At 45.1% G+C, this 143,220-nt stretch overlaps 5 protein-coding genes across 17 annotated transcripts in view; 2 read left to right on the top strand and 3 right to left on the bottom strand.

The window, feature by feature from the left end:
- Positions 1 to 6,645: 6,645 nt before the first annotated feature.
- Faa (fumarylacetoacetate hydrolase) lies at positions 6,646 to 23,896 on the top strand. The gene is made up of 12 exons (XM_077627830.1): positions 6,646 to 6,833; positions 10,435 to 10,545; positions 10,619 to 10,740; positions 11,247 to 11,296; positions 11,367 to 11,457; positions 12,074 to 12,171; positions 13,029 to 13,181; positions 16,414 to 16,620; positions 17,311 to 17,357; positions 17,973 to 18,074; positions 18,483 to 18,600; positions 23,674 to 23,896. The coding sequence occupies exons 1-12, from the start codon at positions 6,753 to 6,755 to the stop codon at positions 23,748 to 23,750; spliced, it is 1,257 nt and encodes a 418-aa protein (XP_077483956.1). The 5' UTR covers positions 6,646 to 6,752; the 3' UTR covers positions 23,751 to 23,896.
- On the bottom strand, positions 23,870 to 52,705 carry LOC144094000 (pyruvate kinase PKM-like). Of its 4 annotated transcripts, none has more exons than XM_077627826.1 (12): positions 52,537 to 52,705; positions 39,905 to 40,060; positions 39,405 to 39,496; positions 38,453 to 38,587; positions 36,594 to 36,780; positions 35,184 to 35,326; positions 34,414 to 34,541; positions 34,175 to 34,325; positions 31,689 to 32,008; positions 27,573 to 27,691; positions 26,572 to 26,728; positions 23,870 to 23,993 (listed from the first exon to the last, which is right to left on the bottom strand). In XM_077627826.1, exons 2-12 carry the CDS (start codon positions 40,038 to 40,040, stop codon positions 23,951 to 23,953), a joined length of 1,611 nt encoding a protein of 536 aa, XP_077483952.1. In that variant the 5' UTR covers positions 40,041 to 40,060; positions 52,537 to 52,705; the 3' UTR covers positions 23,870 to 23,950. The 4 variants fall into 4 exon arrangements, with proteins under 4 accessions (XP_077483952.1, XP_077483951.1, XP_077483954.1 ...); XM_077627825.1 differs by lacking the exon at positions 52,537 to 52,705 and adding an exon at positions 43,543 to 43,794; XM_077627828.1 differs by lacking the exon at positions 52,537 to 52,705 and adding an exon at positions 40,454 to 40,587.
- A 225-nt stretch (positions 52,706 to 52,930) lies between these two features.
- Positions 52,931 to 65,152, top strand: LOC144094001 (phosphoserine aminotransferase). The gene is made up of 10 exons (XM_077627829.1): positions 52,931 to 53,672; positions 53,785 to 53,845; positions 54,211 to 54,280; positions 55,174 to 55,379; positions 55,857 to 55,934; positions 56,392 to 56,486; positions 58,539 to 58,708; positions 60,144 to 60,272; positions 61,772 to 61,909; positions 64,735 to 65,152. Exons 1-10 carry the CDS (start codon positions 53,328 to 53,330, stop codon positions 64,838 to 64,840), a joined length of 1,398 nt encoding a protein of 465 aa, XP_077483955.1. The 5' UTR covers positions 52,931 to 53,327; the 3' UTR covers positions 64,841 to 65,152.
- On the bottom strand, positions 62,465 to 72,427 carry Mesh1 (Metazoan SpoT homolog-1). Of its 2 annotated transcripts, XM_077627831.1 has the most exons (5): positions 72,100 to 72,427; positions 71,963 to 72,018; positions 70,878 to 71,228; positions 69,677 to 69,818; positions 62,465 to 62,597 (listed from the first exon to the last, which is right to left on the bottom strand). In XM_077627831.1, the coding sequence occupies exons 1-4, from the start codon at positions 72,212 to 72,214 to the stop codon at positions 69,705 to 69,707; spliced, it is 636 nt and encodes a 211-aa protein (XP_077483957.1). In that variant the 5' UTR covers positions 72,215 to 72,427; the 3' UTR covers positions 62,465 to 62,597; positions 69,677 to 69,704. The 2 variants fall into 2 exon arrangements, with proteins under 2 accessions (XP_077483957.1, XP_077483958.1); XM_077627832.1 differs by lacking the exon at positions 69,677 to 69,818.
- A 4,069-nt stretch (positions 72,428 to 76,496) lies between these two features.
- The window catches only part of fra (neogenin protein frazzled), a 503,762-nt gene continuing 437,038 nt past the window's right edge, over positions 76,497 to 143,220 (bottom strand). Inside the window, exons 2-26 of one of the 9 annotated variants that reach the window (XM_077627838.1) lie at positions 125,717 to 125,885; positions 124,656 to 124,801; positions 123,850 to 124,134; positions 122,296 to 122,449; positions 118,120 to 118,262; positions 117,035 to 117,310; positions 115,653 to 115,812; positions 113,312 to 113,466; positions 111,591 to 111,884; positions 111,380 to 111,429; positions 110,746 to 110,890; positions 109,428 to 109,538; positions 107,811 to 108,005; positions 106,446 to 106,541; positions 105,210 to 105,521; positions 103,939 to 104,046; positions 100,997 to 101,185; positions 97,661 to 97,693; positions 96,804 to 96,939; positions 96,104 to 96,336; positions 93,441 to 93,563; positions 92,365 to 92,505; positions 86,117 to 86,464; positions 83,056 to 83,267; positions 76,497 to 80,395 (exon numbers count right to left, since the gene is read on the bottom strand). In XM_077627838.1, the coding sequence (XP_077483964.1) occupies positions 80,297 to 80,395; positions 83,056 to 83,267; positions 86,117 to 86,464; positions 92,365 to 92,505; positions 93,441 to 93,563; positions 96,104 to 96,336; positions 96,804 to 96,939; positions 97,661 to 97,693; positions 100,997 to 101,185; positions 103,939 to 104,046; positions 105,210 to 105,521; positions 106,446 to 106,541; positions 107,811 to 108,005; positions 109,428 to 109,538; positions 110,746 to 110,890; positions 111,380 to 111,429; positions 111,591 to 111,884; positions 113,312 to 113,466; positions 115,653 to 115,812; positions 117,035 to 117,310; positions 118,120 to 118,262; positions 122,296 to 122,449; positions 123,850 to 124,134; positions 124,656 to 124,801; positions 125,717 to 125,885 (4,313 nt within the window). In that variant the 3' untranslated portion in view covers positions 76,497 to 80,296. Of the gene's footprint in view, positions 80,396 to 83,055; positions 83,268 to 86,116; positions 86,465 to 92,364; positions 92,506 to 93,440; positions 93,564 to 96,103; positions 96,337 to 96,803; positions 96,940 to 97,660; positions 97,694 to 100,990; positions 101,186 to 103,938; positions 104,047 to 105,209; positions 105,522 to 106,445; positions 106,542 to 107,810; positions 108,006 to 109,427; positions 109,539 to 110,745; positions 110,891 to 111,379; positions 111,430 to 111,590; positions 111,885 to 113,311; positions 113,467 to 115,652; positions 115,870 to 117,034; positions 117,311 to 118,119; positions 118,263 to 122,295; positions 122,450 to 123,849; positions 124,135 to 124,655; positions 124,802 to 125,716; positions 125,886 to 143,220 lie in introns of all 9 variants that reach the window. The other 8 variants (XM_077627835.1, XM_077627837.1, XM_077627833.1 and 5 more) reach the window with 8 other exon arrangements.

Consider the following 143,220-nt stretch of genomic DNA (forward strand, 5'->3'; position numbering starts at 1 on the left):
TTTCTTTTTTTTTAACGCCGTCAGCGCATCCCCGCGGCACCAAAAGTAACCCACCAGCAAATTTAACAGCAAAACTTCGCGCGGTTTTTGTTTTGCTTAATATTTTCCAACCTTTAACACAACGCTTTGGCCAATTAAAATATTAGTTATTTTTATCGCTGCTGATTTCTTATTTCTTTTTACAAAAATTTTGCAGACGATTCCCTGCCGTCCAAATAAATGCTCTCGGGGCGCCGCCCTGTTGTAATTGGCAGATTCCTCGTTGCGTCAAGCGGTGCACATGACGTCGCATCGTTTCGTCATTTTGACGTCACTATCAATAACTTTTGACAGAATTTGTGAAAGTTCCGTGATACGGTCCCTGGTCGTCTTAGCCAGATGTATACGAGCGTAGGCCTGCACCACCTTCAGCTTGTACCTCTCATTAAGCGTAATTGCGATAGCTGCCACCCTCGCGTCAACACTATAAAACCCCTCTATGTTGCCAGCTATATCCCGATTGATGAGGAATCGCACACCTAGTTCTCGTTTGTCCGCTAATCCACGATAGCACAGTACATGCCCGCCATTTAGTATTGCATACACCTAATCTGTCCTAATCTAAGCCGTATGACATCTTATTTAATGCCCGCTAATTTCTCGAACAGCACTGCTAAGATAGCCTCACTGGATAATGTTCTAGCGTTAAACGTTGCCAGGTTCAGTTTCCAATGGCGGCCTGTCCGGAACCAGAGATTCTTATCACCGTCCGCTGCGCCACAGGTCTGACCGCCGCCTTGGTCATTTGCTCCGCAGCCGCTGGTGACTGAGGCACTGAGGGTCGAGGGTTAAATGTTTTGTTCATGGAAGGTTGTGGCCAAGTACTATTTATGAACACTGTATAAGCGCGCAACTGTACAGGCAGCTTTGGGATGACCTCACCAGTCTTCCGGCGCAGCATCCCATTCCTTCCTATCATCGAATCCCACATTCTATACGGAAAGTGCAAACAAATGTCCTCACCACTCTGGCGCATCTTTACCTCTACAACTTCCGTCTAGATCCGTCTTGTCCCATCTGCCCCCCCCCCCCCCCCCCTTCATGCTAACGCTTCCTTTGCGCTTAATTTTGCAGCCAAATACGTAAAGTTTATTACTACTAGGCCGTGATCACAGCCCTGCAAGGGGAGGCCACGCGCTGCTTAGCAGCAAAGTTTTGCATGCAGGGCGCTACTGTGCGGAAAACAATTTACTTCAGCGTGGTCACATAACATGACATAAGCCAATGGCCTAAAATACATGCAAGCATGAGGGCAAGTGCATGCTCCATCCTATTGTACCGATACCAGCCGCGAATACATTTGTGACGACCCCACATACTGCGGGGGGTCCACACGGGTCGGAGAACAGACACCACTAGACTCAGTAGGAAAAAAAATATATATTCAAGAATACATGTTAACCAGTGGAGAGGATGGGGTGCTCAATCTCACATGCCGCTGCGTCGGCGCCGGAGTCTTCGTCAGAAGGAACCGAGGGACTGCGAAGTGGACCATGTTCGCTCGCTTCTCTTCACTCCTTTGGGCGTGGGCGCTTCGGGGGCCGGTGCACAGGCTCGCCAGCTGTGTCATCTGGTGCCTTGCTCGTCACCAAAACTGACTGGCTTTTTATACTTTCTTTTCCCGTCCATTCGGGCGATTCTTCTTTCCAGGCTGGAGTTAGAGTCACTAAATTAGTGACTCACTAATTAGTGACTCTAGCTGGAGTAAGGTGCCTCGATGCGCGCACCCTAGGCTGGAGCGTCTCCCGCGCGCTCTCCTCTCAGCGCCGGCGGCATTCCCCCACTTCCTCCGAATTTTCCCACCGGCTCGGGCCTTGCCTCCTCCGGCCGCGGCGCCACTGTCATTCTTGCAGTAGTGTGCTTGGCCAGATGAATGCTTGATGGCGTGGGGAATAAAGATGACGGCCAGACTCTCACCTTTCAGACCCATAATGAGCCTCGGCAGCCGACACCAGACGATTCCTGGCTCCATACAGTCTGTTGTTGTTCAAGCGCGTCCCGGGTCCCACAAAGGGAAGATGTCCCTGGGAGAGTGCGGCCCTCCAGAGACGCGCAGCGCACTGTCACAACGCCTGTTATTTTGCTTTCCATAGCTCGCTGTGTTGTCGAGTCTCCACGTTTCTGCCCCATATGTGAGTACCGACAAGATACAGGTGTTATATAATTTTCTCTCGAGGGATATATTGGTAAGCTGCCATTTCATGATCCGAGAACTTACCATATGCGCTCCACCCAATTCGCCGCCGAGCAAACAGAAGCAAAACTTTGTGGCCTTGTAAACCACATTTTTTAAAGAACATATGCGATAGCATATGGGTTGCTGGCTATGGTGCCTACAGTCAGTGTCTAATATAGTATATATTATTGCGATTTTCCCACCAAAACTCCCGTTGGAACCGGTCCCATTACTCGGTACGCATGATGGAGTCATTACTTTTTATGTTGTTCGAGTATCTTCTACTGGATTATAAAAAATGGTATTAATCCGACACTCTAATCCACCTTAATCCGCCCACTGATCCACCTTATTTCACTTTGTGGGGTGGGCCCAGTTCCAAAATTTCTGAGATCCTTTGGAGCTTTTGGGGATGGGCCAACTCCAAAATTTTGGGGGCCTTCAGATTTTAAAATTTGGCATTGCCCTGTGATTGGTCATCGCGTGGCGTTAATGACTTCACGATGCCCTCGACCAATTTGAGAATTTCGCGGCAGAGAAGGCGGAACCTTTTTTGCGTGAGACGACAACCTAACCGCTACCGCATTAAAACCGCAGTCTTCATGCTTACGCGATATTCTCACGGATTGCGGCACAAATTTAAAAGATAGTAAGCGGGAGATAAATCCAGAAGCAGAACAACTTAATTGGTGAAATGGAGTGCTGGCCAGTTTCTGTTCCGTTGTTTCCGAACGAAGGGAGAATGTATAGAAAGTAGGGGCGGGAGGTAGTGGTAGCGTTACATGTCAACAGTACGTGTGTTCTCAGTCTGCCTGATCCCAGCTAGGACACTGACTTGTATGGGCGGCAATGTCTGGAGAGGAGAACGTTCATGGTCTCGTGTCGGCCACCGAGAAGGCTGCGGCAGACGCGTCGCAGAATGTTTGCCGAGCCAAGAAAACCACGCAGTTACCGCAAAAGCGTTGTTCCGTGTACGCAGAGCATCATCCGAAGATTCCACTCTCTTGAAGGACGAACAGATGCCTTAATTAGAGGCTCAAGAGAGGCAACGACAGTCTGTGATTGGATATAGTGGAACATGTAGCATTTTCAGTGATGGAGTCAAGGGGAGGCGATGGGTGACAGCTGACACCCAAAAGGTTTTCCGGACGGGACCACATAAAAAATTGCTGCTTCCTTCAAGACGACGCTATATGCGGCATACTGCATGCAGCCCCATTTGAAGGCAGCCCCATATTTGAACCACGTATTTTTTACTGTTTGCGTCAAGAAGTGGGGTACAGCGCAGTTTTTTCTGTGTAAAATTTCTCGCTCCCTCGATCCCTCTCGAATTTTCTAAATCCGCCTTGTTTCTATACATCGGCCACGGAAAAGATCGGCGCATGTATACGGCTCCCGATGCCTATCCAATCACAAGTTGTCACGCGCTGCATCTGAATTTATTTTCTTTTCGACAATGCGCATGCGAAGGTGTCCATCGCTATGCTGGCCGTACTGGACATTTGACTGTACGCAAGAAAAAAGACGTAGAACTAAGAGCAATCGAGACAGGTGCAGGAAGTGGCGCACTAATTAAGCATTATGTTCAACAAGCCGTGGTCACCTCGCCCGAATTCATAAGGCTCCGCGATTACCGTACAATGCTCCCGCTCGTAAGCGCTATCATGCAATGACCCTTGAAGTCATGTTTATTGCACTAGGACCGATAAGCTTTCTCTCTGTTGATTTAGCTCTAATCGGCCAGACTTCCCGGCTCGGCCAACGCTCCCTCCTCCTCCCTCCAAAACACAAACACCCAAAAGTAAAGCAAACGGCTGCCATGCTTATCACCAAGTCGAAAGAAAGACAGCTCCGATTAACTAGGATAACAGTGTAGATAACAGTGAGAGGTAGATGAATAGAAATATGCCCAAGAGAAAGGAATTTTAATCAGACGTTTTAGGTCCGGATGTGTGCACAGCAAGTCGGCTCTAAGGCATGCATATATGCAGTTCCGGAAGGTGCGGTGTTTGCTAAAAGGCTCTTGATTACGCTGGTTGGTTACTGGATCCAGACAATATAGGCTATAGCTATAGCGCAAAAAGACAGACTAGCTTAAGTCCTGTCGTTTCTCTCCTGTCTGTGCCCGAGCAAAGGCACGTGGGCATGACTGAACGTGATTTTAGCTCCAACAAAAACAGCATTCATTATAAGCTAAAATTCGCCATTAGTAAAGGCTTCGGCGGCACTTTTGCCTGAAACTGCAGAGTGACTCGTGCGTGCGCGCGCGCGCGCGCGCGCGCGCGCGTGTGTGTGTGTGTGTGTGTGTGTGTGTGTGTGTGTGTGTGTGTGTGTGTGTGTGTGTGTGTGTGTGTGTGTGTGTGTGTGTGTGTGTGTGTGTGTGTGTGTGTGTGTGTGTGTGTGTGTGTGTGTGTGTGTGTGTGTGTGTGTGTGTGTGTGTGTGTGTGTGTGTGTGTGTGTGTGTGTGTGTGTGTGTGTGTGTGTGTGTGTGTGTGTGTGTGTGTGTGTGTGTGTGTGTGTGTGTGTGTGTGTGTGTGTGTGTGTGTGTGTGTGTGTGTGTGTGTGTGTGTGTGTGTGTGTGTGTGTGTGTGTGTGTGTGTGTGTGTGTGTGTGTGTGTGTGTGTGTGTGTGTGTGTGTGTGTGTGTGTGTGTGTGTGTGTGTGTGTGTGTGTGTGTGTGTGTGTGTGTGTGTGTGTGTGTGTGTGTGTGTGTGTGTGTGTGTGTGTGTGTGTGTGTGTGTGTGTGTGTGTGTGTGTGTGTGTGTGTGTGTGTGTGTGTGTGTGTGTGTGTGTGTGTGTGTGTGTGTGTGTGTGTGTGTGTGTGTGTGTGTGTGTGTGTGTGTGTGTGTGTGTGTGTGTGTGTGTGTGTGTGTGTGTGTGTGTGTGTGTGTGTGTGTGTGTGTGTGTGTGTGTGTGTGTGTGTGTGTGTGTGTGTGTGTGTGTGTGTGTGTGTGTGTGTGTGTGTGTGTGTGTGTGTGTGTGTGTGTGTGTGTGTGTGTGTGTGTGTGTGTGTGTGTGTGTGTGTGTGTGTGTGTGTGTGTGTGTGTGTGTGTGTGTGTGTGTGTGTGTGTGTGTGTGTGTGTGTGTGTGTGTGTGTGTGTGTGTGTGTGTGTGTGTGTGTGTGTGTGTGTGTGTGTGTGTGTGTGTGTGTGTGTGTGTGTGTGTGTGTGTGTGTGTGTGTGTGTGTGTGTGTGTGTGTGTGTGTGTGTGTGTGTGTGTGTGTGTGTGTGTGTGTGTGTGTGTGTGTGTGTGTGTGTGTGTGTGTGTGTGTGTGTGTGTGTGTGTGTGTGTGTGTGTGTGTGTGTGTGTGTGTGTGTGTGTGTGTGTGTGTGTGTGTGTGTGTGTGTGTGTGTGTGTGTGTGTGTGTGTGTGTGTGTGTGTGTGTGTGTGTGTGTGTGTGTGTGTGTGTGTGTGTGTGTGTGTGTGTGTGTGTGTGTGTGTGTGTGTGTGTGTGTGTGTGTGTGTGTGTGTGTGTGTGTGTGTGTGTGTGTGTGTGTGTGTGTGTGTGTGTGTGTGTGTGTGTGTGTGTGTGTGTGTGTGTGTGTGTGTGTGTGTGTGTGTGTGTGTGTGTGTGTGTGTGTGTGTGTGTGTGTGTGTGTGTGTGTGTGTGTGTGTGTGTGTGTGTGTGTGTGTGTGTGTGTGTGTGTGTGTGTGTGTGTGTGTGTGTGTGTGTGTGTGGCTATAGAGAGGGCCAAACGCTCCATGTGTGACTACTAGACTCCGCTGCTGAGCTAGGCAGACGAATATGAGAGATATCCCACCGAAAAAAAAATAAATCAGAAAAGCAAACTAGTTTCACGAGTGTCCGTGGAGACGAAAAATTAATTTAGTATGGAATGCAGGGCAGTGAACAGCAGTCTACGTCCCCTTGTGTACAGCGCTCGAACGACGCACTCCCTTGCAAAAAAAAGTGACACCTCGTCGCATATCTGCTTTCTGGAGGTCACCGTTGCTCTGTGGAGCTACACAGACGTGCAAGCCACATGGGCACCATCAAATTTGCCCGGAAATAATGGGCTGCAGTCTAATTTTAGTTCTTATTGCCTGGTGCATATGCACTGCTCGAGCGCTCTGCACAAGCGTGACGCAGACTGTACATGTACAAGGGCCAGCTGTATAGAAGCTATCGCAGCTTGGAAGCGGTATGTGCGTGGCTCGCCCACCTCGAGGGTCATTTTTCATCTGCACTGTTTTGGGTCGTTGCTTGAAAAAAAAATACAATAAAGCAGCGTTCGTGTGCCGGTTAGGCGGCTGCAATATTGTAGGGAGTGAAAATATGTGCGACAGACAACTGAGGAAAGCCACGTCGCATGCTAATCTCAGCACGGCCAAAGATGCCCGGCAGCAAGCGGGCGCGACGACGCGGCCTTGGCTTTAGTTACTTGATGCCTCAGACCAGTTCCCATCCCCTCGGGTCAAACGAGCGCGATAAGGAAAGGAAGAGCACAACTGGAAAGGGCCCCCTCTCACGCACTCGCTTCAGGCGCCACTCGCAAATAAGCGTCTGTCTGCCTGAGCGGAACCCGCCTCGCTGAGACATGTCGTTCGTGCCCGTGCCCGAGGACTGCGATTTTTCGTACGCCAACCTGCCCTATGGAATCTTTTCGACGCCGTCGAACGTATGTATATGCGCCGGCCTGCGCCTGCAGTGTTTGTCAGTGAACCCGCACCGTGCGTGAAGAAGCCCGTTCCGGCCGCCGGCATATATAGCTGCAGCTGCGGCAAAACGGGAGGCTTTTCTCTAATGAAAGCAGTCGTTTTTTGATCGACGCTGTATTGAGGGTGATACGCGCATTTCGACAACCGCCCGGTGTCGAGTTGTTTCTATACAGAGGCGTCAAATTTCAAAACTTGCGGCTCAACCGGCCCAACCGGAGCTCGCCGTACTTGCTGGTGGTGGTGTGGGTCACGAAGGATTTTCGGAAAAGCGTCGCCATCGCGGTGTCGCTGTCTGTGAGCGAGAAATAATCAAAGTTTCCACGAGCTTTGCGAATGGAAGTCAGAACATCACAATCGCGCGCTTTATACGGCGTAGAAACTGTAAAGAAGTACACGCTGCATTTAATTAATCCCGTGGAAGCGCCTGGAATGCGCACGTGCTGCGCATGCGCTTTCGCCTCTGTTGATCACGTGATTGCGAAGCGCGTTATTCAAATATGCTATGTGCTTTCCGGAACTAGTCTTCATTCATTGCGATTCGTTTTCCTGAAAAATTAGCCGGTCTATTGACAACTGTTTTTTTTTTGTTACGCAGATATGCCCTTCGGCATAAGAGAGAGTTATATGTACGTACAAGTGCTGGCCGGTGTCGGCTAAAATTGCCAACAAGGCCCCGGTTTTGGGGCCCATGGGTCCAGATTCGAGTGTCTGGTGGTCGGCTGGGGTGGGAACCCTGAATGCCGAGATGTCGCTTGCGTGCCTCCTGAAGTCCGGGCCAAGTTAGCACAAAGTGAGGTAACGTTGCCTCTGTAGCAGACGCAGGGCAGAAGGGGTAGTTCAGAAAGGGGGTCTTGAGGTCCAGGAGGACCTGACAGCAGGCGCCAGCGCAGCATCCACCCATATTCTCCACAACGCCAGCTCCTCATGGCGAGTTAAATCGCCGGGAAGATTGGATCCACGCGGCGGAATTAAAGCACGCGTGGAGCGGCAGAGAAATTTCATTTTAGGCAGTACGGCGTCTCCTTTTTTCAGTAGAGGAAGCGGGTATGACACTTGCAGTGGATGGGATGGGACTACTAATTCACTTACTTATTTAGTACTCAGAGGCATTGCACAATGAGGTATTGTTGCCATGAGAATGAAGAACTCAACAAAATGTGACTACAAAATTCATAAAGAATATGTTGTGCAGTTTAACTTATTTTCCAGGAGTCTGTTAATTGATGTCGTAACAAATAGGAGTTAGTGAGAAGACAGCTTGACCAAATTATGACACGCTGTTTATCTAGCAGTCTTGCGATTGAAAAATCAGTAAATATTCGGCAACGGTGCATAACAGTCGGAACGAAACAGCATGATGCCCCTCAAGAGATCCATCCGGTCAATGGCGTCGCCCGATTTTCGTGACATCATAGTCCCGTAGTCTCTTGAACCTGCTAGTGTGACATCGCAAGGGGTGGAACAAAGCGTCATGGAAACCGGTCAGCACCATTGGCTGGGGGGCCTGCTTTGGGGAGCACCTGCTGCTTCGTTTTTTAGGTGCATCAGATTGTATAATAACAAGCATAGCCGTAGTCAGCGAACCAAATTTGTCGTCTGGCCATGCATTGTCTATCAATCTACACGAACCAGTGGGCTGTACAGTGAGGTTTAGAGAATAATACAAGCAGTCTTATTTCCTGTACATGCTGCGCTGAGACGTACAGCGTGTCTGGAGTGGCACAGGAAAGAGTGAAGAAAAAAAAAGTCAATTCCTAATATGAAAATATAGCTGTCCGTATCACTCTATAGCCAGCTCATAAATAAGATGCACATGACGCCTGGTGTTAGCTCTAAACAGAACAAGACATATGAAAGTTACATGTAAGCTTGACAAGACTGTGTTATTTGCTTCCATGTTTCTTGTGTGCCTTTTTGAGCTATGCCTTGCACAACATTTGTAGCAACTCCATGGCTGCTTTTGCCCATTGTAAGCTACATGCACCAGTTCACCTTATTGACGATTCTGCACTAAGTATTCAAGAGTGGCCGCCGAATGTCTTGCAAGAAATGTTTGTCACTGCCTGAGTCGCTGAGAATAAAAATAAATGGCGGCTTTCTAATAAGGAGTTTGCATATATGAGCTTACATCACACTGTGTTCACAGCAAACCATAAAACATATTACATGGGTGTCCATGAGATATTGACACTGAGTATTTGGCACCTCCAGCAGACATCTATTTTAGTCTTGATTTTCAAGAATCTCTGTACCTATAACAAGAAAGTTATTGTCCATTCCGAGGCATAGTATGTACTGTTGATATTCCAGCTAGAAGTGTGCGAGATGTGTATAAATTTTATTCTATATGGCCTAGACATTTATGATGTGAAATAAATGTGATTGAATCTACGTGGTAAAAGATGAAATAACAATTTTATACAGATGGGTATTTATGACATCGGGGATGCAAAAGGCACATTGACCTTCAGAGAATATATGCAAGAATATTTCAGTTATGTTTTCTGTTAATTTGAACTGCTGTTCGAACATGCAATTGCACGCAACACATCGTGTATGCCATTTTAGAGCATAACATCTTTCAAAAGCATTGCAATACTATATAACACAAGCACTTCACACATCTCTTCACTCACCCAGTTCAAACAAATTGCCTTCACTTATGCTTATACGCCCCCCCAGGAAGGGCGTCCTTATGGGGTTTAGTAGTAGACTGTTGCTTAGCTACGTTATATAAATGAAATTTTTATTCGTTCTGAGTGCTATAGCACTGAGTAGGTTCATCTACAGTGCTCAGTTAGTTGAAAACTGCAGTTAGTGCCGAAGCATTAAAATAAGCTCGGGTGGCAGCTGCCAATTTGTGTGCATAGACCTCCCATTCAAACATCCACCTTTAATCTATACATCCAGGTGATATACATTAGATTGCTAGTGGTGAAAAATATGCCTAGTCTGGATCGACCAAGCTGAAAAATATCAGCTTTGTCCAACAATTAACTGGAATTATAAATTGCTACTCCCAACAGCTGTTTTTGTCTGGAACATTTAGCAAGCACATGAAAAAAATGTAGGCATAGGTCATTGCGGTCGAATTGATTTAGTTTAAAAGTCATTCCCCAGTGTTAGCATATGTGTCCTGAAAATATGGCTGACAAAAAGTGAATAGGTTTAGAGATTTCACTTTCAATGATATCACTGTATATTTATGCCACGAATTAAGACGAATCTTTATAGGTTTTTTTTTTTCAATGAAGATTGGTAAGCTAAGATTGGTAAGGTATGAATGTAATATTGTGAGCGGCACAGATGGAGAGTTATGTACACTCAATGTTGTGCAGTAGGACAATAAAAAAGTAAAACCTATGTACTCCTATGCTCTTTATTTTATTCTATTCAGTTCAGTATGCTCTTTATTTTATTCTATTCAGTTCAGTTTGAAGCAGGATGTGGTCATAGTGGTAACTGGTGCCTGGTACCAACTGACACATGTAGCATCATTTTACTTCTGCTATTATACAGAAATTCGCAACTTTATGATGAATGCTTCTACACCTCTTGCAGAAAACGCCCCGCCCTGGTGTGGCTATTGGAAACTACATCCTTGACTTATTTGTAGTGAAACACTTCTTCAGTGGGCCACACCTGAACCAATCACAGCATGTTTTTGAGCAGGTAGGAAACAGTGCCAATAAGGTAACTTAAATACTGAGTACAGATAACTTATAGTCATGGTTCTTTCCCACAGAAAACCCTAAATGACTTCATGGCTTTAGGCCGGCCAGCATGGCTGGAAGCGCGACAAGTTATCCAGAAGCTGCTGTCAAAGGATGAGGCAGTTTTGAGGGATGACATTGCTCTTAAAGCCAAGTGAGTGACGCACTGCCTACAAAAATATTTCAAGTATGTTAACTTTAATGACACTTCCTGGAAAAGCTTTTGGACAAATGAACCTGCTTCCCACACATTGAAAAATATTTCTGCCAACTCTCATCAGTGACAGGTGCAGTTACCTCACAGCTTTCATTTGCTGTTTTTTTTTCCCTGGCCCCTCCCACTCTTCTCATTTACTAAACATTGTATTTAAAAGACTGCAATCACTCTGGTAGTACTCTCTGTCCTGTGAAAGGAGCTCCCATTAATCATATTTTTTTAAATTGTGAGCCCTAACATAGATGAAAGAGCTGCACCTTTTAATTCCTATAATGAAAACAAAGGCATGTGAGTTGACAATAATAAGGAGGAATGATTGTTTATAAATGTCCTGATTCAAAATAATTTTAATTTTTGTGTGGTTCATGGCAAGTGCCACAGTACACAACATGAAAGAAGCATGGCAATATGAGTTGTGTAGTAACAATTTTCTCTCTTTTAAGGGCACTTGTTCCAATGTCACAAGCTACAATGCATTTACCAGCACAAATTGGTAAGGCACCTGGCGCATTGGATATATAATAGGTAAGCTGTAATGCATTTGGTGTTCTTTGGTTTACCAGGTGACTACACAGACTTCTATTCATCCTTGGAGCATGCCACAAATGTTGGCACAATGTTCCGTGGAAAAGACAATGCCCTCATGCCAAACTGGTAAGATAGAACTCTCCTTAAGTTTTAAGCTTTAAAGGCGCTAAAGCAGGCTTCAGCTATGACTATGTTTTATAAAACAAGCCAGGCTATATCAGAATATATTAAACCGCATGTTTAGTTTCACTCCAGCAGTTTATTTATAAAATGAAGGAGCAGAAAAAACACTATTGGCAACGCTAACAGTGCTTCTGTGACCTACTTACATGACACAGAGATGGTTAACATGTTATTTTTGTTGAATTTCTTGGGTTATATTGGCTTAATCGGGAGCCCATGTTGTTAGCTGAGTCAACGTGATGAAGTCAGACCAAATAAATGACTTTCTTTGCTAATAAACATTGCTCAAAGCTCACACATGCAGATGACATGGTGGGTGGTGTCACCAGCTGTGTTGAAAGCATGGGAGGTACAAACTGTTGATATAAGGCGCATTTCTTTTGAGCAAATGCCATATGGATGTGTATGAAGTGAGTGAGGCCTTGAACTCTGCTTTTTTGGAAGGAAATGGGCAATGTGTGAAGTTAATGACTTCAGTGTCCCATTAACATTTGTCATGATAGAAACAATGCTGCATTGCGTACGTTGTGAGTGGTACTAAACATGCATTGTAATGCAGGAAATATCTGCCCGTTGGGTATCATGGGCGTGCTTCCTCGGTTGTCATCTCGGGAACTCCAATCCGTCGCCCAAATGGCCAGACAAGGCCTGACGATTGTAAGTGCTGTGCATTGTGAAGTGAGGCAGATTATATTTTTCTTTTGTTTTGCAACTTCTTGCATTATCCAAAACTTGAGTTCTCTGAAGTGTGACAGTTAAGGTTCAAAGTTCAAAGCAGTTTCATGAACTGCTGTGTAGTAGCAGAGTTAGTTAGCTGCCTTATAAGCATCACTTTTTCTTGTATAAAAATAGGCCGCATTTCACCATATCACATGCCTCTTCCATGGTGAAGGCTGCACCTATTCCATTTATTGTCGTATAAGCGCAGTGGAGCTAACAAAAAGGATTAAGTTCTGTCAGGGTCTTTTGGTACTTTTTCTTCTGGTTCTGAAGATGTGTGCCACGTAAAGTGAGCTTACATTGGCGTGCACCATGTCAATTAGGGGCACAGTGTTTTAATACATGACGAATCGGCATCATTCGTACACACGGCAATTTGATAGCGCTATTTTTTTTTCCTTATGATGCGAACAAGCACACAAACTGTGTCTTGACTATTGTGTTTTTCTTTTCTGCACAAAGGGAGTGAATTAGCTGTATTACTCGGTTTTATCTCACTATTCACTTAACTTCATTAAACTAAATATTATTTTGGCACTCCTAGCATATGAGTCTCTTCATTTGAAAAGTTTGCCATGAGGTCAGGTGGCAGATCCAATGCTGGCTCCACTAATAGTGACTAGATCTGACCCTGAATGAAACTTCAAGGGAAAGTCTATGGAAAAGGTATTTAAGGACTGTGGTTCTATTGTGTCTCGAGTGCATTAGAGGTTTCAAAGTTAGGAGCGCATTTTCCCATTTTCTCATGGTATAATGGCTTCTCCAAATGTTATACGTTACTGTCTGTGCTACAGCCAAGCCACCTGTGTTTGGACCCTGCCGACTGATGGACTTCGAGCTGGAGATGGCTTTCTTTGTTGGGCCAGGCAATAAGCTGGGAGACCCTGTCCCTGTGCAGCAGGCCCACGAACACATCTTTGGAATGGTGCTTATGAATGACTGGAGCGGTGAGATCTCGTGATTTCCTGGCTAACATCTTGACATAAAACTCTTATGAGCTGTGCAGATGTCGGAATACTATCTTTTGAAGGGATGCCGAGGACGACTCCTTTCCTTTTCGTCCTTAGTAAAAAATTGATTTTTTTGGCTCTTTGTTGTTATGGTGGCATCTGGTGGGCAGTGAACGTGCCATTTATTGCCAATGTTTTCCCGTCCAATTGTGATGTCAATAACAAAACGAGCTCCATGGTCACCATTTGGAAGTGAATAATGGTGTGGCCTAGCTTGAGAGATCTGCAACCAAAAAAATGTATTGATGCCATCACAGTTTGCTTATGAAAACAGCTAGGGGTGGCAGTGCCTGTATTTAATATACAGGGTGTTCCGTATTTATCTGTCTGGGTTGTAAAACATTCTCCTGCACAAACCACTGGTCTATTTTGGCTCAAGCACTGACCACAGGGTAGCTTATGATAGTCTACGTTTTTTGGTAAATAATTTAATATCGGAACTTGCCTGGACTGCCCAGAATCGATGAAAAACTGGAGTCGTCTGCGCACAGAATTTTCATCAAGACAAGTGGGATAGCCGATTTGAGAGGCTGCACCATCTGGCAAACTGCGAGGCAACGAATATTCCTGCTCAGAGCTCGGGTATGTCTCGCAGTAGCCCAGATGACGCAGCCTCTCAAATCTGCTGCTCCGCTCGTCTATACGACAGTCACCGCACAGATGACTGCAGTTTTTTTGTTGATTCCAGACAATTCAGGCAAGTTCTAAGGTTTAAATTAATTATTGAAAAACGTCGACTATCTTAAGCTACCCTATGGTCTGTGCTTGAGCCCAAACAGGCAAGTAGTATGTGAGGAAAATATTTTGCAACCCAGACAGATATATATGTATATACGAAACACCCTGTATATATTTTTTCCAGCTTATAAAACCTTCATTTTCAGTAAAAATAGCATCAATAGAATGCGGTAATTTATTGAAAGAGGCCAGATTCAATTTTTCCTCCGTGTCTTTTTTGTTAAATAAGCAGTCTTGCTGATAGCAGCAGAATGAGTACAAGAAGTGAAATTTTCTGTTTATGATATCAGTTGTAGCATACCACATGACCTGTTGCTACCTCTGTCATCCATTTTTGTAACTTGCCTCCACAAGTGCCCAGAGGCACAGTATTTCAGGCACAGCCAGGTTACGAATGTTACAGAAGCACATGCTGCTCAGTGTGATATGAACATGTTTTGAAACATGGCCAGTGCTTCACCATGAGCTGACTTACTGGAAAAAAATAAAGCAAATATTGACATCAAGTGACATATAATGTGAAATCAGGCCATGCGAGATGAAAAGAAAGAAATTATGCACCTATTGGAACTTCACCTATTCGAATAATTTTGTTGGGCCTTCAGGACAAAGCTCTTAAAACTGCATATAATTATTTTAAAGGTGTTTTGAAACACTTTCAGAAGTTTTAGATGTATTAAAAATAAAACATCAAATTTGGGTTGCATTTCTCTTATGCAACAACTGCCAAGCATGTAGCCTAGTGAAAGCAGCCTCATTTGCTGCCTTGGTTATATCATAGCATGTTGATTGAGAGCAGCGGACAAGTGGGGCTGAGGTTTTTACTAGCTACTGATGGTACTAAAATTTAATTATACAACCGGCAGTATAATACAAAGCTGGTGCCCCCAGTTACTAGTAACTAGCTCGACCTGCCTGAGAAGCTAAAGCAATGTTGACCTTGCTGCTGTGATCCTTGCACTATGCTGCAGTGCAATGTGCAGCTGCACTGTGAAGAAGTTATGAAAACATAGTTCAGATAGATGAAATCAGTTGGGTCCATGTGCTATGGAAATGTCCTGTGGACAACTGGCAGGTCAAGCAGCACATTGAACAGCTTAAGTGACTCATATCATGTCTAAATGTCATAGTCAGCAACAAATGTCAACATAGAGAAAAAGGTTTAACTAGGAAATGGGAGCACAGAACATTCGCAACAGTATGTGCTGCAGCAACTGTCATGTGCACATTGCTCTTACATTGTATCTATGGCAGGCAAACATCACAAAGCCATGATATGTCGTGCCGCCACGGTGGCTCAGTGGTTATAGCGCTCTGCTGCTGACCCGAAAGACGTGGGTTCAATCCCAGCTGCGGCGGTCAAATTTTGATGAAGGTGAAATTCTAGAGGCTTATGTACTGTGCGATGTTGGTGCTCGGTAAAGAACCCCAGGTGGTTGAAATTTCTGGCGCCCTTCACTACGGTGTCCCTCATAGTCGGAGTCACTTTGGGACGTTAAACTCCATAAACCAAACCACGATATGTCAACTGTACCACAAACAGTTTCACGTTGTCTTCAAAGGATGATGACTGTGACTTCATTAACACCTTGCTGAAAATGAAGAGGTGGTGAAAACTCTTTTTAAAGCATTGTTTTGTTATAAATGGAGCTGGTCTCATCTACAAACATGATGTACCACAGTTCAGTACATGCAAGAAGTAAACAAAAGCTAGTGTTACAGTCCTTGTGAAAGCTGAACCACTGCGCACAAGATCAAATTCTGATGGCGTTCACTTACATTACATGTGGCTGGAAGGAAGGCGAAAGACTCATCTCGCCACAGGAAAATGGAAGAAGCCCGACTCTTACCTGAATGCGTGGTCTTGTTGCATGTGCCGCTGACATTGTCATTTTGGTTATTTGCCAGATGGCATATAAGACACAGCAATTTCGTGCAACTGCATTGAATCAGCACTGTAGAACTTTTGTACGCATTGTTATAAACTGAATGAACCGTGTGAAAAGGTCAGCAACTTTTGATTTGCTAAGAAACAAATCATTATGTTAAAAAATACGAAAAATTCACTCTATTGCAACTGTTAAAACAAACTAGAGTGAAAGTAGAATCACGTTTTGTTCTTTATATCCATACTTTCTTTGCAGACCATTTTTTTCTTGAGGGAGGTTGAACTGAACAGATGGAAAGCTGCCTGTCCTGACACTTCAGACTTGCTTCATTTAATGGTGTGTGCATGGACATGTGCATCATCCAGGACATTCCATGTAACTCATTGTAGTATGTGCCCCTTCCATCTGCACTCTACCTCTCCCTTTCCTTCCCTTGCACTTTAACTTAGTGTGGAATAGCAGGCTACGATCGCGTTTCCTCCTGCAAACTTGTCTGCCTTTCCCGTTAATAAAGTTTTCTTTCTGTGTTGGCTGTTCTGCAGCTCGCGATGTGCAGAAGTGGGAGTACGTGCCACTGGGCCCATTCACGGCCAAGAACTTGGGCACCACCATCAGCCCCTGGGTGGTAACCATGGAGGCCCTGGAGCCCTTCCGCTGTGCCAATGTGGCCCAGGACCCAGCGCCAATGCCTTACCTGGCCCACTCTGACAACTACAACTTCGACATAAACCTTCAAGTGGATGTCAAACGTGCGCATATGCCTGTTTCCTGGAGTGCTTCTACCTTCTGACTGAATTTTGATTTCCAGAGAGAATAAGGCCTGTAACGTACTACCATGCTGAATAATATGTGGGTCATTTGGTAAGACAAGCAAATTTCTAAGAAGGCTCAGAAAATTTCTCAGGTGACAACATAGTTTTGCTCTTGAAACTAGTCTTTTCTTTACTTCAGCTATAAGTGATGCTTCGTACACGAGTGACACTGTTTGAAGTCAATGTTTCTGAGACCACAGAAATCGAAAAATAAAAATTCTGTGCAGTGACCAGCTGTCAATGCAGCAGCAAAATTATAGAAAATAAATTTTAAGTTGCTCTGCAACACATTCACATGTGCCATGCTCTACTGATGTTCTCCACATTTATCCCCTTTACAGGTTTGCAAATCTAGTTTGATGACAAGCTTTAGACAGTTGAGGATATTGCCAAAGTCACTCTATTCTGGTGGAACTAAAGGAAATGTCGCCCTCAATGGAGTGTACATTGGCGAAAAGCCAAATTTCTAAATACGTATAACTTCATCTTTTACCATACCAACTGTATGGCTCTCGCTCAAAGCATGCGCATCTTGACGAAAACTGCACAGTCTGTGTAAACTCTGATGGGATGAAACTGTTCTGAAATTAAAAAAAGAAAAAAATGTCTCATTTTCCTCTCCAACAGCAAAAGATGCTGCGACACCCACCACAGTGACAAAATCCAACTTCAAGGTGAGCCGACCAGGCACAATTAGCACATAGGAGTGGTTTTTCTGGAACAAGAATCATGGCATCTTGCAGTTGTTCAGACTTCTGTGTGGAACTAGTGCACATGTAGAATGGGTGCTTGTCGGTGTGCAATCAGCACATACAGCACTGTTCAGGGCACCGCTACAGCTAAAGTCCCAGTAGCAGGGTGCCAATATTTAGAAACTAGTACTGTGCAGACCTGAGCACAAGGTGCTTAGAAACAGTGAATGTGAAGTAACTAATGCCTTACTGTCTTCCAACTTCCCGTCTGTGTAAATGACTGTTCCCACTGTGTGGCCACTTCTAATTACATAGGTTGAACGCACGAATAGGACAGTGGCAGCACATTCAGAATCACTTTGACAGCGATAGATTTTGCGTTGGCCAAAGAAGACCGATCAATCTTTCCTGATGTGACAATTACTCGTTCTCCAATAAAAGTTACGATAGACGAACCTTTAGTACTAGCTATGCTCATGCACTTAGCCCAGCCTTCTTCCTGGAGCATTTTATCTGAATGGGATAAGCCTAAGGTTATAAAGTTTGTACTATTCAGACTGCGCATCAGGAAGCTAATGAGGTGCTTTCTAATTGCAGTACATGTACTGGACTATGAAACAGCAACTGGCTCACCACACTGTTACTGGCTGCAACCTGAACCCAGGGGATTTGCTAGGCTCTGGAACAATCAGCGGACCAGTAAGTATGCAAATTAAGCACCTTCACTAAAGTTCTGTAGCTTATGGTTAGCTGGGCGAGTTCTGCATGACTGAATTCTTAGCATGAAATGTGCTGTCACTTGTGAACAACAGAGAAAGGTAAGGATATACAAAGAGTGAAATGCCTTTTAAATAGATCGTAACAAATCTACAGGTGAAACTGTGCTCTAAAACTAATTCTGGTTTGACTGTGTGAAGACTTATCATGGTCGTTGCTGCACAACCAGTAGGTATGCAGATTAACCAGTTCAGTACCATTGGCATGTCTTATAGTTGCGGCTGAACAACAGTGCAGATAGAATCTTAAAAGCTGTCATCTCTCTGCGACAAGAAATGACTTGACAAAAGCAAAAATTGAGACCTACATTGCAGAAAATGCTGTTTTCAGACTGAGGACTCTTATGGCTCAATGCTTGAACTTTGCTGGAAGGGGACCAAGCCCATTCCTCTGAACAATGGAGAAACAAGAACATTTCTGAAAGACGGAGATGAAGTCACCTTGCGAGGTAAGTGCAGCGAGCCCCTGCAGCAGGACAAATTGTTTCTCTACAGCGAGGTCGTGAAAAGGGTGATACTTTCTAATCCCTCAACAGCATGTAGGAAAATGCCAATTGATGCCTTGCAAGGGACAATAGGGGTGGAGGCTTTACTCGAATAATTGGCCAGCATGAGCGAAGTTTCCGCCTTCCACCCATGGCTAATTTTGGTACCTATACTCAGTTTCATACACAGCAGGCAACATTGCGGAGGCTGCGGAAGTAATGCGTCCACGGAACCATTTACTGTGCCACGTATCACTCGTTCCTTTCGAAGCCTCGGTCAGTGTTTAAACAAAACCAAAGAGCGCTATGAAACCAAGTGGTAACATTGAAAATCACGATTGAAGCCGTGAGGCGCTCAATGATCAGGCCCTGTGGCTGTAATTTTCGCAGAGTGTGAACTATTTTTTAGACACAGATGGAGTAAGAGCGATTCACCCTACCAGCCGCATATAGTACCGCCTCATGTAATTCTTACTTCTCAAACTCTCGATGAGTTGCAGGATGATAATCTGGCAAGAGGTAAAATGAAGTCCAGGAGGCGCCAGTCACGACACTTAACACTTGCTGTAACGAAAAATGCCTGTGTCCAAATTGATTGTATGGCGAACTAATTTTTGGGCACGGACTCTACATGCGTGAACAGGCGTGCCAGCTTTGGCAGTGTCGACTGCTATGTATGAAACGAAGCATAGTTAGCAAGACCAGGACTGCAGTGTTGCAGTTGAACTGGATATGCAAAAATCTGTTTTTTAACCTCCTTACTTTACCTTAGTAATCTGTAATTCGCTGATGACATTGCCTTGCTCAGTCACTCGGGGGATGAATTGCAAAGCATGATCAATGACTTAAGACAGGCAAGGCAGAACGGTGGGCCTAAATTTTAACATGCAAGAAACCAAAGTAATGTTCAAACAGTCTTGGAGGGGAACAGCAGTTTACGATTGGCAGTAAGATGCTGGAAGTGGTAAGGGAATATGTCTGCTAAGGCCAGGTAGTGACCGCATATCTGGACCACGAGAGTGAAATAACTAGAACAAGAACGGGGTGAAGCGCATTTGGCAGATACTCTCAGATCATGAATGGCAATTTACTGATATCCCTCAGGAGATAAGTATACAACAGCCATACCTAACCAGTACTCACCTATGGTGAGTAGAGGCTAGAGAAAAAGGGTTCAGTTTGAACTGAGGAGAATGTAGTGAGCTATGGAAAGGAAAACGATAGGTGTAACATTACAGACGGGAAGAGGGCAGATTGGTTCAAGGAACAAATGACATCCTAGTTGAAATCAAGAATAAATCGGCTTGGGCAAGGCATGTAATGCGAAGGCAAGATTGCCGATGGTTAAGGATAATGACTGGATTCCAAGAGAAGGCAAGCGTAGCAGGGTGCGGCAGAAACATAGGTGGGTGAATGAGTTTAAGAAGTTTGTGGGGATAAGGTGGCCATGGCTGGCACAGGACAGGGTTAATTGAAGAGACATGGAAGAGGAATTTGTTCTGCTGTGGGCATAGTCAGGCTGATGATGATATAGAAAACTTCAGTTTTCATAATTATCCATATATGCTGCTGCACAGAGGTCTAAGCTAGCCGTTCTCGGTGATATCCAGAGCTTTGTCTTCATTTGCATGCTTTTTCTATACACACATATAACCTTTTTCAGTTTGCAAGGGCATTACCTTGCGTACAACATTGCTCTTAAGAAAGGTACTCCTTAACCTTCTAACAGACATTTTTTTTTTTTTACAGTGATCCCAAAATGGTAATTTAGTACTTGTGCTGCCATTTGTCAGCAAACCAAAGAATGTGCTTTGGACATTCCATTCTTGCCTTAACCACATACAGAGTGCTAAAAAATGACAAGTTGGACTCTTCATGAGCCAGAAATGACAGTCTGCTTATGACATTCCTGGCTCGTTCAAGTCTGCTGGGGATTAAGCCCTGGATTTTAGAGCAAAACTCTGGGTTCGATCCCCAGTGCCGCCAGGTACCCACCGGTGATACAATAGGTACAAGCTTTTCCCTGGTTTCGTGCTCGGGTGCATGGCGCTCTTTGGCCACAGATGCCCTTGCGCCATAAAAATCCATCATCGTCATTAGAGCAAAACTTTGCAATACCAAAAGCAGCCGACGACCTGTTACAGAAGCTGTTACCAACATGCTGCCCCTCTCTGGTGTTTACAGAAATTTAAACCTGTTCAACAGAACTGTCGGAAATTCACTGAAGAAGCCATAAAACAGTTCCACTCGTTCTTACTGAAGATATATATAAATTGAATGCAGAGGAAAGGACGGGTTGGTGCAAGGGGTGACTTAACATGTGCTAATTATAGGCGATGCGTTCAGTGTCATACTGATTTTTGTTGTATTTTGTATATATTCACTGAACTTCAGTTTCCACATCTTTTGAAGAGAAATGCAGCCTTCCGTGCATATTGCCTTGAACTGTTCCTGCGGCAAGCACTTCAGGCTGCGCACAAGTTTGAAAATAAGCATAAGAGCATGGCAAGAATTCTTCAGTAGTAAATTAAAAACGCAAAGAATGGAAACAAATGGACAAAAAAGAACAGCAGCAGTTTGTGTGCTACATGCTACTCTGCTAAGAGCGAAGCTGTACAGATTGATTATGGCTATTGCAGTTTTTAATTGTGTGCAGGGAAGAGAAAGGTGCAGGTAAGCAAAACATGGGAAGCATTTGCAAGTGCACTGTGCAGGCAACTAGCCAGTCTTGTGAACGAAAATAGTTTGGCATATCCACTTCAAAATGAGCAGCTGTGAGAAGCTGTGCTGTGCAGTGTTCTTGCAGACAGAGAAATGACAAGAACGAGAGAGGTTGCCTCAACATGTTATCAATGGCAGTTGCACAGCAGCGGCAAGCTGAGTGATGCGTAACTTACCTTGGTTGATACTAGATAACAAGAGTGCATTAAATTTATTACAGCTTTTGTTTTTCATCTGAAAACTATGCAGCAAACCATCCCTAGCTTGAACTACAGCTTTGCCAAGCCTTATTTTCATTTTTCAAAATCATTGTCAGGTGAGAAACTAATGATTGTCAAGTTTAGATCTACATTTGCTTCCATATCATCTTGAGGAAATTGTTTGGCTTTGGCCCAGTCATGCTAACTGACGAGCTGGCACAGCACATGACAAAGTGAATGGGATCTTTGTCATGCGCATGCTTAAAAAAACACACTAATGACAGTGTGCGTATATAAGCGACAACACAGACATGCAAACCAGAAAACAATCGGGACAAGCATCATCACAAAATGAGCACACCTGATAGCCCATCATGTGCATTATAGGCTGCAGCTCTAGGCTCGCTCGCTCTCAAGCTCACAAGTTCTACTAATAAGCTGTGGAACGTGGCGAGCTGGCTGACAAAGGCATAGCACAAAGCCTCAACTAGCTACACGTGCAAAGTTCTAAAGCAAAAACAGCTTATAAGAAGGCCACCTCATGTGCACAGAACAAAAATAAAGCTGGCCGGACATTTTCTCTCGTGGTATAATTTCAACGAGAGCTGATGTGATGTGGAATGTTAGTAAGTCTGGGAACTGGTGTAGGATGCTCAATGCTTTCATGCCACTACTCTCTCATTAGCATCACGCCCAAGCTTTATGCTGCCCCATACTAGGGCCATGAACTTAACACGCTTGCTGTAAAATGGGTCACTGGTGGGTCACACTGTGTATACGTGCTGTGCAGCCACGAATAGAGATTCATGCGATGAAGCCATGGGACAACTCAGACTTATGAAAAGCATGCATGCCAGGTCGCTAGTGCCATCTCTTGGCAGTTCAAGTAAGCTGGCTTCACCAGTGGCTCAATGGTTAAGTCACACCACCCCCTGGAAATAAGGGTGGCCCACTGTGTATAGAGATTAGGAGTCTGAAAATTGCTTTCATGGTGGACGTATGAAGTTTCCTTCTTTGTCCCAAGCATTAGTAGATGGCTTTCGTTGAGGGTGATGGGACAGCTATGGCTTTCGTTGAGGGTGATGGGACAGCCGGGAGACACGCTGCAGGATGTGCTGTTAGCTTGTTTCAAACTATGCATGCTAAGGACTAGCTAGACTAACACATTCTTTATGAAGCCTAAAAGCTTGCATTTAAGTTTGTTTTACACATGCAGGATGGCCTTTGTTCAAATTGTTCTCGCACTAAAAGATTTTTTAGTGTGGAGTTGCTTTCACAAAGATGAGTGTTCTGCACTTGCAGCAAACTTAAGAGGAGTAGCAGGCCTTTAAATGATAAAAAAATACAAAAATTTTGATTTTGAAAAAATGACGTATTTGGGACCAATACACTCAAGTTCCTGCCTAAAAACTGCCAGTCTAAATTTGAGTTCCAACTAATAAAATATCCATATTTCGTGCCTATGAATCCCAGAAATCGCGATTTCGGAGCGAAATGCAGCAGGACTTCGTGTCTGTCGCTTCCCACAGCCGCATTCTTGGTTTTGTTCGAAAGCTGGACCCCTTTCCGCAGCTGGTATTACTCACTACTGTGAAGTATTTTTGCAATGTGCATTCCGCTGTTTTTAAAAGGCCTCTACAACAAGCTTCGAATGGCAGGCACGGGCACTTCAAAACATTTTCTCAGCTACGCTGTTTTTGTTTGGCTGAGTCAAACGTGTCAAATTTTTGTGAACCAGAATGTCACCTAATTATACGCCATAATTATGGTGCTTGGAAAAATTGAATTTTTGACATACCTCAACAATAATGTAATTAGCACAGCTCCATATGAGATTTTTGGCTGCAGCCACATTTAATTGAAACATAAAAATGTAGAAATTGTCTTAACTAAAATATGGGAACTAATTTAGACATCCTGAAACTATTTTTGAAAACGTGAAGAAACATGTATTATAGACATCTAATTTCATTGCAATACCTTTAAAAGTAAACATGGTCGAGATTCTAGTCCTCCCTCAACAGCACGACAGTACACTCTGCTCCAAACTTGTAAAGCTTGCCTGCAGTGAAAACGTGTAATGCAGCTTCACAATGCTGGCATGTTTTACATGCAGGATACTGTCAAGCACAAGGTTACCGTGTTGGCTTTGGAGACTGCAAGGGCATTGTACTGCAGGCTCATCCACTCTGAAGAGCACAAGACCTTGCCATGCAAGCAACATCCAACCACTGTAACCCATATAGTGTCTCGGTGGATTCTAGTGCAAATGCACAGAAGCCTTGTAGTCAATGAGCATGCCAAGCAGGGAATATGGAAAATAAATAGTGTTGCATTTATTTGCAAATTTCGGGTGCATGCTGCACGGGCAAGACAAAAAAAAAAAGCAGCAGTTATGCATCCCCATCGTTCTGGCCTAGCTTCTCAGGAACATACCTGAAATTTGAGAAAATACTCGTTAATGCCTTTGTGCGCATTTTCTCAGCATCAAGATATTGCTTGTGAAGCCTTATGTTTTCTTTTTTTCAATGTTCTTTGCTTATCGCTGCCAGCACACAAACTTTGCACTTTGTCCAATACACAACATGCGACCAGGTGTGGTAGCTACTACAATGTAAGGGAGTTTTTGCCCATTTCGAAAAGTTTGCAGCATTTAAATAGAATTCGGCTGAGAATAATCTGCATTCTGGTACGTGACAGCACTACAGCGTCGAAATTAAATATTTTTCATTTATTAGACATACAAGAAACAGCACTCTGGACCGAGTAAAAACCAGTACTGCAGGAACAACCATAATTCACTACGTGAACAAACAACAGTTAACAGCAGGAGCAATGCATGCGACTACAATTAGAGACAGATCTAAAGGATGTGAAATTAATCTGAAGCAAAGATGCATTCTCAAACGAACACATGTGAAATAAATAGGAAATGTTTCACCTTAAAATTTTTGTTACGTTTGCGTACTCACAGATGGCCTCGCAATAAAAGACTAGAAAAAAAAAAGCAAAGCTCTGGCTAACAATCTATCACAGACACTTTAGAACAAAGCTGTAGAATAGTGGTAGCCCCTGATGGCTGTCGTGCATTTAACAGGCCTGCTAAAATGAGCTACAGAAGAAATAGCTTAGCGAGAGATTCGTTAAATAATTCATCACACTTTTCACATCTGTTCACAGAGTGAAGATTTCCTACACCTAGGGTTACACACATTTGTAGAGCACAATACGGGGATCACAGCACCCTTCCAAAACACTTGTCAGCGGCTGTAGTTGCACAACGAAAAAGTTGTTCTTCCAATACAATGATTAATGTATATATCTGACAATAGAGTCGATAAGCTAGGTATGGCTGCCAACATCATTTCTTGGGACAACTGCAACAGCTGTTCTGCCACCTTGCAAAAAGAGAAAGACAAGTCTCTTCGGCAACTCTGTCCAGGGAACACCGCACCTCACAGCACGCCAAAACGGCATTGCAAAGATGACAGCGTCATAGAAAGCAAATGAAACCTAAACCATTTCAAAACTGAACATAGATCTTTCACATCAGTTGCTTAAAGCACATGTGTAGGCAATGTACAATATGAGGCATTTGGCAGGCACACTACCACATAATGCTTCACAGCTTAGGGCTGGAAACTAACCTAGACAGTGGTGTTGATATCCATCATGGCTTCATTTACTACAAACATGTCCAAGAGTTGTGCCAGTGCCAAAACAGAAGAAAATTGCCTTTAACAACACACTGGCAATTTCCACTGGTTGATTTGGAGCAGCACTCCTCATCCCCCCCCCTTTTTCTTTCTAGGGTTGAGATGCTCATCTGTTGGTTCAATGCAGAAGAACTAGCCTTACAGATTGATCTGGAGCAACTTTGCTTTAATGCACCCAGGTGTGCAGTCCTGCACTGAAGCCACGAGAAAAGTACGCATTATTACCCATGCAGCAAAAACACTGCTATGACAACTTGCCCACTGGGACCGATTGGTCACAAGTCCTTGCAAAGCCGTTGCACGTTTTGGCAAATAAAATAGCACGCAGCCTCAGAACGAGAAGCATGCACCAATGTGGAGGCTACTGGGTAGCTTGGTGATGAAGAAACTTTGCCAGCATGCACCTTCAGCCTCCCACACCGGTGCTTGCCACTTGTGAAGAACTGCCGCAGTGTTGTTGGTGGTCGTGTGGCGATGCGGTGTAGACATTCGGGCATCGTCCTCAAGAAAGTGCGGCACCACTGCCGTTCAGCTTGCACAGGAACGACGGGGAAGGGAGCCCTTCGCGAATGGCTTGACATGGATTGCATGCTACGCACCAGCTACAGACGGGCCAAGAACGACAGCAGTGCCGCTCGATCCAACAGACAGTTGAGTGTGGGCAACCTGAATTTTTCTTTTTAACTTAAATTTGGTAACAGCCGCTGCTAAAGCCACTAATGCGTATGAGAGGACAAGGGCGACCCAAAAACACAATAGGGACTAGAGGGGCAAAGATACAACTCCACTTGCAGGACTACACATTAAAACAATCCTTTGACCTTTGGTCACATCAGCCTAAACACACACACAGACACTCACTCCAAAGAAGCAATGGGCCAAAGGCAGAGATCACTCCTTTCCAGTTTAAAAATGCCAACAAAGCATTCTAGCACAGTGGTTGTAAAACAATGGATGGGCGACAGACTGGAATCAACAATGAAAGTTGCGAGTCTTAGGTTTCAAACTTGACAAGGAGGCTCTCGATTAGGACTGACGACGACAAGCGAGTTGAGGTGCTACTAGTCCTAATGAAAGACCAAGTAAAGGACGCAATCCATGCCAGGCCCAGCGCGAAGAGCCCTATGCTCCCCGTCATTCCTGTGCGGGATGAGCCAATTGCGCCGACACCGGTGCCATGCCTCTCCTCCACACTCTGCACTGGCAGGATTCTGTGGGAGAGGAGAATGCTCCACAATGTCGCGCAAGGCACACGCGCGCATCGCAGCGGCTGGCGGCGGGGGCTGCCTTAGACGTACACGACGCGCAGCGTGTTGGTGGCTCCGGCGCCCTTGCGCCATCCGGTCACAACGATCACTGCATCATCCTTGCGCAGAAAACCACGCAGCTTGCCTATCTCCAGGGCATACTCAATGCGGGCATCAACGTCCATGGGCCAGTCCGGGCAGCGCTCGCCTGCACAAGTAAGGAGCAATGGAAAACATCAGGCGATGCTGACGCCTGGACAAAGAGTACATACCCTATTGGAATGACAGCATGAAGACTAGGCAAAAACAGCGCAAGAATTAAAACACCAATGCATCAACAACTCTGCTCTAATTGTGTAATTGTGTGCGCTGAGCTCTGCGCCATGTTTACTTTCTTTGGAGTTAACAGGTAAAGAGGTTGCTGCCATGGCTACAAGGTTTGGCGTGTTGTAGTTAAAGTAAATGCACAAAAACTATTAAGCAAACTAGACTATGGCTAAGCTAAGAAATTCAGCAGCAGCCATCAGTGGTCTTAAATTTCATGCGGAGACGGAAGCTGCACAAGCGGTAACGCTTTTTACTCTCACTACTGCACATGGCCTACCTAACACGTACAGCATCCGAGGAGGCAGTTCAAGGTTTACCCCCTTCAGCAAAGAAGCTGTGGTTAGTGCGCAAGTGTGTGCATGCATGTGCGTGTATGTGTGAAGCCTCTTCCTTGGCAAGTCAGTTTTTCATCACTGAGATTCACTTTTGGAATGAACACTAGCTTCAATCACACATTTTTCATGCAGGTACACAGAGTGCTCACAATTTGCAATATTCTGTGTGCTGTGGTAGAAAGCTTAGCACTCCCAATTACAACTGAAACACGAGAGAAGAAAAGGGGATTTAAAAACCAGACATTTCTTGCCCTTTTAGCAAATGACCACACTATTGGTGACAGACTATGTTCCTCTTCCAATGTGTGAATGCTTTACTGGATGCATCCCATGAACAGATTCCCATGTTCCCTGCCTGCCCTGCTACAGCATGTGGGGTGGCCAACTCACCCGTGTAAAGCAATGGCAGAATACCCCTGTACAGATGGGCCTGACGAATGGTCTGCTCCACTCTCGAGATGGCCAGGATGGGACACCGGGGCCGGTACTTGGCAATCAGGTGGGCAGTCCTGCACATTTGACACAGGCGCATTTGAAAACCCCATGGGCAAGCACGGACTACTATGAGGCAGGTACTGACTGGCATGAACAGAGGGGGCTGGGCTGAGCCAAATGGCTTCTATTGCGAATGCCGATCAGACTGTTCCTTCAGTCCTTTCCTGAATGCAACCACAACGTGTTTCAACTGTCCACCACAAAAAGAGTATGAATAGGAGAGCCAATTATGGGACAATTTAAGATATCCAGAATGGAGGATGGCACATAAAAGACGACCAGAGCCATTTTTTTTTCAAATACTCATTTCCATTCCCCACACATTTTTCATGCAGTTACACAGAGTACACACATAAGAATACACCAGAGTCCCAGCTAAATGTAACCAATAAGGGTTTTAGCACCGTGAAACAAACTGAAAGTTGTCCAGAGTCATGTGGTCTCCAGTAATTTTTAAGTCTGCAGTATTTTTTCAGTATTTAAAGTTGATTAGTACAGGTATGATTTACACAGTTTTATTTATTGGCCTTCGAAGAAAGCTGTCGCGTGACCAGCAGCTGGCTCACATCTCTGCCCCAGTGCGCATCCAAAGCCTCATCTGGAAGGGCACTCTAGAAAAAAGCAAATATTTTCTGTCTGGGACCAATCTCAGGATGTTGACGTGGCACTGCTGTCACGTGGAAGCTTGGTGCAAACATTTAAATCGGCTGTTTTTCAAGACTATCCACAACTTCAGTATTGAAACTTGTTTCTGAAGCTAAAAATATGGAGAATTAAAAAAAAACACTGCAGACTAGGCAAAACAATTCTAAACAGATCTCAGTTGGTCCCACTGGGCTAGGAAAAGCTTGGTTACATTTATCTATAGTAGGATATAACTTGAAAAAACAGCAGTTGTCAACACTGTGCCCCGGTCTGCGGCGTCTTGTATTACTCCGCTAGCCAATCACAACAGTAAACGAAATCAGCTTTTTAATGTTTGACTTTATTAAACGAGCAAGCTATCAAAATTTTAGAACTTATAATTTTTTTCTTGTGATTTGCTTCTTGTATAGGTAACAAGAAAAGGTTTAACAACGGACTACTTTTTTGTCGTGGAGGAATTCTGTGCAGCGGCCCTGAATGTGGGCGGAGCTTCACTGCAGACTTAAGTTGCATCTGACTATAGGACACCTGGTACAAGCACAGTACCAAATCTGGGAAAAATATCTATAGTACAAAATACTGCATAAACATGCAGACATATAGAGATGGACTTGCACTTTCCTGCAATAGGCTTTCACTTTCTAGCAACGTCCAACACACTGGTGTACTAATGCGCTTCTGCTGCACTGTACTGTGAATATGGTGCTCCTACACTTGGCAAAAGCTTTCCCTGGCAATGAAGGGAAGGCTGGAGGGGCAGAGCATCCTTAACTGCAATTCCGTCAAATAGTTTGGCTGCCTGGCATGTTGCAGTCTTTGCAGTACCTTCACATCATTGCTCGAACAGCTAGAATCTGTACAAGCTTGCTGCAATAGTACGTGGTGCCTAGCAAATTTGTTGCAATCAAAAAAACTTTTTTCCTTCACTTTCAAAGTTAAAAGTTGGCATTTCTGTTAGAAATATGTCAACTAATAGGCATGTAAAAATGAAAATTGGTTCTTGGGGAAAGGAAATTGCGCACTATCTGTCTCACATATGGGCCAACCACACCTGAACCACACCATAAGGGAAGGGATAAAGGTGGGACTAAGAGAAGGGAAGAAAGGTAGTAGTGGTGGGCTCCGAAATAATTTCGACCACCTGGGGACTTTTAGAGTGCACTGACATCGCACAGAAAACGGTTGCCTTAGCGTTTTGCCTCCATCGAAACGCGGCCGCTGCAGTCGGGTTCGAAACCGGATACTCCGGATCAGTAGTCTAGTCCTAACCATTGAGCCACGGTGGCGGGTAATAGGCACGTTTGCACAGTGTTGTAATTTGAACATGATACATTGTAAACAGAGAAATTTAAAAAAAACAGAGTCTTGATCTACACCGCACTTCTTGGTAAACATGAAAAGCACTTAGACCCATAGCCCGTTTTGTTGTCATGCTACGCTTTGCACGAGCAAGCAACATGTGAAGAACATACAAAAACATACTGAAGATATCATTGTGAAACTTTATACCTGATTGATGTTATTTCAAGCCAGTCTGTCAAATTTCATTCGCTCTTCCCTTCGAAGGAACAGCCGCACAACTACGCTGTCGCAATTATAAGCAGCAGCTGGAGGGCCCCACATGTAGGTCTGCTCCCTCAATTTCCGATGGCCTTTTTCGCAGAAAGTCGGCACATCTCCAAAGTGGCAAAGCTTCAATGCACGCTTGGCCTTTTCGTGTAATCGCATCGTGTGTTCAGAAAATGCATGAATCTGAAAATGCTTATTGTACCGTTCAGCCCTTTTTGCGTACCGGAAGTATTCGAAATATTCACTTTGAGGTTATCTACAGAAAATTACTGTTCGCTTCGAAACCCAAAAAACAAAAAACAATAGGCATGTGCAAATAGTGTTTCCTTGGTGTAACGCGGCGCAGTGTTGAGGCTTTGGTTGCATGCATGCCGCTATGCCATATCTGAGGAGGTATGCTAAAACTAAGACCACATGCAGCAAGAGTTCCAGAAACGTTATTCACTAGAGATGAATACTTTGAGATTTCAAATATTTTAAATTATCGAATATTTGCATATGCCTAATGACAAATATGACAAGAAAACTTAACTGCAAGCGGGGACTGTATTCCACTGTGTAGAAAGAAAAGGAGTTTTGCCTCCGTAGCTTTGACTCCATTGCAAGAAAAAGTTATCGTGGATTAGAGCAGATTTTATTGCATGTGCCAACCAGCACTTGCATGGCCTCAAAAGAAGCGATTAGAATTCTTCTCCAGGGGGGCATTACGAAGGCTGCATAATCTCATCGGTGAGAAATAAAATGTTCGCAAAATGCTGCAGGTTCACAGCTCTGGAAAAAAGAAATCTCATCCCAGTCATTGCACTCAGCTGAATGCGGGCAAAAGCTGCCAATGTGAAAACACCAGCAATGGGCCAATCAGCATCCGAAGTATTGATTGGTTCGGTGATGCTGGCTGGTTGGGCCACTGTTGATGTGGGCTGGTGCAAAGTCAAAAAATGTTATTCGAAACTAAGTGGTCAGACTGCTCCGAGGATAGGCTATCTGTCAGTCGTCGCGTCTATTGTTGCACACTGTTGCCAGAGGTGCGCGAGCGACTTTGCAGCATGGAACTCAGGTTCTGAGAAGGGTTATCTCGACTATCTTTTGCTGCATCGGTCATACCCAGAAGAAACTTCCCTTAGGAAACCTGTTCGGATTAACCGATGCGAGATCTATAGCATCTGAAGTAGAGAGCTTACGACCACTGACTAACAAGAAAGTTAGCCGGAACCAAGCCAGCAGTACAAATTATGCAGGTTTCCGAATTAATGGGAACTAGTTTTCACTGTATATCCTTGGCTGTCTCAATATAGCGTGACTAGCACATAACAAATAAAGAAAGAACAGCCATGTACACACCAACAAGCAATGAAAAACTGATAGCCAGCTTTGATCAATAAATTCCACTATGCACAAACTATGGCAGGGCTAAAACTGACACAGATGATGCACTGGCTTGAGTAAAATAGTACTCAATTTGTGGGTGCTCACTTAAGGCTTAACCCACTTGGAATAAAGTGACCTAATGCAGTTTATTTTGCATGGAGGCTGAATGAAATACAGGTGATTAGCTAGCACCTTGACTTTTCTATCCTGCGTGGTCATTTTTCTTGGAGAGTAAGCAATCATCACAAAAGGAAAAATTGTATAGGCCCTATCTGGCTGAGAAGACAGTGAAAGTCTTCAAATCGCATTGGATTGTACATGCAACAAAGCTGAATTAAGTCCAACTTACAAGCTGATGAAAACAGCATGCAACGCCCATGATGACCAAACACACGCTCCCCTTGCACTGGCTGATCAGCAACCCCTCACCTGCCAGTGGTGGTGATGACAATGATAGCAGCTGCGAGGCACTTGATGGATGCGCTGACAGCAGCAATTGCGATTGTGTGCGTGCCATCCGTGGGGCAGGGTGCGATGTGCGACAGATGGATGAAGACATCCTTCTGGTAGAATGCGGACTCTGCCTCACAACAGATCCTGTCCATCATGCGCACCACTTCGAGCGGGTATTCACCCTTGGCCGTCTCACCCGACAGCATCACGCAGTCGGCTCCGTCCAGCACAGCGTTAGCCACATCCGACGCCTCGGCACGTGTAGGCCGTGGCTTGTGGGTCATGCTCTCCAACATCTGTGGGAGGCAGCAGTCAGAGTAAGCTCCACAGACCAACACAGATCTGACCATTGCAAAGCGAGAAAAGTATTACGTATACTGCACACGACAAAAAGACTAAGTTGCGCTATATAAAATCATGGCAACTTTGCTGGCAACCCCAATAGTTTCATGCCTCCACGGTCTGCCTGCACAGCTGAAGGTAGTGCCGGAAGATTGCCTAGTGACGGGACTTCCTAGTCTGGCTGTGTATGCATTATAACGCATAGGAACTAATACCCGTCATACAGCAGTCCTCAAAGGCCTTTCCAGCAAGGAAATCTGTTTCACCAAAGGAGCAAGACCTAAAGCAGCACTGAGGCTGCTACATGGCACAGCTCAAAGTGGACCTCTCTGACGAACTTTAGCACCCCTAGCATTGCATAAAGAAGCAGAAGTGAGCTTAAAACGAGCATTTTATTCATTTGCTGAGCTGAGCAATTTATTTCATTATACTTCATTCATGAAAGAGCTACTGACAGCTTTTCCCGTCAGCAGGAGCAGGTTTTGCTTATCAGCTTGGCCATTACAGGCACTGTGTTGCTGCTACATTTTTGATGTTGAGATCGTATCATAATGTAGAGACATCTAAAACTATGCCCAGACATTTTTTTTATATTCGCAAGATGTATATTCACAAGAGAGATCTTTAGCTGCTTAGATTCTCTCTGCTTTCAGTTTTCTACGCTGGATGGCACTGCGATCACTGCTGCTCTGCGAAGCCTCGATACAGCTTCCTTTGGTAGAGTGGTGACATCACCATTTTGGAGCACAGTCTCATTTAGCCACATCAAAATATTTCTCCAGAACTCAGCATTACACATCTCTGACATTGTGTTCAACGATACTTCCACATACTCAAGGCTTATTTCGGAATAAATTTTAGCACCTTTCGGTCCATTGTAGGGGTCTGTGCAACACCCCTGATTAAAAATGGCGCCTTTCAATTGGACAGTGGGCATCACAAGGCACCCTAAGCTGCTCGAAGGCCGCTCCTTTGGGCTTCAATGGCCTAGGATAGCCGCCTTAGCCACAAGGGCCCTTTGTGGAAAAGACTTGACACTTAAGCCGTGTAGATTTGCACTGTGTGCCTTTGTACAGAAAGACCCGATTCTCTACGGCCTTTGCAGTGCCTGTGTGATGGATATATGTTGGCATTAGCGTTCCAAACACTAAAATAATAGTCAGAGGGATCAGCATTACGAAAATTGTCATCAACACACTGCAAGCCAACATGCATCGTACAGCATGTGGAGACACATAACAAAACCCATTCTTTTCATCGCAGCTACAGTATATGCACATTGTACAGTTAATTTCACATCAATTTTTTTGTCGTTTTTGTACAGAAATAACATTCCTCAAATCTCGGTGTTGCATATATCGCAGCTTCCTGTGGCCACGAGCAAGTATTCTTGAAACACATGACTAAGCCTAAAAAGTAACGTATTCTACATTATGACAATGTCTATTGCCAAGCTCTCACCTTGAGTTGATTGCATCATATCTTCCCAAGCTTCTTGTAGTCATTACATAATTGTAATCTACACCCTTTTCTTCCTGATACCTGCCAGTTTACCAATGGTGGTACAATGGTTTGATGAATATGCTTAGAATTTAGTTAGAGCCTAAAAACCTGTAATTTAATTCTGGCTATGTCTTGCTCCCTCAGCTAGAGAGCTTTTTAGTTAATACAGAATTCTTAGTAACAAACATACCACTTTTGTAACTTTCCCTCTGTTAACCAAGAACATTGAAGCTTATTCTTAGGAGCACAAAAATTGGAACCTGCACATTTTAACTCCAACCAGGTAAGCCAAATTACTACCTGTGTCAAACCACAAAGAATTTTCTTTTACTTGTGTAAGCAACATTGCTGCAAAAGTGAAAATGAAAATCCATTGCTACCAATGATAAAACGAAGGCTTTCTTTATCAAAATACCTAGGATGCTTGTGTTCAATACTGTTGTCTGCTTTAAACACACAAAATGCTTACATCCATAAAGCACTACAGCGACTTCCAGGCTCCTCTGACCACAAATAGCACTGAATCTTGCAGACAAGTTGCACCAACACAACAGATGGATGTAATAGCTTACTCCCAAACAAAAATTTAAGTAAAAGCAAAAAAAAAAACCACAAACCTGAGTGGCACAAATGACTGGCTTGCCAATCATCTGGCACTTGGCAATCATCATCTTCTGAGCCAGGAACACTTTCTCTGCCGGAATTTCAATTCCAAGGTCACCTCTGGCCACCATGATGCCATCAGTTACATCAAGGATTTCATCGATCCTGAAAAGTGGCACACCGAATAAGCATTCCGAACGTGGAGTATGGAATCTTCTCACATTCAAGGCAACAATACCGCTGAAAGACTCACTTGCGAACGCCCTCATCATTTTCAATCTTGCACATGATCTTGATGTCCTTTCCTTTTTCACCAAGCACGTTCCGGATTTCCTTCACACCGTTAGCATTTCGAATAAACGAGGCAAAGATCATGTCCACCTGAAAGGCACCATTCATTTAAGAAATGTCCCAGGGAGGCAAAAAGAAGACAGAGCACACCAGACAAAGCCATGTGCTCATTTCTAGCCATGCAACTATTAAACACTTCTTGGAACAAGTTAGCGAAAATGAGTAAAAAAGGGAAATAATGCTGTGTTGTCAAAAACATCCAAGATGCTTGGAGTGAACATGACTTCAAACACTAAGCCAGGAAAGCATGCCTACCATGCAACTGACACATCATGCACAAGTAATTAATAAATGGAAAGAACAAATCTTGACGTTTGTTTCCGAACAGGCAAAATATGCAAATACCTCTTTCTGGTGCTATGCAAATGAAGCTTAAAAAACTAAAGAAAAGGAACACAAGAATAAAAGATATGGGTGGGAAAGCAGCACTTCTGACTGAGCACAACAACAAAAGCACCCAGTCAGAATGCACATACAGCTGAATTGAAACAAGCATTGTACACAAAGAAAACTACAAGGTAGACTGTTCCAATTCAGTGTGGCTGCGGCAGAAAAGTGAAATCTTGCATTGGAGAGAGATGACCTATTGTGTGGTACGTGCAGCAGCCTTTTCAGACTAGCAGCTGCAGCAAGCTAACAATGATTTAGCAACTGCATACGCAACAGCCTCACCCCTTGTTCGACGCCAAAAAGGAGGTCAGATTTGTCCTTTTCCGAGACTGCGGGAAGATCGACCAGTGCTCCGGGCAGGTTCACTCCTTTCTTGCTGCCTAGCATGCCTCCGTTCTCAATGTTGCACACCAGCTTGTCATTGTCTGAAAGCCACCATCAAAGCTCTTACTGCTGTGCCTACATGCAATTCAAGAGCGGCATAAGCAGCGCAGCCCTCCACATATGCATTCTGGCACAATCAAAGTTTCGGAAAATTTTTTGTAGTTTTCTGTGAATTGAACGCGATTTGAAAACTGCCCAAACTCTTAAGCTTGTTTCCACCAGTTACAAGTCCACCAGTTCCAGTTGCAAGTGTTCTTTGTATAGTATATTTAACGTGTTAATTCATAGCTCAGGGTGAAGGAAGGCAAAGGGGCGGCAGCGGTGCCTATAAACAAGTTGTGCGGTTTTCCTACATAATGCAAGTCCTACAGAATCCTGAAATCATGATAATTTTAGTGAATGCGCTGTCTCACTCCTATCAGAACCTAAAAATAAGAAAGAAGACTCTACTCTGTAGCAATTCCCAACAATCAAGACATGCCCCTCCCTTCTCAGCAACTAGTATCAGTAGTAGTAGCGGCGGTTTATTACAAAAATACAAAATTGAAGAAAAAGATGCTGCCGACCAGAGCAACTGCTATTTAATGTCTTAAGCAGTGGAGCTGCGGCCAGCGCAAACAAAATGGGAGAGAAAAGCGAAGAGAAGAACAAGGGGAGCGATAGTGAGGAAGGACAAGGGTGAGCTATGTACACTAGTTACAAAATACAAAAACTAAAGCTTGCACAAGTGTCCAAGCAATGTCTGAAATACAGCTGCAGGCACATTTGTTCACTCGCTCTGAACACTCAAATGCCCGTACAGAAGGCACAATGTGCAAAAATGTGGGCATTTCAAGAATCTCTTCCCTCCAAACTGTTTTATGGTAACTCTGGCACAACTCTGCTCTGTGCACATTTCCTTTTGTTTGTTTGGCACAAATGAGTGCCTTAGGATGCTTAAAATGTGCCATTTACTTATGCAAGTTCATGAGAATGGAATGAGCCGATAGCATAACTGATACCGTGAAACAAGCGTCGAGTCACTACAAGATAAGAGATCGCAACAGCACCTGCATAAACTAGGCATCTGCGAGGACAAATCTTATTCTGTGCAATATTGGCACGCTCCTAAACGAAATTTAAAAATTGACATTTTGCCCCCTTTCAACAATCATTTGCACGTTAGGGGAACAATGCCCCTTAAACCTAGCTCTTACCCTTTTATTTTATTTTCTTCAGCACCTGGCATACACCACTAATCTGCTAGCAGAAAGAGCACATACGCTGCCAATAGCATGAGGAGGTTGCAATGACCAAGGTCTATTTTACCAATTTCCTTGACGGTGAGCGAGATGAGGCCATCATCTATGAAGATCCTGCTCCCCACGCTCAGTACCTTGGTGATGTTTTCATAGTCCAAATACAGTGTGTTTTCATCACATTTCTCATAGAAGGACTTGTCCGTGGTGAGTGTGATGGTTTGGTCTTTCTTCAGTTCTATTTCAGCCGAAGGACCCTGAAATTAAGGGGCATCCCCAAATAAACGGTTGTCCAAAAGGTGCCAAGGCTAATTGCCATGTAATACATTACTGATGCAAATATGAGGGTGCTTAGTTGTTTTCGATTCCAAAACTTCCCAGCTTAGACTCCCAGAAATGCTACAGGACACAAGATAAGTTTCCACTGCATGCTGCGCGATACACCTGGGTGTGCACTCCAGACAGAGCACCACCCCATGTGAGGGTGAAAGTGATCATGGTGGATCAATAATTTGGTCGTAAAACCTATTAAGCTTCCTCATGTTACCCGTCAACAAGGAAATGCAGAAATTAACAAAACTTTTAGGGTACTTGAAGCGTAGTCACAATGAATCAACTGAATGGATTGTTTTGTAGACCAGATAACGTATGCATCATAAAAGTACTGCTTGAACTAAGGCATAAAATATAAAATGAGCAGTCATGTCACAATAGTAGAACACGTAACATACACAGGAGTTCATAAAAAAAAATTAAGGCATGTTATACAGCGGTTTAATATCTGGAATCTGCTCATGGGCATGCTGTGTGATGTTAGTGCACGTTACCCAGGTGGTTGAAATTATTCCTGACCTCCACTACAGCATCTTTCTTCCTTTCTTCTTTCACTCCCTCCTTTATCCCTTCCCTTTTGACAGGTGTGCATGTGCACACTGATATGCCAGACAGTTACTGCATCATTTCCTTTCCTCAAAAACCAATTTTCATTTTTCATGTGGGATGCTGCAGTGAAGGGCTCGAAATATATTTCAAACACATGGAGTTCTTTAACGTGCACTGACATCACACAGCACACCAGTAGCTGAATCGTGACTACTGCGGCTGGGAAATAAAGTTTAGGAAATGTTAAACATGAAAAAAACTTCATTTAAAGTGCACAGCAGAAGATGTCCACCAAAGCACAGCACATGGCTTAAACTTCGTAGTACTTCTTGTCTTAAGTCTTTATGCATTGCAGTATAAATTGACTGATTTGTTTAGTGAGCATTAAGAGAATTTTGCGGCTTTCGCCACAGTACCATCAAAATGTTACCCTGCACACTTATCTTGGCAAACATCTTTTTGTAGTCAAGAAACAGGGAGCTGCTTGGCAAACGCTCACAGAGTTTTCAAAACAACAGAAGCTATGGGTGTGAGAAAATTGCTCCCAGGCTAGCATCGCTGGCTGACGAGTGCATGGGATGAGCTTCACTAAAGAAATCTCACGCTCGTAGCTTTTACTACACACCGCAAGAAGTTGTCCTCGAGTACAGCTTTAAAACTGTGCTAACAACTGAAGCCCTTCTAACATGAAAAAGAGCACATCAAAAGCCATGCTAGAATTCACGCTGAAATAAACGCTACAGTTTCATCTTTTTCTGGAATCACAACAAAACCAAGCTTTCGGCACTGACATAATGCAGGTGCCTGTGCTCTGATCAAATCTATCAACAAGGAGCAGGTTGTGGCATGTGTTTTGCTAGCATAAAAGTTATCTTGCCAGAAAGAAGAAGAAGTACGGCTGTTTATATTTTTATCTACAAGCACTAGTTCTCCAGAAAGTTTCGAAAAATTATTTTGCTTCTAAACCCTGTCATTTCAATACCATCCGTTGGTGACAGAAGTCTATGTTCGGCTTGTCACAACATATAAACAAGTAAAGCAGCTTACACCAAGAAGAAGACCTGTGCGAATCTCCGGGCCCTTAGTGTCAAGCGCAATGGCAGTGTGGCGGACATCTGGTTTCAACTCTTCATTCAAAAGGCGCTCAGCTTCACGGATGTTCTTGATCGTGCCCTCATGGTACTGTTTAGAGAGAAAGCAGAAAAAAATATAATTAACTGTAATGCTTAGTGATCTAAATTAAAACTGGCTGAGACCAACAACACAGCGAAGAGCTTAAGAATCTGCCCAAGGTAACGAAATTTGAGCTCTTTGCAATGGCAACAAGAGAGTAGTGTGCCAAACATGGAAATAAAACAAAAATATATAGTTTCAACAAAGCTTGCTTTCTGCAGTTTTCTTGCACATATACAGACAGGTTATATTAAAACAGCAGCTAGACACAGTGGCTTTTTTTACGTGATAGCGTATACAGTTTCTTCGGTCAAAAAGCCATCAGCGTAGTAGTAGTCACCATCGCGTGTCTGAAATAATTGTGGTTCTAGAGATTGAGATTGGTGCATGATGGGCAATGACTGATTTAATTGATTAATTAAAGAAATGAAAAAAAAAACTGCAAAAAGGAGGTTCTAAGGTGTCAAAATGCTCAGAAAGAAAAGCCAATGCTTCATTGTGCTAATTAAGAAAATTTAGAGTGTGGTTGATCAATTAATAAAATGAAACAATCGAAAAAGCTAACGAGTTGCACCAACATCAGATAACTATCGCGTCAACTCGCAAGTGCAGCACGGGAGTCCTCCGTTTTTTTATTTAGCTACCAACAGAGACAATTTGCAAAGGCAGAGTAGTGCGTACTGAAAATGGTTAACTACAATGATTCAAGCAATGTTAACCACCGGCAGAATGCACACACACTGCCTCTTACCAAAAGTTATTATTGAGTGTACCACTGAGTAATGCAAGGAAGCAGAGCGTTATGCAGAAGACATACGCTACATACCTCGTGAGTGCCGTGCGAGAAGTTCAACCTGGCAATGTTCATGCCAGCCTTCATCATGTTCACCAGCATCTTCACATCTCTTGAGGCAGGACCTGGGCAAACATACCAATGGTGGAGTGGTGCAGCGCGAGCACACACCTACTGGAAAGAGCTTTCCTGCACGACACCGCTACCAGCAGGTGAAGCCACATTTGCAGAAAACGATCTTAAGTTGACTTTCACGAGAACACAGCCGAGGCTACTGCGCATGCTAATTTATTTACAGAGACACCGATTTTTACACAATGAAACAAAAAGAAAACCCCTTGCACCAGACAAAATCTTGAACTACTCCATTAAATTTAAGCGCGGCATCAAATGCACCAGGTTTCCTCGGTTTTCCAACAAAATGCAGCATAATCTAGACTCAGTGCGACCTCTACCAATACCCTGTCACACAGCCAGGCGTGGCCGTTGGGGAACAGCTACAACTGCGGCAGATGGGCCGCGGGAGCGCTCACCGATGGTGCAGATGATTCCGGTGAGCCTGACAAAAGACGTCGTCTGGTTGACGTCCAAGGTGCTGAGGTGTTCCAGCAGGGTGTTGGCGTGGACGGCGTACACCTGCTGCGGCCTTGGGGGCTCTGCCTGCGCCATGGTCGGATTCTTGACGCAGTCTGCGAAGCGGAAAAGGAGATACTGTCAACATCAAGATTCACTCACAAGGACGGATACAAGCGTTAACCAGTCAAGGCACGCTCGCGTATCAAACATCGGTATAACCGTTGAAGATAGCTGTTAGGTTATAGGTACTACGCCCCGGGACTGCATCGTCGAGTATCGAGACTGGTTAACACTCACAGGCATCACGATGCCCTTAACTTGTGCGAGAAAAAAATTCGCTATCGCCGCGCCCATACGCCACCCTAGCCGAATACTCACTTGCGACGCAGAAAGGCTATCGCGTCGATCGAGGGGACACGCAGAAGTGCGGCGAAATATGCAGGGCCCGCGCGAGAGCCGTTGCGATAAGCGCGGTGCGCGCAAGACGCTACTGAAAGCTCACATACCGCGCTGCACCGGATGCCGGAGATAAGGGGCGGGACGACGAAGCAAGGAGGCGGCCTGCAACACTGGGCGGCGCAATGGCAGCCGCGGGAGCAGCAGTTCGGACCAGCTTCGGTCCGGCGGGCGCGTGAGAGGCGCGTGCCACGGCGTTCCTGCGACGCGTGCTCCCTGGCACGGCGCCCAAGCGCGGCGGGAAAACACGACCCTGTCCCTCCTCTTTTTTTCTTCCTCCCGCGATCAATTCAAGCTAAGCGCGCCCGTGAGGCTTGGTTTACCGCTCTGTGGACTATAATCCCCGCGTCTCGCCAGCTGGACAGGATCGGGTTAGAAATAACCGGCGCTTGTAAGCATATCAGTTCATCCTCGCAGCAGCAGCAAAACCATCTACAGTGGCACGTGAACGGGTCTAAACTCCGCGGTGCAAGAGGCAAACAAAGGTGCAGCGGACTGGAAGTGCAGTCGACAACGTCGTGACGAAAATGACGAATGATCACGAGCCGTACTCGCATTATGCCCCTTTACCCACTAATTTGGGTCTTCTCTTTTTTTGCTATTCGTATTTTTTATTACCTCACAAAATTAAGTTTATTATAGCCCCTTTACCACCTCAACCAACTCTGTCGCGGAAACTGAGCTGCTCAAATTTTTGATATCTCACATGTTTTCCGAATGAAATTTACAAAACTGGCAGTCATCGCCTGGTGGTCATGGCCAATCCCCCTTGCGGGCATGTGCCACGACACTAGCTCGCTAAAAGCAGCCCGAAGCCAACTGTAAGCAACAATAACTGAAGAAAATATGCATTGATACTTGTACAAGGGCAACAATGTTCCCGCCGTTTTCAGCCCCATTGCTTTTACCGATTCGTAGCTCTTTCCTCTTTATCTCTCTCCCTTGGCTCTTTAATAACAATAATTGGTTTTTTGGGGGAAAGGAAATGGCGCAGTATCTGTCTCGTATATCGTTGGACACCTGAACCGCGCCTGAAGAAAATATGCATTGATACTTGTACAAGGGCGACAATGTTCCCGCCGTTTTCAGCCCCATTGCTTTTACCGATTCGTAGCTCTTTCCTCTTTATCTCTCTCCCTTGGCTCTTTAATAACAATAATTGGTTTTTTTGGGGAAAGGAAATGGCGCAGTATCTGTCTCGTATATCGTTGGACACCTGAACCGCGCCTGAAGAAAATATGCATTGATACTTGTACAAGGGCGACAATGTTCCCGCCGTTTTCAGCCCCATTGCTTTTACCGATTCGTAGCTCTTTCCTCTTTATCTCTCTCCCTTGGCTCTTTAATAACAATAATTGGTTTTTTGGGGGAAAGGAAATGGCGCAGTATCTGTCTCATATATCGTTGGACACCTGAACCGCACCGTAAGGGAAGGGATAAAGGAGGGAGTGAAAGAAGAAACGAAGAAGAGGTGCCGTAGTGGAGGGCTCCGGAATAATCTCGACCACCTGGGGATCTTTAACGTGCACTGACATCGCACAGCACACGGACGCCTTAGCGTTTTTCCTCCATTTTCTTTTTCCTTTGCATACAGCTGCACGCAACTACTGCGCGTTTTGACCGTTTACCCTCGGAGTTCCTCACACGGCTGGTGTAAGCTGGTTATAAGTGCTGGGATGACAAAAAGAATTCCGAAACACACGACAAGCAGAGGATCCCCCCCCCCCTTTTACACACGCACACGCAATTTTGGACTATTCAGTCGTAAAGTAGGGGATGCCCAACCGTTGCAACCCCCGTAGTGGAACACACTTCACGCCGGCGAGTCGCGGACGTCAGGCGACCGGTTCTGGCCGAGTCCATTGCACTCGCTCCCAGACCGCAACGAATCGAGCGAAATCGGGCGCGCGACATCCTCCGCAACTTCTTGCTGGCGCGAATGTGGGAAACATCGCACGCAATTCACGCCTCGCACGCGGAAAGAGGGGCGAGACACGTCGATACAACCGCTTGGTCACACTCTTTGCACCCCCTCCCCTTCTTTTCCGGCGCTACCGCAAACGTGACTCGTGTGCGTGCGAGGGTGTCGGCGAAGTTTCGAAGCGCGGCGGCGGGAAGTTACGGCCGCACTGTGAAATGTGAAATCGCACAAGGCGGGCGACACTCGAGAAAGACGCGATATGCACCGAGTTCAACGAACCACACTTCACGTACACTGTGCGCTCATTCCGCTGGCGGAATTAAAAACACGTCAGCCTGCACACAAGAGCGAATTTTATTTCTGCACTAATTACTAGCATTTCTTACGCGGTTATTACGCTCCCACGCGGAAAGTACTCAGAAAACAGGAAAGTACGTCAGAGTAATATCACTGGGCTCCCTTTTATACTGAAGTAAACCGCGCAAGCTAGCACGAAAAGTGAGAATGCGTCGAGAGTGAACAACATCCGGCCAGGGTAACGTGCATTGACATCGTACAGTGCACGGGCCTCTAGCATTTCGCCTCCATCGAAATTCGACCGCCGCTGCCGGGATCGAACCCGCGCCTTTAGGGTCAGCAGCCGAGCGCCACAACCACTGAGCCACCTTGGCGGCACAACTCAAGCCCTTTTGAACCTGTGGCGTTAAAGACATCTACCATCTATATATGATATAAAACCGGCAAATGCGAAAGACAGACACAGACAGAACGCTCCTCTACATAATACGCGGAATTACGTTAACAGCGAAGACCAAGAATACACAAAAATTGACGTCACCATCCACCTACCTGACTAGGTAGGCAGCACGTACCCCGTTATCGCGAGCAACAGCATAGCAATTACCTATTCGCTCATGAATCATGCTATTTAATATCCGCGATCCGCGATCCCGCACGCTAACAGCCGCCGCGTTGGCTCCGTCCTTATGGTGCTCGGCTGCCGATCCGAAAGACGCGGGCTCGGTCCCGACTGCGGCCGTCGAATTTCGATGGAGGCGAAATGCTAGAGGTCCGTGTACGGTCTAAATTATCCCGAGCCCTCCACTAAGGCGCCACTCATAGCCGTCGCTTCGGGGCATTAAACACCATAAACCAAACCGCACACTAACGACACTACAAGCGTGAGACAGGGTCAACATATGCGAATCACCGGCATACCTCCGCAGCGGCTTCTTCGGGTGGCGAGCATGGTTCCGGAGACTCGATCACGTCGGAGAGCTCTCGCTCTATGACCGCCGGAGCAGTTTCCGCGCGCCTATCAAGTACAGTACACACACGCAGCGTACGCGTCACGTGCGCATCTCGCTGAGCGCGTAGTACTCGCCCAGATCATAGCGCCCGCAGCGGCAAGGCCACACGCCCGAGGCCCTTCCGTGTCCAGCGATGCTATTCTCGGATTCGGGAAATGGCGAGATAAGGACCGCGCATTCCGGCGAACAGATCGTCGCCGCCGCGTCACACAGCGATAAGGGTCGACATAATTGGGAGGAAAGTGGGAGAGGCCCCAAAGAAGTTGCGACAAACGAGAGCTCTCAATGAAGGCGAGAACCAAGCGTTGTTGCAGCTCCACCGTGCGTGCCTCGACGCACGACGACTGGCGCTCTTTCGCAGTCCGCGGGGACGCAGCCATATATGGGAGTTTGGTGTGGGGTATAAAAACGGCGTTTGCTCCGCGCATTACACCCGCCGCGGTGTCTCAGTGGTTAGGGCGCTCGACTACTGATCCGGAGTTCCCGGGTTCGAACCCGACCGCGGCGGCTGCGTTTTTATGGAGGAAAAACGGCAAGGCGCCCGTGTGCTGTGCGATGTCAGTGCACGTTAAAGATCCCAAGGTGGTCGAAATTATTCCGGAGCCCTGCACTACGGCACCTCTCTCTTCCTTTCTTCTTTCACTCCCTCCTTTACCCTTCCCTTACGGCGCGGTTCAGGTGTCCACCGATATATGAGACAGATACTGCGCCATTTCCTTTCCCCAAAAAACCAATTATTATTATTACTCCGCGCATTACGCCCGAAGAAAACGTTTTCAAGGCAGGGGAGAGTGGGCACTTCTCCCGAAAAGGGGGAGCGGAGGAGAGAGTAGCGTTTTAGATCGAGACTGTGCGCATGTGCCCACTCGCGGGTGCGTGCGTGCTCACGAAAGACCTAACCATCGACATGAAAGATGAAGCTTAATATACCCCCCCCCCCACACACACACACACGCACACAAACAAACCGCCTGAACAAGTCGGTTCTTTTCTGCGTTCTTATCAATCACTTCACCTTTTGAGCACCTGTTGAATCAGCATGCAGCTCTTGTCACATCACAATTAGCGACCATCTTCTTAGCACAGACGCTCATCAAAAACAATTCTGGGCGCGTCGCCAGTGGCTCGCCACACTGCGCACTGGACCTGTGCGTAGTATGTGTGCGTACGTGCAGCGAGCACGGAGCGCGGGCTATCTCGACGTGTTCGCTACATTGCAAATAGCACGCATTCCGGATTCCACGCGAACAATGCATATGTGCTAGCACAGCAAAAAACAGCACACCTAAGTATGATCAGCCGTGAATAGGAAACAGCAGTTCCTGCCCTGTGCCGGGCGCCAGCAACCGGGTGTCTATAGCGATCGAGTCTCGAAGTTCCTCCACCTTTCCTTAACTATTTCAATCAAAATTCCCTGACCACTGAAGATGCGGAAGAACATAGTCCGGCCGACGATGATGGACAGTCTAGACATGAACCATTCACAGCAAAGCATTTACTAAAACTAGGTGCTGCACTGAAAACAGATTTCTTCTTCCTCTGCAACAAAATTTTATTTTCTGTTGAGCAAAGCAGTTTCAAACTGTGACTTCAGTAACGCACTCTAAACAGAAAGGAGTAAAAATAAGAGTAAGCTGTTCTCAAGCGCACTCCCTTTTAAGTGGAATAAATACGTTTGTTCGCCGCTTGTAGTGGAAATGCACTTATTTGCCAGTTTAAATGCGGTACTCACCGCTATAAAAAAACGTGAGAAAAGCAACGCACTCTTAAAGGGACTATGCAATAAATTAATTGGTTACATAAAGCAGACGAGAGATAGGCATTCAATCACTCGTCACCTCAGTGCAGGAATTTTTGAGCTAGCATCAATAACAACCAAGATATAGAAGATTAAAAATTACGCTCCTCCTCTCCCCCCTCAACTTGTACACGCGGGGCACTAGAAAAAAAAATTAATGTGGATTAGCTCAGCTAATCCAGGATATACAAAGCGAAAGATGTCGGCGTTCACTGTGTTCATTGGCTTCGGCGTTTAAGGCGATGGCTTTGAGGAAAGGAAGCGCACATAACTGGCTCCCTGGATATGGGGACGCCTCATTCGTGCTTTGATACATGTGGCGGTGTTGAGAGAGAGATGTGGCCTGAATGCATTAGCGCTGACAGCGTTGTGGCTGACATGCGGAACTGCAGCAATAACTAGGCCACTGCGTTCATTTGGTGATCGATCTCTCGCGATCAACCATTAACTGCATGCGACCTCCCAGGGTGGCAGGGAGGGCGCGCTGCCTATATATCCAGTGTGCGGAACGTAATCAAAGCACGCTTTTGCTGTTGGACGCCAACGCCACGTACACGAAAGCGAGATTGAGGTCTCCACTGACCCACGGAGCCGGTTGTGCGCCTTTCCTTTCGTGAAAATGAACGGCCTTTGCAAAGTTGTCAGCGCCAATGAACTCCATGAAGGCCGTCGGCTCGTTTTGTTTGGTTTTTGAGGAAAGGAAATGGCCCAGTAACCATCACGGTGGACACCCGCACCACACCGTAAAGGAAGGGATAAAGCACGGAGGGAAAGAAGAGAGCTGAAAATGGAAAGTAGGATTTTGAGGAAAGGCGCGGCGATGCGCAGCGGTTGTACACCTATATGGCTCGGTGCTACTAGTGGCGCATACGCAGCAGTGACTAGGGAGCGAGAGAGAGAAATATCCGCGGCGAGGCGAGCGTTATGACGTCATGTGTCTCCTCGGAGCACCGCCACGGCGAAATCGCAAGTTCGCGGCCCGGCAATTTCGACCACCTGGGGTTCTTTAACGTGCACCGACATCGCACAGTACACGGGCCTCAAGAATTTCGCCTCCATCGAAATTCGACCGCCGTGGCCTGGATCGAACCCGCGTGTTTCGGGCCAGCAGCCTAGCGCCATAACCACTCAGCCACCGCGGCGGCTATAAATAAATAAAACAATTAACGAGAGTATCGCGTAGGACTCCGCTGTCCGCCCCTGTTGAAGGCTCACCGATAAGAGTCACTCGGGATGAAGTGCGATCCTTCATCATGCAGTTCGCCTCGTGATTACGTTCAGAGTACAACTGCGTGCAACGGAATACAGATACAGCTGCTAATGGATGGCATGGTGTGTGGGATTTCACGTCCCCAAACTGCATGCGGGCTACGGCAGACGCCGTAGTGAAGGGATACGGATTAATTCGAACCTACTGGAGTTATTTAAACATGCAGTGACGTTGCACAGCCCACGGGGGCCTTCTGCATTCCGCATCGAAATGGGGCCGAAACTGCACATGCGCCGCAACCTCAGGCTGAGCAGACCAACGCCGCAGTCGCTGGCCCACAGTGGCGGACGCCTTATAAACTGATCATTGGGAAGCAAGAGGTTCACTGCACGCTACTTTTTCGATGGAATTTGTGTAAATGCCAGACACCGCTTTCTAGTCAGGCTAGTTGGAGCTTCTTTCTGCTTTGCAGCTTGTGGAAGTCTATAGCGTTGCGACTGAACACAGGCTGCAAATCCGCGCACGGCGCCGATCACTACGACGCACAACGGTAGGCCTGCAGGCAGACTGTAAATTCGTGACGCGAGATCGTGACGGCGAATCGCCCCTTCCATTACGAGCGACCACGGCACACGAAAGAACGGAGAACGCCATTCACGGACAAGGCCGTCCCCTCTTGTATCCCTCGAAGGTCCGTCACGCCCCCAAAGTTTCTCTCTCCACTACCTGCGTGACGGTCTTTCCCTTCCATTTATTTTTTTGTATTTCTCATCGGAGTGACATTATCTGTTAGAAATCAGAAAAAAAGTCAATGCGGCTGAAGGTATACATGGATCGTACTGTCCGAAGCTGGACCGAGGACAGCCGTGCCCTGTAGACATGGCCACTCCGTTTCCGCAAAAACCATCCCAAGCAAGTCTTCACATCGCTTGTCGCGACACAATTTTGAGGCGTCGAACCTGCAGCACAAGCGGCGTTCACAAAGACCGCGCAGTAACCAGACTTTCTTTCAACCTGGGAGCGGACGTAAACGTTATCTCCCCTTTATAGATACGACAGTGAGGGCACACTGAATCCGATAAACGTGCCTCGCTATCTTCCATTTTCTCCGGCAAATGCCACGCAGCGAACCCGAGTGCATACGCCAGAAATAATGCGCATATACGTCCGCAGCGGCTTTTATCGACCGCCCCGCGGCTGCAACGGGCTTTGCTGCGGCGACGTTTCCGACCTTGTGCGACGGAGTGTTTCCCGCGAAAAACAACCCGTTCTGCCATTTCTTTCTCTCTTGCTCATGAACGTGATAAACGTATACAGGCTCCAACACTGGAGAGTGAAGTCACTAATATGCGGACCCCAGCATGCTCTTCACAGCTCAGCATCAGCGAAAAATGATTATCCCTGCCCCTTCTGCACGAAAAAAAGAAAAAAAAACGTTGGACTACAATGCTGCGCTTATGAGTTGACGCGATAGCGCACGCCGTTTGGTGCATCGTCTGATAAGTATGAGACTCTGTAGAATTTTTTTTTACTAGATTGTTTCATTACGACAACGCTATATATACACCGATACATAGCATCAGCAAACACTGGCTTTCCATTCTGAGCAGTTTGACACCTTTGGCCCCCTTTTTCTATTTTTTATTTAATTAATCTATTAATTACAATGATTTCATTAACTCGTCATCTCCTATCGCACACCAATCAATCATCAATCACTAGAACCACAAATTACCATGGCACGATTTTTTTTACGCAGTCCCCGGTTATTTCCGACGCCCGGTGCCGACTACTACGCCGAGGGCTTTTCGACCGAACGAGCTGCATACGCTATCGCGTAAAAGCGCCAGTTTTCCACAGAAAAGAAGACGTCACCTGCGGAGCACATTAAAATTAATGTGGCTTAGCTCAGCTAATCTAGGATATACAAAGCGAAAGGTGTCGGCGTTCACTGTGTTCATTGGCGTTGACAATGTTCTAGACGGCGATGGCTTTGAGCAAAGGATGGGCGCATAACTGGCTCCCTGGATGTGGGGACGCCTCAATCATGCTAGGATACATGTGGCGGTGGTGAGAGAGAGATGTGGTCTGAATGCATTAGCGCCGAAAGCGTTGTGGCTGACATGCGGCACTGCAGCAATAACTAGGCCGCAGCGTTCATTTGGTGATCGATCTCTCGCGATCAACCATTAACTGCATGCCACCTCCCATGGTGGACGGGAGGGCGCGCTGCCTATCCAGTGTGCGGAACGCAATCAAAGCACGCTTTTGCAGTTGGACGCCAACGCCACGTACATGAAAGCGAGATTGAGGCCTCGGCCACCGATCCGTAGTTTCCGGGTTCGAACCCGACCGCGTCGGCTGCGTTTTTATGGAGGCAAAACGCTAAGGCGCCCGTGTGCTGTGCGATGTCAGTGCACGTTAAAGATCCCTTGGTGGTCGAAATAATTCCGGAGCTCACCCCTACGGCACCTTTCTTCCTTCACTCCCTCCTTTATCCCTTCCCTTACGGCGCGGTTCAGGTGTCTGCCGATATATGAGACAGAAACTGTGCCATTTCCTTTCCCCCAAAACCAATTATATGTATCCACTCACCTCTTTCATTTCATTTCTCCATGCTACCTGCTATCCTTTATTCACGCTGCCCCAGCTCAGGGCCTTCAGTATCGATGGCAGATGCTGGGGCTAGCAAAAATGTTTTCCTTCCTTTTTATTATTATTATTTTAATAAAAACCACTTACTACTACTACTCTCCACTTACCCACGAAGCCGGTTGTGCGCCATTCCTTTCATGAAAATGAATAATAATAGTAACTGGTTTTTGGGGAAAGGAAATGGTGCAGCATCTCATATATCGTTGGACACCTGAACCGCGCTGTAAGGGAAGGGATAAAGGGGGGAGTGAAAGTAGAAAGCAAGAAAGAGGTGCCGTAGTGGAGGGTTCCGGAATAATTTCGATCACCTGGGGATCTTTAACGTGCACTGACATCGCACAGCACACGGGCACCTTAGCGTTTTGCTTCCATAAAAACGCAGCCGCCGCGGTCGGGTTCGAACCCGGGAACTCCGGATCAGTGAAAATGAACGTCCTTTGCAAAGATGTCACCGCCAATGAACTCAATGAACGCCGTCGGCTCACTTGTTTTGTTTGGTTTTTGAGGAAAGGAAATGGCACAGTAACCATCGCACATATCTCGGTGGACACCCGAACCGCGCCGTAAAGGAACGGATAAATGAGGGAGGGAAAAAGAAATACTGCGCCATTTCCTTTTCCCAAGCAACCAATTTTTTTAGAAAATGCGCGCGTTGTGACGTCATGCGCCTCTTTGGAGCACCGCCACGGCGAAATCGCAAGTTCGCGGCCAGTAAAGCTTTCGCTTTAAAACGGCCTTAGCAGCTCAAGAGCAATGCCCTAGCAGGAGTTCTGCATTAGTAAAACTCTGGACGAGAATAGGTGTCCAATAACTACGGTTGAAACACCTTCAAAGGCATAAAAAAGTAAGCTCAATTCGTATTTTTAAGGTGCGTAAATAACCTCGGCCCAAACACATAAAAGAAGTACTACTTTCGATGGAGTCCGCGGTACACAATTTTACACCCATTCGGGAGTAAAACCGCGGCGTGGCATCAAGCAGGAGCAGCGCCTCCTCTCTGCTGGCCGGGGACAATGTGCTGCATGTAGCTCGCAGAAAAGGATTCCAAACTGAGACTCCTAAAACGAGAGTTTTCGTTTTGTTCTGTTATAAACGACTCCGCCTGCCAGACGTCAGTCGTATGGCGCCAAAACAAACACGCTCGACGAAAAAGCCTCAGCCGGCGAGTTCCGAAATCAGTGTGGCAAGCACAGACGAACAAAACAGCGCCAAGGCCGCCAGCGTCGCCAAGAGATGCACTTCCTACAATTGCTTTCTGTTTTCCCGCTGGCAACTCGCCCTGGCAGACGACAAAGGGCAGCGAACCTTGGGATCAAAGCGAACAGCCAAATTAAAGATCCGGTGCAAGGAACTGACAGCGAAGCTGCTGGGACAGAGCAGCGTATCACCCCCCCCCCCCCCCCTCGCTGCCCGAAATACAAGCGCTCGGGGTAGAGTCAACTAAAATGACCTTGCAGCCTTACACAGTGACACTGAAAGCGGCTCGCTTGCAATGGAGGCCCGCATTCTTCGGATACGACGGCTGAAGGCCGCTGTCCTTAACATTTGACGAGCATGCAATACACAAATGATAAAGGAAGCCATAAAGAACAAAAGACCCCAGAAAGAAACGAGAATTTCGGCTGAATGAAGTACCCACTCGATCACGCCTCAATTACCTACAATATCCAAGTACTCACTTTTCGACACCTTTACGTCGCAGGCACGATGTGTTAATTTGTACAAAAGCATGCAATCCAAAGTAGATGCAACAATAAACTAAAAGGCACAGATCCATTAGTAAAGGCAGGGTGGTCAAGCTTGAATTTCTTACAAATCCAGGCTACAAGACAGACTGTACTGTAACACAGTCGCTGAAAACCCTGAAGTGCTTCCCTTGCTAATGGCTTCCTTTGAAACGGCAAAACCCGGACGAACTGGAACCTGTTGTAAGATATATGTTGAAATTATAAAATCTCTGACTGCTAGCTCGTGCACAATAGTAAAGGTAATAGCGTCGGTAAAAGTTCAGTGTCGTTTGGACAACTCTCCCGTTTTTTGTCATACTACAATTTCGCCCGATATTTGACATATTCTGGTCACCGCCGAAGCGAATTTCGGGCTGTGCCACCGAAAACGGGTAAATATCAATGACGTAAGTATTTGCTAGAGGCGATTTTGCTTGCATACGCAGGCAACGACAACGCACTGGCGATTGCGAATAGAACATTTTCACTTTTCTCGACGCTGTGGTGGCCTCGCTTTACAATTCTCAAAACGCTCGAATCGGTTAATGAGCCAATACGATATGAATTGTTAAGGATGTGTAGTCGAAGAAGTTCAGCAACTCTAGGTGAAATTACGTCACGTTTTGCAGCTTTTATTTTTCACCTGTTGAAATCCCGGGTTTCATGTATTGACCGTTAAAATAGAAAAATTCGGCAGCAAACAAAGCGAACCGCGCCAACGTAAGCACAACGTATTACGAATAACTGGGTCAGCACCGCAGACGTGACGTGCTGCCCGTCACACGATCTACTTTGCTGCTAATACCCAACGCCGGCAGATGACCGTTGGCTACGCCCCTAGAAAGGGAAATGCAAACGAGTTTTAACGTCCCTATCTCTAGACGCCGCCATCAAGGAAATTATGCGGCAGCATCCGGAAGAGACTACCGCTGCAAAGCCATTCATTGCCGGTTGCAATTTTTCTTTTTAAATGAGAGATCATGACATTTGTCACCTGTCGCGTGTATATTGCACATGAGGCATGTCACTCTTAAAAAGGGGCGGCCGAGGGGCTGCGTTATGAAACAGCGTGCAGTGCGAACGTGGCATAATACGAAAGTCACATGTATCTAAATTACTTGACGGAGCTTGAGACGTTTTAAACACAACGTAACCATGCCAAAAGGTCATGAAAGCTTATTGCAAAGCAAGGCGAATGGGTCGGATGCTGCACTGTTACGCAAATGCCGTTCGTAACGCCAGGCATTGAATGGCGACCTTGTCAAACTCTTGAAGGAGACGAGGCGGTGTTGTCACTCGCGCCTCGAAACCAGAGCGGCTAGGCGGCTGTAGTAATTCGCTAGCGAAGGTAATCGCAAATGCTTGAAAGCAGCTGCTCAAAGTGAACAACCTCGTGCTCGAATGACTACGTTCTGCCTCCCATAGCGCGAGCGAACCGGGCCTGTCGTCTTCGCGACGCTCACGGCTTTTCTAGACCGCGGCGAGTGAAGCAAAAACCGGGGCAGCACTCACATCAGTGAAGCGTTATCGGACGATGGTCAAATGCCGCTTATCGGGCCTTGTCTCCCCTTGCGATGTAGCCGGCGCGGAAAATCTGAAGTGAGGTGACCTTGCCGCGAGCAGGCTTCCGCAATGAATAGACGCCGCCGACGACAGAAGGGGTAGCTAACAGCGACGGTATGTTTTACTTTTTTTCTCATTTAACATAAGTTTTCCATTTTAGAACATAGATGGCTCTACCAAACTGATGTCTGTGCTTTTTTTGTGAACAGGTAATAGTGAATTAATTTATAAATTATAATATTGTGCACTTTCTAACAAAAATCTAATTTGAGTGCTACAGTACTACGGTAAAAAGCATATTTGGTCGTAGCTCACGTGGCCGCGCGCGCTGCACATGCGCCGCGTCATTTAAAGATGGCGACGCCCATAAGCTTTACTTTACCACCTGCTGCGTGCTTCGTGTAGCGCTCTTGCAAGTTCGTCGTGCAAATCAAAGTGCTTTCGTGCAACGCTCTGAGCGTCGACCTCTTTCTAGTCGATTTCTAGTGGAGGAAATAATTAACCGTACTGGAGCCTGGCACCATCACTTTATTCAACTTCGCTCGAGGAAACGGCCCTTTCACATCTCCTTTCATACTCTCAAATACGACAGAAAAAAATGAGTCCTGTAACACCGCATATTCCCGCGCATGCACGTGGTCACGCGCTTCAAGGCCGCCGAATGACGCGCATTCCGGAGTGTCTTCGCGCGGGCGATACGTGACGCCGGACCGACGGGGGGGACCGCTCTCCCTCGCCAAATGCCCCTCCTCCCCTCTCCGACAACTGCGTGCTTGGTCGGTGGTTCCCAATCTCAACTGGGCAGGGCTCATCCAGTTCTTTCGCGCGTGCTAGCATTACGTTGCGGTCGCCGTATCGCGGTTCTTCCTCGCCGTAGTAGCGATAGTACGTCGCACGACCGTCGTCACTCTAGCGTCGCGCGACTGCGGAGCTTGGCGCCGACCGGCGTACCAGCAGTACACGGACGGACCATTGGACGGCACGCCCGTTGTGGATACGTTGACCTCCCTGTGAGACTCGATCTGAAGATGGCAGAACAGCGCAAGCTCAATTTTTCGGCTGGGCCGTCAGCCGTCCCGTTGGAAGTGAGGACCTCGAATTCCGTGCTTTTCACTGCATTCGCCCTGCGCTTATGCTGGCGGCTGTCGACAGCAAATGTAAACCTGTTCTTGACCAGCCTTCCATTCTGTTCAACAGGTGCTTCAGGTGGCGCAGAAAGAGATGCTCAATTACAATGGGTGCGGAGCCAGCGTCATGGGTCTGTTCAAGATTGAATTACCTCTGCTTTGGGTTTCTGGAAGCAGTGTCTTAATAGCACCCAGTGACTTCAAAGAAAGAAACAGGCACGCGTAGTACTTGTAAATGTAACAGTTAAATCGGCCACATCTCGGTGGAGTCCTCATTCGGAGTAAAATATGCGTGCATTCTCTGTTATAGTTGTGTTAAGGATATTGAGACAGTAAAAACAAGAAAAAAATCGCTGCATTATATGTGACATAGAAATATTGTTGCTGACTGTGTAGTAGGAAAAACTCAAGAGCTGTTGCAGAAGATTTACGAGTGTGACATGTTATTTGATGGGTTTCTGAGCTCGTTGATGAATGAGGTGACATCTTTTTGCAGAGCTAAGTCATCGGTCAGCAGAATTTGCAGAAATCATAGAGACTGCTGAAGCGGACCTGAGAGATCTGATGTAAGAAGTTCCTTGCTCTTATCTTTTGCAAATAGGAAAGGTGACTGCATAAATGTGTGTTGGAAGCTTTCCCTTTCACAGCTATCTGCACACTGTCTTGAGAGGTGCCTTGTCATTGTCACTGATAAGCTGCACTTGCAGACAGTGCCTGCTGGTCTTGTGAAATTTTTTCCTGGTTGCCCATTTCACAGTGCTGAGGTCTCACCCATATTCTGAGAAACGATTCTTGAGTCTCAAGTCTCACTTTGTGATTTAAGTGTTTTTAGTCTGCAACTACTAACTTTATTTGTTGGTTTGCTGCTTTTGGTGTTGAGCACTGATACCCATAACTGGCTTATATATTCATCATTTTAGTATTGTGCTCATACGGTCTGCCTATTGTAATCTGAATCCATGCTTTTTGGTCTAATGCTTTACTCGGAGATCCACATTGGTGCAGTAAGAAAGCCACCTACTTCTATTCTGATAGAACCAGCTACAGCACCTGCAGTAATGTTAAGGTAGAAGGAGACAAAGACACTGCTGGTGGTATAAATAAAATTCCAGAAAAGTTGCCTGTGCCATCTAGCCTTCGAGTTAGCGGTCGAGAATTCCGTTATGATTTTTGATGCGCAAGTAAGCGATGGAAGGTATATCACAAGTATGTGCAAAGTAAGTTTCGTGAAAGCTGCTGTCATAGGCATTTCAGCAATAGCAAACAATTACATTGAGATCAAAGTCTGAAGAAATACTGCTCCCAGCAAGAAGCCTTTCAGAATAAATTTCTTCTCACCAGAGGTTTCACAGTGGTAGCTGGTAATGTTGCCAAATTTGATTAGCCCAGAATGCAGTTCTGGAGTTCATTTCCTCTAATGACATCTGCTGAGTATCGTATGTGTGCGTGATCTGTGCAGGGGCATTCCTCCAAACTACAAAGTGATCTTCATGCAAGGTGGGGGCACTGGCCAATTCAGTGCTGTACCCCTCAACCTGTGTCCGCGACTGAAAGAGCAGAAGGCTGACTACATCGTCACCGGCACCTGGTCAGCAAAGGCCGCCAAGGAGGCAGAAGCTCATATTCAGGTCAACAGGGTGCTCCCCAAGGTTGACAAGCACGTGGGTGAGTGGACAGATATTTCTAGTGCAACGCGCCTCTCTTCCTGAATCACGAAATATCTTGTTCTTTTTTCCAGAGCAACATTTGAATAACACTGCATGCTATTGCATCGCTGTCAGTTCTTTTAATGTCTCAAACTATGGTGGAATCTCTTGCGCTTGATGTAAATGCAGAGAGAGCATTTTGGAGGGGCTTTTTTTTTTTTCAAACACAGTATTTTTGACAAAATACATGTATCTTGAGATTCTTTTCACATTCATTTTTTTCTTGAAGTGGCATCAGCTTTCTTTATCTTTCACACTGTAGTTATCTTGTGCTGACACAAGCCTACTGATGTGGTTCATTATCTCAGATCTACAATGCATTGTGGTATTAATCGCACTGAACTAAGTATTGTTCATCGGGCGATTGCTAATGCAATTAATTTCAGCATTTACAATATGCACTTTTTCTTAATATGTGATCTTTGATTTTGCTCAGGTATCCCACCGCAGAGTGAGTGGAAACGCAGTGCAGATGCAGCCTACCTTTACTACTGCGATAACGAGACCATTCATGGTGGGTATGCTGCCGAGTGCAGCACCTCTTTCACACTGCATTCATGACATTGCTGAAACTATAACTGAGCCTGACATAGCTGTGTTCACACAACTACTAAATTGGTGTAAGGGAATGTCCCAAAGTAGAAAGTTTGCTGTGGTTAATATGTCTTGGATGCATAGCTTGAAAACAATGTGAGAAAGTCCTTCACTTTCACCTGGTGCGCGTTGTCTTTGATGATATTTGACTGCTTCATTACTGTTTTAGTGCTTGGATACTGGTGATTTACTTGATGCACTATATCATTGTTTCTTGTGTAGCTGGTTGACTAGAAAAGTTCCAATGAGCATTAACAGTGCTCTATAGTCTGCCCACTACAATATCCATGAGTCAGTGCTGAACTAAGGGCATAAGGTGCATTAAAAAGACAAGAAACAGCATATTGTTTACATTGTTTCTTTGTGCACAACTACAGGTGTTGAATTCAACTTTGTGCCTGACAGTGGATCTGTTCCCTTGGTCTGTGACATGTCATCCAATATCTTGACAAGACCCGTGGATGTTTCAAAGGTGTGTGCCTGCTTTCAGTGGCATGCCAAGATGCTGATCTAGTGAGAATCCATCACATTGAGTGGTGCATGCACTTTTGTCATGTACATAGTGTTGTCAGGTGGTGTGCTCAATATCTTGACTCAGCACAGAATAACGCACAGCGCACTCAACCGTTTAGCAAATAAATAGAAATGTGCAATGAAAATGTCTGTTTCAAATGAACAGTGGAATGCATCACTTGTAAATGTTATTGAAAAATCAGTGGAGAAACGAAAGGTTAACCAAAAGAGGATTTCTGTCAGCAACACTGCCTGTATTTCTTTCGAACACCTGCCTAGTCAGAAGTAGACGTCAAAAAAAAAAAAAAATAGTAGGATAGAATAATGTGTTAACAGCAACAGGAGTGCCATTTGCTCTTCATTACCAAGATCTGTAGTTAGTAGAGCTTTAATGGGGAGAAATCCCTGGTTCCTATGGAAAATATGACATCAAATTGCTTTACAATATTTGAATATAATGCGATGACTGTGTTAATACTTTTTATTTTTTATGTTTAAAATAAAAAAGTGTTTTTAAGAAGCTTCTTTCAGAAAGCGTATCCTCAGAACATCTTAAGGGCACAAGATTGGCAGACACCATTACAAAAATGCAAGTGAGGCCATAGTTGATTTGATTGCGCGATAGCATAAGAGCCCCTCGTCCCCACACCCACTGGCGGTGCTACACTTTGCCACCTGCCATCTGGCAGGTGACGCGCGAGATACATACGTGTACCACCTGCCACGGGTGATACATGGAAGAGCCAGCTGTGACCTCTTACCTGCCACGGTTGGTAGGTGACGAAATGGAGCGAGGGAAGTCCACCTGTCCGTTTCTTGGGGAGCGGGGCAGTGGACTCAACCAAAACCAGTTGTCCCGTCTGTTGCGCTGTTATGGATTATCGTGGTGGACTGGAAGGTGGCTGGTAGGAGAAGAATCCAGAGGGTGGCTGCCGTGGATGGATTTGGTTGTGACATGGGTGGGTAGCGAAGTGAAGAGGGGGAAATCTTCCTCTCCACTTGTATAGTATGTATGGTAATGCACCAAAGCTAATGAGAATCAGGTCTTCTCCACGGTTTTCACTTTGAGCAAGGAAGTAAAAAAGGGGGGGTTCAGAATAAGTGCTTACAACATTTGCAGAAATACAGTGAAGAGGCAAAAAGAGAACAAAATCATGTTCATTTTGCTTTGCTTAATGAGTTAGTTGAGCTGATTGCATTGGTGTGTCCATCTGCTTGAGGTAAAAGCCTGTGCATGCTGTTGCTGTCAAGTGCTTCGACAGTTGGGATTGTTCTCTTTGCTCCACGAGCTCACTTTTGAAAAACCAGATTTGTGTGCAACAGAAGTTATTACAATTTTCAATTATCCATATACTGCAAAATGCAGCTGCTAAGATATTTATGTAAAATGCAGTTTTTTAGCTCCTTTGATGAAATGTGCAGGTGCCTTCTGCATTTGCAAGTGCCGCTACCTCATAGGCCCCCCGTTTGAAGTTGGCTTTCTGTTGCACAGAAGCAGGCTTCATGCAGCTTGCTTTTCTTGGGTACCCATTATCTGCCCTGACCACTTGTGTCTGGTATATTTGTGAATGCTATGAAGAAGTTGGGACTTTCACAGCCACAAGACTGCTCTTCTTTTACCACACCTGTTTCCACTTTTAATGAGGCATGTACCATAGTTCAGCAGAAATAGATGCTATTTGTGTATGTACAGTGCCAGTTATCATTACCACGGTGCAGCTGCCAAGGCTGAAGTCTGTCGCGCGTGAAGAATATTTCTGAAGCGTGTACAGTTGCGACCACAATAATTTGGAACAAGCTTCTGCAGTCAAACTCCTGTTGTGCATTACTTACCAGAAATTAAGAGGGGTGTGACACATATGCAAGTAAGTGCCATTTTTGAGCTTGTGGATAAATGGTAACAAACCTCTCTTTCCTTTCTGCTAGATGAGGGAGGGCTTAACAGAGCACTTCCATACTACTTGTTTGCTCATGACTGTTTATATCACGCATTTTTGGCTTTTCCTCGTAGTACGCTCTCATCTTTGCCGGAGCCCAAAAGAACCTGGGCATGGCTGGTGTGACAGTGGTCATCATCCGAGAAGACCTCATCACTGCACCAGCTGCCCACTGTCCAAGTGTGCTCAGCTACAAGATAAATGCTGAGAACAAGTCGTTGTACAACACACCCCCAACATATGCGTAAGGGTGCCTTTTTTTTCCTTTTGTTATTTTTATCCAAAGAGAAACATGGGTAAAGTTTATATCCTTTAGAAATTTTTAATGATACTTTTCATTTTTGTCTTCTTATTTTTGCAGCTTGACTAGATGTCCTGAAAGAAACTACTTAAAACTTAATTTCATCCCAAAGGTCTACCCTTCTTTAAATGCGGTCACCATTGGCAGAGTTAAGAAATGCAAATAGCTGGAAGTATGAAAATTGGTAGCTACTTCTGACATTTCAAAGGGTCATCTGAGTGAGGAGGCTGATGTTTAGAATAGCACTTGAGAGTACGAACTGCTAACAGGGCTTCAGGGTTGCATTAGACTGAGCCCCAGAATGCAACTATTGACCTGGTGTCTTATTGGCATGATTGTTTTGCTGATAAATACTCCTCTGGTGCTACTTTGAATTTCATATAATAGCTGCACTGTTGTTAGATGTTTGCCTTGCTAAAATAGTGTGCAGGCACTTAGCAGCCCTAGCACGAACACTCAAGTATTCAGAATGCAGATGATAGTACAGTATTTTTTTATGCTCGCCCTCCAAGTTTTGGTTTATTGCACATTTACATGCCAAAGTAATGCTGTGGGTTGTGAGGCATACTACATTGGGCAACTTCAGATTAACTGCGACCACCTGCGTTGAAAACTTAGCACATAGGCATTTTCACAATTCTAGTCCTTCAGGCTATACCTGCCACAGTGAAAATCAAAACCAAGAACTTGTGCTTAGTAGCAAAATGCCTTGTTAACTGGTCTACTATGCTGAGTGCCCCAATTTTGAAGAATATAAAATCTGAAAACAAAGGGGGCTGGGTTTACTATATGGGTCAACAATTTTGTGGAACTTGTTTCGACTGGGAGCGGCATATCTCTGAACACTACAGATGGTTGTCACGAGTGCAAACATTGTTTGCAGTACTTTTTCATAAATTTCAAGAGCTGATGTTATGTCACAGCATTGTGCTGTTAATTTACTGTTGTATAGAGATTTGTGCAGAATATTCATGACAGATTATAAGTTAAAACATGTTTGAGCATTCCCCTCGTATGTGGGAGATATGGGGCTCAATTCCCATTGCTGCCGGGTACCCGGTGGTGATGCGATGGGCTCAAGCTTTCTCCTAACCCGGCACTTGGCTCCTCTGTGGTGAAATACTTGGAATATGGAACTCTGACCCCACTTTGTGTAGGTAAAAAAAAAACACCCTGTGCTTTGGCGCTGTTATGCCAAAGCTGCCCTTACGACATTAAAATTTATCGTCATTAGCATAAAGGTTGAAAAAAACCTTGTAGTGGTTCTAGGTTTAGTTGGATCAATTACTTAATTGTTCTTATTTTTTGAAGTGCTTTTATATGCTTGTGTGTGTGTAGGTGTTGGACATGACAAAATTTGCTTTTGATGAATGAGCAGCATATACATCCTGGGCCTGGTCCTCAAGTGGATCAAGCGCAATGGCGGTGTGGAAGGCATGGCAAAGCGATCAGCAGAGAAGTCGCGGCTCATATATGAGCTCTTTGACCAGTCAAACGGATTTTACGTGTAAGTCCCATGTACCGTGGTGTATTTGGTGGTAGATATGTTTGATTTGCTGTGATGTCAGAGTACAACAGTTATAGCTACACAAAACTAACTCCACTCTTATAGTCAAGAAGGCACTCCGCAAGAGCATGTGGGTAGTTTGTGTGAACTCCACGGGCTCTGCTTATCTGTTCATTGCTCTGCTTGTGGTGCTTTTATTGTTCCTCAAACAGATTTATGTGCAGCATAAAAATAAATTGCTCCTGAACAACTTCTTTTATTTTGTACATACTTCCAGACAAAATTCTGCGTTATCACGTCTGTGCTCTTGCATGTAATCCAGTTCTGTGGTGCCATTGCCGTTGTAGCTTGCTTATATCTTATCTAGCTACACTTGTTCTTTTAATTGCTCTATGCTGTGTCATGCTTATCCGCTCGTATAGCTTAATATTGTCAAAGGATCCAAACACATGCTGTTGCATTTCTTTCTGATGCTTCCCCTAGAGTCAAGCATAAAATTCAAGCATACTGGTAGACTATTTTTCAGGACTGCTGCCAGTGTTTTCTGCATGGAGAGATGACTCCAGAGCAAAGGCAATTACAACTTACATCATCTAGTTTTATTCTCCCATTTGAGTCACTCATGCAACATGAAACTGTATATCATGAAATGATATATTAGACTGTATCACACTCAGAGAGCGGAAAGATGCAACGAGTCAATGAGAGAGTGAAAGCTATTACAAAACAGAAGGGTCTTTGACTGTGCTGCACTTTGTGCGAAAGAATTCTCATTGAAATGAACCTTGTTGCTGCCCGTATTGGTTTAACTCGTTTACATTTCAGTGTTTTGTAGCATTTCTGACTTCACATTCTACTATTCTCTCTGAATGGCTTTCGGTAGACATGCTGGCTCCATCATCATTTCCAGTTGCGTATGCATGTAAATGTAATTTTTTTTATGATGAAAGGAAAGCCACGGCAGTTGTCTCAGCAACACTTCTGAAAGTCTTAGCAATTGTGGATGCCTTAACTGCTTTGCGAGCGCGAGGAGGGAATAGAGAATCACCCACTGCACTGCTTCCATTGTGGTAACATTTGCTTGTCATGTAATAAAGGTGAAATTTATCAAACGGTACTCTGCGAAATCTGTTATAAAAATCGTGGCTGACTGTGACGCAGGCACCGCAAATTGACAATGGTACCACTGCTGTGTTTTGCTTTTACCCAATTTTCTTCCTACCAAAGCCCTCTTCTTGATAAAACTGACATGGTGAGCATGGAACAAAACGAGTTTCTGTTTACTAATATTTGTTGTGCTACCACAATATGGACTGCATATGTGTTTAAAAATGTGGACTCACTGAAACTCACTGCTACATACAACTAGTTTGCACCAGTCATATTTAACACATGTCTCTTGTGTTCAAATTATATGTATTGAGCAATAACCTGGCTAAGTTCGCCACTGTTTACAATGCAGTATGCAGCAGTAAGAGCTTCTTCCGCCTGTGGTGCAGGTGCAATGTGAACCGTGAGCACCGAAGCCGTGTGAACATACCATTCCGTATTGGGGGAGCTGAAGGTGACGAAGAGCTTGAAAAGCTGTTCCTCAAAGAAGCTGCCAAAAGAAATATGATCCAGCTCAAGGGCCACAGGTAAGAGACTGCACACTCTGCAGCTCCCATTGACACTGCAAGATGCATGTCATTACTCTGTCATAGAATGCACTTGTAGCAGGGGCCAGCAGAAAGTTAGGTGGGCCGATGGGATTACGGAGTTTGCGGGGATAAGTTGGCCGTCTGTCAAAGGATAGGATTAATTGGAGAGGCATGGGAGAGGCCTTTGTCCTGCAGTGAGCGTAGTCAGGCTGATGATGATGATGATGCGCATTTTTGTGCTGTAGAGCAGAAGGCACTGAGGTTGTCTTCAGGTATGTTTCATAAGCTGTTCTCTGTGTCTGGTCACAGTGCTGCATGAATCGGTGCTGTTCATTGTGCGTCCATATCCCCATAGAGTGCATCCTGTTTGCAGTCATTAACAAATGGTGCTGCAGCCGACATGTACGTGCACTCTCGCCCAATTCGCAGCTTCGTTCCATGATGGGGCACTTGGTAGCCATTCAGTTGATGCTCACACGATATTGTTACACAGCCAGACAAATGGCATTCCCTGCAATGGTACATTTTTCTGTAGACAAAAACATGCCGCTTTCCTTTGTAGACCCTTTATTGTGAGCGTGTTCAACATAAGCTAATGTTTTAAAACCTTCAACAACGTCCTGAACGTGTTGAGCAGCAGTGTTGAGTGGCTGTGCCTTTCGATCTTGGAATCTGCTCGACGCACCTGAAATTGCAGAAAAAGAAGTGTGAAGGTTGAGCAATACAAGATGCTAAGTAAGTGCACCATTTTTCTGTTAGAGCATGGCTTGAAGTATATGCAATAGGCCCTTTGCAAAACTCTGAAAATCAACTTTCCTGCATAGCAAAAACCCTTTAGCGATAGCAGCACAGCCTGTCTTAGGGGGAGAAGTTGGGTGCAACACTTCTATTTCAAGCTTTATGTGGCGCACGCACATACAAGCAGCAACTTCGCACAGCTGCATTTCACCCTTCCTTCGCAGTTGCAATGCGGGGAACACGTATTGAACTTGCAACGCAGTGGCTTGCCAGAGCTGCACATTCAGTCCATCAATCCATTTATCTTCGACAGAAGCGGGCAGCAGCTGGCAGGAAAGTTGTGCGGCATTATTCTGACTATTGACGTTTCCAGCACTGCATCTAATTTATGCCCTCAAAACTGGTCGTGCCACCATGGTGAAAGGGGTTTTTCCTCATGGAGAGGTGCTGACTTTGCAAAGAGAGTTTTGCACAGGCTCTTTAAAAAACCAAATGACTGAGCACAAGTTAATTCCTGACCTCAAGATGCATTGGTGTGCCAAAATTTGGTTTTTTTAATTAATTTTTCTAAGTAGGGGTGTGCAAATATTGAAATTTTCTAATACAAATCTGATATGAATATGAAGATGTAATGCCTTCAAATATAAAATCAAATATCTGTTCAGTGTGAAAAAATTTAAGAAAAGAATAAATGGGCAAATGTTGTCCTAATTTTTTTCAAAATAGTGCATATACTTTGCAGTCGAAATAAACAAACCTAGGCTGACAATACAAAAAAAGAGACGTCATAACGGTATGCAACCTTTACTGTGGTTGTGCAAAATGTCCCGATTATCTGAAGGTCAAGTTATTAAATGCACCCCCAACCCCTCCTCTGAAAAAAAAACAACAAAAAACTGCCAAAAATTCGAGAATGCGGTTAAGCATTGTGAGAAAGCTCCATCATTGCACAAACAGCTACAATTCCGTGACAAGCGTGCAGTTTCGACATGCGGGAAGAACAACGCAGATGTAATCAAGGGTAATGCAGATGGGTATCGGTATAGTTAAACTGATTCTAGAGAGAAAAAGATGACCAGCGATGCGCATGTCGGGGTGTGAAAGTAGCGCACAATTTAATTTGAACAGCTGGCGAATTGGTGGCTGATAGCAGTCATCACTGCAGGCTGGTAGCGAAGCTCAGAAACCGAAACTATCCAGCCAGGCTATGGCATAGCGACAGGGGCCTTCCTGTCGTCGTCACGCCTGCCGTTACATGCACGTCAGGGGTGCGCAGGTTGCAATGTGCTTTGCATTTGGCGGGATTTTTACTCGATTGCTTGCCGTGTCGGTGACACCTTCGCTTCTTCCCTTGTTTCGGAAGTCTCATGCGGAATTCCGGTAGTGGGCTTTCCAACATATCATAGTTGGCCGAAACGATGCGACGGAGCTCGCGCCAGGAGAGTGGCAAAGGTGACAGGATGAGTGCCATGGGTGTGGGCATGAAGTATGTAGCACATTATGGAAGGAGCAAACACAAAAAAACGCACTTTCGTGTTGCAATTGTTCAAAGTGGGTGGTAGGCCATCTGTTCTCACCACGCGTGGTATGTGGGAAAGCCCACTTGTGGACTTTCGCATGAGGTCCAAGCGCATCGGCATCCGAATGCGACCGGTTCACCTGATAAATGACGGAAAACAAAGCGAACAGGATGCCTTTGTACTGTTTTCCTGACACATTAAACTCAGCCTTCGGATAATTTGCCTAGATGTTGCAGTTCTACCATGGCCGGATTTATGAAAGTCTGCGCGGTATATGATTGCTGCCGAATATTAGAAAATTTTCAGATAGAATATGAACCGAATAACAAACATTTTGAATATTTGCAGACCTCTACTTCCGAGTCACGTGTGGCGTGCAGTCATTGTACTGACCTGTGAATTTTATATTTCAGCTTTGCTTTTTCAGACAAGGGCAATGATCTCTTATGGGTTCTGCTGAGTGGTTTTCACAGCCAATTATCTGTCTGTACTGATGTCTGTGGTCAATCTAGATTTACAGGTCTCGCAACACTGCTTCTGACACTTTTGTATCTGTCTTCCTAGGTCAGTTGGTGGTATACGGGCATCAGTCTTCAATGCCATGAGCGTGGAAGCGCTCACGCCATTTTTGGAGTTTGCGAGAGAGTTTGAGAAGCAGCATCACAAGTAGCCCAAGCACAGTGTCCAGTTCCGTAGAGATGTCCATTCCAGTCTTGCATGACAACACGATCACACCGCTCAGGCTCCAAGTGTTTTATGAAGGCCATGGTGACTGTTTTTGTACTGCGAGCCCCAAAAATGTAAACAATTCCATTGTAGGCTGTCATTTACATAAATTTTGAATTTTGTATGCTCAAAGAAAGCTTTTTATACTCCTACACAACAGTGCCTTGAATTAAACTTTTCTCTCCGTGGTGGCTTTTCATGCCTCTAGGCTCCTGTTCTCAGAACTGGAAATAAAAGTAGAACAGTTTCTGCGGAACACTTGTCTTGTGTGGAATTGCATACAGTAGTCTATAAGCCTCTAACTTAGCCAATCAACTGAATTCATTGACAGCTTGCCAACAGATTTTTCAGCTGTCCTCCCAGAGCTCTCCTGACCTGGTGACACTCTGATGGTCCTGAAGTAGAGGGAGATACATGTACCAGTTCAGGAGTGCTGACACTACTTGTGCTGCTATGAGCAGATTCATCAGAAAGCACCAATTCACCAGTGCAGAAAAAAAAAAAAAAAAACTTCTGAGAGAAAGATTGAACTCGTGTGGTTGCCATATGATTATAAGTCTCAAGTATAGTTGTAAACTAAAACTGAATGTCATAAATCTCCACCTGCTAGGCTGGTGGGAAAAATAGCTGTGCTGGTCAAAGACAGCCAAGGAGGTTGAACTGCGTTAAGATGAACTGTGTGAAGTGAATTGTTTACAGGTCGCTGTTTAGTTTCCAATTGGCACTATGCGAAAAAATGTTTAACACGAACTTTTATAGTGCCGCGGAGCATACTGATGCGGTTTGCATGCACAGATGTTTATTCAGCCTGGCAAAGAAAAAAAACGGTGAATTTGATTGGCCTTGTATGTGACATGCAGTCAGACATCCCTAATAACACCAAAAATTTTGTCACAAATGAAGCCCACAGTATGTGGACGGGATGATTATAGGCCCTGTGCAAGATTTTTGCATACATTTTTATCCTGGAGCACTAAATAAATGTTTTCTGAGAACTAATTTGTTTCTTACAGTTCCAATTTCGCTCACATTGCACATTACATGGGCGTTTTCCATTTCACCTCCAATGAAATGCGGCCAACACTGCCAAGATAGAACCAGTGTCCTCAAGCTCAGCAGCTGGGTGCCCCAACTTGCTGAGGCACTGCAGCGGGTGCTGGTGCTCACACTGCCTATATATGCTTGTACACATCCTTAAATTTTGGGCACTTCTGTACAGCTGAATTCGTAATAAGACGAACAAAAAATTTACAGATTTGTAACTGCTATAACGGTCACAGACCAGAGTCTGAGAAAACAGAGTTGATGTTCTAGCCTTCATACGGAACCCCTCATTCATAATGAAGTACATCAGGATTAAATAGCCTGCGTGACTATATAGGCTACCTTATCGCAGAACGCTTTACGGTGAGCGAGGTTCTGTGTGGAACCCAAAATACCTACTGTTTCTTTTTTTACTTCGGTAACCGTTACTGCCAGTTGTTACAATGCTTCACACTGACCAGACCGTATGCTGTCAAATCGCATCCACTTTTCCTTTGTGATGGACCTGACAGGTTATGTCCCCTGCGTTTTGCTTTTCCTTTCTTTTTAAAAAGAAAGCTTGAAGTGAGAAACTTATTGCCTATTTGGTGAACCTGAAGCCCTTGCTGCATAGCGCAAGACAAAATCAATCTTGCACAGGCATCGACTTAAACCTGTTAGGGACCATTTTTTTTTCTTTTTTAAATAACTGTTATAAACTAACACACTTCTGTACAGATTAGTGACATGCAAAAAATTATTGCTGTAGCATAATTAGTCTATGAAGTATAGCCCGTGACCATATGGCCACGCTAGGCCCGTAGGCTACGGCAAAGTGCAAAAGTGACAAACCTTTATTTCAAACCATGAAACTTAACGAAAATCAAACTTAGTGAACAGTTAAGCACTACTTTAATGTGGTATGGCTTAAAGTGAGATTACTCTAAAATTGGAAACCACTAACAGGACTTGGTCATCTGTTTTTCAGTTCTTTTACCTTGCCAAGCAGTGATTGTGGAGCTTATCAAAAATCTCAATAGCTCTAAGGAATGTGAGGCCTGCAAGATATTTTGGCAATAGACAAAATGCAGGTGTGGTTGTACCAAATATGACCTGCAATAAAATAGCAGCCAAAGTAGATGTCGTGGTCTATAGAAATGCAGCAAGCAGCGGCTGGCAGCACCCAACACTTAAAAGATACTAGCGGGAAGCCTCCCCTTTCAGTTTCCAGCTTGATTCTTCACCTGAAGGCGCCATCACCCATGGTTGCCTCCTTAGGTAAGTTCAGACTGTGGCTTGCACATTGCATGTGATGCTTACTGTAACTGCATACACACTAAGTCTATTAGACAATGAAAATTCCAGACTTATTGCAGCACACTGTAGGCCCTTGAACATGTTGGAATGATTTGAGCTATGCTCTGTTCCTGCAGTCTGCTAGGGCTTAGGGAAGCTTGGATTCAACTGTCATGTCTGATGCAGCAAGGTCAGATTTAACGATTTCATTCTGTGTTGGCCTTTTCTCCAACATGTCGCAAATTTTAGCTGTATGATACAGTTTTGCACTACCCAGCATAAAAAGCAGGTTTACACTGAAGCTAATGCTGACTGCATTCTTGAAGGCTCAAAATCACCTTTCAAATTAATGATGCCACCAACCAGCAAGCCATTCAGAAATTTGCTTTTCGTGCTCGGGTAAGTAATTTGTGGAATAATTAACCTATTCCAAACTTACTAGCACTGAAGGACATTCTAGAAAGTTACTTGGTGCTGAAGGTACGAGAAATTTGCAAGTCTTGCGCATATTGCAAGGCTGAAAGGTGCATTTTTTGCAATAAAGGCCCTTTCCGAAAAATGATTATGAATTTTTATGGCACAAGGACAGCTTTGGCCATAAGAGTGCCATGGCACAAGGTATTTTGCGTTACGCAAGGTGGAGTCAAGGACACATTTCCCAAGCATTTCACCCCAAGGAAGCCGAGCACCAGGCCAGGGGAAAGCTTGTACCCATTGTATCAATGGTGGGTCCTGGCGGCACTGGGGGTCAAACCCTGTACCTTCTGCATGCTAGTTGGATGCTCAAACCACAAGGCCGCTGCTGCGGTCCCCTTTTTAAAAAATACGGGAAGGGAAAAATCCGGTACAAATGTTCAAGTCTGTTGGTTTTTGCATGCTCAAGATTAGTTGTGGAGAACAATGAATACTGTAAAGAAAGGCATACACATAAAAACGCAACTTCCAGCATTTATTATCATGCTCAACAGCAGCCCAAGTACCTCAAGCCTACAAAAATAGAAAACGCCATCAATGAACTCCCATTCATTCTCACCTTCCTGCAAGTGAACAAAATGGCCTTTTTCTACAGATGAAGTATGCAGAATGTATTGGTACACTTTTTGTCTGAACCTGCAATCTTGGCATCATCCATTATGCCTCTGGGAAGCACCTGACAGAAGCCTTTTGTCATTGCTTGCAGGCAAGCACTATTGCATACTGTAGTCCTGGTCTCCCCATTGGTAACAATCAGCCTGTGCAGCCAAAGGTACTGAGGTCAGTTTCTGCTTTAAAAACATGTTAACTAAGCATTAAGGTGCCATAGGAACTAATACACATGCACTGCTGCTGCTCATGAAGCAACAAATGCACAAAGCAATAGTCTCTTTGGCTCAGGCTGTGACGAAGATGCTTGCCTGCAAAAATGATGTGTGCGTGTGTTAACCCCTGCATTACCCCAGTGCTTCATGACATGACTGCGACAGCAGAACATAAAGAAAGCTATCTTGCAAACTATCAAGGAAGGGTGAGCCTGACTATGCCCACTGCAGAGGCAAAGGCCTCTCCGTGTCTCTCAAATTAACCCTGTCCTTTGCCAGCTGTGGCCACTGTACCCCTGCAAACTTCTTGATCTCCACCGTCCACCTAACTCTCTGTCGCCCCCTGCTACGCTTGCCTTCTCTTGGAATCCATTCTGTTACTCTTAAGGACCAGTGCTTATCTTGCCTTCACATTACATGCCCTGCCTAAGCCCATTGCTTCCTCTTGATTTCGACTAGGATGTCTTTAACCCGCGTTTGTTTCCTCACCCACTCTGTCCGCTTCTGGTCTCTTAACGTTGCGCCTATCATTTTTCTATCTATAACTCGCTGCGTTGTCCTTAACTTAAGCTGAAGCATTCAATTGAAATGTTAACTTAAGACTGCTCTTCACATTGGTAATCTTCACATTGGTCAGACATTTAAATGCTACCAACTGTCCTGTCAGAAGGACAGTTATAGTTGCAAGCAGAAAGGCAAGAATGAAGTGAACAATTTTTTTTTTCTGCTTTTGTGCACTAAAATGTTATTACTGCTGAGCATGCAAAATAAATGAGCCTTAAAACTGGTGTATGTGTGTGCCTGCCCTTCACATATTCCCGCATTGCGCTGTGATGCTTGGAATTACGATCAACGCTATCAGAACTGTTTAGCTTTGAGATGCATTTTGGCAAATTTGAACTAATATGTACTCTGTCAACACAAGCCACATGTCGCTAAGGAATGAATGAGTAATGAGTACCTCCTAAGTACATTCCCAAAAATGTGGACAAGCAAAGGTGGACAGCAGCAGCTGGAAATCTACAAAAATCAAGCTAAGAGCAGATGTAAACTTGCAATTGTGCCGGCCTTGCCAACTTCACAGCAGTGACTCTGCGCACCCCATTTTCCCGTTTAGATGTTGCCACAGCTGTCACTGAGTGATTGGGCACAAGCGCAGTTACCTTGGCACTCCAGTGAAGTTAGCACAACTCATTGAAGTAACTGGGCTGATGGCCCTGGCCCAGCATTCCTTTCTTGGTACTCTCTTTTTGCTGCATTTATTTTTCTGCATAGTGACAGCAGCCTGTAAAGCATTAGCCTTGTCTGCAATGAAACGCAGGTTGTTGCTTTCATCCTTGGCGAGTGGGGTAATACCAATTAGCCAGGTAATGTGCATGCTCCACTCAAAGACACCAGTATGAAACAGCATTTATTCCTAGCAAGGAATGTTCCTTGTTTATTCCATACCAGAGCAGCATGCAATTGTAAAAGCATGGTATTTGCATGCATTAAACAGTACCCTGTTATGCAGGTTTGAGTGAGCAGATTTTTGTGCAGACACGAGTAGCCAAAACCTACACTCTGCCACATCAGCTGAACATTGGGCAAGTTTGTGGCAGATCATTCTTAAAACGGTGCAAATAAGACATGGATGCAGAGAAGAGACTTGCACACAAGCGCTTCTGCGTACGTCTCGTCTCTGCGTCCGTGTCTTCTTCGCACTGTTTTAAGAATGAACTTTTTCATCACAGTAATGGCAAGCATTTGATACACTGACTTTTACAGTTCTGGCTGAACACTTGTGAAAACCCCCAATATTTCAATATTTGCTCCATTAGCAAGCATTTTCACATCCTGATTGTCACTCACAGTGTACCCTTACTAGAATACTACATCGTAATCATAGCAAATGAAGTACAGCAAATCATGGTACAGCAAGTTTTAAGTGCCTAAAAATCTGCTCTCTGAAAATGAACACAGAAGACCTCAAAACCAGCTGAAAGCCCCATGTCTGAAACAGTGGCCCAAATAAAACATGCAATTTCATGCATTGCAGAAGAGCACATAGCACAGCAAGCAATATCGGTCTTCCTTTGCAAGTTGCAACAAGTCAACAGCGTTGAATATGACAACTATAACAAAAGTGAGAGTTGGTTAGTACAGCATAGAAGGGAAGGGCAGTGATGGGACAGGCATGTGCTCCTTCCTACACAAATAACAGGTGCTCTGCACAGCCTCCTTCTCTTAAAGAGTTCTTTGCCTCCTCTGCATCGCAAGGAACTAATTAGCTTGCACTGACCTACATCACACTTATAAAACAGTGTTCCTGCAGATGACTAAACAAAAGCATGGTCAGATGGAATTTCAAAATGCGCCCTTTGCCTTCAGCACTTCATCCAGAGCGTCCTCCATTGGCTTGTTGGTACCACGCAGTCCGTGCACCACTTTCTCGGCCCATTCGAAATACTCTTGCACTCGGCCACGACTCCAGCCTATCGGTGTGCTCCGCTGGAGGTCTCTCAAGTTGTAAAGCTTGTCAGCAAGCTTCACCAGTTTTGCTTCTCGGCTGCAACTTGGCGCATGTTCTATCTGCAGCTGCTTGCGCACTTCCTTGGGCAGGCTCTTGTCGTCTGTCACTTCCTCCACTATGGACCGAACCTTGCTGCCAAAGTGTCTCTCAATCTCCTCGAATGTGGTGTCTGTGTCTTCAACCGTGTCATGCAAGATAGCAGCCTGGACAGATGGGGCACACAAAGCCACAAGTAAAATTGTGGCAAGACATACGCTTATCATGCAAGTGCTAATGCAGTTGCTATAGAGGATGGCATTAGGTGATTCAACGGGACCATTACTAGCCAGTTTCTTCACCTATTGGAAAATGAAAGGCACTAACTGCGGAGCTAGGAAGCAGTTAAACAAGCAATCCATTTCTTACAACCACGCTGAATCCGCAATATGTATGTAGTACAGCCTTTTCCGACAATAACCAGGCAACAGAGTTTGCTTATGGCATCCCTAAAAGCCAAAAGGCTCGAGCGAAAGGTGAGGAAAAGGATTATCCTTACCTTTACAGTAATTTAGAGCTCGTGGGGTACCATGGGTACTCCGCTACATGGCTAACAAACAAATCCCGTTGCTTGGTTACTTTTGGCAAAGACGGTGCTTTATGTAAGTAAAATGTAGCGCATTATATAGGCGCTTGTTACGTCCCCGCATGTCCAGGGCACGAGCCATATCTATGCAGTAACTCTGCTTTGACGCTATCAGGGCGACAAGCAATACGGCTTTGCATGCCAAGATAAATGTGCCACAAAACTCGACCGGGACGTTGCATGCACTTGTGTCCCTTTACGCTTTTCGAGAAAACACCACGAACAGAGTTGCTTCCAGGTTCAACTGAAAATTTAGAAAGATCGCCAATACTGCAATTCATTAACTTATGATCGATCGAATGAATGCATTCTTACCTGCAGCGTTGCGATGTCAAAGATGCTTGCTTCGTGGGTAAGAATTCTAGCTACACCTGCATACAAAAACGATAACTGGCTGCAGCTCGTCAATGAGTAGGTAAGAAAGTTTATTGATGTGCACTCGATCGACTCACCGATCGGATGGTTGATGTACGGCGTTGCGTCTTCATCCTTCCTACGTTGTCTCCTATGTTTCACAGCGGCAAAGTTCACTGTTTCAATCAGCGTCCTTGCTATCTGTTCCTCCATTGCAAATTATCCTCTTGAAGCGTCTCTCACGAATCGTTCATTTTTACCGCTACGCGAACCATGTGTGAAGTTCCCGCAGCGCAGTGCCCTTGTATCATTCCCGCCGACGAACGCTAAAAGCGTGCATTTTCAAATTTACAAAACAAAACTCGCATTCACTACGCGCTGCTAACCGCTCCTACCGCAGCGGCTGCAGTTGGCTCAGGCCCGCGCACGTAACTGTAGTCGCTGGCTGCGACGGCGGGACGGGACGAAAGTTCTCCGACTTGTCTAGATTTTGACTTGCCGGCATGGAGGAAGTTTGATTGGTTAGCGGGGTTAGCGGTTTGCTCCTCACAGTCGCTAAATTATGAAATCGAGCAGCGTGCGTGTGGCCTTCGACTGTAGTGACTAGCTTTTCGATCACAACGGTCCCACAATCTGTAGTGGCGTATTTGCATCTCGCATCTCGCGTTCAGTAGGCCTTTGACAGGCATCCGTTGTTTTACGTGTGCACAAGACCGTATGACTCAGAGCTGTTGCGTGCACGTGGGGATGCATTCTTTAAATATCCTGCAGTGATAGCATTATTTGAGTGCAAACAAAATATAAGCTGACCAGCAAGCAGGGGCTTGCAACACGCGCAGAACCGATTCACGAATGAAAGGGAAATAATGGACTGCTAATCCAGAATGTTCATCATTGGCGCATTCAGTCACCGATCTTTGATTCTTTATGGGAGGGTGGGTGCTTACCACTTTATTGCCACAAAAGGGAAGGGATTAGCTGCGGCTGGGGTGAGTCCAGGGTGGCCTCCAGTCGGGGGCGATCTCTTGAGCTGGCGTGATGAGGGTCAGCTGCGTTGTTTTTCGAACATAATCAATTAAAAGTCTTCGGTATACTCGTATTTAAATAATGTGCATTGGTACATAAGGATCAGTGCTATTGATTATAGTTGGGAAAGAATGTGAGCACATTTCATATGTTTTTCCGGCTGTCGTAGACATAATATGACATTATTTGCCTAACGTATAGATTTTAAAAGCTGTCAACATTTTCCGAACCCCCTTTTATAACTTCAAATTCACGTAGTAGTGCATTCATATCCTGGGATTAGGAGTTTTACTTGAACTAATCTTATTTATTGCGATAAACTAGGTGAAATGTCATCAGTAAGGCGCATTGTAAGCGAGATCGAACCGTTTTTTAATTAGAAAGAAAGACTTTAGGATTCAGTGACTTCTTTCGGCGTGTTTAAAACCAAGGACACATTCTTTTTGAGTCTGAAGACTGGGAAAGAGTAAAGCCACCTAAGGAAAACAACAGACAAAAAAATGAATAAAAAGCTCAGTAGAAAAATTATGGTTATGAAATGATGTGGTGAGAAATTTCATTCGATGGAATGAAACCAGTTAGAAGTATTTCAAGGAAGCCACTGCCTCATGACAGCAAAACATGCAAAGCTTGTCGCTTGAAGGGCAATAGAGGACAATAAAAATGCTTTTTGATGTCAGTGATAATTCAGAAAGCAATTTAATTTTATTGTGACAGAGTGTCGTCTTGCCTATATTGTGCAAGGAATTCCAATAACATATGTTGCACTTCGGGCCAGCCGAAAGTCTGGTGTATATAAAGATGAGATTAGGAAGTTTGCTGCGATAGGGTGGTTGGCAGTTGGTGCAAAACAGGGAGGGATAATTGGAGAGCTTTGGGAGAGGCTTCTGTCCCATGATGGAACATAGATGGGATGACGATGATGCACTTTTTGCATCCATCTGCACTTCTCATAGTAGGGTTTGTTTGCTTGGACAGAATGATGCGTATTGTTGTCTGTAAATCAAGTGAAGTTTGTATAATGGGGAGTCTGCAACCGTATCAAGTTCCTGTAAAAATTTTCTTTTTGATGTGGGCCAGTGGAACGTAGAAAATCATATAATAATAAACTGAAAGAAAGATTCATTTTTTTCATAAGCATATTTCTTTGCTATTACTGATCTGTCATGTTTCATTAATATCTTTCTGGAATTTCAGTAGTACTTAGGAACTCTTGCACACCACTTATAGCCGCATCTGCTGCAGGCTTGGCAGGCTTCTTACCTGAGTGCAGAACAAGAGGCCACATGCTAGACATGCCATTACATGCTGAAAAAAAAACAAAAAAACTAGGGAGACACTTTTCACCTTAAGAATATGATGCGATAGCCTTAAAGGGTCTCTACGGTTGCCCGAGGGTCCCCTGGCGCACGTACCCTTTCGCAGGCATAGACAGGCTTGTTGCCATCGCATACTACTTTATTATACATCGTCGCCCATATTAACTGGGGATGCTAACTATAGTGACCGTAATTAACGATGTGATCCTGTAATGTAATTTGCCAGTATTTAGTTTGAGGTGCCCATACAGGGCCTCCATTTATCTCATCAAATGAACATTCCTCAGTGGTGTAGAGGTTGCATGCTTTGCTCCCAACCTAAAGGACAGCGGTTTGATTCCGCTTGACCACCTTCTTTATTTTTTGGTGAAACTACCTTCCTAGGTCATTACCCTCATGACCAATCAGGATTTTCGTGCCACATTGATGCCGGGTTTTCCAACGAACATGACCTTTAATGCTATCGCATTGAAACGTTGAGCAATGCCACTGCATCCCAGGATGCTGATCATGCTTTGGCCCCTGACACAACCATGTCAGCATACTCCTGTTTCCATTCCTTATCGTCCTTCATGGCTTCTGCTGCACTGATATGGTTTTTGTACTGCACAGGAAAAAATCCTGCCAGTCCTGTATTTACTTGCACAATGGATGGACTTGTGATTTTTTTGTTTGCCAAAATAACAATTTTTGCCAAAAAATTACTTCACCCAATGAACGCACTCTTAAATTTCTTTATAATTACAGGAAAAATGCATTCGTTATGCAAGTAAATATGGGAGTTTATTTCCTCGCACACAAGCAGACGAGAATGCATGTATGAGCGCGCCATTATAAGGAAGGAGAAAAAGACACCATACCGATATATTCCACTTGCTTTACTGGGTCGCCCGTGCATTTTTTCTCTCCTTACCAACATTGCCAATATGGTAGCAATGCCAAGGAAGCAGAACCACCTCCACAATGAAAGAAATGACTGTTCCAATGACAGCTGTTTCGAAACCCCCAGAATAAGGTTTGTGCAGACACATACAGTGTCTACAATGATTCTTTCTGCTCTTCTTTCCTGCCTAGTGCTGTATTCACCTACTTAGTTTACAAAATAGATCACTGACAAGCTCGCAAGTCGGCAGTCTTAATTAGGAATAGTAAATATCAGATTCTTACGCCCATTCGCCTTTTATATGAAAGCACATGAAATACTAACCATTTATACACTGAAATGCAGTCTTGCAGTAAGCAATAATGAATATAGTTTTTTTTCTGCACCATTCTCAAACCTTCAAACCTCCTCCACTTAACACCACCAGTGTGATGTCAAGCAGGACAGACAAGACAGGCCCAAATGCAGAAATGCTTGCACAGTTTTGTGATGTGTGACCTGGATCCGGCTCCCAGTCATCCCACTGCCATTATGCTGTAGCCACTATTTTCCCAGAGGTCTACATTTACCTTGTCATGGAATCCACTCCCCTACGCCAAGAAACCACGGGTTATCCAACGGCTTCCACCTTGGTGGCTTGTTGTCAGCATTACAAAGACATATAGAGCACTTTTAATGAAAGCAAGCGTGGCACTATCATGATTTGGACAGCAAAAGGGAATATGTAATGAAGCGCCACATTTCAGTGCAAAAGCACTACTTCACTGGTCAAACCCAACCAAGAATTTTGTGCGTCCCTGATCTCGAAGAAGCAGAAATATTGCCGTGACTGGGTTTCGAACCCGTGGTGGCGCAAACAGATCAGCTTTGCTGTCCATTGCACGAGAGCACTATGCTATCGCCACAACCGATCACACCTCATGTTAAGCTGCAACGCTCTCTCTCGCTGTGCATTGCACACTGTCATCATCATCAACTTCTATCCGCAGCACGGACAAATCAGATCAGCTTAACCTCGATTAGAGCTTAACCTGAATCTAATATCGTCGCCAGACGTGCTGACGACGCAGCAAAGCAAAACCATAAGCCAATCAGGCGAAAAACATGCTTTCGCACATCTACCCGGTTTAACTACATTAAAACCCTGCCACTTTTTTCCGTGCCCACACCATTCACCCAATAAATATGTCACTACATCTGGGTACATACTATTCTATTCATCCAATGTTGTTCTGAGAAACCAAGGTGCAGCAGTTGCAACCAAAATCACTCGTTAGAAAAAGGTTTTTAATTAGAAATTCATAGCATGCTAAGAAGTTTCACATAATGTTGCATCACAAATTCTGAAACACAAACAACGATAGCTGAAATTTCGATATCTCTATATACTCCTTCGACTGCGACAGATACAAGCAGGAACACTGGTAGGACAGTATGTGTTATATTTCGTATATCTCGACAAATTGTACATAAACAAACATTCGTTTACAGAAATCACAAACATTGTAAAGTGTAAAAAAAAAATGCAAAGCACCTTATACGAACCACAATCTATAAATGGCACAGCAAGAAAAACTAAAGCAGATCTATAAACCGTACATGTACGCTTACATATATACAAAAAGCAAAAGAACTGTGACCGGGGAAATGAGCGGAAGATCATTCTTGCATTATTAACAACTTTCTGGCCTTGAGCTGCATGCATACAAACCTGCCATCATCTTCAACATATCAAAGTGAGTAGCATTCCAAGGTAGGACTTGAGAGGCATATTTTCCGAAAAAGTACAAAAGACACAAGAGGCTAAATGAATTATGACCAAATATGTCATTTCTTCTATAATCCCATACAACAGGACAGTCGCAACAAGGCATTCGTTCGTTACCTTAAGTTCTGTACATCACATACATACACACACACGAGCTCACTTTGTCCTGAAATCCCATGACTATTTCCTGATAAATTTCATGTGTGCTACATGCACAGCTTCAAGCATGAGTATAAAAAAACAACACACCTCTACCATGCAGCCAGTCAAACATTTCTTGCATACACAGTCAAGTTGTTGGGCCTGTTTTATTATTACCTAAAATGTGAAACCTACAGACGTATAGAGAAACATAAACAAGAAACACAAAAGTGCCTTAATTATGTTTTTCACCTACTCTTTCAGCACATCTTTTTTGCCATTTGCATTTTAATTGCATACGCATCTTCTTGAGTTGCGCCCTGTAGGCATGCTGTAATCAAGTCAGCTAAATTCGAGCACCTTTTTTAATTACCGTGGCAATAACAGGTGCCAACTGCCAGCTTCATTACTCTGGCTCCTGTTCGAAAGAGCTTTGCACAGAGGGTGTCTGAACAGGTGGCACCAAAACAAAACAAATGGTCGTGTTCTCTGACAAAATACTTGTGGACATGTTTCTCACCTAAGCGACGTGCTTTGCCCACGTGTACTATCTAGGATTAAAGTCTCCAGGATGCACAACTGATGATCTTGGCGTACAGCTGCAAAGTGTGCCAACGTTCGGCTGATTTCACTAGCACACATTAGAGAACCCAAGACCAACATTCACTTCCACAGATGTGGTCAGCAACCACCAGCTGGTAACGAAGTTACAAGCTTTGGCTGTTGCTTGCGTGTCCTGGGGACTTTTGTCCCTTATAGTGCATACGATGCTTGTATAGCAGCAATAGATGCTTGTGGTCCACACTGAGAGTGCCAGGCCTGCCTAGAGTGTGCAAGTGATGCACTGCTAAGCGAAGAAGGCAATATCTGTCGCAAGCATGATGCATTGCTTGTGCCTGCATGTCCTGCACATCTAGTGAACAAAAGTGCACTGTCTCTGCAACTCAATAGCTGTAACTCAAGTGTTGCTTTTTTTTTTTACTTGCAAGGCAATCATTACACATTCTAGGCAAGCTTTATGCGTCCTGTACTTGCATTCCAGTAACAATCATGTAAGTAGATAGGATGTCTGCGGAAAAACGATGTCACCTCCACAAAACAAAATTTCAATATTTCCAGGCCACGCTGCTGCAACAGCATGCGACTTATAGCAATATGACAGCACAGCTAAGTGCAGTGCTTTCTGTATATGGGAAACAAGTGCATTGGTAAGGTCTTTTCCAACGTAGAGTGCAGGTCATGTTCTCAAACACTCCCAATTAAATATGGTGTTAGCCCTGCTAACTGCAGGGAGGTTTTTACTTTGTCCTTGTGCATCAAGGACACATACAACAGAGTGAAATGCATGATTATCTGCACTGAAAAAGCAAAACAAAAGCACCTAAGAAATGGCTTTGAATGAGAATAAAGCGATTGATCAAGCAACAAATGGTGAAAGTAGCTGCAAACTGCCCTGGCAAGTGCAAATCACCATTGCCTCCACATCAGCTCAACTATCACAAAGCCTATAGTCCCAGAGCACAAATATTTTTTTAAAACTTTTCAACAGGTGTGATAGCATTACATTATGCACCCATTCATGCAATTCTAAGCGGCTTTCCTTTTTTTTTATTTTCTGTCTGCAATGACATTAATGAGCCTTCACAGCCTTCTTGGAGCATTGATATCGTTATGAAAGAGCCTATTTTGTAGCCGGTACTTCTAAAGGTATCACAAAGATTTACAAATAACTAAAAAAACTGAGTCACCTGTTAAGTGAATGAGATTTATAACTTTTGTCTCGTGCATGATGTTCTGTGCATGCCGCATAAACCAAGACTTTCCATTGTCATGATGGGTGTCATTCATGTGCGGTGCGGTCTTCTTGCTGAGGATAATAACCCTAGTCAGCCGCTGTCACTAAGCAACAGGTGGCAAAAGAAGTCAGCAGTCTTGCAGTAATAAATGGTGTAACAGACAACTTTTCACAGAGAAGCGACGTAACAAGTCACTTTTAAATGCTGCTACCACTGTTTCTCAAACACTCCTGCATTTTTATGCTAGTAGCAAGGTTAATGTGAAAGCTTTGAGGCTAAAGTTGACAGGAGCAGCTTTTGATTGCCTCTACATTAGTGATACCAAGCAATGAAAGGCAACTATAATGCATTCTGAATGATTTGACAACCATGGAATTCACGGAAGTGTGCAAAAGATGCTGTGCCTGAAAAAAAAAAAGCAAATACTGCTGAGTATAATGACCTAGGAACGAACAGCATGCCAACAACAAAATTAGCTCAAAGTCCAGTGGCTTTTGGCACAAGAAAATAATACATACGTTGAGTGCACAAAACAAAAAATTGGCGGTGGTTTAGCTCTGGTTAAACCTGGAGTGACGCGATAGCTACAGCTGGCCGAGTGGAACATGGTCACGTGACCAACCACGTGACGAATCACGTGATCAGCCAAGGCACCGCGCCGCCGGCAGCTGCTTCGCACCACGTGACCAACCACATGATAGCGTGACAGCGCAGCCACAGGGTTGTGCACCGCCACAGGGTTCCACGCCGCCACTGAAGGCTCGAAATGCTACTGTAATGTAGCTAGTAGCTATCGCTACAAAATAATAAAACAGTATTGACAGGTGACAAGCCCTTAATCGATTAGTACTTGAACTCTAGACAGATAGAGATTCAAGTAGGGGAACATGATCGCTGTTTTCAGCCAGGATAAGTCAGCGTACACGCTAACCAGTCAACACACAGCAGTGCTGTCAATGTGGTACGCTTCCACCATATAAAAAAAAAAATTAAAAGTGAGTACTTGACAGTGCTATGTACAGTGCTGTGTGAACTCTGCTTAATGCGACAGCACAGCCTGCTGACAAATCCTAAGGTTCGAGCCATCCATCCCTGAATCCATGAAGTAAAAAAAAAAAAAAAAACTATGAGTGATGAGGGCAGTGTTCCGTCGGATGCCCACATGCGATTGCTGATGGCGGGTCTCTCCGGATGCTGCTAGTATGGCACACCAAACTTGTCGTCTCCTGCCACGGATGCTAATGAACTGCTGGGAGGTCTGTGGCTGAACCCAGTTTGCTGGCAAAGTCCACTGTTAAGTCCGTGATGAACACATACACACACACACCACTAAGAGTCCTTTGACCATAGATGGTGGCTTAATTAGCACTCGAACTCTGATGCTGTTATTGCATTCAGGTCCTTCATGAGACCTTCGAGGTTTGCCATCTCTTGAGTGAGTTCTTCATTGTTGAAGGGCGACTGAAAGAAAGAAAAAATAAGGACTCCATAAGCATATTTTACGTCAGTCTTTCGTCAACAATTGTGTTCTCATCTGTCTGTCATGTATGACAATATGCAATGAATATATCTGCAACTTTTTATATAATTTCTTGCTTTTTTTTTAAATTGCTGCTTCAGGCAATGAGTAATACCCACTTCCTCCACTTTAGCAAATATCCAATAACTTCCCTTCTACCATTTCAAAATTAGCCCACAAGTAATATGTACAGGCGCGGCCAGAAAAATACGGAGCACAGGAATGGTCGCAGAACTGCGGAGAACTGCTTATGCGCGCTACCTAGCATGAGCGTCGGGAACTATGCGTGTCGGCTCGCGCAGAGAGGCGCTGGGGCACGGGCCCACCTTTTTGCCGCAGGCCTTTCACTGCTTAACGTATAGTCTGCATGCCTGCTGCAAAGGAAAGGCTGTGCGCTTCATAGCGCAACACAGCTTGGTGCTTGGCGCGCGATATCGACGAAACTCAGCCCACTCTAAGGAAGGCATCACCTGGAAGAATTGCTCGGAACAGCTCAGCATCTTTCGAGCAAAGATAACGGCAGTTTGAAGCAAAGAGTGCGCCTCGGTGGTGGGTACTCTCGCTGCGCGCGGAAAGCCAAGTGTTTTTTTCTGTTGTTGATAGGTGGCGCTTAGATGCAGTTTCTACTTGATTCGTCGCCTGTCGCGTGCTCCGTATTATTCTGGCCGCGCCTGTACTTTAGATAACTGCCATGAAATTGCTACCCTAAGACCCTTAAATACCCAATTTCCATCACAAAGGTACTTTTTCTTGATTGACCCTTTCTTATTACTTTTTCTTGTTCAAAGAGAAATGTGGATCTTGAACTTATAAACAAATGCCAAAATTTCGATTTTTCAGATGGCATACTGGGGTTCAATGTAATCTGAAGTACCTACCTACAAAGTTTAAAGGTCGAATTCAACCTCCAGCTACTAAAAAATAGATATAGTTGATGCCTCTAAAGTGCTGAAGAGGCAATTTCGAAGAAGAATGCAGCAGGACTTTGTGCCCGTTGTTTGCAGCAACAGTGTCCCCAATGACCGCCACAATGGTCTTGTTCAAAACCTGGTGCTCTTCCCTATACCCTGGTATTACTCACTATTGTGAAATGCTCTTAAGAACGTCCTACATTTCGCCATTTTATTCGCTACAATGACCTCCGAATGGCTGGTGCACGCACTTTAAATGCGATTTCCTCCACTTGATGTTTTTTTTACCAATATGACTAGTCATACGGAAGTTTTCATTATGTTTTTATGATGCAATTCCGATTAATCTTTTTCTACTGAATTCAAAAAGAACTAACCTACGGAGCTGTGCTATTTTTTTTTAACATATCTAATTTTGTGAACAATAATGTTGCTGCTAACTGATGGAAAACACAGTGTGAAAGAATGTGACAAGAGTGAACACACAAGACAGGATAGGCATGTTTTTTGTCAATTAGCGATGCACAAACTACAACAGACAAAAGCCCTGATTCAGCATATTTCTCTTACGTTGGGCTCTTTTCTGTGTCGCCAAACAGTGCCTGTCCCGTCTCGTGTGTTCCCTCTTGCCCATGTTCTTTTGCGCTGCATTTTCCATCAATTAGGAATGCCAACCTGCCAATACAAAAGTCCTCATTCAATAATGTTGCCTAATTATATTTAATAATTAAGGTGCCTCACCATAACTTAACATTTCTATATGATGATGTACCTCAATAACAATATAAATAGCCCAGCTTTGCGTGGCCGGTCTTTGGCTACAGCTTCACTTGAAAAGGAACCAAAAAATAATGCGGGAAAGTGTATTAATATCCCAAAAGAAACTACCTAATTAGGCTTCGTTATTTCCCCATAATATGGGAACTAATTGATACATACTAAAACTATTTATATTTTTGAAAACAGGGGGGGGGGGACACACACCTGATTTCAACATGGTACCTCTAATAATAAAAATTTTCTTTTATGACCCACATCTCCCCTCAAAGGCACACTAACGACGATATAGTACATCACCCAGTGGGGAAAGTCCAGAGGTCACAGTCTAGACAATAACAGTCACTGCTTTTTGCTTCCATGTAGCTGCATTTTCTTCACATGAACGGTGTCATCGTCTGCCCGCTGCTTGTATTTGCTTCACTCTCAGTGTGACTGTTGACATCACTTGTGATGTCACTACAGCAATCCTGATTGGGAAGTTGTGCGTGCTCTTATTAAGGCAGAAGTCTGTTTTGCTCCACATAGTCATGCTGGTTTACTTATTGCTGTGAACCATTGTAAGCAAGCATGCTCATGTCAGTGAACAAATTGATGCACAGAGTGTTATTACATGATGCGAGTAGCTTATGGGAGCCCTGTTCTCTAATTCTGCATTGCATGAGCAATTAAAACTTTCAGAGCACAGCTAAATATTGTAATTTGTCTATACAATTTCAGCGTCTCTTTAAGCCCGTCCCACCCAGAGGCGTACTCCGAGGATTATTGCAGTTATTCTGTGAGCAATATAGCAAACTGCCAAACATGCAAACAATATGCGTCTAATATTTGTGGCCTTATAACCAATGGTACAATAATATACATTTATAAACACTTACAAAAAAAAGAGAAAAAAAAAGTAAAATTAGATGTACCGCCAGATCTTCCTCCTTCTTAGGGGTGTGAGCAGTAGAAGCGGAAGATGAAGCGTCCCTATTGTTGATGCTGCGCGGAGAGGCCACCACTCGGGACTTGAGGCCAGACTGCCTCCCAGGGCTCTGCTTGCTCGACGCCCCCGCAGATGACGTGGACGTGGCCACCGAAGCCTTCTTGTGTGGACTACTGGTCACCTGCTGGGGCCGCACTACTGCACCAGGGGCAAACCAAATTATGGCAAAGGCTGTAAATTCATCCCCAGGTGACCATCCATCCAATCGTGCGATAGGTGATCTTGACCAGTTGGATGAATCTTGTTAATACATATTCTCAGCCTAGTTGGTTTCTTGACACCTTTGGGAACAATGCAACAACAGGACATGCAGGCGTATGTCCAGTAACCAACTAGGCCCGAAACAAAGACGCCAAGCTACCAATTAGGCTGAGACCAAAGATGTCAATCAACGAACTAGGTTGAAAATATGTGTTACCAGTGATATGACTGACCGAGGTCACTTTGGAGCAGCTTTTGGAGCAGCCAAAAGTGCCTTTTGGTGCAGAAAAGTTGCGAGCATTGGCACAGACATATAACGTTTTTTTCTGGTGTATAAGTAGCGCCACTGCGACCCAATGTGTAAAAAAGAAGAATTGAGTTATTATACAGTTTTAGCACAGTGTGATCTGCTACCGTGATCCGCTTTCGCGGGGAGCTGGGGACCCAACAACGCCTGTGCAGTGGTCGGTGTGTCCCCAGTGTCATCTCTGTGTGCGCAGATAGCTCACCGCATATGTGGCTAACGGTAGCACTATGGTAAAAGTTTTTAAAATATTGTCCTCCGGCCACAGTCACATAATCTCACAAGAACCAGACTGAATGCAGCGGCGGCATGAAGTGCGCGCCACCGCCGCATCCAGTCCAGTCATATTCTCGAAAGTTTCGAATGCAGTGCCACATCCATATGGCTTCGCGCACATCGTGTGTTGTTTTTACTGAACACGACAGCGCTTGCGAGGTGAAGAAGCTACAATGCAAAACTGAAATTGCGTGCCATTGAATATGCACCGGAGAATGGAAACCACGCAACAGGGAGACAGTTCGACACGAGTGAAAAAAAATTATCCAGCACTATCCGCTACTTTTTGATGTGGCAATGAAGCGAACCCCAAAATCGACTCCCACTGAGAACTCAGTGGCAGTGTGCCACTTCCCCACTTCAGCTGAGCAATTGCGTGGAGGTCAGGACTAGCGCTGTTTGTGAATGTTCTTGCCATGCACATTTCCAGCGTGCCCTGCACACCACGGGATGACCAGAGTAACATCCATGCCACAAGTGCACAAGAAATGGCAGTAAATGCTTGTTGCCTTAAGTTTGTTAATGCCCTTATTTTCAGAGTTGGTGCTACACGTCCACATTTAATGTCATTATATGAGTCACGATGCCAACAACACCTCTAAGGCAGTCAAGAATTTTACCTAAATAAAAACATTCATTTCAATGTAAAAACGTAAAGTAAAAGTAATTTTGCGGAAAACAACACTGTTTATTGCTTAACAAGTAGAAAATGTAGCCATTAGCTTGCACGCAAGTGCACAGGCCGAGAGTATCTGTCAGAAGTGCCGGTAAAAATGGTGCCCATCGCATCGAAAATGCATCAGAGGTGCCTCATCTGACTGAAAGTTATGCATAAACCATTTACTACTGGACAGGAAGGTGCTATTAACAGAGTTGTATGCTTTTCTGCATGTGGAATGGGGACGAGAGTATGCGTTGCTCGGGCAAATTAGTTATATGGTGAACTCATTAGGTCGTGAATGGCAGTAAGGCTAATATGTCATTAAATTTGAGTGTTTGGAACCACGCGAATGGCATTAAAACTTAAGGCAGTAAGCATTTAACGGCGTTAAATTTGTTCTTGTGACTGATAAATTCCTGCATGCTGCAGGCCTATTTCACTTCTCTGTTTTTATTACGTACGGCGACAACAGGCCCGGCCAGCATGATATGCAGCGTGCATATGTTCACGAGGGATAACATGCGGCACCCGAGAATTATGCTCTAAACTAAATACGGAGTTTTGGCACAGGCTTGGTGCAGATTACTTGTATTTTGCCATAATGTAGCAGCATGTAGCAGGCTTTACCTTTTGGTGCAGTTTGGCACAATTGGTGCAGCAATCACTTCACTGCATTACCAAGATTAATTTTCAGTAATGAACACTACTCAAGCACAGAGTACACACTTGATTTTGAAAGTGGCAATGCAAGTTTCAGTAGACATGGTGAAACAGGCTGCAACGGTCATGAGATTATATTGTTGCTGTTGACAGAGTTACCATAGAATCACATGGAGTCCTAATAAAGGCAAACCTCCAGCTGTTCAAAAGTAACTTGTAGAATCTTCCATCTTTTAGCTCACATCCACACATACATAGACACAAAATAACACAGACGAACAGTGTGGTGTCCACAGAGGGGTTTCTTTCTAGCCATCTCATATCATTATGGACACATCTTAGCCAAAAGGCACATGCTAAATGTTACACCTCTGATTGTGAATGGCAGAGAAATATCATCCTAGTAAAGCAGCTGCGAATCAGCTTCAGTTTTTTTAGGGCAAGATGTATTAAGATGGGAGCCACTTGAAATGAGGAGGAGAAAGTTAAAGCTTGAATTATTTCATAACATTGACTACAACAAAGTTCGTATTCAAATAGGAAAGTACACTTTCTATCTGCACAACAGGCCTGAGCACATTGATCACGACCATAAAGTACGCAAATTGAGAAGCAGAAATGATTTAGGCATTAAAATAATTATTCTTCCAAACACTGTTTGAGAGTGGAATGCTCTGCCTCCATTCAGTGTTAGCACTGCTGAAAGTGTAGTGTTTGCATCAACTGGGCTCTAGCAATGACAGTGCCTTTCACTTGAAGATTTATTGGAAACACACTGTTCTTCCTAATTTTATTCTCCCTATGTCCCTTTCTACTGATATATCACGATTGCAATCGAACCCCAGTTCTGCATTCCTCATGTTGGCCTCCCCCTCCCCTGCTCACCTATATGCTTTGGCTGGGGTGTAGACGGAGCGCTCTGTGGAGGCGGTGCGGGCACACTGAAGCTCTTGAGGGGGTTGCCCGCATGCACCCGCTTGGTCAGTGTTCCCGTCTCGGGGGCGTTTGCTGGAGGTGGCGGCCCTGAAGGGGGTGGGCCAATGGAGGGGCCCGAGCTGAGTGACAGCAGCGGACCCCCACCTGTTCCCACCAGGGCGTTGCTGTAGGCCGGCATCTGGCTGGTGCCCATGGTGGAAGCACCCGGGTGGCACATGCCCGGGTTCAACACAGGCTCATATGTGGGGTTCCCGCAGCCCATGAGGCCTCCCTTCTGTGGACTGGGGCCCTCGTGACCTGTACAGTTTTTAAGCACAGGATGCAAAAGCGTTCGTGCATCTCAAGGTGCACAGTACGCACATCATATTTGATGCACCTTTACACACACATAGCAAACCTTACAAAGCATTAAAGGATGCAGGACAGCAAGTTTTGGTAGTGTCTTTTTTCCTTCTGAATGCCACATGGAATTCACCTCCGCCCAGTAAACAATATATAGTTCAGGTTTTTTTTTTCCATGTAGTTTCAGTTTCAACAGTTGAATGGTAGCTGTGATGTCACAGATGTGTTTGATCAATGTTGAGGTCATGCGAAGCATACATACAAAAACTACAGTATAATACCTGCATGTTCTTTCTGTCATTTCAGCTCTTGCCATGGGCTGGTTGTAATAGTGGGAGTTAACTAAAATGATAAAGCAGCGATTATACCAGTTTTTGTATGCCTCACCTGACCTTAATGTTGCCTCATCTGTGCCACATAGAACCAATTAAAACAGCAGGACAGAAACATTAAACTAGAGCTTATTTATTCGGTGCAGGCGATTTCCATGTAGTAATTTATGTACGTCAATGTCTGATGCACAATTACAAAGAAAAAAAAAACACAACCTAATATTTCGTGTTCTTATTTCTTTAAACGCAGTAGAATGTAGGGCTTAACTGCAATTGCCATGAAATTACAGACACAAATACCTTAGCCCAGCTCTGCCTCTCCCTGTTGGTGCCAAACTCCAAGCTAGTGGATGTAGTGTAGAAATGCAATACATTCAACAGGCACAGATGCTCCAATAGCAGTATGCAACTGGCATCATACTTGGTTATTTTAACGCGATAGTGTTAAAGGCCCTGTTTTGCAGAAAATTCGGTGGCGGTGTTACCGGCGATGTGAGCCGATAAATAGGGCGGCGAAGGGTGGTGCGCAGGCAGCCACCACCAGAGAAGCAAGCTAGGTGGGCTACCTAGGTCACGTGACCTTGTGGCAACATCACAACCTGCCCATCGAATTGTGAGAAAACTGGCTACCGTGGTAGGTGGCAGTTAAATCAATGGCTGATTGTGACAGGTTGCTCGGGAAGATTAACTTAGTTTGCACAAGACCCATCAATGACATCACCTGCCATCGCAGGGCAGTGACACATCTCTTAATTACTGCACAAGAAGTGGTATGAGGACTCCCCGAGGCATATGAATGTACAGATGGAAATGACCAATTCCACATATATGGGCATTAACTCATGCATGCTATCATGTCATATACTTAAAGCAGAGCTTAAGTGTTCCCTCCAATTTTTTTTTTATGATATCACTAGCTGGCTACTGAAAATTTATTGATATCAAAGGGTGGCTGCCAGTAACCATTTGCAATTACTGCTTTTCTTTAAACTCTTTTCTCATGGGCTCTCCAGTGTGCTATGCACAACCATTCAAGCCCCTGAGGCTTAGGCTAACCTGGTGCTATTGCACACCCAGCAACCTTTCTTTTTTTCACGTTTTCATGAAAAATTTTTATCTTTCATAATTCTCAGGGTAAAAGTCGGGCTTCTTTTTTTTTTTTATTCTAAAACAAGCCAGAAATTAAGATTTTCTCGAAACTGCTCCACAATTTTTTTTCTTCAGGTGATGTTTTCAGAATTAAAAGATTTACCTAATTCCAACCATCGTAGCTGCAGTGCCACATACAGGCTGAAGCAAGGAAGAGACAGCATAGCACTGGCTAACAGCCTGTGTCCTCTTTGCTTCATCTTGTCTGTCGTGCTGCAGCTACAGTAGTCCTAACCAACTTGTCTAAATTGTTCAGCATGATCACTCATTCTCTTGCAGAACATAAAATTCTATTACACCAAGAAAAGGATACAAAACTTAATTTCAACAAGGAAAAGTTCATAAACTCACACATTGCCTTTTGTTCTTTTGGGAAACATTTTTCTTCTACTTTGGCGAATATCTACATATGCTGCATGAGAGTTGCAGCTAATTTCAGCATGGTAGCTCAGTTCAGGTGTTTCTGGTGGCAAAATATACCCTACAAGGGCTTGGCCTGAACCTTCTGAAACCTTCCTGGGGACAGGAATCAGAAAAAAAAGAATCAGGTTTACCCCGCTCCCCTATAAAAGGGGCCACCTCTTCACTTATGGACCAATAAATCCTTATTGTGAACTTATTTGCTTCTGTGGGCCATCCGTAACAGAACAGCACGATGTGGGTTGCTGGAACAAACTAGCAATAACTCGTGTTGAAAAGATCGCATACGAGAAATTTATATTTTATTCCACTCTCAAGACAATCACAAATCTAGAGCAAGCAAAATTGTTTTTGTTTGTGAAAATTCTTGAAGCAGCCAGCTGTTTGAACTGTGAAGTGGTACTCGTTGCACTTCCGACAGCATTCGCTGTTTTTTTCCTGTGCTTTGTACACTAAACATTTGCGTGATATTTTCTGCTATGCCATCCTTTGAAGGTAGTATTTGGCAATCGAAATGATGCCATTGACAAGCCTGTAGACTCATTTGGGATGCAGCTACAGCCGTTGTATAGCATCGACACAGCCATGGGAACGATCTTTTCGAAGACATGAAATTTCCTCTCGGTGTAACACATTCTTTTTAAATCATTTTTGGTAGGATATACATGTGATATAAACAGCGAAATACATCAGAGTGATGAGTATTCCCTTGCATACTTTCAGATTTCCAAGCAGGGGCTCAAGCTATGTTTGAGATGCCAAGCTCAGATTCCGAGTAATAATTATCACCTCGCAGATCAAGTCACACTCATTGCTTTCATCACCATCTAAAAGTTTAGGATATTTTGAGTCTGCATCCTCCCCACAGCCAAAATGCAGCACAAGAATTTCAGCGCCCCTGAAACTTCAGTCTTCCTGCAATGCCATGGACGTGTTCAAAAGAAGTGGCAAGAAAACAATTTTTTTAGTGCAAAAGCACTACTGCAGATGTACCAACCCCGAGCAAGAATCGTGCCATCTTGTCTTGTGCGCGAGAGCTTGCTCGGGCCGAGCAGCATGGGTCGCACAATCCCTACTGGTGGCTGTGCTAGAAACAGCTACCTGCCAGTGTATCAAGACTCGCCGCGATCTATGAATGTTAAGTAGAGCATGACCAATTCTGCATATATGAGAATTAACCCATTAAAGCTATTGCATCATACCCTTAAGGCAAAGCTTAAGATTGCCCTCCAGTTGAAGAATAAACACTTGCTTTCACACGGCTACTCAGTTTAACTATGATAAACCCTTGCCACTTTTTTTTTCCTGCAATGTATTTTCAGAACCAGTGGGCAACTAGTGCCATCTGGCATGAAAACTCCTATATAAAAATTAGCAGCCAAGCATCTGGCACCATTTGCTTTTGCGTATTTAGAGTGAATATTTTAAAGCTAGGATGGCAAATCACTATCTTTGCAAGCAATAGTTAATGAGTTAATAGTATTAGCCTTTAAAGGGAAACTGAGGGCAACTTGTCCAGTTATTGTTCTCACTAGCACATTCACCTCAATGACACATTTATCAGCGAGCAAATCTTGCTCAAAAATTTTCCTGCCAGCTGAATCAAACTTGTGACGTCCTTAAAAAACAAGCTTCGTTTTTTTTATTCTAAAACCATCCAGATATCGGGATTTTCCTGAAAGTGCTCCACAATTTTTTTTTTCAGGTCATGTTTTCAGAATCAAGAGATTTACCTAATTCCGAGGAAGGGTTGCCACCATTTTGAATTGAATAGCAAGCTATAAAGCTGCGACCAAAAAATCGGTGTCGACGCATGCATTTTACTTGTGAAATCGGCCGTTGATGGAGACACCTGTATTTCGTTTTTTGCTCCTTTCTATAAATTACAAAAGCTCCGCTTTGGGCGAGAGCGGACTCTTTGTAAGTAGAACGCAATATCCTATTGACAGACCATTTGTCTTCAGTGCCCATTTAATATGAGCATGCAGAAGACCAGGAAGAGAAATGAGATCAGACAGGCTGACAACTGCCACCAGATAACACTCGCCTGTCTCTGAAAAGAAGAGAGCAAGTGTGTATTGAAAAGGAGACAAGGAAAAAACTCAAAGAAAAGAAACAAAACAATGAGAGATGAACACCCTGAAGTAAGAATGACAGGAATGAGGAAACGTCTATGACTGGAGAAATCTATGTACAAAAATGAAAAAGACAACATGTCAGTAGTCACTGCAGGGGAACGCAATGCTGCAAAAACAGGTCATATATGCAGCTGTTAAGCTGACGTAATATTACAGACTTCAAAGAGGGGACAATTTGCTGGGTAGTGATGAAGTGCTCAAATGAAAACATTATCTAGGACAGTATGAGAAAAAAGTGGTATGGATTTAACGTAGTTAAACCGAGTAGACGTGCAAAAGCAGGTGCTCATTCTTTAATTGGAGGGGCCACTTAAGCTCCACCTTAAGCGTATGACATGATAGCTTTAGTGGGTTAAAGCCCATATATGCAGAACTGGTCATTCTCTACCTAATATTCATTGATTGTGGAGAGTCCTCATGCCACTATCGGCGCAGTGGTTAAGAGATGTGCCACTGCACTGGCAGGTAGTTGTTTCTATCACAACGACCGGTAGAGACTGTGTGATCCATGTTGCTCTTCTCGAGCAACCTTTTGCGGCCAATCATTAATTTAACTGCTATTTGCCAGGGCAGGTTGTGATTATGCCACAAGGTTATGCAACCTCGGTGGCGCGACACCCTCCTTTCATTGGTTACAGCTGCCGCGATGCTCCTCCGAACTCACCCGAGCTCTTCCCATTAGCTGCAGCTTGCGTGACACTCCTCCAAACTTATCCGGGCTTACCCGAGTAAATCGAGTAAGCTCTGGTTAGTTCGGTCCACAAGACAAGAGGCGCAGACAAGACGACGATTCTTGCTTGGGGTTGGTATGTCTGGAGTGGTGCTTTCACACTAAAACCACAACAGGCAATATACTCCAATAAAATCCATTATCCGGTGTTGACGCTGGACATTAGAATGCCAGCTGCTCAGGGAAATGTGTAGCTTCATGATTTCAGTCACAAAATGGATGGCAATGAAAGACACTAGAAATTATTTTTGCAGAACTGTCAAACAAACAGTGTGCCAAGCACTGCCACCAGAAGCTAATGACAATATTTTCGCATGAGGATAGTCAGTATAGGGCCCCCAGTGCATTCTTGTCATAGGCCAGCCATCAGACAAAAAAAAGGCAAAGTTTTGCAGATAACAGAGCTTATCTATTTCTACACGGTGGATAATTTCAAATTTCTCAAGAAATGTAGAAAAATGAATGAGGAAAAGTAATGCATAATGCATATGTACTCAAATAATGATGGGAGCACATTATAACCCTCGCATTCACAGTGAACCACACATGGTGAAGCACCAGCTGCATTTGGCAGCAATGCCGCAAATGTGCAGCCACGACTAGCACATGGCGATGCTATTGCCGCTTTATGACTTCAGATATTGAGTCGTCACTGAAATTCGCGTCAGCATGGTATACTGTCTTTATCTGCTCAGGTGTTTTATTATTTTCAGACAAAGCGCCTTGCTTTGGTTCTTCACACAATGATGCACTCTGCACACTGCTGCAGTCGCCACTCGCCACATGCCATGCCACAGCAGGTAGAGGCCCAGTGCCGGTGTGCGCTCTCATCCAGTCCAGCCATGGCCACACAGGCTTAAACCCTCGCCACTTTCAATCTCTTTCTCTCTCTCCTCCGCCTGCCGGTATGCCTTCTTTCCTCCTCTCTACCTTCACCTCCTCATGCTTACTTCAGCTCTTAATTTTGGCACTTTCTTCCCGTTCCCCCTCTTACTCCTTCCTTCCCTGGACAACGCCAAAGCCGTGATTTAGGTTGCTGTAAAAATATTTCCTTCACCACCACCAAGTTTCAAAGCTGATGCGTACCTGTGTGAAGTGCATCGATGGTCACGTGGGCCCGGGGTATGTTGTACTGAGTCCTTGGGTATATGGGACGGCCTACATTAATGGAGCTTCCTTCTAGGCCAGTGTTCATGCTGCCATTGGTAACAGCAGCTGGTCCCATGGCTGTGGAAAAGGTCATGAGAAATGTACATGTCTTTGACAGGTAGTAGTGCCATTATGACCAATATGAGAGGGAACAAACTGTTCACACAAAATTGCAAATTCTGCAATATTTGTCCACTAAACTTAAGAATTACTTTGGATATTATATGCCAAGAGAAAAACTAGCGAAAAAACAGTACAAACTGTTTTTTTCACGCATAATTATAGTTTAACCAATAAACGATTGCTCAAACTTGGCTCCCTCTCATATTGCTCATGACTGTACATTTGAATAATTACAGCATGTAAGCAAAAAATATTTTTCTCTGCAGTGAAAAGATGTAGTCACACTTTTGCAAACCCTATGTAAAGAAACCACAAAATGTCCACAGAGTTCAAACCTACTCACCTAAAAATGTTAAGAATATGCCCTAAGAATTTGCATGTTAGTTTAGAGCTTTACTGCTAGAACTCTTATTACTGAATGTGTAAAACCAGCAACCACAGATCTCTGCCCTGAGGAAACAATAAGGCAGTGTGACGAATGTAGAAGTTGTCAACAAAGTCTGCACAGAGGTTAATGGTGTAGCACTGCGTTTAACGTTAGCTGTGGTTCAGGGTGAAGCATGGACAAAAACTAAGGTTGCATTTACCTCAAAATCCATCATTCAAATTTGTGTCTTTATATACTTTAGTGCAGGCAACCTTCTACAGAAAGCAGACTTGTTGATGGCAACCACAACCTCTTTTGCAAACTTTATGCTGTTTCAGGCCATATTAAACAAATTCTTCATAAGCATTTCCAATCAAAATGAGGCTTCAAGGTACAACAAAAATGTATCCATTTTCATTTGAAAACAGGAGCTACGTGGGATACTGAATTCATGCGGAGATATGGTAAGCAGTAGGGTGTGCACAAGGACATAAACGGGTGGACACAGGATAAATATACTCACATGCTTTACTAGAATCGGGCAGTGACTTCCGAGAGTCAAGCGGTAACATCATGGGCTTAGTGCGTGACGATTTCGGCAACAGCGGCTTATCAGTTTTGCCACTGTCGTCGCTGCTTAACTGGTCTGTGCAGGGGTGGAGAAACGATAGGGGAAAACCAAAAGGGGGGGCACAGACAACATCCATGCATCAACGTTCATCATGTGATGGAAAGAGTGGATGGGTGAATGTGGGTATACAAACAAACTGAACTCAACGAAACAAAAATGCAGAGACACAAAAGTATAGTGGGTGCTTTGAAAGACAGTGTGTCATCACAAGCAAACAGATGTGCTTGGTGTAGGCAGCTCATTGTTATGTTTAGATCTCTGTTTCAAATTCAAGAATGCAAGGATCCATGAGAAATTCACTGCTGCAAGACTTTTTAGTGCCACAGCCAGAGCACACTCCTTTCAAGGAAAGCAAGATTTGTCACAAGTATAATGCTGCAGACAGATTTTAAAAACACTTCCGAGCCGGCAAAACGCTGTACTTGGAAGGTGAAAAGGCATGCTTTGAAAGCCCTACAGGTACCAATTTCCTAATAATTAAGTTCATTCACAACAATGACAAACTTCAAAAGCTCTAAAAAGGTGATATACAAGAAAGTGGTCAGTCTAATGACCAAGTTTTGGTCAGCTTACTGATCCGTTAAAAAATATTTATACTATTCAGACTCCATTCAAGGATGTTACGTTACATGACAACTTCACCCATTTTCACCTTACTTACTGAAAAGCGGAGAAACAAACAAAGCGTGACATTCTTTTATGAAATAAAAGCGAGGATGCAGACTGTTGGTGCGTTATCACATGCAAAGCCTTATAGCATTATGCATGATGCATTATAGCAATCATTGTTATGACAGTCGACTGACCAAAGATCCACCGTTTAGTTAGCAGGTAATTCCAAGCCTCAATGCTTGAGACTTCTTTGTGCTAGCTATAGCCTATTTTTTTCAAATCTTATGTAAATCCAGTCACCCTATCTGAGAACCAGGCTATTTTTTTGGTGATGTTAGTCTCAGCGCTACTCACTAAACATAACCTTGCAAGGATACCCAGGTTGGTGGTAAAATTACGATGACATGCTAGCACCTCATTGCATTCATCCCCCGTTACATTGCTATAGATACAGACACAGTAGCTTATGAGCTAGTTGGGGTCAACTGGGCTACATCTACATTTGACTACACACAGAAAAGTGCTGCCTCTATGCTGGAAGGCATTGCCACACTGGGATCAAGAATACAAGCATTCTGGCCGTGTATGACCATGCAATGTTCAGCACACATGCACATGTGAATAATAAGTACAGAACAAACATGCCAAGCAGATAAATGCAAAGGAGGGTTCATGCATGGGAAAAGGCAAGATCACGAAGCATACAGCCAGCCGGTAAACCGTGAATGGTAAACCACTATGAGGATCCACTTTCTTTGGCTCTCTACTCTGCTAGGTGAGCACTCTCATGACAGTTTCTCGTTTTTATTTCAAATCAGAGCATTGCGAATCTATGTGCGTATGCCTGCACACAACATAAAGGATGGTAGGCATCTTGCAATGCATTTCACTATGTTGTTAGAAACTGTAGTTTTATGCATGTGCCAGCAAAAATAGGTTAAGTGGCATGTGTACAGGCAAACCGTTGGATAAATTGCATTTTTGACCTCAGCATAGGTTGCGAGTGAAAGAGCTCAAACTGATGCTAAAGCCCATAGTCTATAGCACCACAGCAATGTGCTCACCTCTAGCTAACGCTTCTGGTATCACTGAGAAGTCATACAGTAGTAGTCTCAAATCGTATTCTATTTTTTCACCAGTACTTAGGTTCCACCAAACAGTCTCGTACATTTCTCAGCACTTTCTCCAAATGTGCCATTTCTGTTGATAGCTTTGAAATGGCAGGAATTGAACGCCCACAAAATTTGCTAGAATTTCACAGATTTGATCCACACGGTAGTCTTAAAGGAGCACCGAGAACAGCTCGATATAATTTTTGGTATGGGTAAAAAGTGACTGTTTGGCTCCCTGTGGCTATGTTGATGTTTGTCTGGCAGCGAAAAACACATTTATTGCCAAGAAAATTGGATTTAGAAATGAAACTTCTTTTTCCCTACCACTAGATCCAAAATTGTGGCATCGAGAATGAAAAGGACTCTGTGATCCCCATTTGACAGTGTATACTGGTGCAGTATGGCCTTAGAGATCCATGTAAAGGCGGTTTTTATGTCATTACGGTTTTCTTGTGAAAATGACTGGTGGCAGCGACACCTGCACTTCATCTTTTGGATTTTTTTCACTTACAAAAGCTCCATTTTCAGTGAAAGATGCCTTTTTGTCATTTGAATGAAATAATCTATCGTTTCAGAACATGAAAAATTGACTAATTGGTTTTGCATATCCATATAGTATCGATACAGGCCTGCTTCAATTTGTTGTCAGTGTCCCTGTAAAGATTCCGGAATTTCAGACCATTTAATGCTTCTTGCCATGACAGCGGTACCACAATACGTCCATAACAATGCTCATAGGAACCAGAAATGAGCTATCCCCTTTGGAAAAGACCTCTCTCGCTAGCCATGCCTGACAGCACAACAGTGCACAGCCATGAGAAAGGAACTTACCCATGTAGCCTCCTCCGGAGTTCTTCTTCTTGTCGAGCGTGCCAATGTGCTCCTCAGAGATCTCCTGGGAGTTGCGTGATATGGGTGTGGCGGTCATGGCTGCCTCTGGGTTGCTGCTCTTGTCCATGGCCTTGAGTTCCATCTGATCATGGTGGATCCACAGGTCGGGTGGCTTCAGGTCCTTGGTTGCTCCCTTGCCCCCCTTGACGGCCGCACACTTCGCACTTGCATACCTGCATGTGCATGCACACAGTTGCGCAAAAGTCATCGACTGTATACCTCGATGCCACCAACATCCAAGTTGGTCCACTAATTCTATCCAGCTGGGACATCCTGCTCTGTGCAGTAAAAATAACATGCTGCATGGATCACGCCCACTGTAGGGCAAAGGCCTCTCCCAAGTCTCTCCAATTAACCCTGACCTTTGCCAGCTGCACCCACCGTAATCCTGCACTTGTTGTCCTCAACAATCTGCATGTCCAGTTTCACTCAAAATTATAAAAAAAATCTGTGCCTATAAATAACGCATGCATATTAGGTGATACTCAGCGGGTAAAAATAAACACATCATATTCTTTTGATTATGCTCAGGATGCCTACTTCGTATATGTTGATCACATGATAATTGTCAGCACTGCAGCTGTCAGCTGTACATGGTATGAAAGATGACCAAATCACATAGAGGAGCAGGTACACTCACGTCTTGCTGTTGACTGGCCCAATGTATCCCTGTCGTCGTCGGCACACCATATAGCAGATAACAACCAGGATAAGCAGGATGATTGCGAATCCAGACGCAATTGCTATGTAGAGAACATTGTTCGAGATCCCGCCACCTAAAAAATGAGGTTGCTTTGATTAGGTTCAATGCATTGTTAAGCATCTGACACTGCAGCTCTCATCATAGCAAAGAACTTGATGTCAACTCCAAACTGTTATTATAGGAACACTCAGGACAGATAGAAGTTGGCTTGTATTGATACAGTACCGTACTGTAGTGGCAAAGAGGCTACTTTTACTAAAAACGGAGCTTTCATAAGCTAGAAAAGACCAAAAAAGGAAATACAGATTTCGGCACCACTGGCCAATTCCACAAGCAAACTGAAATGGCTTCAAGAATTATTTTTGCATGCAGATCACCAAATCAAGGCTACACACTTATTCACTTCCAAATAATGATCATAGAGTTCGTTTTAGCCTTAACGTTGCGAGTTTGATTCGAGCGGTGAAGGAAAAACTGCTGCACTTCTAGATGGTATTTCCTCCGTGATAAATACACATTTGATGCTAAACCAACATCAACACAGTCACAGAGGTAAAAAAAACGAATTTTTATCAAGTACAAAATTGTATGAAGCTGTCCTTAGTGTCCCTTTAATGTTCACTGATAATGAGTTATGCAATTTATCACATATATTTGCAAAAAAAGTAGCTGGACTAATGAGTACTGAGCACATGCATAATTCAGATAAGGTACAATGAAAAAGGAAATAAAAATGGAGAAACTTAAGTCACAACTGATCATCACGCCATGCATCCTGCATATATAACACTTACCATTGCTGGTAGCTCCGGAAGCAACCTCAAAACCTAAATTTTGCCAACAAAACAAACAATCCACAAAATTAAACAAGCACATGAGCAAACAAAAAGGAATGTACAGGCATACATAACATGCAGAAAAGCAGAAGTGAATAAACTAAAACCCAGTTCGGAAACCATGCTTTATTTCAGAACAGAAGTACTGGATGGTGCAATTTTTGCTTGCATTTGCCTTTTTAACAACTGGGGTAGAAAGGTAAAACGATTTTACACACATACACGCATTACCTGGGCTTCCTTGTATGCATATGAATATTATCATGTGAGTAACAAGGTGTAAAAAAACATGCCACTAATATGTGTACAGTGCTTATGTCACTATCTAATTCATACTTCAAAGTAGATTGAGGCATACGTGCACATACCTACAGGTAAGCACTGTTTATTATGAGAAGCTATGTATAATGTGCATATATACCATTCTAAGTTCAGCTGCTTGAACTATACCTGACATAGACATTTCTTTAGAGCTGCAATATTATAAAGTAGTAGATACAGACAGTATGTCTAGGGCTTTTTGCAAAGCTGCAATAATTAAGCCACAGATGAAATAAAATGGAAACTTGGATAGCACATCTGGAATCTGTAGCAAGAAAAGCTTTGGGTTTCATGATCATGACCTCAGCTACACAAGTGCAATAACAAGTGCAATAATAGCGCATAAAAGAGTGCGTCCTTCGGCGAGTCGGTCAGTCATGACGAGCAAAGGCTACTACAAACATATAAACAAGGTCGAGAAGGGTACACAACAAGTGCATGCTTGTTGTGTACCCTTCTCATCCTTGCTTGTATGTGCGCAGTACCCTCTGTTCAGCACATGGCAATACTCTAACTGTCATCACATATACACTATTTCCTCATAACCTATTAATGTAAGCATCATGAAATAGTTTAAATGCAGTCAGTGCGCACCACCCGGTAACTTTCGTAGCACTGCAGTACAGCTGGTGACAGCTGACACGTCATCTAACAATAATTGCCTGCATTATGATTAAATCCATCTGCAAGTTTCTCAGTATCTTTATCACTTGATTTGAAGAAAATAGCGCCAGAGCATGCAAACCATGAAAAGACAAGGACGAGACACAAAGCGCTACACAAGGAAGACACAAAGGAAACTTGGCAATAGGTGTGTCAGCACCCCATCTGTTTCACTTTTTTCGTCCGAGTTCGAATTTTTAGATGCCGCCCTTAAATAATCTTTGTTAACTTTTTTGTTTTTGTTTTGGTTACCACTTGCTCATGTGTGCTCGCTGTGATGGTCGCTTAGGTTTCTTTACCTTTCCTGCTCTCCTCCTTCTTCTTTTTTCAGTGAAACGTCGCCATATAAAGGCGCTGCCTGGTTTCAATAAAATTAGTTGTGAGTTAGCGCTTTGTGTCTCGTCCTTGTCTTTTCGTGGTTTGCATGCTCTGGCGCTATTTTCTTCAAATCAAGTATGCACCAACTCGCCCAAAAAGAAGTGTTAATGCTTTATCACTGTTCTGATTATTTATAAAGTGTAGTGACTAGCGTAATGATGTACAAAGCTTCTTCATTATTGTTGCCATGATTCAATAAGCTACAGTGCACAATATGTCTTAAATGTCATTTCATATTTCAATTTCCTGCTTTCTTTAGAACAGGCCAGCGCATATGTCAGAAATTACATTTATTTTTGCATCATGTGCCTGAAAACTTTGTGCTCCCTAAAATCACATATGCCCCAATATTGCCAACAAGCTCCAACTTCCTTTTCGTTGCGGACTGTAGTGACTTGGCAGAATGCGAGAGAGTAGTATTTTTAGTTTGCTTAATCCAGCTTTAAAGAAAAAGTTAAAAATGATTCTAAAAAACAGCTATACCCTCTGCAAAATCAGATTGCCATAACGATCTGTAGATATTTAGCCTACATTTGGAGACCATTTGCTAAAATTCCCTTCCAATATAGATTCCAGGAGCCAACCACTCCTGTCACCATTTCTCACAGATGGTGCATTCATCAGTTTTGAACAGCAATTTCCTTAATGCCCTCCATTACTATGAAGTCACTAATTACACAAACCTGTGCCTGACCCATCACTACTGCTACATCTTTTCATGAGCTTCCACAGTCTAATATGGAATGCTAGATGAGTTTTCTGACATGCTGTTGAGTGATGTGCTATTACAGGATGCTGCTAACTATGCAAGATTACATTATGTCCTGCTGCTGAGCGGAGAAATTGTTCAATTTTCAAGTGCCAAACAAAAGTAGGTAGTTTTATCAATGAAACCAATTACTTTTATTACTAAAATATGTCTAAAACAGGAAGCAACTTTCCATGCACATTATAGATTCATCTGTTTATTAGAGTCTACACTACAGCCTTCAATCGCCAAGTTTGACATAATTGTTTAGCTTTTCACGTGATAAAGCATCACAAGCCAATGACAAGTGCTGAAACTGAGGCCAAAGCCAATGACAAGTGCTGAAACTGAGGCCAACTCGGAAGGAAACTGCGCCTCCTAAATGACTCACAGCCGAGCCAGGCATATGCAGGATATCTTTCAAAGCGGTTCAAATTTAGGGTGCTGAAACTTTAACCTTCATAATCATAAAAGTTCTAATTTTAATTACAGTGACAATGATAAAAGCAGCTTTGCGATTTTCATATTGTGTTTCGCAGCTATATATGACCATTTCCTAAGCACCCAAGTTTCACTGGAAATTTACAGATATTAGACATTTTTAGCCTACCGGAGACTACTACCAGAGAGGTATACTGGTTTACCAGATGCCTCTTGCGCATGTGCAGGGGCAGCACGCATGTCACTGCACATGTGCGGGGGGCATCTGGTGAACTGGTATGTGTCTCCGGTAATACACCTCCGGTAGTATGTCTCCGGGAGTATGCCTCTGATACTAGTATGTCTCCGACAGTACGTCTCCGGGGTGCTATAAACGCCTATTGAAAAAAAAACTCTGAGACAGCTTGTGACCCCTTGACAAGCACCTTCACGACTGTCATAGCTAAACATTTTCACTGTTTATAAGCACTTTGAGCTTATACTTGAAAGTGTCATTAGCAGTTTTGTGACCTTTGGCAAAACCAGCTTTGCTACAAGTGCACATTTTCATTTCCATGTTTTCCTTTTATTTCCAATCAAATTGAGGTGCCCACGTCGTAGCATATACAACAAACAAATGCCAAGTGCTTGTGGCCATATGGGAGCAGACCATGCAGTGCCATGCTACAGAAGATGGTGCATGACTGGGAGAAGGAAGCCTCGCAGGAGTGACACCCACACAGGGCGATGCAACATACTCTTGCCTGTGTGGTAGACCACTTCAGAGGACAGTGGGCCATAGCCCTTGCTGTTGCGGGCTTGGATCTTGAAGTGGTAGCTGGTGTCTGCAGTGAGGCCCTTGATCACCGCCGTCATGCGGTCGCCCACCACTACTTCCACGACCCAGTCTGTGTCCTGCTGAGTGTTGTCCGCTGTGTACAGGATCACGTATCCTGCTCGGCAAACAGGAGAAAAAATAAAAGCGCAGAAAGGCTGCTGTCAGTGCATACCCAGCTACAGTGTCTAGAAGAGTAAAAAACGAACTGAAATCAAACCACCGACGGGCTTTCTTGGGGTTGATATTCAAACACTGCCCAGCGCAGAAGGACTGTGATCCAATCCTAGACAGATATGCTTAACTGTGCTGAAGGGCTTAATACAGTTAATGATGCTTTATGACATCAAATTTTTTCATAGTTTCTTCAAAAGTGGGCAACATAGCTACTTATGAAGAAATTGTGAAGCAGGAAAGTAATCTCTTTTAAAATCACCTAGGTGTAACTTTACCAGCACACATCTTAAATTTTGTTATTTTTTTTTACCAGAAACCTTGTCAGTTACAGACAGCCAAAAAAAAAACAGGAACATGATGGCAATGCTAAACTTTGTAATGAAACTTTTTTTTACCCCAAATAGATTGTACATGAACCGCTGAAAATATTTCTATTGCGTGCTGACAAAAATAAGGCTGTCAATGCCAATTACAGTAGACCCCAATTAAGATGAACTCAGTTAAGATGAACTTGGTTAAGATGAACTACTGGATAAGACGAATGAAATGAGAGCATTAGGTTGCTTTCCTATAAACTGAATGCAAAAAAAAAATCCACTTAGGGCAAACTGTTTCCCACATCCTGTGAGCAAAGGCACAGGATAGCGCTTTTGAGGGTGAAGATAGCGAAGGCAGGGTGGGGTGCCTTCCCTATGGGTGCGTGCCGGCCTGCACGCGGTGATGCTATCTTACGAGCCCGGACCTCAGAATCACGCGTGCATCATGTGCTGTGTGTTGCCTCCAGAAGACAAAGAGGCATGTAGGCACAGCATATCCGAATTTTGCCCCGACATGGCATTACAGCACAGGTTTTCATGGCCCAGAGATCTCGCATGGCCTCATGTCAGCATCAAGTTCACATCACCTGCAGCGGACGGAGTTCACATCACCTGCAGCTGTGAGGTGCATATGCTCGTATACCTGATAACAGCTGTGCTGCAGAAGGAGTGAGATAAGAGAGAGAGAAAAAGATGGCCATTTGCTTTTAGAGCCTGTACCACAAGACTAGCTAGCTGGGCACCTTAGGTGCAATTCAAGCTGTTGGAAAAGCAATAAAAACAAAAAAAAAAACACACACACACACAGTGGCCACCGCAGTACTTTAGTGGTTTTCAAACGGTACTTTAGTGGTCTCCAAAATGACCACTGAATTGCAAGTTGCATTGTGCCTAAATTCATTTTAACTGAAACTAATTCACATTGGATACAATGGCGTTACAGTGGGAAATTTTAGCAAGAGTTCTTTTACCTGAAGACCTGTAGCTGGTTGTACAAGTGGTAGTTTACTGTCGTTTGGCAGGAATCACATATTGTGTAACTACATCATGCACACAAGCTCTAACTGATATGCGCACCTAAAGAATATATATATATATATATATATATATATATATATATATATATATATATATATATATATATATATATATATATATATATATATATATATATATGTTCTTGGTGCTTATGGGGAAGTGAATTTTGGAAGCAGATGGTTCTTTAGGTGCGCAGATCAGTTAGAGCTTGTGTGCATGATGTAGTTACACAATATGTGATTCCTGCCAAACAACAGTAAACTACCACTTGTACAACCAGCTACAGGTCTTCAGGTAAAAGAACTCTTGCTTGCACCGGACGCGATATTCGGAGGTCGTGGGTTCGGGTCCCACCGGCGGCATGGTTGTTTTTTCTGCTGCTTTATAAGTAATTTTATTTAAGCGATTTATTAATCTAAGTATTATTATCCCACTGATAAGTATAACACATAAAAAAATTAATTAACGTTCCCCTATGCACCTTGGTTTCGGTGACTGTTGGCTCCCTTCATAAATTTGTCAAACGGGCCCCTCATTTCATTTAACTTGTCTGCTAATAGCTTAACGAGGGTCTCGGTTCTGGCAGTCTTGATGCCATAGGTAGCATAAGAGGGCTCTCGCACGGTTTCCGCCCTCGCCGTTAGATGACGTTGTACGTCACGCTCGCGGTATTACAGGACGTGCTACGTCCGCCGCTATGGTCGAGGGTGGCGCTGGTGAACACTCTCAAGGCTCGCTTACACCCAGTAAACATAAATACCCACGAGAGCAGCACATTGGACAGCCGTCGCCGTAGCTCAGTTGGTAAGAGCACCGGACGCGATATTCGGAGGTCGTGGGTTCGGGTCCCACCGGCGGCATGGTTGTTTTTTCTGCTGCTTTATAAGTAATTTTCTTTAAGCGATTTATTAATCTAAGTATTATTATCCCACTGATAAGTATAACACATAAAAAAATTAATTAACGTTCCCCTATGCACCTTGGTTTCGGTGACTGTTGGCTCCCTTCATAAATATATATATATATATATATATATATATATATATATATATATATATATATATATATATATATATATATATATATATATATATATATATTGTCGGCGCGAGCGGACGCGTCACTCGTGGCTCCACTCTTCGCCAGTGGGGCGAGAAATTATTCTCCCACTCATCAGGACTACAATTAAAAAAAAATAGAAACATTCCCCTGTGCACCTTGGTTTCGGTGACTTTTGGCTTCCTTCATATATATATATAAATATATAATCTCTTTGTGCATGACCACCCCATTATATCTGTAGGGAAGAAGAGGTGCCAGCTCACTACCACAGCCATACCTGTAATCATGCCATTCTGCTGCTTTGGAGGCTGCCAGTGAAGATTTACAGTGGTTGGGGAGTCTTCACTTGGAACCACAGTCAGGTCTCTTGGGGGACTTGAAGGCGCTGGGATGAAAACAACAGCATATCTCGTTAGGAGTGCAAGTGAGAGTATTGTTTACATTGCACTCCCCCACTAATTAATTTAAACCATTTGGTTATTACATAACTGAACCATTTTAAAGCAGCGATAATTTGACGTGTTGTACAGTGTCTTCAGGAACACTGAATCCAGTCATTTGTGGTAATATAGCTCTCAGTTTTAGAAGGAACCTTCAAACTGTGAAAGAAACCACAAGAATATGAGACTGCGTGACTGGGTTACAGCACTATCAGAATGCTCACAGCTTTGAGTGTTGCCCGGTGTCTAAGTTGTCACTGCCTGCAAAGTACAGCCAAGCATGTGTGTTCCAGTTCAATTGGATGGAATGTTTTCCTTACATTGCTTAGAATGTTATTTCATGGCACCACGAAATTCATTCCAAGAACGGAACAACACAATTCACAGCTCAGAGCTCTTACTGCCAGCTACAAGCTGCTGGTATTCACTTCACACCATATGTGTACAAGAGGGCCACCCACTGTGGGACCAGGCCTGTCTAGCTCAAATTTCCACTACATTGTTAGGGTTGGATGTCAAATTCTGTCCGAGTTATGCACCCCTTACTTCCCACATTTCCCAGCTGAACTACACATCTTTGCAACGTAAGAAAATTAAAGTTTCATATTTGATGTTTATAATAATGTAGTAAGATCATGCATTCAATTGCATCATCACTATATTTCTCCTTTCTCACACTCTTTTATTGAATTTCACATGCCTTGGTTTTCACATCTAAGCAAGGACGCATTATGTTCTGTTTGCAGTTTTCTCAGCTGTCTCTTTTCAGTTTGCTTAAACTGTGTGTTTATTTCAAGTTTTAAAAGCAATAATGATAATAATGTCTCTTACGTAGATGTTCGCGTTGTACATGACTTCTTCTAAATTTAGACAAAAGGAAAGAAAAATGAAGTCGATTTTTCATCAGGATTTTTGCTGATGTGTCAGAATAGTTTCATCATTTGTAGAAGTGCTGGACTGTCTCATTAGTTAGTTGGATATGATTCCCGCGGTGCTGATCGTGGTGGAGCACGTTTATCAATATACCAGTGAGAATTGCCTGTAGCAAGCTCTGAACACGGCCATATCGGTAATGGGTTTGCATTCCACAAAATATGCAGTGACTCACGGCTCTCCTGCGTGGTGTTGAGGACGTCCATGCTGTAAGCACTCTCACGGCGACCCTTGACCACCTTGACAGCAAATTCATACAGGGTGTTGGGCCGCAGGTCGTCGATCATGCAGTTGAGGTTGGTGGAGTTGAAGTAGCGGTACTTGGGCTGCCCATTGGCCTTGTAGCGGACCGTGTAGTAGCGGTTGTCCGTGATCACCTGGCTGCTGGGCAGTGTGCTGTCACTCCAAAAGAGGACCACCGTGTTGGGGGACAGCACGATGGCCTTGAGGCCCACGGGTGGCAGCATTGGGACCAAAGGCTCAGGAGCTGAGAAAGAGCATGAGAAGGTAATATGAAAACCTTGACAGCAGCAGAGTGCAGGTGTAGCAAATAAATCGAAGGCTTATGCTTTGTTTAGAGATTATGCATACTGTATAATAAAAAACAGATGTACAGGATGCACTACAATCTCGGAGACTCTACAGAAGTGTACAACTCTCATGGACAACTTTTCTGTTCATTTCAGACCGTGTTAAAATTAGGCCAGAGAAAACTTCCAGATTATGATTAAAACTTGAGATTCTAACCATGCAGTAAGCTGCACAGCAGCAAAGTAAAGACAGGTGTAGTTCATGCTTGCACCTTTCTTCAGTGTTAAAACTAGGCAAGAATCCTACATAAGGCTTAGTTTCCATTAGATACGGAAACAGAAAGTGAAAGATGTGCTCTCACATATGCCGCAGGACCCAATGCTGTTCAGTTTTGAGACTGCAAAGATTTCTTCATGTCCTGTCAATATCATATATAATGCTTTTTGTTCATTGGATTCCCTGGTTTTTATCAAAGATGTCAGAGATTGCAATACTGGCCTGGCTACTGCAATTTTATTCACTTCAAATCCAAACTGAGAAGTGGTACTGCTACGATCTTCAACACTTAATAAGGGTGAGATCTGTTAGTCACCTTAAAAGTGAACTCCGAGATAGCAGATTATTTAGCAAGTAAAGATGATTATATTATTAGCATAAACAGCAAGAAGAAGAAAGAAATAGAATAACCGGATGCACACTTTGTTCCTTGTTGTGTTTAGTGAATTTCTGCAGTCATCATTTACCAATTGCCAATGCTATATATAAGCAATGTGTGAATGGATAGAAGTTTGCATGGTGTGTGCCTAAGGTTTCTACAATGCAGCAAGAAATAAACACCAATCATGTAAAAAAATTTCCAAAAATCTCGCATGACACTTACTTGATTCAATTAGCGTTTTGACAGTTTCATAAATTGGCTGACCATCACCAATCTGGTTGAATGCGCGTACGCTGATCACATACTCATTGGAAGGCTCTGAAAATATAAGAAGAGGCACTATTGGGTACCTTTATCAATATTTAAAGAATATTGAATGCAGTATTCTGAGGTCAGTTTACACATCAGCACAACTGCAAGAACTAAAATTCTGTCGAAACATATGAAGTTACGCACAAAAAACCACAAAAAGCACAGAAGTTCAATTTATATAGAATAAAGATTATTTAAGGCCCTCCAGATGCATTTAACGATGCTTGAATTTCATACAAAATTGCTCTTTGCTTCCTGGGCTGCAACAGTGCGTATAAGCACAAACTAAGAAGTAATTGCTTTAGCAGTATTTTCAAGGAACTTTAAACTGCATGCTTTTGCTTTGATGCCAACAATTCAAAGCGCATTTTGCACCATGCAGTTTGTTTTCAGTTCAGTTTTTGTATAAAGCAGCATAAATAGGTGTCTTTGTTAATGATTTAAGAAGCCTTTTGCCCACATATCATAACCACAAATAAATCATGATGTGAATTGCCCTCAGTGATAGAAAGTCGCTGCCGCTCACCCATCACCACCTTGAATAAAAGACAACAGGTTAGCTCAGAGCTGCCTGCAACAAGCAAGTCACAGAAAGACTCTTCTAATTCCAGGAACTTAGAAATACAAAATTCTCGCTTGAGAATGCTTTCTATGATCTTTCTCGTTACTCTTTGACAGATGATGCAGACAAAAGGCTAACATTATGATGGTGAAAACTTACACAGAATTGAAAAAAAGTAAGGCTGCACCAACCAAAAGACTAATCAAATGATGTTTTGGCTCCCACATGTACTAGAGTCTGGTTCGCAATGAAATAGCGTTGCTTTAAGTATGATTCATAACAGGGCTCAGAAATCTTGCGTACGCTGGTGGACAATTTTCATCGTTGAGCTGAGTATTTTTGCCACTGACTGTGTAATCAACGACTCGAGAGGGAGCCGTGATGTCATGCTCATCTCCCTCGCAAGCACAAACATCTGTGTCTTAACTTGTGCCTTAACCCCCTAAAGGACACATTTTTCTTTTCAGAAATGGTGTCAAAATGTTCTGTACCCATTTTGCCATCTCTCGAAAAACCTAAAAAATGCTTTGGATGAGCCCTACCCACCTTAAAGCAGACACAGAATGCCAGTAAACACACAACGAGCTGGACTCATCAAGAGCCAGAAATGACAGTCGGCTTATGATGAGCCTCACTTGTCCAAGTCTGCTAGGGGATAACCCTGGCAGTACAATATAAAACAGTTTCCGGGAAGATCAACAGAGCAAACTCACGCAAGTTTTCGATGGTGTAGTAGCGCTGCTTCCCATTGAGTACCTTGGTGTAGACGTCAGGTAGACCTATACCCCAGCCAATGGTGTAGCCACGAATCATGATGTCTAGGTTTCGTGGGGGTGCCCAGCTCACAAATATGCTCGTTGAAGTTGGCTTTGCACGCAGTCCACTTGGCTGATCAGGTACTCGTGATTCTGAACAAGGGGCAAAGGAAAGCACAAGCATGAGCTTTGTCGTTATATCACAGATTTCATCCCCATGCTCTGTTCAGCAGAGAGTGATAAACAGCTAACAAAAGCTCACTGAAAACCTGCCCACGTTCTCGCACAATGTTTGATGGAGGCCCTTCATGTTATGTACAGGCCCAGCTTCCACCAAGCTCTCAAAAACTCAGCAGATCCAGTCTGGCATAGTGTCATCCTATTCTAGCTCACACCAGTTCGAGAAAAAAAGAAAAGTATCAACAGCCAGACAAGCATAATACCACATGGTCACAGAAAGAACATCCTGTTGTGCTACTGAAATGAAACTGCTCAGTCAGGAGTGCAATGGAAAATTTAAGAGAGAGTGTAGCACGTGTACATAAAAAAATTTGTAGTCTATCAAATCATTCAGAGTATGTACAGGTACGAAATTCATTGCAGGTGAAGCGCAGTGCATTCTAGGATAGATCATAGATATTACTGGTAGCTGCACTTGGGTATTCTCCTGGTCCCTGAGCCCCTGCCTTTATGCAATTGTGTTCTTCAAGCAGGGCAGTGTGCTTAGTCTCTCTGGCTGCTTTTGCAATTTCAGAAGCTGCTTATCTTAGCAACGTGCCTGGCTTCCCTCACTGCTTTTGGTGCTGTAAGTGCTCTCATGTGCAGCCAAAAAAACACGTGTGCAGCCAAACAAACACCTGTGTAGCAAAATGAATTTAAATGACAGCTGGGGTGGCATGAAATGCTAATGCCAATCAGAATGTTTATTTGGAAACTATGGGTAGGGGGTGCAAGGTGTGGTAGTTAGGGCATAGGATAGGTGTCATATATGCACACCATGCACGTCCGCTCACCCATCCATATGAGGTGGGCGCCCAGCATAGCAGGTGCAGAGAGGGATAGTGTGAAGGTAGGGCGTTGGGGTGCGGCACTGACAGTGTTAGAGAAGTCTGGTGCACTAAGCACATGCGGTGTGGGAGGTTTGAGATGGAATAGGGTGTGGTGTGCCACCACTAACACAATTCCACCAAATGTGGCCCATACAGATGTCGCTGTAAAAACCCAGTTGTTTGCAGTAAGGGCTTAATAGTGAGTGCTCAGCTATTACAAATTAGAGCAACTTGACAACAGTTTGGATAAAGTCAGGCAAGTTGGTGCAATATTATGTTAAAAAAACAGTGCATAGGAAAACAAGATGAAGGAAGAAACTGAGATAGTTTGTCTATGTCCTGTCTCTGTTTTGTTTTTTCATATGTTGATAAAGCAAATAAGTTCTAACAACCTGCCTGCAGAGGTTTAATGTCACATGTTGCATTAGATAGAGTAGATACACAATACAGAGTGTGCAGACTTCAGCATGGTGATAAGCTCGGGCAGCAGAACTTTCAGTAGTTCTAGTCATGTTTTCAGACTTACCATCAAGGTCATTTTGATATGTCTCCACAGTCATCCAATCCGTGGCAGGTCCTGTCCCATTTACAGACAGTGCAGCAATTTTCACACTATACTGAGCACCTTTCTCTAGACCTGAAAAGAATAAAGTTATGACATGAATAAACAAAATCGAATGAATTAAGATGTAGGCACAACTGGAAAAAGCAGTGAGCCAGGATTCATGATTTAGTAAACATGCTGGAAATATACATACCTTGACCCGGGCTCATCAAAAATCAGTTGCTCTGTACAGAAATAAAACTGGTGCAACGTTCTTGGCACTTTATCATTTTTTCTTGCTGACTATCACAAGTAACCGTAATGTACTTGCTAATTCAAGAGATTTATTATAGAATCATAAAGTTGCGCAGGACCAAAATAATCACCAAACAGCACGACTCCCCACAGAATAAAATCTTGAAGGCTCTCTTTTCATGCTCTGCATATACTGTGCAGAGCATAAAAGAAGACAGGGCCGTGGGAACTTTAATGATTTGACAGAAATGACAGACACCTGAGCTTTGGTGCCCAACAACAGCAGAGGAAATTTAAAAGGACAAATCATGCTATGCAGCTTCTGCAAAACAATCAATGTGTGCCGCGACCAGATCCGCACTGAAATTTCTTGACTAGTGAAACTTTACTGCTACCATGATCAACTGTAGCAACAGAACCCCATGTTAACTTTCAAAAATAAAAAGTGCCTTCCGAAGGACTAGAAACTCAACAGAAAGCACACAAGAACTATGGTATTCCCATGTGCTTACTTTTTCCAGTTCTCACTTCCTGAAGCTTCTAGTCAGTAGTCTGTTTTAAGCACGAAGCGAAACCAAAAACTCGATGCTCGAACCAAGTAAATGAACAATTTTAATCTCTTTTCTTTACAATGAGAGATCAAAATTCTCTGGCACAGAAGTACTTCTGGAAATTCATGTCAGTCATATCTGCCTTGATGTTGTACAACTTAGCGATTATGAATTTCATAAACCCTTGTTGGTCTTGAAGACCTGCATAGCAATCTTGCATCCCCACATATATGCAACGCCAACTCAAGAATATTGTGACTGCACACCTTGGGTTGGTGTGCAGCAATATACTAGTGGCAAATAAGAACCATAAATGCAATCTGGAAGCAGTGGTAACATTAGCATATGAGGAGCATCTATGATTTCACGAACTGCACATGTTACAATGCAAGTGCCCACTCTTCAGCGGCAAGCCATTGCAAAATGGGACCACAGTGGCCATGTGTCCTGTTGGAACAACCCAGTGTACTTGGTGAAAGAGCACACATACTAACCTGACAGGGCATACAGCCTCCTGTTCCCATCGGTGGTTATGGTGTCTCCTCTTCGGCTGCCCTTCAGCTTGTACCTGATCTTGTAGCCTGTTATGATGCCATTCTGGGACTCCTTTGGTGGGGGCTCCCACCTGATTATAATGCTCTGTGGTGATGGAAAAACAGGAGCTGTGAGAATTTAAACATTTACAACAAATTTCATAATGTAAGCACATACAGCAGCCTGCAGTGAGCAACTGTTTGTTTAGTTTAGAACCCTGCTGAGGGCGTCAACACTCCTTTTTGTGCAAAAGACAAAATGATGGATCACTCCTACTCTCGTAGTCTGATTTATTGCGGATATTAGTATTAAGGGTAAAATATTCGACTTTATTAAGAGCCTTTTGATATCTATGCTCTCCTATTGGAACCCCAATGAACAGCCTCATGAAAGAACACCTAATTTGTACAGTTTTAAAATTGTTACAGAGTGTAGCATAAATGTGAAGCTGTCTTTAAGCTTCATAGAGCGAAGCTCAGTTAAAATTTCATTGTCAAGTTTTCTCTCGAGCTGCAAGTGCACTTGTAGAAACAACACCTGAACACCAGTTATGTCAGCACTGTCAAATGAATATGTCACAGGTGGGCTACTTACTGTAGAGCTTGCAGCTTCCAGGCTTACATTTTGTGGTACATCAGATGGAGCTGAAAAACAAAGGTATTACAGCATATTTGCCGTGAAAGTGAGTAAAACATTTCAAAAGCTATGTTTTTGTTAAGCAAGCCCATAAGAACAGTCCGTATGAGGAAATAATACATATGAAACAATCTAGTCTCATCAGCTCCATCAGTTTTATGCAACTCACCATCTGAGAAAGTTCGAGCAAGGGTTTCCTCAGAGCTGATGCCTGAGCCATTCTGATTAACAGCTGTGATCCAAATGTTGTACTCCGTGTACTTCTTGAGGTTCCTGAGGTGGTACCACGTCTCCGTGGTGGTCACTCGCTTCTCTTCTTCCTCAGTTGTGCCAGTCTCCTGGTACGAAAGCTGGTAGTGCTGAACCACTTCCCTGCGGCTCTCCGGTGGCTCCCAGTAAACACGTATCGCTGTTGGCGACACTGGAATGGCCTTCAAGCTGCGTGGTGGCCCTGGGATACTCACTGATGAATGGAAAAAACAAAACAGGAAGCAATAAATATGCTTCAGCAAAATCACCTACAATGCTTCCCTCATTGCACTTCCCTCATGTAAAATGTCACATGGAAGTGCAATGTCTGTATTGCCAGTTCACAACTTTGCGGTGCCCTTGCATGCTTCTCTGCTTACTTTACTCATCCCCAAACTCAACAAGCCACCCTCCCTCTCTGCTCTCAGGCCCATGTAGCTCACCTCCTGCTTGGGCAAGCTATACTAGCGAGTCATGCAAACATGCCTGCAAAACTATATTGAGAAACCATAATCTCTTTCCCCCTGTTATGCTCGGCTTTCAACCAGATCTTTTCACGCAAGACGCCTTTCTTCTCCTCAAACACAAAGTCCTCACGGGTATACCTCCTGGTGGAGAGCCCCTCTTTAATTCTAACACTTGACATTATGGGCGCCTTTGACAACATTTCCCACTCTGCAATCCTAGAAAGTCTAAATTAGATATAGTACTGCGGATCTCGCATCTTCAAATATATCGCCACCTTCCTCACTGCCCGCACCGCCACGATAGGTATCGGATCTACTAGATAGTCTCCCTCCCAAGCACCTGAGAAGGGCACTCCACAAGGTGCTGTCCTATCACCAGTACTATTCAATATAGCCATTGCCCCTCTCGCCCACAAGCTCTCTACACTCTTCTACATCGGATATACCATCTACACAGATGACATCACCATCTTAAGTTCTGACTTAAGTATATATTTTTAAGTGCCAGAAGAATATAAGTGTCAAAGAAATTTTCAAAAACGGCACTTAAGCCCCAGGGCTTTTAGATGTAAGTAGGCACCATGGGAATGAGGCTAAGCAAACATTTATGCATATCTAATAAATTTATGAACAAAGAGCAGCAGTGCCAAAACAGCACTGCTAATACATGGTACAAGTCTCAAGTCACATTTTAACAACAATAAAAAGTTTTTTTGGTTAGCTTTGGAGAACTATTATTATTTGTCTGGCCACAAACACGGCCATCACCATAGTAGCGCTAGTGCACGTAGCCCTGCTCCTGTCAACATCGTAAGTGTGTCAACATCATGAGTGTGGCAACATTTAACCTTGGAAGTCTTTGTGATATTAAAGTTGCAACACCCTTAAATTATGATTTTGTTCCGTCCAAGAGCTATGCCCACAGTGAGTTACTATGCCCACAGTGAGTTATGCCCACAGTGAATTAAATTGAATATGTTGCTAATTGTAAAGATTAGGCACGAGGCAACACATATGCTCACATTTAGATGAGCATAAGCTCAAAAGTGAGCCAGCTGTAGTGGTTTGGTACATACAAGATATATTCACTTGAAATCAAAATTCTGAGAATGTTGGTACTCTCTGACAGAAGTCTTCTCCACATTTCTCAGTGCACTGTCTGTGCATGGCTCACCTTCAGGATTTGTTTCCACCTCCAGCTCCGGTGAGCTCTCTCCAGGTCCATGTTCATTATAGGCCACTACGCGGAAGTAGTACTTGGTGGACGGTCGCAGGCCCTGGATGATGATCTCCTCCAGACTCTGCCTTGTTGTGTTGAGGACACGTTCCCTGTAGCAACATACAGACACGATAATGCTCCGTAATGGGCATAAGTATCATGGACTGCTGTAACAAACACTTGGGTCTTCAAAAATGTAGTCACAGTGGCATTATGTTACATAACAAAGTTCACAGTATTCAGCATAATAGGCAATAATAACCTGAAGAAGTCAAAACTTTGTTAACATCTGCTGTGAATATATTTTTCAGAATTCATGCATCACTATTCCCACATCCTGAGTTCAGTCAAGGAGGTGCCACTACCTGCACACCAGCCTTTTCTCCTGAGTGCTTCACTTCTAGAAAGACAGTGATCAAAGAAGCACAGGAATTGCAATAATTGTTGCCATTACAATCAGCTAAGTCGGTATCTTGCATAATCATGAGACAGCCCACTGAGACAGCCCACTTAAGGGGGCATGTGGGGCTAAACTACCGATTTTCGGAAAAAAAATTGTGTTTTTTAAGTTTCAGCTGTTTTGGATTGCTGGTTTAATGAAGAATATTCTCACCAAGTTTGGTTGTTATCTGAGCAGTAGAAAAGAATAAAACTAATTCTTTTCACGAGGCAGCGGCACGCATTTGCCATCGAAGGCGTCTATGAGGCGCTTCTCAAGACGCGGCCACAGTGCAAACAAAAAAAAACAAACGCGAAGTGAATGCTCACGTTAGAACGTTTGTTTTTTCACACTTTTTCGTCACAGAAGACCTTTGTTGAGAATTCGCAAGGCCCCTAACAGAAAACTAAGAAATAAAGGCACATTGCTGGCTGCACCAACTGCAGAGTGGATGGCATACCGAAATGAGAGCTCAGATTGGCGGAAATATACCATGTGACCACCCAACACTGTTCTCACGCCATTCGAAGTTGCTCCCGCTTTGGTTGTGTTGGACGCTTGCTATCTGTTACCTTTTCTTCCTTCTGTGAGTTTATTGTGATCAGAGGGTGGCCGGTGGTGTTACCGGAAGATGCCCTCGATGAAGGCTTCGACTTGGAGAAGCTTCGACAATCGAAAACGCACCACAAAAGTGAGAGGCCTACACTGCACGGGCGATCGCCAGCAAGTGAGCGTCTGCTTGTGCGTTCGCCAGGCCCAAGCCTACCGCCGAAAACCGACGCGAACCCTTCGAGCTGCGATGATGGTTCATCGCCCAAGACCGAATCTGCGCCACTAAGAACCGTGGAGACTAGTTGCGGCAGCCTTGGCTTTACTGGAATTTAATGAGGGCACACGTGGCATCAAGAGAGTGTTTGACAAACTGGAACTGGAACATGAAGTCCAGGCGATGAAGCACGTCTAGCAAGCAAGCCGATCAAAGTATTTCACGAGTGAACGCAAGGGTGATGGCCAGCTTTAAAGTTGAAAAAAAAGAAAAAAAGCTTGAAGCATTTGCCACAGAGCAGCACCGTTTTGAAGAGGAGGGCCCGACCTATGGAGCAGGATACTTTGAATAATTTTTTTCTGCCCCAAAATAAAATAGAATATTTTGAAATCTTTGAAGTCATTTTTCTCAGTTTGCACTTTTTGGGAAAACAAAACCGTTAGGAAAAGTATCATTTCTAAACTGCATCAATGAAAGCTGCTTTCAAGATGGCTTCTCGACTGAAATTTTTTCAGGAACAAGATGAGGTGCTTTTCAGGTAGCTAAATATTATTTAACATGCAATATTTTGAGATGTCTGACATATAATGACAACAAAAAAATTGAACTTTGTTTTTAGAGTGATGATATTTTTACAGAAATGGCTAAAAAATATGCGACTGGCCTTATCCTGCACAATAAACCATCTAAAAGGTATCTAATGACAAACAATGTATATCTCCATTATTTTTGAAATTATAGTTTTCCTAAGCTGACACATCTAATTGCTCAATATAACAGCTAGAACTTTTTTCTGTTTGAGCTAGGGAGTTGAAATTTAGAATATAGTCTAATGAGAAGAAGATACACCACCCCTGAAAATTTCATCACATTTGGTGGAGTAGGGCATCTCTCATAGCCTGAGTAGCTTTGGGACGTTAAACCCCATAAACCATAAACATTTGGCGCAGTAGTTCAAAAGTTGACTCTTCAGCCTGGCATCCCGCCTTAAGACTACAGAAGCCATTGGTTTTTTTTTATTAATCCTTGATGCTTGCAAAATAAAGAGACAACATTTGGCCAGCCATTGGCGACACCTGGCATATACTAACCGACTGGATCCTTCCTCCCTGTAGTAGACAGAGTAGGCCAGGATGTGGCCCTCCACTTTCTCCGGGACACTCCATGAGAGTGTTGCAAAGCGCGTGGACACAAGGCGTGCCGTCACATCACGCGGTGCTGACGGGACATCTTTGCTTCGCTGCAGTTCACCTGAGGTTTCCAGGAAGGGGGTAGTGAAAGCAGCGTGGGTTGCAAGACGAGGAGACTCTGAGTTAGCAAAGCATGTCAGCAGTGGGCCAGCCAAGAATGTTGGTAAAGAGTTAGAGTTTTATTGTGGGTGCAGCAATAGACTCATAGGAATGTTAAATGCATTTAGTTTTGTTAGAAAGAAAGGAGGAGCAAGGAGAAAGAGCATCATCAGAAAACAGAAAGTGAGTGGTGTAAGTGGAACAGAAAATCCAGGCATATAGATGTTCACGTGCAATGAAAATGTAAGATTACAGACAGCAGAGAAATGGCAAAGCAAAGAAGACAGCAAAGATGGGGACAAAAACAAAAGCGAAAATTGTGAGCAAATTTGCCAATGTTCCCTACTGGTGGGCTGTTATCTCTGAAATCAAGCACTTAAACAAAAAAGAGACTGATAATTAATATCGAACTTTTCAATATTCAGCTTGCAACAAAGTATACAAGACCAGCATTTCATACATGTATTGTGCAGTGCCAGTAAAATGTGAGAAGACAGTTTTTTATTTATCTAAACGCCAGACATAGTCTTGCTCTTTGTACAGGTATGTATTGCCATAGAACAATGGATGCAGAAACTATCCCCAAGTAATCATAGCATTATGAAGTGTGAAGAAATGTTTGCTGCATCTAGTCAATGTGTTTAAAGTAATTTCATGTTTACTCACATGTGGAGAAGAAATTCATAGATGAAAGCATTTTTCTAATACACTTTCCCAGCTGTATGTACACAAGTGCAAGTGCAGATATAAACACACACACCCACATGCACATACACAGGTTCATTCATATATATCGAATGTAAAGACTTATTGCCCAATTTTTTAATGTCCTTTCATACAAAACTGTCATATGCACAATTCAAAGGTGCATAATATACCGAAATACCTACTCACGAAACATGCACAACATGTAAGACTTTTGCAGCACCTGAGGATTCAATGCGAGCTATTGCTCATAACTCTGAAGATTTGGCCATTCTGTGCTCTAAGGTTCTGGATTACTTTGTGGTGGCTTATAATAACAAACTGCTGTCTATATTCATTTTTCTTGCAGTTCATTGCCTTTCTTTGTGCCCTCTTATGAATAATTAAATGCCCACTTACATTTATTCTTATGTAGTACCTTTGGGCCATTACAAATATACATGAAACAAATTATTAGACCAGTACAATTTACAACTCACCAGGGTCTAGCACAATCAGCTGGGCTGCAGTCTGGATGTTCCCAGCTGGGTTGGAGCCCATGCACTGGTAGATGCCCTTGTCTGCGTCAACCAGTCCCAAAATCCTGAGGCTGTTGCCGTTGACAATTTGAAAGTACTCGCTCTGGATAATTGCTTCTCCATTGCGATACCACTGCACCACTGGGTCCGGCTTCCCGTACACCTCGCACTCGAACTCAACATCCTCTTTTCCATATGCTACCTTGCTCTTGGGCTTTTTTGTGAACCTTGGAGGAACTAAAAAGTTATAAGAGAGAGAGAGGAAAAGTATGATGAAAGCCAGAAAGAGAGCTCTATTATATTCTAAAATCATAAAATAAAAACAAGTGTAGCACAATCACAATAATGGCAAACATGTATGAATTTACATCTGCCATAAAAGTTTACAAAATGCGACTTTGGCAGTGAAATACAATTTGTCTTGTATTGAGAGTGCACCGTTTGAGATATAAGGGTGCAAAGTGTAATTCACATGTGCAGAACTGGGTTGCATATGTCTATTCTGGGACGCGTGCGAAGATGGTGTAAACATTTGATGCGGGTGTACCATCAGCAACAAATGAAACGCAAAACATGAAGATTTCAGACGAGGGATGTTGAATATAAGTGCACTTGATTTTCACTTTGGTGTCGCGAAGGCCACTTCATGAAAGTGCTAATGCACCCCATACATATTTACTCTACAGAAGTTATTGTTTTTGTATTATAACATTCATGTTACAAGTACCCTATTCACATTTCATTTGCTTGATGCTAGTACATTCTGACATTATACCTTTGCGCCTTAGTGTGAGCCACCACCCACAACACCAGTTAGCTGAGGCAGCTGGACACAGTGTTTAAAACTTTAATTAGCACATGTTAGCAGGGAAGTATAGCATCGGCCCTTACCACAAATAATTATTTTTCCTCACTGTTGAGCAAAATTACAACAATAACTTTTATTGTGCATTTAAAGAGCTACAAAAGAAAACTGCTAAACATGAAGGTAGATGGGAGAGAAGAAATGGCTAAATGAAAGCAGATATGACCTGCTTTCTTCATACCTTGAACTTCCACAGTGGCACTAGCATCAACCGAGTCCTCATGGTTCTCAGCTCGGCACATGTAGGTGCCTTCATCAGCTTCCTGGATGCTCTCTATCTGTAAACTTCCAACTCCCACTTTCCTGAACCTGCTGTCAAGAAGCCTGCAATAATGAGTAAACAAAAAGATATAAACAACAGAACAATAGCCTTGTCTTTGAAGTGCACAGAAAACTAATAAAGATCTTCATTATAAAATTTTTTTAGTAGAATGTCCAAACTAAGCACAAAAGTGGATGAAGTATCCATTTTAGTGTTAGTATGAAAAAACACCAATAAGGTTTGAAGTACTACACATATTGGTTTCATATAATTTAACAATGACAAAAGAAAACAGACTACACCAGTGTACTTGAAATATTAAGCCAGCTTATATCAATAAAATGTCGCTCAAAGGTCACAAATATGTGGATTTAGTCAAAAATATGTTTCTGTTAACAGAAAAATAAAATGTAAATGAATACCTGTTCTGGCCCACCACATGTTTTTTCTACACTGTGAATAATGACTTGCACTGAGCAAGTTCAATGCACTCCATAAGTTCTGCGAAATGACACACCAAGACAGTAATAAAATTAGGTACTTTGTGGCTTGAAACAGTTTCTTTAGTATCGTGGTCTAATTACAGAATGCAATGCGTAAAAATTAAGAAAACAGAGCAAAAGAGAATGGCTGCACACTGACAATCAAGCTTCTCTTTTTCGTGACAATACCAAGCCCACCGCTTTTTAAAGAATTTTAGTCTTCACACTGACATAAGGACGAGATGACAAAGCACCTAAAGGTCACACCGCCGCAATGTCGTTAGGTGAGCCTGTGATTTGAAGACAGCAGGCCTGACTTCATGAGTTTGACCACTCTGGCATAAAATATTAATTAATTAATTGATTAATTAATTAATTAATTAATTCAAGTGTGAACTACAAAATCGAGTAACAGAATGTGCAATCTTTAAAATCTTGAAACGAATGTCAATAACACAGTAACAGTACAGTAAAACCTTGTTAATTCGACTCCTGCTAATTCAGACATTAGGAGAATTCGGACTGTCACCAGAGTCCTGCCAAACGCCCCCATAGCTGTGGCATCGAAAGTGTTGTTTAGCATTCGGATGCCATTAGTCAAGCATCTGTTAATTTCAGACGGGCTGCCGAACTGGCGCAAACCTGCTCGACAATTGCGATTGACTAAATATTGGTCCTCAAGCTTAATTTGCATACCACAATGTTTCCAGCAATCCTCTGCAATGCCCCCTGCACAATGGCAGGCGTGCTGATGATCGGCAGGCCCCCGTTAATATGCCGAGAAAAGTCCAGCTGCGTATAGTTTCAATTTCCGAGCTTCACCACCAGCCAGCGGTAACGGTGGCTATTGAGAGTGCTTATCAGCCAGCCGTTTAGAATGAGGATTGTCTTGCAGCAGTTATCATTTCTTCCTGTTTATCATAGGCACCTTGCTGCCCCGGTGCAAATGCACGCTTCCCAATTGCTTCCCCACGTGGCATTTTCGAAACTCCACTCTTGTCACGTGATGTCCGCCGTCTGTGCGGTGAAGCCTCCTCATGTGCGATACCACATGCAAAGAAGCTCCAGCACTGCGTTGCACACTGAAAGAAGCCGCGGTGAATTTTACCACTATGGAGTAGCTCTGCTTCCAATTGACACTATGCGCGCAAATGAAAGCATTCGACGGAAGTGCGAAAAGTTGTCGTCGTCATCGCACAGTTTCAGTCTTAAAAGGAGATGACCATTAACCAGGTTTTCACCAAATAAATTTTACTTTCATGCAAACGGTGTTTGGCGGTTTGGGGGGGGCCACGTATGATAATTCGAGATTCACATAATTCGCGCGTTTTTTCCATTCCCTCGAAGCCCAAATTTAGGATATTTCACAGTAACGCAGTGCCACAAAAGTGGCAGCATTTAGACATGTATAATTTCTTGTGCACATAAACATACGTAGGGTTCTCGTTTTGGCTGATATAGCATGTCCACGTGGCCGGTATGTCGACGCCTGGGTAGGGCAGTGTAAGAACATGGCAACGAGCGAGTCATCTTCGCCGGTTCCATCCGGTTAGGCTAATCCCTCATTGTATACGAGCGGGGGTGTACGTGCTGCTTGTTTTGTCTGTGTTTTACTTTTTTCCAACTCAAAGTCACCCCTCACAGGCCCGAATCCTTGAGCTTCTTTTGTATTCTCGCCTACAAGGTGCCCCCTCACAGGGCCGAAGTTGTTGGGGTGCGTGACCCTTTTTTTGATTGTGTCCTTTTTCTAACTTCAACATGGCGGCAATGCAGTGCCGAAGGTGCGGGGCCTATGTGACCTCTCCTCTGTGTATCGACTACTTTGCATTTTTTTTTTGGACTACAACTCTGTGCGTAAAGCAGTGCCTGCTAGTGTTGTGCCAAATGACAACTGATGGCTTTAAAACAAGCTGACTCAGCCGCCCAGCCTCAGTGTGCTCCTCTCAGCGAGCCCTCCCGAACCGAGCCGCTGCCGCCGCACCGCACTCCGAGACTGCCCGAGGGTTCTGGAAGGCCATCGCCTTTGAGAGCCGCTCTGCCTGCATTGTCTTTGTGAGTGGACTGCTGCCGCGCTCGCTGGTCAACTGTATGCCCATTTTTCCAACCTCACTTCAATTTGAATTTTTCCACATTTGTCTTCTGTAAATGTAGTGCCTGTACGCAATCTGCATGTAATCGCTAGTGTGGTATTTATTATACCTATGAATGTACGCATATAGTGCAAAAGCATGTAGAAAGTATTCTGTAGTAACCTTCCATGTTGTTGTCTTTAAATGTGTGTAAAGGCTTGCTTCCGATTCACTGGAGTATATTCTTGAGAATATAATTGTTATTTTTGTTCACTGACATCGTGGCGGTGTCCTCATTTGCAACGCTGAACATAAACTCGCTAATGCTGGGTGTCAAACTCCAAACCCTTGCCTCGGTTCGGGAAGATGCCTCGCTCTCCTTTCGGAGCCGTGACACGCAGTGATAATAGAGAGATTTAGTCACGACCTACTGCAGCAAGCGCGCTCTGCGACTGCTACCGCGATCCACTGCGGATGCGCAGATCGCCCTGAGGATGCCAGATTGCGCCAGGTGCCAGCCAGCTGCGCTATGCCTTCCGCATCGGGACTAATCACTACGTGTGCACATGCAGCTGCGGCCACTGTTGCACCACTGGTTGAAAACAAACCAAACTCATGAACGAAGAGGCAAATGCCCCTTGGAGCAATCCCGCTAATCAGTGGTGGCGACCGAGTGTCATGATGTCATGATTAATCTCATTGCACCTGCTAGCGTGAATTGCAGAGGGCTGGCAGGCGCAGGGGGATTAACCACGGATTAACCGCAACGTCATGACAATCAGTCGATCTCATTGGCTGGAGGACCTCCTTTGAGGGGCATATCTACAGCTTCATTCTCCAGCTATAATCAATCTGGTGTCAGGTGCAAACAACAGATGACGGCAGCTGCCAAGCAAGCAGCTTCCGCTTTGCATGCACAGTTGGCGCCTTGTGGAAACGGATCGTGCCTGCGTCGCCCACGTGCGTTTGATTTCCATCAGTTTTCTGGATAGCATACGAATTTTCGTGCACTCTACAGAGGATGCCCCATCGTGCGAAGAAGGCGGACCACACGTGGTGATCTAATATGTTTATTATATGTGTTGATAGTGTACTCCTGTGTGTGCTTCTGGTTGTGCGTCTCAATGATTATAGACTTTCTGTTTCTATTTAATGACAGTGGAAGAGGTGCTCATTGTTTTTCTGCATAAAATATGTACCGAAGCTATGCTCTTTTAAAGGGAATGGGTGCTAGTCAAGCTGCATAAAAAGAGCTTTTTTTCATCTGCTCATGTAAGACACATGGAAAAAGACCGAAATTCAAATTCAAGTGTCTTGTGCAACACTAAAAAAAATGCACAACATATATACACTGTGGTGTGTCTACCACTTCTGCCGCACTTCAGTGACCCACATAGGAATTTCAGATGACTGTTTTATCGGCAGCGCAGTTTTAATGCAAAGTGAAAACAAGGAAACAAACCCATGAAAGAAAGGAAGGCCATGCACTAACTAGCCCAGCAAGAAGTACTGCTGAGAGCTGTTCGAAGAAAACAAAGACTTACGACATGTCAATGGTGACGCCATCTTTGAGCCAGGTGAGGTTGGGGCGCGGATTTCCATTAGCTGCGCAGTCGAGGGTCACGTTGCTCCCCTTTACCGCCACGATGCTCTTCGGCGCCGCCACGAATGTCGGAGCCGATATCTTGTTTGCGTCATCTGTGCACCAAACAGCCGCCAGTTGGTGGCGTCAGCTGCCAGTATAGCCATGCGCTGGCGCGTCCTCCCATACCTATGTAAACTGAGTGAAGGGCTGAGAAAGCATCTGGCTCACGCTGTTAGAATAAAACAGAACCTGCGTGATTTGGCTGGTCACTCAACAAATGTGGGAGGATGTTTACTAGGTAACTATGTAATTATAGATATTTAAGGGCTAAGGCAGAGATCCATGGAATGTTTATAACAACTATTTTCTACAACCTTAGAGAAGCAACAAACAGAGTAATTTTTACACAGGGGTAAGTGCTATCTATTTTTTTAATGCCAGACTGCGCGGTCATGACTTGTAGGAGATGATGTAATAACATAGGAAGGTCACATGAAGTAAGCTCGTAACCGGTCCTCCCAACAAGCTCTCTTGCCAGTAAGGCTGCGACAACAGCGCCAACTATACTCGCCTTTCACATGGTGCGCGAAGCCAGTAGTGGAGCCTTGCTAGGCGCTCAATGTTAGAAACATGCGTGCCTGCTGTGCATTTTTTAAATGTACAGCTAAGCATCATATATTGCTCCATACATCATTTGCAGCATTTTGGTTCAAATTTTTCGCATCTCTTCAGCAGTTAATTCCATACAACTCAGTATGAAGCTTAGCACCATCGTGTCTATGAATAAAAAAATTTTTTACGCTATTACTGAGTATAAATCATTAAACTCAGTAAAGGCTCACCATGCGCCCTTCCTCACTTTCGCGCCCGCTTCACTCACGCTTTGTCTTCTCTGACGCGAGTGCCCATGTGCCATTCCATGTTAGTGGCAAACTTGTGCATGTTAGCGGCATGGTAACTATAGTCGAATACAGCACAAGAACAAAGTGGCTTTTTCCCTGCCCCCTTTCAGCCAGTGGCGTCGGCCGATTCCCATGACACTACTAGCGTGACAATGCAGGGAGTGGCAGATGAAAGATAATCCCCTTCCTGCATTGGGGGCAAGGGGAGGGGGAGGGGGGGGCAGTACCTTGCCTGCATTGTCGTGCTACTCACGTTAGCAGGATCATGAGAATCGGCCGATACCATTGGCTGGAAGGGGATCCTTTGACGGGGAAAAGTCACTTCGTTCTTGAGTTGTATCCGACAATATAGTGTCTACCGGTGCAACGCGGCTCCGCATCCGTTTCACGGAAAGCCTTCTATAAACAGCTGCCACTGACCACCAGAAAACTACTTTAGTTTCATTCCTGCAACATGTATCAGTTCTTTAAACATATGAACCAGCCTCTCACATCACCTGGGACGTGCTGCACGTAACCATGCCTTGTCCTGGGTTTCCGCGAAAGTGCCTGATAAAGGCACGTACGGCAATGATGTGTAGAGTTTTCTCACTCAATGTGTGCATACATACCATATGAGAGTCCGACGAAGAGGTTCCCAGCCGATGAGACGCGGTTCCGGTCGGCATTCTGGGCACTGCACTGGTAGGCGCCTTCATCAGTGGTCTGCACGGCGTCTAATTCAAGCGCGCCGCTGGGCAGCACCAGCATGCGCGACGGGTCTAGCCGCAGCGTCTGCTGGTCCTTGAGCCACACCACGTCGGCCGGGGGCAGCGCGAAAGCCGAGCACGGGAAGTACGCCGTCTGGCCCGGGAACAGCCGCAGGTCACGAGGCTGCTCATCGAACCGCGGAAGCGCTGCGAACAGGTGGGGCACGCGAGGGCACCAACAGCTGAATATGGCTGAGGTATACGTACGTACCTTTCAAGCAAAAGCGCCTCTCAACGACCCATATCAACAAACAATACAGTTGGCTCCACATAGCGCTCCCTTTTAGAGTTAGAAGACAATAGGCATGCCGCGACAGTTTGCAAGCCAAATAAACTATTCCATGAGAGTCCGAGAAGAGCCGAGAACTCTTCTTCATTCTGCTGTGTCACAGCTCCTATTGTATACAATGCCCCATGAAACAAAAGACGCATTCTTTTATCAAAAGTTTGAGGAAAGTGCATTTTGCCACTGTCCTCAACGAAATGGACACTTGTGCAGTTGGGAGTTGAAGGTTCCTTGAACTACAAGGTCAGACTTTACAGGTGCAACACCCGGACTTGTGGCAGAGCACGAAATTCAGGACGGCTGCTGGCGATACTGGTCACTTTGCGGAACAGTGAGGGATTGAGATGATAGTCATCATGATCAATATGAGTGAGAGGCTTACCAGCCACTTGCAGCTTAGCCGAGCGGCTGAGCATGGTTCCGACGTTGGGTATGGAGGCCACGCACTGGTAGACTCCTTCGTCAGGACGCTCGGCCCTCGTGTGGTGGACGCTCCGGAAGTAGAGCGACCCATTGGACAAGATCGACCTGCCACAGGGGGAAATACACTTCGGAGGTGAGTGGAGTGATATGTGGGCCAGTGCGCGAAACTAAGGAAGCCTCCTCAATCTAAAGAGAATAAGAAGCCAGGGCAGATATTTAGCAACAAAAATATGAATATTATGACAGAGGGCAACTACACTCAATCTACCCTACATCCCTGATTTCCTTGGTTCCGATGGCTTACGGTTTATTTATACTTAGTTTGATGTCTCAATTTGCTGCAGCAGGCGTAAGCACAAGCCTTGCTTGTCTTATTTCTGTTACGACTTCGTTTTTCTTGCCATATTTACTGTTAAACATTTTCCCATCAATCATGCACAGGTGCCCACAAAAGTTTTTTGGAACCCGAAATTACAACAAAGCTTTACTTCTGGGCAGTCATAGGATGTAGCCTCGAACTAATTGATATGCTCCATACTTTCCTGCGCAACCTGTACAATGCACTTCTCAATGATTGGCTATGCCTCTACGTAATGAGAAAGTTGAGGTTTCTCACGATTTCTGTGTTCCGAAATCTTTTGTGGGCATCTCTGTACGACAGTGCCTTCTTGAAATGGTATCATATTGGAGCCGACTGCCCATAAGCTATGTTGCTATGTAACATATCTCCGCCTGGACATTGAGTCCCCCAAAAATTTGGCCTCCCAAAATAAAATTTATATGCAGGAGGATGAGATATCCTGACATGATGAGATTTCAACTGCATGCTCCAGCCACAAAAACTACAGATTCAAGACGAACGCAACAAAAACTGCAGACTCGAGGCAAACACAAACAGTTATTTCGTTTAAAACTCAGTCCACTCTTAGCATTACCATGCTGAATGTCGAACTTTCATAATTTTTTTCCTCCTTTTCTGCGGGCTGTTGTTTTATTTCTTCTTCATTCACATTCGCCCACCTCCTGGGGTCATTGACGAGGTGCAGTAGCGTTCCCTCCCGCTTCCAGGAGATGGCAGGCCTGGGTTCGCCGGCCGCCGAGCAGTTGAGCAGCGCTGGACCGTCCTTGGCGGCGACCGTGTCCGAGGGCTCCTCCAGGAACCGCAGCTCGGCAAAGCTCACCCCGGCACCTGCGAGGAGCACATGCAGCGATGCTACGTGAATATGTGCTGCGGGTTGACTACTCCACAGTGCACGCAGTTCATCTGCAGCTGACAGAGTCCACTAACGTAATAAATATGAAAAAAAAACAATTCTGACACATAAGGTACGCCTTGCAAAACATGCTCTTGAAAGCGAGATACTTATGCTGAAGAGAGAGAGAGAAAGAGAGGAGCTATATAGTGCCAGTAACATAATTTGCTTTTCTTTTTTTGCCAGTTATGCATGCAGGATGGTCTGTGCAAGCTTGTCTCAGTTGAAAATTTTAGCTGTTAGCCGGCACATTGTCCTGCCTTACTTTGTCTCTGTGCAGCCTTATTTCAGGCATGCCATCTATAAGAACAAACGACCCACAAAAATGTTAAACCTAAGAAAACTTATTGAAAAAACGGTGGCCTTGTGTATGCTCTTGGGAACACTCAGCCCAGTTTTCATATAAGTAGCTTGGTGGCATAGACTGAGGGGCAGAATTCAAGAAGTTAATTGTTCGCATGTGAGTAACGGTCTGTGACTGACAATGAACAGGCAGACTTCCAAGAGTTATACATTACTTATGTCCCATTGAAGACAATGGGTCATTGTATTATTTTCGGAATTGTATTGCAACTGTTTTATGTCAGCGCTGCACCACGTGACTTTTTTTCCAATAGCTTTGTCACCGAGCAACTGGATGGTTGGGGACACATTATTAGAAGACCCGTGGATTGTCAGTAATATTGAGATTCGAAGCCATCTCATCCCTTTAGTAAAACTTGGTGCTGGGTTAGTTGGTTAAGCATTTCTCCCTGGCGCTCAAGAATAGTTTTATCTTGTCCTTATTCTTCATCCTACACTTCAGTGTATTCTTCAGCATGCACAACACACTGCTCACTACCAATCTGTTTAAGCCAGCATCATCACTTGGAAAGCTTCACCTGCCTCCGCCCTATGCACAGGTCTTCGCCCAACTACGGTATACCATAGCACGGCGTGTGCAGTGAGGTCGTTTCCGTAGTCGTACCCAACAATTCCGGAAAAAAAACTTTTTTGAACGGGAAAGAGTTTATATATGAACGCAATATTTTCATATATTGTAAGATTTCACTATAACAACCAATATAAAACATATCTTCCGTTGGTAGGCCTTTTTTTTTGCTATTAACGGTGCAATAAACAGGAATCTGAACTCATCTTTTTACCGTGCAAGGGAACTCAGTCTACACGTTCCGAAAATTCTTAGAAACTTCGAATTATTGTCCTGTGCGGCCGATTGCCCTAATTAAATTGCGTTAAACGTCCCGGCTCCGACCTTTTTCTTTTTCTTTTTTTAACTCAACGCGGTAGGAAGGACGAGTCAACCAACGCGCCAGCCAGTCCCGTGGCGGCTTGCCGCTCTGCCATCGGCGGAGTGATACGTAAATCAAAGAGTGCACGTGTATTTTTATTGCCGCGGGTCTAAATTGCGGCTATAGTGTCTGCTACTGAAACTGTTTATTCACAGAAACCTAAAAAACAAAATAAAAGCGAAAGCAAAGCTGCCATGGAACTGGCTGAAAGGCACTCCACGCGTTGGTTGACTGCGCCTACCTACCGCGTTCAGTTGAAAAAAAGGTGGGAGCCGAGACGTTTAATCCGATTTAATTGGGCAGTCGGGCGCAGAGGATAATAACTCCAAGCTTATAAGAATGCCCCAAACGTGTAGATATTGTTCCCGCGGTAAAAAGGCGAGTTCAGATTCCTGTTTAGTGCACCTTTAACGTTTTTGCTATCGTTAAAAGCGTTACCCATTTCTATGGCGGTTTTCTATGGCGGTCTTAGCTGCTCGATGCAAGTGATGGAAAAAATTTAAAGGAAAGATTTTGCTACACATCGGAAGATAATTACGGTAACTTCAAAATTTCGATAACAGTGCCTTACAATATTCTAATATTGAATTTTTTTTTGTCCAGGAATGTAGGAGACAGCCACGCACATGAAAGAGGCTGCGGCAGTGACGGAACGCGAATAGACAGCGTGAGGGTAGAAAAGGCCCCGGGAGAAAGCTGCACGCCGATGCTCCAGTCTCCCAAATGCATATGGGCGACTGCACCGCGGGTGCGCCGCTCCCGAGGTGCGAGGAAATCGGACAAGGCCGTGACTAAAAGGACGGCGCACGCCGCCAGCGCGGCCAGCTGCACGTGTACGTGCGTACACTGCCGTCGCCCGCGCAGCGCACGGCCGGGCGTGTCCGTGATATGGAGGAACAGCGCGCCGCCGAGTGACCCCGGTGCGTCGATCCCGTCCACGTCGGGACGAGATGCGCGTCGTACACGTGTCTGGCAGGCCTCGCATTCACGAAGTGGCGCTCAGCTGACTGATCTGGAGTGCGCAGACCCTGTGGCAATTAAGCGCGCCTGCAGCTGTCAAGCTTCATGAAAGCCGCCTCACGTGGCCTCTGAGCAGCAGTGCATGCATCGCTCAGTACTACGTTCCCACCCGGGGGGTGCACGTAAGCGCACCCCATAAACTGGCGAGAAAAGAAGAAGAAACAAACAGGAGATGCGCACTGTGCCGAGCCGGATGCACCAGGACCACTGTGGAGCCCCTGCATGCCTTCCGCGCTTTTCTTGTTTGGCTGGCTGAATACGCCTCGCGCGAGGAAGTGCGACGACGTTTCATCTTTAATCTCGGCCACCGGCAAGAGGAGAGTGCCGTCCCGGCTGCTGCGGCACACTCCCCTCGGCGGCAGACGCGGTGGGCCCTGATGAGGTGGGCGGGGCACTGAAAAGCCGCACGCGGAAGGCGCGTGCGCTTCTCGACGTCGGCCGAGCGGAGATGCGCCGACAGAGAGCGATGCAAATTCGTCCATGCAGAAGACGAACTTGCGCGCACGCCCACAGCATACTCTCCGGAGTTGATGCGCCCGCTGCAGCCGCGCGCTTATGGAGCCCTGGACTGGATGAGCACCACCCGGCAAGATGAGGCGTGCACTCGATTACTTCGAATAATAAGCATTCTTACCGCCACCGCCAGCGATCGCAGTGCTCGCAAATATGGCCCCCGCCCGAATCCGACGCTGTCTCCCCTATGCCCACACTCAGGCGAAAAGGAAAGCGGTGAAGAGGCACGGGGCAAATTAAGCCACTCGGCGATCCCTACTGCAACACTTAATAACCACAGGGATCGTTGGTGGTGCTGGTGGTGATGCTGTACATTCGGCAGTTCGTGTGAACAAAAATGCTCCAAATCAGTCACGCTTTAGTGATTGATTTGGAGCGCTTGGCAGCACTGCATAATTGGCGTACCATTAAAAACAAGCGCCAAAGCGCGCCCGTCGCCGCTGTTTTTGTATTCGGTCTCAGCTGCATGCTCGGAAGGCTCATGAGAGGAGCTCCCATTTCATCTGCAAAGCGTTGGGCACCACACACCGAAGTATAAGCGTCGGCATCACCGCGCAACGTTTACCAAGAGCGAGACCTGCGCGCCGTTGTGATGGCTAAACGCCCACATAGATGATGCTGATGAATGCTTCGTTGCCCGCGCCGTGCTCCGCATATCGGTTTGCGGGTCCACGACGTGGGAAAAAGGAAACGATCGAAACATTTTATTGACGAATCACTTTCTAACCTTTCGACGTCAGTTGCGGTAACAGCGAAAAAAAAAATATAAAGACATGCTCTGAAGCTTCTTGCTTTCGTACCGGGGCAATAGCAATAGCCGAATACCAACTTTCCGCTAGTGACGAAAAAACCATGGACTGTCGGTAATACTGTCGATAGTTTATCGATAGTAGTACTATTAACAGTATCTGCAGTTTAAAAAAAAACAACTATCGAGACTATCAATAGTGAATTTACCGATAGATTTGCTTCACTACTTTCCGCTCACATAAAAAGGAGCGGCCACTCCAACGACCACACGAGATCAAATGACCACAGTTCTCGCGGAAGTCTATACACTTCCCGCACTGCGTTGGCCGACACGCAGCCATGCCTGATAATTCGGAGGTTCCGAAGAGGCGACAGATCGTGTTCTTTTCCGCTGCCATTAGCACAGCTCACAGAGGCGATCTGCGAGCATGTCTGGACCTGTACGTCTCAGCAAAGGTCTTGCCATTATGCTTCTTATGAAATACGTACATTCAGTATCCGTAGACTTCAAATACTTACATTTTATTTTTCAATAAATGCATTTTTTCAAATAAAAAATCGTTTTCAGGATACTAATTTCTTTTTACCATTGCAGTGCGGATCGGATGTTTTACGTTCAGCATGCGAGGCCTGTATTGGCCCCTAACCGCATAACTACTGCTGCTGTTGTTTCAGGAACACCGGCGCTGTCGCCGCGCGCATCTTTTTGATCACCAACAGGCACGGCAGCGGTTTGATTGCCGAACGTTCGACAGTGCGTCAGTTGCGCTGTGGCGCGGGAAGGCTGTACAGCAGGCGGGAATGGCGGGCATATCTGGGTCATAGCCGTTCGTCTTCTTTGAGCACGGCGGAGACGGGGTCCCGCTGCTCGACCCGGGTGCCGAAAGAGAGAGAGAGAGAAAAAAGCAAACAAACAGAGCGCCCTCGGCTCCGTCAAGGCCTTCTCCATCGAGGCCCCTTTTTTCATCGTGCACAGGGGGCAAGGGACGCGCGTGCAGGGGTTCATCGACCAGCCGAGAAGGACGCGAAACTCGATTCGCTTCAATCCAATCGCTCGATCCAATCAATTCCCGTCACCGGAGAAACACACGTTGCGGCACGCGCGCGAAAACCCGCTAAAATTGGCGTGCACACATATCCGCGGCAGCGGAAGAAACCGCCCCGGATTCGAACCTATAACTTGCGCGCTTCTAAACCGCGATACTGACGTTGCTGATGTAGCCCTTGTTGATATGCCGCGGCTCGCTCAGCAGGTAACGCCCGCGGAGAAGAAACCGAGCATTCCTGTCAGCTGCCGAAACGTGGATGCGAGGGGCTCTCAAGAAAGCGACCGTTATCAGAAAGTTATACACCTCGCACTGTTTCGTACAAATATATGTGTCCGCTGCCGCCCTGATGTCCAACGTCCAACGCTTGTACATAAACCACATCACCCAATGTCCAACTATAGCTGTGTCATGAAACGTTCTGTTTCCTGAAGTTTTAAGCATCACTGCGTCTGCACCGATGTATACCGTTCACAAGGCAGGGGTGGATTTAACCTGGCAGGTAACGCGGGACCACTTAATTCTTTCGATAGAGACTGGAGTGGAACCCCGTATGCGATACCTGATTTATCCTCGCTGCAGTTTTCACGAGGCGCAGCTACAGCACCGAAACAAGGACAGCCGGAGTATAGACGCGTTTAACAGCACATGTGTCCACCCTATACACAAAAGCTACGGCATCATGAACTGCAGCGAAGGAGACGAAGTGCTGGTGTTCTTGATCGAAGAATAAAACACACTCCGTAATTTGTACAACGGGAGGCAGTATCGAAAACCAGATAACAGTCGCAATGGACCACATATGTGCTGCGCTACGGTGACGCAGAGACTAGCTTCAAAAGCCGCCGCCTGTAGCGCCAATAAAAACTCCGGGCACAGCTCAGAAGGTCGCCACAGTGGAGTGAGTCGGCCTCCGGCAAAGATCACCGATAGAAACCAGTGCCACCCAGGGAGTCCATAACTGCGCCACGAAGAAGGGCTATACATGCAGGGACACAATCAACGAACAACGCGTCATTTTACGGAGGCTGCGGACAGACCGCGTCCCGCAACGGGCCCGGCGCCACGCTCCTATTTGCCACACGTTCCGACAGAAGAGCGGAGATAATGGACTCCTAAGCGCGACTTTCGGATAGACATCGGTGAGTCATCGGGCTTGCACAGAGTCTTCTTTGTCGCCGCGGCGGGACGCCTACGTGACAACACCGCCGTCCACGGCTCGACGAGAGGCACACATCAATTGGCCGACAACCGGCGGGCCACTCGGCGAACAAGAGGCAATCCGCGCGCGCCCCCACGTAATCCACGCGGAGGGCTGCTAGCCTTCAAACTCCGGCACTGGAGACGAGCAAGTAAGAGCTCGTCGGGGACGGAACAACCAGCATCGCGCACGGGGATCAACGAGATGTATCTACAAGGCTGCTCCCGACGGGAGACATTTGTGCGCAGCGAGGGCCCGAGCAGGCAGAGAAGGGAACGAGAGCGCAGGAAGCATTCCCAGTAGCCGAGGACGCCGCTGCAGCCTGATCTGGGGGCCCTCCGAAGGGAACTGCTGCCCCGGACTATAGGGGCTTTGTCAATAGCTTTTCACCACCACCACCACCACCGAAGGGAACGCGCAGCAGCCTTCTCCCGCGGCTACGTATCTCCGGCAGACCGGCAGGGCCATCCAGGCGGCCAGCCCCAGTGTGGCACTCGGATTGCGAGCGAATCTGCGGCGGCGAAAGCGCGAGTCGCCTCCGCACGCCCCGAGTAAGCAAGGGGCCAAACAATGAGCCGCAGCTCCCCTTTTGGCGGAGGGCGAGCAGGAAGAGGCCCGACCAGGACTAGGAGAGTGCCCCGGAGCCCGAGCGGTTTCCTCTTTACGGGCTCATCCTGTTCCACCGGGTGTCGGCAGCCGCTCTGGGAAAGGAGACAACTGCGAAGAGCGCCATACGAGCGCCGAGAGACGGAGATGAAGAGGAAGGAGTTACGCGGATGCAGACGGAGAACTGCCGAAGGCCTGATCCGCCGGGGCAGGTTCAGTCACGGCGGTCCCGGTCGCCTCGAATGTTCTTCGTTCCCGCAGAGCCAAGCTGAGCGTGCATGGCGCCAAGAAGACAAACACTGGCGAACAAGGGCGCACCTGCTTCGCGAGTGGAGAGGGCGGAGGGAAGATTGTGCATCTCGCAGTGCACGACAGGAAGAAGCTTCGCGCGCAGCCTGCATGGCAGAAACCGAGGCCCCATCCTCCCGCGCCGCACAACGTTTGGCTTTCTTCTTCGCGGGCGCGAGGAGCAGCGGGAGTACACGGTTCTCCAGCTGCCGCACCGGATCGGCGCCAGCGGCTCCACGAGTTCCGTGCAGCGCTGCTGCTGCCCAGGGCGCGGACAAGTGAAAGGACGCTGCCATGCAATCCATGCAATAGGGGGAGGGGGCAGGACTTCGGCTTATTTTGTTATTTATTTATTTAATGTTCATTTACATAATAAATTTTATTTATTTTTTTGTCAATGTTTAAAGGTTGATGCAAACGGTCACGTTGTGGTGACGACACTCCAGCAGTCAGGAAGACGACGAAAAGGCTTCCAAAAGAAACTATTTAGGGGGCTGACTCGCGCCCACTAAGAACTGGCGGCGATAGCCACAAGCGTGCTCGGCGGTCATCGAAGTGAATGCCTTCAGTTCTTGGCCGCGCTCAATTTAAAGCTGGCAAGATACTCTCGAGATAAAGAACAAAACCAACTACTACAATCTAGAAAAACTTTGGAAGCATTTGCACGTGGCCACGGTCAATGGAGATAAGTCTGGTAGCATCTCGTATTACAAAACAAAATGACAAAGCCGCGTGCCGGCAGTTTTGAGTGCAAACGAACGAACGGTGTAAAGATTCACGCCAATATAAAAGCAATTGAAATGGGAAGCTTTACACACAAGGAGTGATCAATTGCATAAAAAAAAACTTTGTGCATAGTTTGTTTAAATTCTGCTAATCATGATCATGCACACGGGTCTGACAGTCGACTTCTGTAGGGACATGACTGGTTTAGGTTACTCATATACGAAATGATTTACAACTGGCTACGAAACAAGCCCCACTGTTATTTGCATTAAAATAGTCCTAGGACTGAAGTGTTTAATTCAGTTGTCAGAAATCTGACCCAAGTGCAAGCAGTTGGAGACTTGGACGGGGGGGGGGGGGGGGGGCGCTGCCCCCTCTGGGAAAATGTTGGGAGGGGGTGACCGCCCCCCCCCCCCCCATACTCCGGGGTCCCTGCTTGGAGCCATGCAATGCTATGCTACGCTAGCAGATACAAGTCACAAGGGACGCCTGCAAATCAAAGTCCCGATGAGCGGAAAGCCGGTCAGAGTACAAAAGTGATCGCCTATCACGCTTTCGAAAACCTGGGCCGTGGAAATAGAGCCGAGGAACATTAATATCAAACTCGAACTGCCAGCGCGACAGCAGAGGCGGTAGGACACAGATAAAAACAACTAAAAGGATGGGCAACCTGCGAGATAACAGTACGGGACAGGACAGAACAAAAGGTCACACAGTCCTGCGCTGGCTAACAACGAAGTGTGTAGTTTTCGAAGCGGATGCAGATGTTGCCAGTGGCCTCGTTCCTGCTGTGGGCACTTGAATACGTTGCATCCTAAGACGCGGAGCTGTCTACCTCTTCCAAGGAATAAACTGCCACGATTCAAACCAATGTCAACGATTGTCGGCGGTGTTTCTTTGATTCCCCTCCTCTTGTCATTATCCATTGTCACAGAACCAACCAGCTTGCAAGTTCGCCGTACTGCATGTAACTTCTCAGCTCGCCATCTTGACTGTTTCCCCCCTTCGCCGTGCCCCGACCCGCCGGAGCTCTCGTCTCGCGAGAGCGAGCCGTGCACGCTTCGATGCAGAGGGTCCCTCCAGTGGAACGCGGCCCGGACGGCAAGCATGCGGGGGTGCAGGTAGTGCGCCGCACTTCGGTCTACTAGTTGCGTGCAGCATTTCAGCATACGCATGGGTCCGAAGACAGCAGGCCTAGACGACCTAATCCTTGCCGCAAACCCACAGAAGATAATTGCAGGCGCAGATTTAATCGCATGCGTCCCTCTTTCTCGGGCAAACATTTCGCCGGAACACAGCCCGGTTAACTTGGCCGCCTTTCCACTACTTCATTTCTCCCCCTCACGAACCTTATCAGGTTAACAGGGGTCGAGAGCTCACCTTCGAAGAAAGCAGCGCTGGAGTGTGGAAAAGTTCGCACCAACGGCTAGCCTGCTCCGAATGCGCGTATATGCTCTCGGGGGATGGTGGAAGACTACGACGAATAACTAGCTATACCATCACATCAACCACCACGGAGAATATCCTGGGGAAATGGTGGTCTCAGAAAAAAGGAGATGTTATAAAGGCACGCCACACAGTGCTTTACGTATGGTGAGCAATGTACATTAACATACAGTGGTTAATTCCCGCGACTTGCAGTTAAGAAGCGCTAATCATTGTAGTTCCATTTCATGCAGAACTTGTTGCTGGGCTAGTCGGACGAATACATTTCTGAATATTGAACATTTTGACAGATTTGCCTGTCTGGTTGGGTTTGATGACTTATAATAAACTCTGACACATCTCCAACCAAAAACTTTAATTTCATTTAAAACCCAGCGTTTTGGAGCCCGCTCGGCTCCTTCTTCAGGGGTGACTGGGGGCAATGGCTACTTAAAGACGCTAGCTACTGCCCCCAGTCACCCCTGATGAAGGAGCCGCGGTAGGTTCCGAAACGTTCGGTTTCAATTAAATTAAAATTTTTGGTTGGAGATGTGTCAGAGTTTATCATAAACGAATCCATTTCGCATGAATTCGTCTAGGGGCTGCTCGCGAAATTGACTGCGTATGCTTGAGCGAAATTAGAAATGGTGTCTTCCGAACACGGAATTAACTAAAGCAATGCGAAAAACATATGCACAGAGAAGAGAAAGCCATAGGGCCACAAAAGATATTATACACTTGAAAACATGTTGAGCGAGAAATAAAGCACTTTTATGCCATTGGCTGCGGCCACATTGCTGCTGCGACCAAAAGAAACAGACATTCGTAAGAATAATTAATAAGCGCATAATGAAGCTGCTTTAAGCCAGCTCATGTAGAAACCACGAATTGTTCACTGAAATGTGGTGGTGGTAGTGGTCATATGCATATATGTGATGCCTGTACAATGATGGCTCATTGTGATGTCCTTGGAAACCAGACCACTTGTGTAAAGAGTCGTTAGCACTGTAGATATTTTCGGAAAAATAAAACTGTCTTAAAAATAATCGCCGACCTTGGCCAAGATGACGTCGAGCTCGCCCTGAAACGCTCAGAATGCGGGAACAAATAAAGGGAAGAGAGACTGGAGAAGAAAAAGCGAGTTTCCTTACAAACCGCGCCCTCGGCAGACTGCCGCCTTAGCAAGACAGGCTTGTACCGACGTCCTACTGCACGAATTTTCACGCTGAACAGCCTGGACGGGGCGTTCCTCGGAGAGGGCCGAATGCGGGACCGTTAATGAAACAGAACTTGGGCGGAAGCAGGTCTTCGCGTAGATAGCGACTCTCAAATCTGTTCCGATGCCCACACTGACGCACTTCGCCCTGCATGCACCACAGGCTCCGCTGCGGCTGCGGGGTTAGCGTCGCGGTGGGGGTGATAATAATAATTGGTTTTTTGGGGAAAGGAAATGGCGCAGTATCTGTCTCATATATCTTTGGACACCTGAACCGCGCCGTAAGGGAAGGGATAAAGGAGGGAGTGAAAGAAGAAAGGAAGAGAGAGGTGCCGTAGTGGAGGGCTCCGGAATAATTTCGACCACCTGGGGATCTTTAACGTGCACTGACATCGGCGTTTTTCCTCCATAAAAACGCAGCCGCCGTTTTTATGGAGGAAAAACGTCAAGGCGCCCGTGTGCTGTGGGGGTGGAAAATTGAAAACTGGTTTTCACGTGGTCGTATTATTCCGGAGCCCTCCACTACGGCACCGCTTTCTTCCTTTCATCTTTCACTCCCTCCTTTATCTTTCCCTTACGGCGCGGTTCGGGCGCCCGCCGAGATGCGAGACAGATACTGCGCCATTTCCTTTCCCTAAAAGAAAAAAACAATTTTCAAACTGGTTTTTGAGGATAGGAGATGAGACCCGCCGCGGTGGCTCAGTGGTTAGGGCGCTCGACTACTGATCCGGAGTTCCCGGGTTCGAACCCGACCGCGGCGGCTGCGTTTTTATGGAGGAAAAACGCTAAGGCGCCCGTGTGCTGTGCGGTGTCAGTGCACGTTAAAGATCCCCAGGTGGTCGAAATTATTCCGGAGCCCTCCACTACGGCACCTCCTTCTTCCCTTCTTCTTTCACTCCTTCCTTTATCTCTTCCCTTACGGCGCGGTTCACGTGTCCAACGATATATGAGACAGATAATGCGCCATTTCCTTTCCCCAAAAACCAATTATTATTATTATTATTAGGAGATGACGCAGTTTGTGTCTCACATATCTCGGCTGACACCCGAACCGCGCAAGGGAAGAGATAGAGGAGGGAGTGAAAGAAGAAAGGAAGAAAGCGGATAGGTTTCTCCGGCACATCGTCGTCGACTAGTCTTGCTTCGGTTAAGCGAGCCTTTTGACGAAGCTGCGCAGTGTCTTCTGCCGGTCTGCTTACGAACTGCACTTACGCGGCACCCATCCACACCCTTTACGTTATATTGTAGTAGGTGAAGAAGAAGAGGTTCTCCATGCAACTAGTTTTAAGAGGAAGAAGAACTCCTCGAGAACGGCGGGCTGGGTGAGCAACGAAGACAAACACGAAACGGGGACAAGCCGAGAGGACTTCAGCCCCGTTGATTTGTCTTAGTTGCCCGGTGCTAGAAAGGGACTATGAATGGGAGTACGGCTGCACTCTGCACGGGTCACGGAGCAGGATTGGCTCGAAAATCCGATGAATGAAGAAGTTGGCACCTAAGGGAAGACATCTGCGATCGGCTTTCAACACCACGTGATGACTGTTGATCTGAGAGCCTCGTTTAGGGCTCAAGGGTACACCATGGAGCAGGCACGTATACCCCTGAAAAAAAAAGTTGGCTGCGTGCTGGTGTCGAGCTAGAATGAAACGAGCGTTTCGTGTCTCTTCGTTCGCATGCGATTCATGGTTCGAGGTGAGGGCCTGTCCTTTATAAAAATGGCCTATGGACTTTATTCTATAGAGTTATAGACTCTATTGCCTTCCTATAGATTTTCCTTTTGTCTATTCAGTATAGAGGCTGTCTATAGACAAAAGTCTACTAATAGTGATGGCCATAAATCTATAGACGTTTGCATCGGGCGAGGGAGTTGCCGAAACGCCTCCTCTATGAACTGTCCGAAACCGGTTCCACCGCCACTTCCACCGTGCTAGCGCGAGGTGCTCAGAGCAGTACAGTGAACAATACGGCAGCGCCCAGGGAGCCCTTATTGCAACGGTCTATAGACTGTCGATAGACTGTTCTTAAGAATTTGTCCACAGAAAGTCTTTCGACATTATTGAGAAATGTCTACGCACAGTCTATAGACTGCCTGAAGAAACTTTTTAAAGGGGTGGTGGAGGAGGATGTTATGAAGAACCACAAATTAGCGGGGCCTCTTCCTCTCGGTCGACGTCCGAACCGCACGTAGAGGAGAAGGAATGGAGGCAAAGAGTCACGTGTAACCCCGAAGTGAGCCATGCTGAGCAGAGGCGTTGTCATGGGCCTAATGGATGCTCATCAATGTCGGCCTCCAATAAAGACACGTAATATGTCCCCGCTGTTTCAATTCATGTTTTAACGCGTCGCTCCGACCGGATAATGCATGAAGCTCAGGTTCCTGGGGACATGACTGATAGAGCTCCACGACCAGCCCCGGACACAACGTCGATCTTGATGGTGTTTATCGCAGCTAGCCTTTTACAGGCCTCCTCGCAGGAGGCCAATCGCGTGAAAAACAATCAGCGAAAGCTCGAGCGGGGCTAAACAAGAACGGATAGGGGTTCCGAGCAATTCTTCTTCATTTTTCTTTTCCTCATCTCCGGTGAGGAAGAAGTTGCGGCCCAGTGGCCACGGCAATCGAAAGCGGAAAGAAACCGGCCAGTAGGCTGCGCGGACGGATGACTGTAATGTTTCCTTCCGCAGTGAAGCTACCATTTTTTTGTGCCAAGCGGCAGTAGCAAGCAGGCTTCCCAAAGGGGGCGAACGACACTGTTACATTGGGTGTTTCACACTCCCCCTGTTCCCTTTCTGGTCGCCTACTTCGCGCCACTACTCCTTTGCTGCCTGCTTTATCCTTATATAAAAGACCTGTCTGTCCTCGGTCCAGATATACTCCTGCGTCCGCATCCTGCTTTCGTACTTGTGTGCAGTCCTGTGCAACAAGGAGGCGCCCAAGCGAAGACGGGAACCGTCGAAGTAAGCTGCACCATTACGCCACCATGCGGTGCATTCTTCTTGAGGCCTTCCAAAGCTCACTGCGTCGCCAGAGGCATTTTATCTCCATCCGGGAATCTCCGGGGGTACAACGCCACTCGGTGCGGCCAACGTTTCGTCGCGCAGCTAGAGGCCTGGACTACAAGCCAAGGGGACTACAGGCACTCTACGCTGCGGCGACGCGGAGGCCGAATCGAAAGGAGCGAGCTACTAGTACAGCCTCGTTTCGAGCCAACCTCGATGCGGTCATTTCCTGCGCACTACGACACGCGCGCACTGCACCCGTGGGCAAGCCAAGAGGCCAGTGTCCGGGGTCTGGCAAGCGCTGCGTCCCCACTCGGCCCGACATTCGCAGGAGGAAACAGCGGACCAGGAGACAAAAAAAAATTACTCCCGCCCACTGCCCGGGAACAAAGACGAAGTAAAGCCTCTCAGGACAAAGGAAGAGGAAAAAGCAACACTTAGTGCATGTGTCCCCGCCTAGTGTGTGCGTGTGTGTGAATGTGTATGTGCGTATGCGCGCACACGCTGTCTGACCCATGAACGGCCCCAGAGCTGCTTCCTCACTGAGTGGTTTCGGCAGAACACTTCCACGCCTTGCCTTGCACCAGTCTGCCACCATGTGTCCTTCGAAGCAGGAAGCTATCAAAGGACACTGCCAAGACTAATAAGAGGGCATATACGTCTTCGGTTTGCAGGCACGCCCGTATATCGAGCGTCCGTCGCCTTCCCCTTCCCGCATTTGCTGCGACCGCGCCGCTCAATCACGCGGAAGTGCATTACTTGGTCCGGTCCGCGAGCTCGGAGCAGAGCAGGGAGGGGGGGAGCTTGGGGCGTGCCGGATAGCGCAATAATAAAGCCCCTACGCAATAACACAGTAGCCAAGTGGTGACGACAAAAAGAAAATGCACGAGAAAAGGAAGGATGAACGGATGCTGCGAGAAGGCGTGGAAAAGGTATGCATACACAAGGTACACGCGTAATGGTAAACAACATACTTGTGCTCCAGAGCGTACCTTTGCGCGATGAAGCCAGCTTCCGGGAAACCAGCATTTTCGGAAATGAGGTCGGTCTTGCCTAAGTTTGTCGGCTGTGTGATCGCCGAGAACAGGCATGTGAAACGAGTACCGAGAGGCTATAATGAGACACGCACTGTTGCATGGAGAGCAGTTTCACCCTCGAATTAGGAAAATATATTGCATAGACATTCTCGTACAGCTAAGATAAAGATAAAATGTGAATGAAGCTTTGCCCGAGTGAAAGAGCGTTTAGGATACACGTTCCACTGTTCTCGGAATAAATGTCTCAACACTCGGTTGCTCTCCAGGTGGTACATGCCACAACGTACCGCTAGAGCGTTGTATCCCGCCCAAGTTTCAGTTTCGTTTTCCCTACCAGCTCGCACTACCATCATCAGCACTTCTCTCTCTTCTCTGGAGCCAGCCCACACACTCTGCAGGGAATAGGCAGCCCACCCCGAGCTGCCGACTGCGCCTGTTCATTCCCTCCGTCCGGATACCGGAGACCACAAAGTGCCTTTCGTATTCGGATAAAACCCGGCTTTACCCCGAACAGATTTCTTAAAAATCTGGTTAGAACCCGCTTCTAACCGAGAATGCGCCCTTTAGAGAAAGAGTGAGAAATAACATTTATTTCCACCAGTCAGGATAGCACTGCAGAAGAAGTCTTCGCCCGCAGCGTGTCTATCCGTCGGCCGGGATCGCCGAGGTCACGGCAGCAGACAGAGCTTGACCAATGATTTCACTTTGCACTTCACTGTCGGGGCTGCGTAGTGAGGCCTCCCAGGCTTCTATTGTGTGTGTGCCGTCATGCAATGCTTCGCAAGTCCACACCACGTGTAGCCTACGTGCTATCTTACTGCAAAAACTACATAACGAAGTTTTTGAGCGCACAAAGCTGGAGACACAACGCGCAAAATTAACGGATGCCTCTCACTGTTTCCACAGGGATGTAAATCAGTTAATGCATGATTTTAAGCCTCTTTTATCGTTTGGTAAAGATAAGTTCGAAAACTGCGCTTCAGAAGCGAGAGACCAAAATATGAGTGCTGACCAGGCGCCTCACTGGCATCACTGTGACAGGCGCTGTACTAACGCTAACGACGGCTTGTTCAATGACGTGCGTTTAAAATGATTGCTGTTGAACGGATGTTTTCGCAGTGTACAGACAAAAGCAGGTACGTCTCGCACGGATTTGAAAGTGCTCAGCGGGAGATACGGTACCCGACAAAATCATGTTGGCTTCCTACTGTTCGCCCAATGCTATACGCATGCTGCATGTACTGTCAGTGTCATACAAAACGCGAACAAGACAACACAAACGGGAGCAGCAAAAGGTGAAGATTTTAACTGACGAAGTCTGACTACTATATTTTTACTCCAATGACGCTAAGACCGCTGCGAGGAAGTGCGAATAACCCGAGCCTGCATGTCTTCTTCAGCAGCTAATATTTTTGTATTCTGTTCGCGCTTCATTTGACGCTGACGGTATACCTATGCGGTAGACAAGTTTTTTTTTTTTTTTCCTTGAGCTTCAGCACTCGCGCAGCGCTTGTAAGTACCTTCATGCGTGCTCGGAGAACTAATGAAAAAACCTAAATGTCAATTACCGCACATACAAAAGAGCAGGCCCTGGTAAAAACCGCACGTTATAACCTGACGGCGTCAGAGCTAGGAGTCTAACAAACACGCCTAAACTCGAGCGAAGCGAATCAAGTGCGTACACCCTTGTTTGATCATTCTGCGTAACAAACGTGTCCCCAGTGTCATCAAAACTCTATGGGTAGTTCTTTTTCGAACTAAAATCTCGTCATTTACGCACTGCAAACTTACGCGCGAGAACACTTTGTGCGACCTCGGTGCAAGCCAATTTCTGCGCATTTGTCGACGACAAAAGCACGAGCAAAAGTTTCGTCGCTTTGTTAAGCAGGCGCGGTTCATTATGGGCCGGTTGGGCAACGTCGGCTAATTGATTCGCTCCCCGCACGAGAAAAACGGCTGCACCATCAATCCTGATTACCGCCTTAACGAATTTAAATGGCCTCCGTCGGCACCATTAGTATATAGCCGAGACTGCACTATGAAGGCTGGCTCGGATGCAATCGTCTCTTGTTTCCGAATAAAAGCCGGTCGCTTATAGTTACTTTCCAAAATAAATCTCGAGACGAATATAAAGGGAGGCCGCCGCCTTCGCAGAGTGAAAGCTCGGCGCGTGCATGTAACCTGAGAAAGAACAAAAAAGAGGACACATGACGATAAACATGATAAGTGATTTCTTTTCCAAAGGGCTTCTTACGCCTTACAGAAACATGCGGGTGGCGACCAGTTCCAACTGGAAAGAGATCCAAGTCAGCAAAGTGAGACTGCGTTTTCAAGCGCAGCCATACGTTTCTTCTTTATGTTTGAAGAACTAACCAGCTCGCACTTTAGCCTTCGGTAATTAATTCACAGATAGGAAAGAAATCAGCACCTGCTTTTCAGAAGCCAGTTGAACAACACGTAAATTAATTGGCCTCAGGCATTTTTCTGTAATTCGCAGTAAGCCAGGTGATTTGTTTTTCAGCTCTTTTCTTTTAATGCTTTTGGTTTTATGGGGGTTTAACGTCCCAAAGCGACTCAGGCTATGAGGGACGCCGTAGTGGAGGGCTCCGGAAATTTCGACCACCTGGGGTTCTTTAACGTGCACTGACATCGCACAGCACACGGGCTTCTAGAATTTCGCCTCCATCGAAATTCGACCGCCGCGGCCGGGATCGAGCCCGCGTCTTTCGGGCCAGCAGCCGAGCGCCATAACCACTCAGCCACCGCGGCGGCTTGTTTTATTTTAATGCGTGAGCGTTAGAACCCGCATGACGGAAGAAAAGTTGCAGGGTTATAACGTACGTAGTTAAACCGAGTAGACGTGCGAAAGCGTGCGTTCGTTCTTCACCTCTTCTTACTGGCATCAGCATGTGCCCGCAATCGCGATTCTCGCTCTTCATCTTCGCATCTTCTCTCCACTCGGCGGCAGCTGGCGCGATGCTCTCCTCCCATTGGCTACAGCTGGCGCGACGCTATCCTCCCATTGGCTACAGCTGGCGCGACGATCTCCTCCCACTGGCTACAGCGGGCGCGACGCTCTCCTCCCATTGGCTAAACCTGGCGCGATGCTCTCCTCCCATTGGCTACAGCTGGCGCGACGCTCTCATCACATTGG

Source organism: Amblyomma americanum, chromosome 6 (assembly GCF_052857255.1).
Source record: "Amblyomma americanum isolate KBUSLIRL-KWMA chromosome 6, ASM5285725v1, whole genome shotgun sequence".
NCBI classification, from domain to species: Eukaryota; Metazoa; Arthropoda; class Arachnida; order Ixodida; family Ixodidae; genus Amblyomma; species Amblyomma americanum.

Bases quoted from the DNA above. Each gene is read 5' to 3' on its own strand.
- Mesh1 (XM_077627831.1), bottom strand. From the start codon at position 72,214: ATGGAGGAACAGATAGCAAGGACGCTGATTGAAACAGTGAACTTTGCC. The intron at 72,019-72,099 runs GTGAGTCGATCG...TTTTGTATGCAG, and splicing joins GTACATCAACCATCCGATCG to GTGTAGCTAGAATTCTTACC. The intron at 71,229-71,962 runs GTAAGAATGCAT...CCATCTGTCCAG, and splicing joins TTGACATCGCAACGCTGCAG to GCTGCTATCTTGCATGACAC.
- LOC144094000 (XM_077627825.1), bottom strand. From the start codon at position 43,573: ATGCTCGCCACCCGAAGAAGCCGCTGCGGAG. The intron at 35,327-36,593 runs GTAAAATAGACC...GGTGGCTTTCAG, and splicing joins GCTCACCGTCAAGGAAATTG to ACAATGACAAGCTGGTGTGC. The intron at 34,542-35,183 runs GTGAGGCTGTTG...GGTGCCTTTCAG, and splicing joins TTTTTGGCGTCGAACAAGGG to GTGGACATGATCTTTGCCTC.
- LOC144094001 (XM_077627829.1), top strand. From the start codon at position 53,328: ATGCCCCTCCTCCCCTCTCCGACAACTGCGTGCTTGGTCGGTGGTTCC. The intron at 55,935-56,391 runs GTGGGTATGCTG...GCACAACTACAG, and splicing joins CGATAACGAGACCATTCATG to GTGTTGAATTCAACTTTGTG. The intron at 56,487-58,538 runs GTGTGTGCCTGC...TTTTCCTCGTAG, and splicing joins GACCCGTGGATGTTTCAAAG to TACGCTCTCATCTTTGCCGG.
- Faa (XM_077627830.1), top strand. From the start codon at position 6,753: ATGTCGTTCGTGCCCGTGCCCGAGGACTGCGATTTTTCGTACGCCAAC. The intron at 11,297-11,366 runs GTAAGGCACCTG...TTGGTTTACCAG, and splicing joins GCATTTACCAGCACAAATTG to GTGACTACACAGACTTCTAT. The intron at 16,621-17,310 runs GTGCGCATATGC...CCTCTCCAACAG, and splicing joins CCTTCAAGTGGATGTCAAAC to CAAAAGATGCTGCGACACCC.